The sequence below is a fragment of the Pseudophryne corroboree genome, chromosome 6 (genome assembly GCF_028390025.1).
Source record: "Pseudophryne corroboree isolate aPseCor3 chromosome 6, aPseCor3.hap2, whole genome shotgun sequence".
NCBI lineage: Eukaryota > Metazoa > Chordata > Amphibia > Anura > Myobatrachidae > Pseudophryne > Pseudophryne corroboree.
This window is the reverse complement of record NC_086449.1, coordinates 42,062,407-42,206,585: the sequence shown is the minus strand read 5'-3', so window position 1 is coordinate 42,206,585 and position 144,179 is coordinate 42,062,407. Positions and strand designations below refer to the sequence as shown.

Below are 144,179 nucleotides of genomic sequence, written 5' to 3'. Positions count from 1 at the left end.
CTGTCGTATTCGGGTTTTTCTTTTGTTCCGATGTCGATGTCATTCGTGGTTTTTTTTCTATTTTTACGGCAGTGATTAGCAAAACACTGCCGACTTTTTTACAATGAATCTCGGCCGGATCTGTGTGATCCGTGCTGGGGTTCATTTTTTTTTTTTTTTTAAATTAAACACTGTCAAATATTTAAAAAAAAATTGCGTGGGGTCCCCCCTCCTAAGCATAACCAGCCTCGGGCTCTTTGAGCCGATCCTGGTTGCCGAAATATGGGAAAAAAAATGACAGGGGTTCCCCCATATTTAAGCAACCAGCATCGGGCTCTGCGCCTGGTCCTGGTTCCAAAAATATGGGGGACAAAAAGAGTAGGGGTCCCCCGTATTTTTAAAACCAGCACCGGGCTCCACTAGCTGGACAGATAATGCCACAGCCGGGGGTCACTTTTATATAGTGCCCTGCGGCCGTGGCATCAAAAATCCAACTAGTCACCCCTGGCCGGGGTACCCTGGGGGAGTGGGGACCCCTTCAATCAAGGGGTCCCCCCCCCCCAGCCACCCAAGGGCCAGGGGTGAAGCCCGAGGCTGTCCCCCCCCATCCAATGGGCTGCGGATGGGGGGGCTGATAGCCTTTGTTGTAAAAGAAAATATATTGTTTTTAGTAGCAGTACTACAAGTCCCAGCAAGCCTCCCCCGCATGCTGGTACTTGGAGAACCACAAGTACCAGCATGCGGCGGAAAAACGGGCCCGCTGGTACCTGTAGTACTACTACTAAAAAAATACCCAAAAAAACACAAGACACACACACCGTGAAAGTATAATTTTATTACATACATACACACATACATACATACTTACCTTATGTTCCCACGCAGGTCGGTCCTCTTCTCCAGTAGAATCCAAGGGGTACCTGTTGAAGAAATTATACTCACGAGATCCAGGGGTCCAGGGTCCTCGGGGAATCCAGGTGTAATCCACGTACTTGAAAAAAATAACAAAACGGACACCCGAGCCACGCACTAAAAGGGGACCCATGTTTGCACATGGATCCCCTTTTCCCGACTGCCAGAAACCCACTCTGACTGATGTCTAAGTGGGTTTCTTCAGCCAATCAGGGAGTGCCACGTTGTAGCACTCTCCTGATCGGCTGTGTGCTCCTGTACTGAGTGACAGGCGGCACACGGCAGTGTTACAATGTTGCGCCTATGCGCTCCATTGTAACCAATGCTGGGAACTTTCTGCTCAGCGGTGACGTCACTTTAGGTCAACCGCAGGGCAGAAAGTTCCCAGCATTGGTTACAATGGAGCGCATAGGCGCAACATTGTAACACTGCCGTGTGCCGCCTGTCACTCAGTACAGGAGCACACAGCCGATCAGGAGAGTGCTACAACGTGGCACTCCCTGATTGGCTGAAGAAACCCACTTAGACATCAGTCAGAGTGGGTTTCTGGCAGTCGGGAAAAGGGGATCCATGTGCAAACATGGGTCCCCTTTTAGTGCGTGGCTCGGGTGTCCGTTTTGTTATTTTTTTCAAGTACGTGGATTACACCTGGATTCCCCGAGGACCCTGGACCCCTGGATCTCGTGAGTATAATTTCTTCAACAGGTACCCCTTGGATTCTACTGGAGAAGAGGACCGACCTGCGTGGGAACATAAGGTAAGTATGTATGTATGTGTGTATGTATGTAATAAAATTATACTTTCACGGTGTGTGTGTCTTGTGTTTTTTTGGGTATTTTTTTAGTAGTAGTACTACTACAGGTACCAGCGGGCCCGTTTTTCCGCCGCATGCTGGTACTTGTGGTTCTCCAAGTACCAGCATGCGGGGGAGGCTTGCTGGGACTTGTAGTACTGCTACTAAAAACAATATCTTTTCTTTTACAACAAAGGCTATCAGCCCCCCCATCCGCAGCCCATTGGATGGGGGGGACAGCCCCGGGCTTCACCCCTGGCCCTTGGGTGGCTGGGGGGGGGAACCCCTTGATTGAAGGGGTCCCCACTCCCCCAGGGTACCCCGGCCAGGGGTGACTAGTTGGATTTTTGATGCCACGGCCGCAGGGCACTATATAAAAGTGACCCCCGGCTGTGGCATTATCTGTCCAGCTAGTGGAGCCCGGTGCTGGTTTTAAAAATACGGGGGACCCCTACTCTTTTTGTCCCCCGTATTTTTGGAACCAGGACCAGGCGCAGAGCCCGATGCTGGTTGCTTAAATATGGGGGAACCCCTGTCAATTTTTTCACCATATTTCTGCAACCAGGATCGGCTCAAAGAGCCCGAGGCTGGTTATGCTTAGGAGGGGGGACCCCACGCAATTTTTTTTGAAAAAATAAGCACTTTCCCACCCCTTCCCACTGATATACATGCACGGATCTCATGGATCCGTGCATGCCTATCCAATCACGAATAAAAAAAAAAGGTCTGTTTTTTTTTAGCACTTTTTTACGAGTTGTAATTTTTCACGGCAGTGTTTGTTTTTTTTTGCTTTGCACTTCTTAGTAAATGACCGAGATTCATACTTAAACAGCCGCGTTTTGACCGATGGTGTATTCATTCGTGATTTTTTTCCTAGGACTTCAAAATATTACGAATGCCCTCATCACTGCCGTGATTATTGCTTAGTAAATTACCGAGATGACACTTTGATGAAAAAACGGCATCTCGGTCAAAATCGGGAGCTTAGTAAATTTACCCCAAAGATTCTGTTTTCCTTATCCGAGCCATTCTTGCAACATAAGTCCTCAACGCTCTGACGACATCCAAGGACTTTGAAACGGCTGAGGTGTCAGAAGCCACTGGCACCACCACAGGTTGGCTGATATGGAAATAATACACAACCTTTGGAAGAAAATGCTGACGCGTCCGCAGTTCAGCTCTATCTTCATGAAAATCAAATAAGGACTCTTGTGTGACAGAGCCCCTAATTCAGACACTCGTCTGCCTGAGGCCAAGGCCAACAGCATGACCACTTTCCAAGTGAGAAACTTCAACTCTACCTCTTGTAGAGGCTCAAACCAGTCCGATTTAAGGTACTGCAACACGACATTAAGATCCAATGGCGCCGCAGGAGGCACAAAGGGAGGTTGGATGCGCAGAATCCCCTTCACAAACGTCTGGACCTCAGGAAGGGAAGCCAACTGTTTCTGAAAGAAAATGGACAAGGCCGAAATTTGGACCTTGATAGACCCTAATCTCAAGCCAGCATCCACACCCGCCTGTAGAAATAGGAGAAGACATCCTAATTAAACTCCACCGCAGGAGACTTCTTGGATTCACACCAAGATATATATTTTCTCCAAATACGATGGTAATGTTTGGACGTTACCCCTTTCCTGGCCAGAATAAGTGTGGGAATGACTTCATTGAGAATACCCTTACGGGCTAGGATCTGGCGCTCAACAGCCATGCCGTCAAACGCATCCGCGGTAAGTCTTGATAAACAAATGGCCCCTGCTGAAGCAGGTCCTCGCGAAGAGGAAGAGGCTGAGGATCTTCCAGTTATAACTCATGAAGATCTGGATACCAAGCCCTCCTTGGCCAGTCTGGAGCAATGAGAATTGCTCGAACCCTAGTTCTTCTGATCATCTTGAGAACTTTTGGTATTAGTGGAAGTGGAGGGAACAGATACACCGACTGAAACACCCACTGGGTCACCAGTGCATCCACTGCTATTGCTTGTGGGTCTCTCGACCTGGAACAATATTTCTGAAGCTTCTTGTTGAGACATGATGCCATCATATCTACTTGAGGAACGCCCCAACGATCTGCTACCTCTGCAAAGACTTCTGGGTGGAGGCCCCATTCTCCTGGATGGAGATCGTGTCTGCTGAGGAAGTCTGCTTCCCAGTTGTCCACTCCCGGAATGAAAATTGCCAACAGAGCTTTTGCATGTCTTTCTGCCCAGAGGAGTATCTTTGTCACCTCTGCCATTACTGCTCTGCTTTTTGTACCACCCTGGTGGTTTATGTAAGCTACTGCCGTTACATTGTCTGACTGGATCTGTATGGGACGACCTTGAAGAAGGTGTGCCGCTTGATGAAGGCTGTTGTACACAGCTCTCAATTCCAGAATGTTTAAGTGAAGGAGTATTTCTTGACTTGACCGTCGTCCTTGGAAGCTTTCCCCTTGCGTGACTGCTCCCCAACCTCGGAGGCTTGCATCTGTGGTCACCAGGATCCAAGTCTGAATCCCGAACCTGCGTCTCCCCAGGAGGTGAGAACTTTGAAGCCACCACAAGAGTGAAATACTGGCTTTTGTTGACAGGATTATCCTCCGGTGCATGTGTAGGTGCGATCCGGGCCACTTGTCCAGTAGGTCCCATTGGAACACCCTGGTGTGGAATCGGCCAAATTGTAGAGCCTCGTAGGCCGCTACCATCTTCCCCAGCAGGCGGATGCACTGATGAATCGATACGCGTGCTGGTTTTAAAACTTGTTTGACCATCATCTGGATATCCAGAGCCTTTTCCACCGGTAGGAATACTTTCTGTGTTTCCGTGTCCAATATCTTTCCCAGAAATGATAACCACATTGTGGGTTCCAATTGTGATTTTGGAAGGTTTATGATCCAACCGTGCTGTTGAAGCACTGTCAGGGAAAGTGCAATGTTCTGCACTAGTTTCTCCCTGGATCTCGCTTTTATGAGGAGATCGTCCAAGTATGGGATGACTTTGACTCCTTTCTTGCGAATAAGAACCATCATCTCCGCCATCACCTTGGTGAATATTCTCGGAGCCGTGGAGAGCCCGAAAGGCAATGTTTGGAACTGGTAGTGGCATTCCTGCACCGCAAACCTCAGGTATGTGTCAGGAACTGGTGCAGAATCCGGAATTTGGGATCAGGTACCAAGTGGTTGACGTTACCCAGAACAGAGGCGCGGAGTCTAACACGCCGGGAGGTTTTCACCAGGGAACCCCGCAAGGGGATATGGGCTTCGCGGCTCCCGACGTGCAGGTCGTGGCCCCCTGTCTAGGTCACTTGATACCTGCACTGGACTAGAGTTATGGTAGAGGTGTTGTATATGACAAACCGCAGGGATACGCAGGAACAAACAGGAACTGGAGAAGGTGGCAGGGTGCACATGGCCAGATGGTACACTGGGGCCGTGGAGATGGAACAGCAGCAGGAACTCTAGGAGAGACACAGGAGGTAGCGGCACACGGACGGACTGGGGTGCAGACACTTGGAGACAGGGTAACGGCAGTCGGCAGACTAAGGTCGTCAGCAAGATGGTGAAGCTGGAATTCAATGCAGGAGCAAGGCAAAACCCACTGGACAGATGAACTGAGACCAGAGAGGAACCAGAGAGCAGAACACCGCATGGAGTAGCTATAACTGGCAAAGCCTCTTGGGATTGAGAGGCTTAAAAGAATAGGCTGGACCAATCAGCTGTGAGCACCAGACAGGCCCCTAGTAATTGATATAACATGCAGCTGCAGTGCAGACTGAGCAGGCTGACAAGCTGAATAGTAGTTTTCAGGTAACCAGCTGTAATTACAGAATCCAGACACCTGTGAAGTCAGTTGCTGGGTGCAGGAGCTGAGACACTGGGAGACAACTATGCAGGAGCTAGCTGTGACCTGTAGTTCCACAAACTGAAGCAAAGGTAAATCAAAACAATAACTAACAAAACATTAGTGCTCAGGATTGTAACAGTACCCCTCCCCCCTTGAAGAGGGGTTAAGAACCCCTAGAACCAGGCTTATCCGGAAATTCATCGAAGAAAGACCTCTTAAGTCTGGGTGCATGAAGAAATCTCTCTGGTACCCAGGTTCTCTCTTCCGGACTGTAACCCTTCCAATGCACGAGGAAATGAATTTGACCCCTCCTGAACTTGGAGTCCAGAATCTTTTCCCCAACAAACTCCTTGTGACCTTGGACTAACACAGCAGCAGGCCTTCTGGAAGGAGATCTTCTAAATCTCTGGGACACAAATGCTGGTTTCAACAAGGAACAGTGGGAAGTGTTATTGATCTTAAGTGATTTTGGTAAAAGGAGTCGAAAGGCTACTGGTTTAATCTGTCTAATAATCCGGAATGGACCAATGAACCTAGGCCCAAATTTTTGAGAGGGCTGGCATAACTTGATATTTTGAGTGGACAGCCACACCATGTCACCCACTTTAAAAGTACAAGGTCTTCGTCGTCTGTCAGCAAATTGTTTGGAACGAACAGAGACTTGGTTGAGTGCCAGACGTACTCTCCTCCAAATTTTCCTCAGACGAGCTACAGGATCAAGGGAAGAAGTCTGTTGCTGCAGGATGTCAAAAGCGTTAGACCTAGGATGGAAACCCGAGAGACAAAAGAAGGGTGACATGGATGAAAAAGAGTGACTGGAATTATTATATGCAAATTCAGCAAATGCCAGATGGTCCACCCAATCGTTATGGTACTTGGAAACATAACAACGGAGATACTGTTCAAGAGACTGGTTCACTCGCTCAGTCTGTCCATTGGATTGTGGATGATAACCAGAGGACAGACTAAGATTAATATCCAAGGCTGAACAGAAAGCTCGCCAGAATCGAGCAATAAACTGAGTTCCTCTGTCGGAGACGATGTCCTGTGGTAATCCATGTAATTTAAAGATATGTTGGATAAACAAGGTTGCCAATTCTCTAGCACTGGGGAGCTTGCAAAGAGGAACAAAGTGAGCCATCTTACTGAACCGGTCTACCACAACCCAAATGGTATTGTACCCTGATGACTTAGGAAGATCAACCACAAAGTCCATAGAAATATGGGACCAAGGTCTTGAGGGAACCGTAAGAAGCAGAAGATGTCCCATGGGAGCTTTACGAGGAGTTTTATGTTGAGCACAGATCTCACAAGCAAGAATGAACTCTCTAACATCTTGACACATAGAAGGCCACCAAACTGAGCGAGACAATAAATCCAGAGTCTTAGAAATCCCTGGATGCCCAGAGACTCTTTTTACATGAAATTCAGATAAAACTGCTTTTCTGTACTCTTTAGGGACAACGAGGAGTCCTGAGAGAGTCCCCATGGGTGCAAGAGACTGTTTGGCTTGAATCTGGGAGACTAAATCTTGAGCAAGACCAGCATGGATATTGGAAACAGGAATAATTGGTTCAGAAGAGCAGGATGAATTTTGAATTGGAAGGAAGCTTCGTGACAAGCAGAGCCGGCCCTACCCAATATGATGCCCTAGGCAAGATTTTGGCTGGTGCCCCCTAGCACCAACGTTAGTTCCCCCTCTGACCCTGCACCCCTTTCCCAGCACCATCCCCCCTCACCCATAGCAGTCCTTTTTTTTTTTTTTTTTCCTACCCCCTGTAACTTAAATAAGAACAATGTGCACATTCAGCGCACAGCCCAAAAAGGTATGTGTTCTTGCTGGGAAGGGGTATGGCCACACAGTAGAACCCCCAATTCAAATTATGCCACACAGTACTGCAACTTTGTTCACAATTATCATGCGATAGTGTCCCTTATTCACATTACATCACACAGTAGTACCACTTTACCTTATATATGTTACTCCTCACAGTAGTGCCCCTCATTCACATAAGATCATACTGAATTGCTCCTTATTCACATTACACCACACCATATTGCTCTTTATTCTCATTACACCACGCCATATTGCTCCTTATTCACATTACACCACACCATATTGCTCTTTATTCACATTAGACCACACAGTAGTGCCCTTTCTATATGTTACGCCACACAGTAGTGCACCTTATACACATAATGCCACACATTAGTAATGCATTTATACACATAATAACACACAGTAATGCCCCTTACACATATGACACACATTATTAATGTCCTTATAAACATAATGCACCTTAAACACTATGCCAACCCTTATTAATGCCCTTATACACATAATGTCCCTTACACATATGACGCACATTATTAGTGCCCTTATAAACATAATGACACACATAGTGCTCTTTACACATTTGCTGCACATTATTAATGCATTTATACACCTGAAACGCATAATGACCCTTACACTTATGCTGAATACTATTGCACAACCAACCCACTCACACACACACACACAGCACTCACACGGCCGCTAACATTGTGACCTCTGCTTCTGCTTGGATACAGATGTGTCCTCATAAATCTTGTCTCCATACACCATGCAGCAGGAAATGCCTGACGCGAGTCAACTGGTAGCTCTGCTAACGTCGGGTGCCTGTTTTTGATGAAAATGTATCTTATTTGCATTGCTATGTGGCTAGGATGCACAAGCAGCTTCTCCTGATTAAAATGATATGTGGCATGCCTATATACTGTGTGTGACTGTGGCTGTATCTGCATACGAAATGCTACACACAGAATATAGGCATGCCGCATATCATTTTAATCAGCAGAAGCTGCTTGTGCCCCTAGGCATACCAGATGCCCTAGGCAATTGCCTAGTTTGCCTATACCTAGGGCCGGCTCTGGTGACAAGGCATCTGCTTTAAGATTCTTTGATCCTGGCCGATAGGAGATCACATAGTTGAATCTAGTGAAGAATAATGCCCATCGTGCCTGTCTTGGATTCAGTCTCTTGGCTGATTCAATATAGGATAGGTTTTTATGGTCAGTGAGGATTGTAATCACATGTCTCGCCCCTTCCAACCAATGCCTCCATTCTTCTAGAGCCCACTTGATAGCAAGCAGTTCACGATTTCCAACATCATAGTTGGCTTCGGCAGGAGAGAACTTTCTGGACAGAAAAGAGCACGGGTGAAGTTTAGAATCCACGGGATCTTTCTGCGATAGCACTGCTCCCACTCCCACTTCAGAAGCATCCACTTCCATAACAAAAGGCAGGTCAGGATTTAGATGACAAAGAACAGGTGTGGATATAAAGGCTTTTTTTAACTTGAGAAAAGCTTGTAGAGCTGAAGGTGACCAATGTGATGAATCCGCACCTTTCTTGGTCAAAGCAACAATAGGTGCAACAATGTCTGAAAATGGACGAATAAATCTCCTGTAATAATTAGCGAATCCAAGAAAGCGTTGTATAGCTTTAAGGTTAGTAGGTTGTGCCCAATCTTGAATTGCTAGAAGCTTACCGGGATCCATGGAGAACCCCTTGGGAGAGATGACGTAGCCTAAGAAAGCGACTTCCTTCACTTCGAATTCACATTTTTCTAACTTGGCATATAGATGGTGCTCCCGGAGCTTTTGCAATACCATCTGGACATGGACTCGATGCTGCTCAAGTGACCGTGAATATATTAGGATGTCATCCAAGTAGACCACAACAAATTTTCCCAGGAATTCTCGGAGCACATCATTGATAAAATCTTGGAAGACGGCAGGAGCATTTGACAATCCAAATGGCATAACAAGGTATTCATAATGTCCAGAATGAGTGTTGAAGACCGTCTTCCACTCGTCACCGGCCTTAATTCGTATGAGGTTATATGACCCCCGAAGATCAATTTTAGAGAAGATTTCCGCCATCCGGAGTTGATCAAAACAACACCGAAATTAAAGGCAAAGGATAAGAGTTCTTAACAGTGATTTTGTTGAGTCCTCTATAATCAATGCATGGACGTAAGGAGCCGTCCTTTTTTGCCACAAAGAAGAATCCTGCTCCTACTGGTGATTTTGAGGGACGAATAAACCCTTTGTTTAGGTTCTCCTGAATATAGTCCTCCATAGCTTTGGTTTCTGGCAAAGAAAGAGCATATAATCTACCCTTAGGTAATTTATCTTCGGATACCAGACTGATGGCACAGTCATAAGGTCGATGTGGGGGAAGAGTATCCGCCTCTTTCTTGGAGAAGACATCCGCAAATGAATGATATGGAGTCGGTAGCCCCTCTGGTATAACTTGAAAGCATTGCACTGGCAAGGACAGACATCTTCCCGTACATTCTGTTCCCCACTGTAAGAGTTCTCCTGTCTTCCAGCAGATGGATGGATTATGGGATTTCAACCATGGAAGGCCTAAGACTATGGAAGCCATGGGGCAATTGACAAGGAGGAAACATCTTCTCCGAATGCAGAAGACCAGTAGTTAAATGAACAGGAGGAGTTTGCTGAGACACTTGCCCACTGAGGAGGGGGTTACTGTCAAGGCCACAAATAGTCACAGGAGGCTTCATCTTTAGTATAGGAATGTTCCAGGACTGGGCGAAAGAGATATCCATAAAGTTGGCAGCTGCACCACAATCAACGAAAGCCTTGACTGCAACTTGCTGAGTAGGTAGACTAATTTGAACTGGAAGCAAGACTGAATTTTTAGGAGAGATTCCAGCCAGACCCAGGAGTAACTCCCCTTTTACCCCTGGGTCTTGTGTTTTCCCAACATCAGGGTGCAAACATTAGCAAAATGACCCTTTGCTCCACAATATAAGCAAAGCCCATCGATCGCCTACGGGATTTTTCCTGAGCAGAAAGACGAAAGGCCCCAATCTGCATGGGTTCACTGGAGTCTTTGGCTTCTTCCAAGGCTACTGCTAAGGGAGATGGTGACCCTCCTCCTTTCTCCATCCTCCGTTCCCTGATCCGACGATCTACTCGAATTGCTAACTGCATGAGCTTGTCCAGGGTTTCAGGAGTAGGATACAGGACAAGGTAGTGTTTAATTTGCTCAGTGAGGCCTAAGCGGAACTGACTTCGGAGGGCTGGGTCATTCCAACCACTATCACCTGCCCATCTGCGAAACTCAGTGCAGTATACCTCGGACGTCTTTTTCCCTTGTCTCAGGGCTCGTAAGTGAGCCTCTGCAGAAGCTGCTCGGTCCGGGTCATCATAAAGAATTCCTAGGGCGCTAAAAAAAGCATCCACTGTGTGCAAGGCGGGATTCTCCATTTTTAATCCGAACGCCCAGGACTGGGGTTCCCCCTGCAGGAGGGAGATGATGATACCTACTCGCTGAGCCTCAGAACCAGACGATAATGGCCGGAGTCTGAAATATAGCTTGCAGCTATCACGGAAATTCTGGAACTGTTTCCGGTCACCTGTGAACCGATCAGGAAGATGCAGCTTTGGTTCAGGCCCAGGAGCCCTTGTTACTACCAATGACCTGCTAGTTTCTTCCTGGGTGGAAACTCGGAGCTTTAGATCTTGCAGTTGCTGCGTCAAATTTTGTATTTGACCAGCCAAGATTTGAGCCGGATTTTGCTGTGACGGGTCCATGACCAGGAAATGGTGGGCCAGTTATAATGTCAGGAACTGGTGCAGAATCCGGAATTTGGGATCAGGTACCAAGTGGTTGACGTTACCCAGAACAGAGGCGCGGAGTCTAACACGCCGGGAGGTTTTCACCAGGGAACCCCGCAAGGGGATATGGGCTTCGCGGCTCCCGACGTGCAGGTCGCGGCCCCCTGTCTGGGTCACTTGATACCTGAACTGGACTAGAGTTATGGTAGAGGTGTTGTATATGACAAACCGCTGGGATACGCAGGAACAAACAGGAACTGGAGAAGGTGGCAGGGTGCACATGGCCAGATGGTACACTGGGGCTGTGGAGATGGAACAGCAGCAGGAACTCTAGGAGAGACACAGGAGGTAGCGGCACACGGACGGCTGGGGTGCAGACACTTGGAGACAGGGTAACGGCAGTCGGCAGACTAAGGTCGTCAGCAAGATGGTGAAGCTGGAATTCAATGCAGGAGCAAGGCAAAACCCACTGGACAGATGAAGCGGGTTCGGTTTCTCTGAATCCGAACCCGCCCGAACTTCATGTTTTTTTTCACGGGTCCGAGCGACTCGGATCTTCCCGCCTTGCTCGGTTAACCCGAGCGCGCCCGAACGTCATCATGACGCTGTCGGATTCTCGCGAGGCTCGGATTCTATCGCGAGACTCGGATTCTATATAAGGAGCCGCGCGTCGCCGCCATTTTCACACGTGCATTGAGATTGATAGGGAGAGGACGTGGCTGGCGTCCTCTCCATTTAGATTAGGGTTGAGAGAGAGAGAGAGAGATTGACCTGAGGCTGTGATACTGTAGAAGAGAGTGCAGAGTTTAGTGACTGACGACCACAGTGACCACCAGACAGTGCAGTTGTTTGTTTTATTTAATATATCCGTTCTCTGCCTGAAAAAAACGATACACACAGTGACTCAGTCACATACCATATCTGTGTGCACTGCTCAGCCCAGTGTGCTGCATCAATGTATATATATATCTGACTGTGCTCAGCTCACACAGCTTATAATTGTGGGGGAGACTGGGGAGCACTGCAGTGCCAGTTATAGGTTATAGCAGGAGCCAGGAGTACATAATATTATATTAAAATTAAACAGTGCACACTTTTGCTGCAGGAGTGCCACTGCCAGTGTGACTAGTGACCAGTGACCTGACCACCAGTATATATAATATTAGTAGTATACTATCTCTTTATCAACCAGTCTATATTAGCAGCAGACACAGTACAGTGCGGTAGTTCACGGCTGTGGCTACCTCTGTGTCGGCACTCGGCAGCCCGTCCATAATTGTATATACCACCTAACCGTGTTTTTTTTTTCTTTCTTTATACATACATACTAGTTACGAGTATACTATCTCTTTATCAACCAGTCTATATATTAGCAGCAGACACAGTACAGTGCGGTAGTTCACGGCTGTGGCTACCTCTGTGTCGGCACTCGGCAGCCCGTCCATAATTGTATATACCACCTAACCGTGGTTTTTTTTTCTTTCTTTATACATACATACTAGTTACGAGTATACTATCTCTTTATCAACCAGTCTATATATTAGCAGCAGACACAGTACAGTGCGGTAGTTCACGGCTGTGGCTACCTCTGTGTCGGCACTCGGCAGCCCGTCCATAATTGTATATACCACCTAACCGTGGTTTTTTTTTCTTTCTTTATACATACATACTAGTTACGAGTATACTATCTCTTTATCAACCAGTCTATATTAGCAGCAGACACAGTACAGTGCGGTAGTTCACGGCTGTGGCTACCTCTGTGTCGGCACTCGGCAGCCCATCCATAATTGTATATACCACCTAACCGTGGTTTTTTTTTCTTTCTTTATACATACATACTAGTTACGAGTATACTATCTCTTTATCAACCAGTCTATATATTAGCAGCAGACACAGTACAGTGCGGTAGTTCACGGCTGTGGCTACCTCTGTGTCGGCACTCGGCAGCCCGTCCATAATTGTATATACCACCTAACCGTGGTTTTTTTTTCTTTCTTTATAGTCATACTAGTTACGAGTATACTATCTCTTTATCAACCAGTCTATATTAGCAGCAGACACAGTACAGTGCGGTAGTTCACGGCTGTGGCTACCTCTGTGTCGGCACTCGGCAGCCCGTCCATAATTGTATATACCACCTAACCGTGGTTTTTTTTTCTTTCTTTATAGTCATACTAGTTACGAGTATACTATCTCTTTATCAACCAGTCTATATTAGCAGCAGACACAGTACAGTGCGGTAGTTCACGGCTGTGGCTACCTCTGTGTCGGCACTCGGCAGCCCGTCCATAATTGTATATACCACCTAACCGTGGTTTTTTTTTTCTTTCTTTATACATATATACTAGTTACGAGTATACTATCTCTTTATCAACCAGTCTATATATTAGCAGCAGACACAGTACAGTGCGGTAGTTCACGGCTGTGGCTACCTCTGTGTCGGCACTCGGCAGCCCGTCCATAATTGTATATACCACCTAACCGTGGTTTTTTTTTCTTTCTTTATAGTCATACTAGTTACGAGTATACTATCTCTTTATCAACCAGTCTATATTAGCAGCAGACACAGTACAGTGCGGTAGTTCACGGCTGTGGCTATCTCTGTGTCGGCACTCGGCAGCCCGTCCATAATTGTATATACCACCTAACCGTGGTTTTTTATTCTTTCTTTATACATACATACTAGTTACGAGTATACTATCTCTTTATCAACCAGTCTATATTAGCAGCAGACACAGTACAGTGCGGTAGTTCACGGCTGTGGCTACCTCTGTGTCGGCACTCGGCAGCCCGTCCATAATTGTATATACCACCTAACCGTGGTTTTTTTTTCTTTCTTTATACATACATACTAGTTACGAGTATACTATCTCTTTATCAACCAGTCTATATATTAGCAGCAGACACAGTACAGTGCGGTAGTTCACGGCTGTGGCTACCTCTGTGTCGGCACTCGGCAGCCCGTCCATAATTGTATATACCACCTAACCGTGGTTTTTTTTTCTTTCTTTATACATACATACTAGTTACGAGTATACTATCTCTTTATCAACCAGTCTATATATTAGCAGCAGACACAGTACAGTGCGGTAGTTCACGGCTGTGGCTACCTCTGTGTCGGCACTCGGCAGCCCGTCCATAATTGTATATACCACCTAACCGTGGTTTTTTTTTCTTTCTTTATACATACATACTAGTTACGAGTATACTATCTCTTTATCAACCAGTCTATATATTAGCAGCAGACACAGTACAGTGCAGTAGTTCACGGCTGTGGCTACCTCTGTGTCGGCACTCGGCAGCCCGTCCATAATTGTATATACCACCTAACCGTGTTTTTTTTTTCTTTCTTTATACATACATACTAGTTACGAGTATACTATCTCTTTATCAACCAGTCTATATATTAGCAGCAGACACAGTACAGTGCGGTAGTTCACGGCTGTGGCTACCTCTGTGTCGGCACTCGGCAGCCCGTCCATAATTGTATACTAGTATCCAATCCATCCATCTCCATTGTTTACCTGAGGTGCCTTTTAGTTGTGCCTATTAAAATATGGAGAACAAAAATGTTGAGGTTCCAAAATTAGGGAAAGATCAAGATCCACTTCCACCTCGTGCTGAAGCTGCTGCCACTAGTCATGGCCGAGACGATGAAATGCCAGCAACGTCGTCTGCCAAGGCCGATGCCCAATGTCATAGTACAGAGCATGTCAAATCCAAAACACCAAATATCAGTAAAAAAAGGACTCCAAAACCTAAAATAAAATTGTCGGAGGAGAAGCGTAAACTTGCCAATATGCCATTTACCACACGGAGTGGCAAGGAACGGCTGAGGCCCTGGCCTATGTTCATGGCTAGTGGTTCAGCTTCACATGAGGATGGAAGCACTCAGCCTCTCGCTAGAAAAATGAAAAGACTAAAGCTGGCAAAAGCAGTAGCACCGCAAAGAACTGTGCGTTCTTCGAAATCCCAAATCCACAAGGAGAGTCCGACTCCAATTGTGTCGGTTGCGATGCCTGACCTTCCCAACACTGGACGTGAAGAGCATGCGCCTTCCACCATTTGCACGCCCCCTGCAAGTGATGGAAGGAGCACCCGCAGTCCAGTTCCTGATAGTCAGATTGAAGATGTCAGTGTTGAAGTACACCAGGATGAGGAGGATATGGGTGTTGCTGGCGCTGGGGAGGAAATTGACCAGGAGGATTCTGATGGTGAGGTGGTTTGTTTAAGTCAGGCACCCGGGGAGACACCTGTTGTCCGTGGTAGGAATATGGCCGTTGACATGCCTGGTGAAAATACCAAAAAAATCAGCTCTTCGGTGTGGAAGTATTTCACCAGAAATGCGGACAACAGGTGTCAAGCCGTGTGTTCCCTTTGTCAAGCTGTAATAAGTAGGGGTAAGGACGTTAACCACCTCGGAACATCCTCCCTTATACGTCACCTGCAGCGCATTCATAATAAGTCAGTGACAAGTTCAAAAACTTTGGGTGACAGCGGAAGCAGTCCACTGACCAGTAAATCCCTTCCTCTTGTAACCAAGCTCACGCAAACCACCCCACCAACTCCCTCAGTGTCAATTTCCTCCTTCCCCAGGAATGCCAATAGTCCTGCAGGCAATGTCACTGGCAATTCTGACGAGTCCTCTCCTGCCTGGGATTCCTCCGATGCATCCTTGCGTGTAACGCCTACTGCTGCTGGCGCTGCTGTTGTTGCTGCTGGGAGTCGATGGTCATCCCAGAGGGGAAGTCGTAAGCCCACTTGTACTACTTCCAGTAAGCAATTGACTGTTCAACAGTCCTTTGCGAGGAAGATGAAATATCACAGCAGTCATCCTGCTGCAAAGCGGATAACTGAGGCCTTGACAACTATGTTGGTGTTAGACGTGCGTCCGGTATCCGCCGTTAGTTCACAGGGAACTAGACAATTTATTGAGGCAGTGTGCCCCCGTTACCAAATACCATCTAGGTTCCACTTCTCTAGGCAGGCGATACCGAGAATGTACACGGACGTCAGAAAAAGACTCACCAGTGTCCTAAAAAATGCAGTTGTACCCAATGTCCACTTAACCACGGACATGTGGACAAGTGGAGCAGGGCAGGGTCAGGACTATATGACTGTGACAGCCCACTGGGTAGATGTATGGACTCCCGCCGCAAGAACAGCAGCGGCGGCACCAGTAGCAGCATCTCGCAAACGCCAACTCTTTCCTAGGCAGGCTACGCTTTGTATCACCGCTTTCCAGAATACGCACACAGCTGAAAACCTCTTACGGCAACTGAGGAAGATCATCGCGGAATGGCTTACCCCAATTGGACTCTCCTGTGGATTTGTGGCATCGGACAACGCCAGCAATATTGTGTGTGCATTAAATATGGGCAAATTCCAGCACGTCCCATGTTTTGCACATACCTTGAATTTGGTGGTGCAGAATTTTTTAAAAAACGACAGGGGCGTGCAAGAGATGCTGTCGGTGGCCAGAAGAATTGCGGGACACTTTCGGCGTACAGGCACCACGTACAGAAGACTGGAGCACCACCAAAAACTACTGAACCTGCCCTGCCATCATCTGAAGCAAGAAGTGGTAACGAGGTGGAATTCAACCCTCTATATGCTTCAGAGGTTGGAGGAGCAGCAAAAGGCCATTCAAGCCTATACAATTGAGCACGATATAGTAGGTGGAATGCACCTGTCTCAAGCGCAGTGGAGAATGATTTCAACGTTGTGCAAGGTTCTGATGCCCTTTGAACTTGCCACACGTGAAGTCAGTTCAGACACTGCCAGCCTGAGTCAGGTCATTCCCCTCATCAGGCTTTTGCAGAAGAAGCTGGAGACATTGAAGGAGGAGCTAACACGGAGCGATTCCGCTAGGCATGTGGGACTTGTGGATGGAGCCCTTAATTCGCTTAACAAGGATTCACGGGTGGTCAATCTGTTGAAATCAGAGCACTACATTTTGGCCACCGTGCTCGATCCTAGATTTAAAGCCTACCTTGGATCTCTCTTTCCGGCAGACACAAGTCTGCTGGGGTTGAAAGACCTGCTGGTGACAAAATTGTCAAGTCAAGCGGAACGCGACCTGTCAACATCTCCTCCTTCACATTCTCCCGCAACTGGGGGTGCGAGGAAAAGGCTCAGAATTCCGAGCCCACCCGCTGGCGGTGATGCAGGGCAGTCTGGAGCGACTGCTGATGCTGACATCTGGTCCGGACTGAAGGACCTGACAACGATTACGGACATGTCGTCTACTGTCACTGCATATGATTCTCTCAACATTGATAGAATGGTGGAGGATTATATGAGTGACCGCATCCAAGTAGGCATGTCACACAGTCCGTACTTATACTGGCAGGAAAAAGAGGCAATTTGGAGGCCCTTGCACAAACTGGCTTTATTCTACCTAAGTTGCCCTCCCACAAGTGTGTACTCCGAAAGAGTGTTTAGTGCCGCCGCTCACCTTGTCAGCAATCGGCGTACGAGGTTACATCCAGAAAATGTGGAGAAGATGATGTTCATTAAAATGAATTATAATCAATTCCTCCGCGGAGACATTGACCAGCAGCAATTGCCTCCACAAAGTACACAGGGAGCTGAGATGGTGGATTCCAGTGGGGACGAATTGATAATCTGTGAGGAGGGGGATGTACACGGTGATATATCGGAGGGTGATGATGAGGTGGACATCTTGCCTCTGTAGAGCCAGTTTGTGCAAGGAGAGATTAATTGCTTCTTTTTTGGGGGGGGTCCAAACCAACCCGTCATATCAGTCACAGTCGTGTGGCAGACCCTGTCACTGAAATGATGGGTTGGTTAAAGTGTGCATGTCCTGTTTTGTTTATACAACATAAGGGTGGGTGGGAGGGCCCAAGGACAATTCCATCTTGCACCTCTTTTTTCTTTTCTTTTTCTTTGCGTCATGTGCTGTTTGGGGAGGGTTTTTTGGAAGGGACATCCTGCGTGACACTGCAGTGCCACTCCTAGATGGGCCCGGTGTTTGTGTCGGCCACTAGGGTCGCTTATCTTACTCACACAGCTACCTCATTGCGCCTCTTTTTTTCTTTGCGTCATGTGCTGTTTGGGGAGGGTTTTTTGGAAGGGACATCCTGCGTGACACTGCAGTGACACTCCTAGATGGGCCCGGTGTTTGTGTCGGCCACTAGGGTCGCTTATCTTACTCACACAGCTACCTCATTGCGCCTCTTTTTTTCTTTGCGTCATGTGCTGTTTGGGGAGGGTTTTTTGGAAGGGACATCCTGCGTGACACTGCAGTGCCACTCCTAGATGGGCCCGGTGTTTGTGTCGGCCACTAGGGTCGCTAATCTTACTCACACAGCTACCTCATTGCGCCTCTTTTTTTCTTTTCGTCATGTGCTGTTTGGGGAGGGTTTTTTGGAAGGGCCATCCTGCGTGACACTGCAGTGCCACTCCTAGATGGGCCCGGTGTTTGTGTCGGCCACTAGGGTCGCTTATCTTACTCACACAGCGACCTCGGTGCAAATTTTAGGACTAAAAATAATATTGTGAGGTGTGAGGTATTCAGAATAGACTGAAAATGAGTGGAAATTATGGTTTTTGAGGTTAATAATACTTTGGGATCAAAATGACCGCCAAATTCTATGATTTAAGCTGTTTTTTAGGTTTTTTGGAAAAAAACATCCGAATCCAAAACACACCCGAATCCGACAAAAAAAATTCGGTGAGGTTTTGCCAAAACGCGGTCGAACCCAAAACACGGCCGCGGAACCGAACCCAAAACCAAAACACAAAACCCGAAAAATTTCCGGCGCTCATCTCTAGAACTGAGACCAGAGAGCAGAACACCGCATGGAGTAGCTATAACTAGCAAAGCCTCTTGGGATTGAGAGGCTTAAAAGAACAGGCTGGACCAATCAGCTGTGAGCACCAGACAGGCCCCCAGTAATTGATATAACATGCAGCTGCAGTGCAGACTGAGCAGGCTGACAAGCTGAATAGTAGTTTTCAGGTAACCAGCTGTAATTACAGAATCCAGACACCTGTGAAGTCAGTTGCTGAGTGTAGGAGCTGAGACACTGGGAGACAACTATGCAGGAGCTAGCTGTGACCTGTAGTTCCACAAACTGAAGCAAAGGTAAATCAAAACAATAACTAACAAAACATGAGTGCTCAGGATTGTAACAGTATGCCTGATGCGGCGGGTAGATGGGAACATGTAAATAAGCATCTTTGATGTCCATCGATACCAGAAATTCCTTTTCCTCCAAGCTGGAGATCACCGCTCTCAGGGATTCCATCTTGAATTTGAACCTTTTCAAATAAAGGTTCAGAGTCTTTAGGTTTAAAATCGGTCTGACCGAGCCATCCGGTTTCGGCACTACAAACAGGCTTGAATAAAACCCTTTTCTCTGACGTCCTAAGTGGATGCTGGGGACTCCGTCAGGACCATGGGGATTAGCGGCTCCGCAGGAGACAGGGCACAAAAGTAAAAGCTTTAGGATCAGGTGGTGTGCACTGGCTCCTCCCCCTATGACCCTCCTCCAAGCCTCAGTTAGATTTTTGTGCCCGGCCGAGAAGGGTGCAATCTAGGTGGCTCTCCTAAAGAGCTGCTTAGAGTAAAAGTTTGTTAGGTTTTTTATTTTCAGTGAGTCCTGCTGGCAACAGGCTCACTGCTACGAGGGACTTAGGGGAGAGAAGTGAACTCACCTGCGTGCAGGATGGATTGGCTTCTTAGGCTACTGGACACCATTAGCTCCAGAGGGAGTCGGAACACAGGTCTCACCCTGGGGTTCGTCCCGGAGCCGCGCCGCCGACCCCCCTTGCAGATGCCGAAAAGTGAAGGTCCAGAAACGGCGGCAGAAGACTCTTCAGTCTTCATAAGGTAGCGCACAGCACTGCAGCTGTGCGCCATTGTTGTCAGCACACTTCATAGCAGCGGTCACTGAGGGTGCAGGGCGCTGGGGGGGGGGCGCCCGGGGCAGCAATGATAGTACCTTATTCTGGCTAAAAATACATCACATATAGCCCCTGGGGGCTATATGGATGTATTTAACCCCTGCCAGGTCTCAGAAAAACGGGAGAAGAAGCCCGCCGAAAAGGGGGCGGGGCCTATTCTCCTCAGCACACAGCGCCATTTTCCCTCACAGAAATGCTGGTGGGAAGGCTCCCAGGCTCTCCCCTGCACTGCGCTACAGAAACAGGGTTAAAACAGAGAGGGGGGGCACTTATTTGGCGATATGTATATATATATTAAAATGCTATAAGGGAAAAACACTTATATAAAGGTTGTCCCTGTATAATTATAGCGTTTTTGGTGTGTGCTGGCAAACTCTCCCTCTGTCTCCCCAAAGGGCTAGTGGGGTCCTGTCCTCTATCAGAGCATTCCCTGTGTGTGTGCTGTGTGTCGGTACGTGTGTGTCGACATGTATGAGGACGATGTTGGTGAGGAGGCGGAGCAATTGCCTGAAATGGTGATGTCACTCTCTAGGGAGTCGACACCGGAATGGATGGCTTATTTAAGGAATTACGTGATAATGTCAACACGCTGCAAGGTCGGTTGACGACATGAGACGGCCGGCAAACAAATTAGTACCTGTCCAGGCGTCTCAAACACCGTCAGGGGCTGTAAAACGCTCATTTACCTCAGTCGGTCGACACAGACACAGACACGGACACTGACTCCAGTGTCGACGGTGAAGAAACAAACGTATTTTCCTTTAGGGCCACACGTTACATGTTAAGGGCAATGAAGGAGGTGTTACATATTTCTGATACTACAAGTACCACAAGAAGGGTATTATGTGGGGTGTGAAAAAACTACCTGTAGTTTTTCCTGAATCAGATAAATTAAATGAAGTGTGTGATGATGCGTGGGTTTCCCCCGATAGAAAATTATTGGCGGTATACCCTTTCCCGCCAGAAGTTAGGGCGCGTTGGGAAACACCCTTTAGGGTGGATAAGGCGCTCACACGCTTATCAAAACAAGTGGCGGTACCGTCTCCAGATAGGGCCGCCCTCAAGGAGCCAGCTGAGAGGCTGGAAAATATCCTAAAAAGGTATATACACACATACTGGTGTTATACTGCGACCAGCGATCGCCTCAGCCTGGATGTGCAGCGCTGGGGTGGCTTGGTCGGATTCCCTGACTGAAAATATTGATACCCTTGACAGGGACAGTATTTTATTGACTATAGAGCATTTAAAGGATGCATTTCTATATATGCGAGATGCACAGAGGGATATTTGCACTCTGGCATCAAGAGTAAGTGCGATGTCCATATCTGCCAGAAGATGTTTATGGACACGACAGTGGTCAGGTGATGCAGATTCCAAACGGCACATGGAAGTATTGCCGTATAAAGGGGATGAGTTATTTGGGGTCGGTCCATCGGACCTGGTGGCCTCGGCAACAGCTGGAAAATCCACCTTTTTTACCCCAAATCACATCTCAGCAGAAAAAGACACCGTCTTTTCAGCCTCAGTCCTTTCGTCCCCATAAGGGCAAGCGGGCAAAAGGCCAGTCATATCTGCCCAAGGATAGAGGAAAGGGAAGAAGACTGCAGCAGGCAGCCCATTCCCAGGAACAGAAGCCCTCCACAGCTTCTGCCAAGTCCTCAGCATGACGCTGGGGCCGTACAAGCGGACTCAAGTGCGGTGGGGGGTCGTCTCAAGAGTTTCAGCGCGTAGTGGGCTCACTCGCAAGTGGACCCCTGGATCCTACAAGTAGTATCCCAGGGGTACAGACTGGAGATTCGAGACGTCTCCCCCTCGCAGGCTCCTGATGTCTGCTTTACCAACGTCTTCCTCCGACAGGGAGGCAGTATTGGAAACAATTCACAAGCTGTATTCCCAGCAGGTGATAATCAAAGTACCCCTCCTACAACAAGGAAAGGGGTATTATTCCACACTATATTGTGGTACTGAAGCCAGACGGCTCGGTGAGACCTATTCTAAATGGGAAATCTTTGAACACTTACATACAAAGGTTCAAATCAAGATGGAGTCACTCAGAGCAGTGATAGCGAACCAGGAAGAAGGGGACTATATGGTGTCCCTGGACATCAAGGATGCTTACCTCCATGTCCCAAATTGCCCTTCTCACCAAGGGTACCTCAGGTTCGTGGTATGGAACTGTCACTATCAGTTTCAGACGCTGCCGTTTGGATTGTCCACGGCACCCCGGGTCTTTACCAAAGTAATGGCCGAAATGATGATTCTTCTTCAAAGAAAAGGCGTCTTAATTATCCCTTACTTGGACGATCTCCTGATAAGGGCAAGGTCCAGAGAACAGTTGGAAGTCGGAGTAGCACTATCTCAAGTAGTTCTACGACAGCACGGGTGGATTCTAAATATCCAAAATCGCAGCCGTTTCCGACGACACGTCTGCTGTTCCTAGGGATGGTTCTGGACACAGTCCAGAAAAAGGTGTTTCTCCCGGAGGAGAAAGCCAGGGAGTTATCCGAGCTAGTCAGGAACCTCCTAAAACCAGGAAAAGTGTCAGTGCATCATTGCACAAGAGTCCTGGGAAAAATGGTGGCTTATTACGAAGCGATTCCATTCGGCAGATTCCACGCAAGAACTTTTCAGTGGGATCTGCTGGACAAATGGTCCGGATCGCATTTTCAGATGCATCAGCGGATAACCCTATCTCCAAGGACAAGGGTGTCTCTCCTGTGGTGGTTACAGAGTGCTCATCTTCTAGAGGGCCGCAGATTCGGCATTCAGGATTGGATGCTGGTGACCACGGAGGCCAGCCTGAGAGGCTGGGGAGCAGTCACACAGGGAAAAAATTTCCAGGGAGTGTGATCAAGTCTGGAGATTTTTCTCCACATAAATATACTGGAGCTAAGGGCAATTTACAATGCTCTAAGCTTAGCAAGACCTCTGCTTCAAGGTCAGCCGGTATTGATCCAGTGGGACAACATCACGGCAGTCGCCCACGTAAACAGACAGGGCGGCACAAGAAGCAGGAGGGCAATGGCAGAAACTGCAAGGATTTTTCGCTGGGCGGAAAATCATGTGATAGCACTGTCAGCAGTGTTCATTCCGGGAGTGGACAACTGGGAAGCAGACTTCCTCAGCAGGCACAACCTCCACCCGGGAGAGTGGGGACTTCATCGGGAAGTCTTCCACATGATTGTGAACCGTTGGAAAAGACCAAAGGTGGACATGATGGCGTCCCGCCTGAACAAAAAACTGGACAAGTATTGCGCCAGGTCAAAAGACCCTCAGGCAATAGCTGTGGACGTTCTGGTAACACCGTGGGTGTACCAGTCGGTGTATGTCTTCCCTCCTCTGCTTCTCATACCCAAGGTATTGAGAATTATAAGACGTAGAGGAGTAAGAACTATACTCGTGGCTCCGGATTGGCCAAGAAGGACTTGGTACCCGGAACTTCAAGAGATGACTCATGGCCTCTGCCGCTAAGAAGGGACTTGCTTCAGCAAGTACCATGTCTGTTCCAAGACTTACCGCGGCTGCGTTTGACGGCATGGCGGTTGAACGCCGGATCCTAAGGGAAAAAGGCATTCCGGAAGAGGTCATTCCTACCCTGGTAAAAGCCAGGAAGGAGGTGACCCCACAACATTATCACCACATGTGGCGAAAATATGTTGCGTGGTGTGAGGCCAGGAAGGCCCCATGAAGAAATTTCAACTCGGTCGTTTCCTGCATTTCCTGCAAACAGGAGTGTCTATGGGCCTCAAATTGGGGTCCATTAAGGTTCAAATTTCGGCCCTGTCGATTTTCTTCCAGAAAGAATTGGCTTCAGTTCCTGAAGTCCAGAAGTTTGTCAAGGGAGTACTGCATATACAACCCCCTTTTGTGCCTCCAGTGGCACTGTGGGATCTCAACGTAGTTCTGGGATTCCTAAAATCACATTGGTTTAAACCGCTCAAATCTGTGGATTTGAAATATCTCACAGGGAAAGTGACCATGCTGTTGGCCCTGGCCTCGGCCAGGCGAGTGTCAGAATTGGCGGCGTTTGTCTCAAAAAAGCCCATATCTGATTGTCCATTCGGACAGGGCAGAGCTGCGGACTCATCCCCAGTTTCTCCCTAAGGTGGTGTCAGTGTTTCACCCGAACCAGCTTATTGTGGTACCTGCGGCTACTAGGGACTTGGAGGACTCCAAGTTGCTAGATGTTGTCAGGGCCCTGAAAATATAGTTTCCAGGACGGCTGGAGTCAGGAAAACTGACTTGCTGTTATCCTGTATGCACCCAACAAACTGGGTGCTCTTGCTTCTAAGCAGACGATTGCTAGTTGGATGTGTAGTACAATTCAGCTTGCACATTCTGTGGCAGGCCTGCCACAGCCAAAATATGTAAATGCCCATTCCACAAGGAAGGTGGGCTCATCTTGGGCGGCTGCCCGAGGGGTCTCGGCTTTACAACTTTGCCGAGCTGATACTTGGTCAGGGGCACACCCTGACTGAGGAGGACCTGGAGTTCTCTCATTCGGTGCTGCAGAGTCATCCGCACTCTCCCGCCCGTTTGGGAGCTTTGGTATAATCCCCATGGTCCTGACGGAGTCCCCAGCATCCACTTAGGACGTCAGAGAAAATAAGAATTTACTTACCGATAATTCTATTTCTCGTAGTCCGTAGTGGATGCTGGGCGCCCATCCCAAGTGCGGATTGTCTGCAATACTTGTACATAGTTATTGTTACAAAAATCGGGTTATTATTGTTGTGAGCCATCTTTTCAGATGCTCCGCTGTTATCATGCTGTTAACTGGGTTCAGATCACAGGTTGTACAGTGTGATTGGTGTGGCTGGTATGAGTCTTACCCGGGATTCAAAATCCTTCCTTATTGTGTACGCTCGTCCGGGCACAGTATCCTAACTGAGGCTTGGAGGAGGGTCATAGGGGGAGGAGCCAGTGCACACCACCTGATCCTAAAGCTTTTACTTTTGTGCCCTGTCTCCTGCGGAGCCGCTAATCCCCATGGTCCTGACGGAGTCCCCAGCATCCACTACGGACTACGAGAAATAGAATTATCGGTAAGTAAATTCTTATTTTTCCTGTTGTGACACAGGAACTAAGGAAATTACGTTGTCTTGACATAATTTCTGTATTGCGTTCACCACTTTTGCTCTGTCCTGAACAGAAGCTGGTAAGGCTGATTTGAAAAATCGGCATGGGGAAGGTCCTGAAATTCCAATTTGTACCCTTTTGATACTATCTGCAATACCCAAGGATCCAGATCTGAGTGAACCCAGACCTGGCTGAAAGACAGTAGACGTGCCCCCACCTGATCGTACTCCCGCAGGGGAGCACCAGCGTCATGATGAGGTTTTAGCAGAAGTAGCTGTTGACTTCTGCTCCTGCGAGCCTGATGGTGTTGTAGATTTTTTACCTCTTCCTCGACCTCTTCCTGCGAAGAAGGGGGTATCCTTTGCCTTTTTGGACTTGTTGGGCCGAAAGGATTGCATCGTATGAGAATGAAATCCTTTCCTAGGTGGAGCAGCTGCGGAAGGCAGAAATGCTGACTTGCCTGATGTAGTTGTTGAAATCATGGCATCCAGCTTGTCTCCAGAGAGGGCTTCCCCATTGTAAGGTAGTGCCTCAATATTCTTTTTTGATTCCGCATCAGCATTTCATTGGCGGATCCACAGCGCCCTGCGGGCTGAAATTGCCATAGCGGAGGATCTTGAACTCAGCTACCCAATATCCTTCATAGCTTCAACTAAGTAACCTGCAGCATCTTTGATATGGCCGAGAGTTAGGACTATTTCATCACTGTCAACTGTGTCTATGTTAACAAGCAAGTTGTCAGACCATTTTTCCACAGCGTTACCTACCCACGCACAAGCAATGGTGGGTCTGAGCACCGTTCCGTTAGCCGTATATATGGATTTTAGGGTTGTTTCTAATTTACGGTCAGCTGGATCTTTTAAAGAGGCTGAACCAGGGGCAGGCAAAAAAATTTCTTAGACAGCCGAGAAACTGAGGTGTCTATCATTGGGGGGTGTCTCCCATTTGTGCCTGTCTTCCTCAGGGAAAGGGTACGCTACACGTATCCTTCTGGGAAGGGTAAATTTCTTCTCAGAGTTAGCCCAGGATTCTTCAAAGAACGCATTCAAATCCTTTGAAGGAGGAAAAGTCACAACCTGCTTTTTATTTAATTTAAAATAATGCTTTTCCTCTGGGACCAGTGTTGTTTCAGGAAACTCCAACACTTCCTTTATAGCAACTATCATACATTGTATGCTTTTGGCTAATTTGGGGTCTACCCCTCTCAAATCCCCAGTGTCGACATCAGAGTCGGAATCTGTTTCTGGGAACTGGATGGGACCCGAGAGGATGATATGGAGGGGTCAGTAAACAGTGCATCCTCCACAGACTGCCTCCAATATTTAGTCTGTTGTTCAGACTCAGAGAATTTCTTTGCAAGCATTGACATATTCTTTTGCAACATTCTCACCCACTTCGGCTCCTTCTGAGAGGGAAGGGCTACCACATTACCTTCTTGTGCATCTAAAATGGGTTCTTCCTGGGAAGAACCCTCCCCAATGTCTGACATGTTACACACACACACACACACACACACACACACACACACACACACACACACGCACGCACGCACGCACGCACGCACACACACACACACACACACACACAGGGCCGTTTCTAGCCAATTTGGCTCCCAGTGCGAGATTTAAAAATGCGCTCCCCCATTCACATAAAAAAATATGTGCCCCCGATAGATATGAAGAGGAAAAGCGTGCTCCCGGCAAGGGGGCGTGACCTCGTTAAAATGGGCGTGGCTTTGTTAAGATGGGCGTGGTCTCATCTGATCTCATCATCACGGCCACCACAGGATAAAAAAAAAAAAAAAGTCCTCATTTTACACATTACAGCAGGCACGCGACCCCATTTTACACAGCACAGCAGGCAAGTGTCCCCATTTTACACAGCACGGTAGGAAAGTGTCCCCATTTTACACATTGCGGCAGGAAAAAGTGTCCCCATTTTACACATTGCGGCAGGCACGTGCCCCCATTTTACACAGTACGGCAGGCAAGAGTCCCCATTTTACACATTACGGCAGACAGGTGTCCCCATTTTACACAGCACGGCAGGCAAGTGTCCCCATTTTACACAGCACGGTAGGAAAGTGTCCCCATTTTACACATTGCGGCAGGAAAAAGTGTCCCCATTTTACACATTGCGGCAGGCACGTGCCCCCATTTTACACAGTACGGCAGGCAAGAGTCCCCATTTTACACATTACGGCAGACAGGTGTCCCCATTTTACACAATACGCAAGGCAAGTGCCCCCATTTTACACATTACGGCAGACTGTGTCCCCATTTTACACATTGCGGCAGGCAAGAGTCCCCATTTTACACTTTACAGCAGACTGCGTCCCCATTTTACAAATTCTGGCAGGCAAGAGTCCCCATTTTACATATTACGGCAGGCAAGTGTCCCCATTTTACACATTCCGGCAGACAGGTGTCCCCAATTTACACAGTACGGCAGGTGATGGTGGGGGGGAGGGAGGAAGGGAGAGAGAGAGAGGGAGAGGGGCAGACTTACATTTGAAGCGGTTCTTCCCGCTCTTCAGCCGCCTCTCCCTCGTCTGCGCGGCTCCCCCTTCTCCCTACTCCCGAGTGCCCAGCACGGGGGGCGGGGTTTCGCGGAATGGGCACTCGGGAGGAGAGGGGAAGGGGGATTCAAAGTGCTCGCCCGCCGCAAGAAACGGCACTGCACACACCCCTATCACACAGGGGAGCTATTGGGGACAGACCCACACTAAAGTCTGTCAGAGAGACACAGAGGGATTTGCCAGTCCACACACTGCGCCTTATTGTGAATTGTGGAAATATTACCCACTTACAGCGCATATATCAATAATAGGCCCACAGACCTAATTATAATGAACACTCTCTGCCCCTTCTATAACACCCTGTACATGTATCAGCGTTGTCATGAGGAGAAACAGCGTTCAGGAGCTTCACACTGGAGTTTCTGCAGGAGAAAATGGCACCCAGTGAGTGTTCTGGCAAGTCTGAGGAGAAGCCCCGCCCTTCAACCTCAGCAATGTAATATTTATACTGGCTGGGGATGGCACATCAGTGGCTGTACATGTATGTACCCTTTTTGCCAGTGAGAGTAAGGTTTTAAAACATGCCCTCAGAGCGCGCCCCCCCCCCCCCCGCGCTCTGCACCCTTGTGCTGAGAGACATGGCGCGCAGCGTCCCTACGCAGCGCATGTACCTGTATGCCGCCAACGATGACCGGAGGATCCTTTCTCTGCAGGATTCCGGTAATATACTCACCAGCCTCCTGACTTCTGGCTCTGTTAGGGGGTGGCGGCAGTGCTGTGGGAGTGAACGCTGGCCAGGTTTGGGCTGTGTTCAGTACCCTTCAGGAGCTAATGGTGTCCTGTCAGCGGAAGCAGAACCATTAACTAATTGAGAAGTTGGTTCCTACTTCCCCCCCTAAGTCCCACGAAGCAGGGAAGTTGTTGCCAGCAGCTTCCCTGTAAAATAAAAAACCTAAGAAAGTCTTTTTCCAGCAAAGCTCTGTAGAGCTCCACTAGTGTGCATCCAGTCTCCTGGGCACATTTTCTAAACTGAGGTCTGGAGGAGGGGCATAGAGGGAGGAGCCAGTTCACACTGTTGAAAAGTCTTAAAGTGCCGAGGGCTCCTGTGGAACCGTCTATACCCCACGGTACTAAAATGGACCCCAGCATCCTCTAGGACGTAAGAGAAACAGCTTTCTGTACATTATTATCTTGTTAAGGGACCACATCTGCCAGTTAGCGTTATAGCAGGGCCAGTTTCTAGACCAGGGCAAAAAGTCCCTTTGGCACCCCCCTTAAAACAAAATCTATACTGCATATGGTGGTTTCTCTGTAGTGAGGAACCTTTGGACCTCTGGAGGTACAGGGGGCATGACCAGAGCAATTGCTCTTCCCTGCACAGCCAGATGGGGGTGCTGCTTCTTAGTGGTGGCAGCCTCCCTGCACCCACCGCACACAGGTAGAAATTGCTGACAGGTAAGGGTGTGGTGGACCTGGGCCCCTGCTGGGCCCAACCTTCAGACCCAGGCCTGGATAATTAGTACCCGTCTCCCCTTCTCCATGCCTCTGTCCATGGGACACCGCCTTTGTGCAATTCATCTCTGATTCTAGCTCCACTGTGTTGAGTAGAAACAGAAGGAGCTACTGTTGATGCACTGTAACACACCCTCCAGAACAGTCATGCAATCAAAAGCTTGCTGATACCAGCATTGTATTAGATTGTATTAGATCTCAGGGCATTTACAAAAACTGCTTTTCAGGAGCTCATTCTATCTCCTTATCCACTCACTGGTCATCTCCAGATTGGACTACTGTAATCTCCTCCTCTCTGGCCTCCCTGAAAAATGCCTCGCTCCACTCCAATCTATCCTCAATGCTGCAGCCCGGCTCATCTTCCTCACCAAATGTACTACATCCACCTCCCCTCTCCTGCAGGACCTTCATTGGCTCCCCGCTCCCCCTCCCCTTCAGAATCCAATTCAAGCTTCTCACACTCGCCTACAAAGCCCTCACCCACTTCTCTCCCATTTACATCTCTGACCTTATCTCCCTCTACACTCTCTTCCGTCCTCTTCGCTCTGCTTATGCATGCTGTCTCTCCTGCCAACTGATTACCTCCTCCCACTCCTACAGTACCGCCAAGATTTTGCACATGCTGCTCCTTATCTCAGGATTTCTCTACCTCTCCACATCCGACTCTCCACCTCTCTACAAAACTTCAAACGGGCTCTCAAGACCCACTTCTTCACCAAACCCAGCCAACTCTCCTCCTAACCCTCATGTCTATGCTTACTGTCTACCTCTTTTGTGTCACCCCGGACTGTCAGCCCTTCACCTTTTAGATTGTAAGCTCACAAGAGCAGGTCCTTCTTTCTTCATGTGCCTTTCCCTTTCTTACTTACACCAGGGCCGTAACTAGGGGGGGCGCTAAGGGGGCATGCTCCCCGGGTGCAGGATTTGAGGGGGCGCTAAGAAGTTACAGAGGAACAGGGTTTTTTTTTTGTTTTTTTTTACCGGCAGTGCTGTGCTGCTCCAGTGAGCACCCTTGGCAATGTCTCTGACTCACTTGTCTGCCCTGCTCCAACACTGTGCGGGTGAGCTCCAGTACCTGGGATCTTTTCTATGCCGGCTACTGTCTTAAACTCTCTTCTTTGCCACGCAGTGCTGCGACTAGCGTGCAGTGCACTGTACAATCTATAGAAGCGCACTGTGCTCTCAGTTAGCAGTATCAAGCTCCGCTTTGCCTTCCAGATGGAGGGATTTGGGCCCTCATTCCGAGTTGTTCGCTCGCTAGCTGCTTTTAGCAGCATTGCACACGCTAAGCCGCCGCCCTCTGGGAGTGTATCTTAGCTTAGCAAAATAGCGAACGAAAGATTAGCAGATTTGCTATTACATATTTCTTTGTAGTTTCTGAGTAGCTCCGGACCTACTCACAGATTGCGATCAGCTCAGTCCGTTTAGTTCCTGGTTTGACGTCACAAACACGCCCTGCATTCGGCCAGCCACTCCCCCGTTTCTCCAGCCACTCCCGCGTTTTTCCTTGGCACGCCTGCGTTTTTTAGCAAACGCCGTAAAAACGCTGAGTTCCCACCCAGAAACACCCACTTCCTGTCAATCACACTACGATCACTCGAGCGTTGAAAAAACTTCGCTCGAGCTTTTGTAAATCTACTTAGTTCTTAGTTAAATAACTAAGCGCATGCGCTCTGCATACCATGCGCATGCGCATTTTCCACCTAACGCTGCTTTGCGAAAATCGGCAACGAGCGAACAACTCGGACTAACCCCCTTGGTGCAGCTTATAGGGGGATGTAATGTAGTGATGTAGTGTACCATATAGGGCATGTAGTGTAGTAATGTATTGCAGTATACAGTATAGGGGCATGTAGTGGACTGACGTGGTATAGCATATAAGGGGATGTAGTGTAGTGATGTAGTGTAGCATATAGGGGATGTAGTGCAGTGCATAGCGGCATGTAGTGTAGTGATGTAGTTCAGCGTGTAGGGGATGTAGTATAGTGATGTAGTGCAGTGGATAGGGGAATGTAGTGCAGTGACAAAGTGTTATGATATAGGGCCTAATTCTGAGTTGATCGCAGCAGAAAATTTATTAGCAGTTGGGCAAAACCATGTGCACTGCAGGGGGGCAGATATAACATGTGCAGAGAGAGTTAGATTTGGGTAGGGTGTTTTCAAACTGAAATATAAATTGCAGTTTAAAAATAAAGCAGCCAGTATTTACCCTGCACAGAAACAAAATAATCCACCCAGATCTAACTCTTTCTGCACATGTTATATCTGCCCCCCCCCCCCCCCCCCCCCCCTGCAGTGCACATGGTTTTGCCCAATTGCTAACAAACTTGCTCCTGCGATCAACTCAGAGTTACCCCCATAGTGCAATGTATGGGGACACACAGTGGAGCATGTAGTTGAACACGCTGGCAGGGCATGTGACGCATACTGTAGGGCATTTGAGGCACATAGGGGAATATTGTCCAATAGGATCACCTTTTTCAAATTTCCTGGTAATCTGATATTTTAGACTGACAGAGTTTGTTTTACTGTTGTTGTTTTTTGTTTGGGGGGGCAAACTATTGCCTTGCCCCGGGTGACAAAAATCCTAGTTTCGGCCCTGCTTACACTATCTTATACTCCATACTCCCTTTGATGGCACCTCACACCTGGTTTTCCATACCTGTCCTATGTTGTCTTGAACTGTACGTGCTGTTTTCTTGTTTGCTCACTTGATTATGTACTGTGTAATGGGCGCTGCGGATCCCTTGTGGTGCCATATAAATAATAGAGATGAGCGGGTTCGGTTTCTCTGAATCCGAACCCGCCAGAACTTCATGTTTTTTTTCACGGGTCCGAGCGACTCGGATCTTCCCGCCTTGCTCGGTTAACCCGAGCGCGCCCGAACGTCATCATGACACTGTCGGATTCTCGCGAGGCTCGGATTCTATCGCGAGACTCGGATTCTATATAAGGAGCCGCGCGTCGCCGCCATTTTCACACGTGCATTGAGATTGATAGGGAGAGGACGTGGCTGGCGTCCTCTCCATTTAGATTATAAGAGACTGAGAGAGATTTACTGGAGCTGACTAGGAGGAGTACTGTTACTGTAGAAGTGTAGAGACTGAGTGGAGAGAGTTTACTAGTGAGGACAGTGCAGTTTACTTTATAATCCGTTCTCTGCCTGAAAAAAGCGATACACAGCACACAGTGACTCAGTCACATACCATATCTGTGTGCACTGCTCAGGCTCAGGCCAGTGTGCTGCATCATCTATTATCTATATATAATATTATATATATCTGTCTGACTGCTCAGCTCACACAGCTTATAATTGTGGGGGAGACTGGGGAGCACTACTGCAGTGCCAGTTATAGGTTATAGCAGGAGCCAGGAGTACATAATATATTATATAGTGAGTGACCACCAGACACACAGTGCAGTTTATTTAATATATCCGTTCTCTGCCTGAAAAAAGCGATACACACAGTGACTCAGTCAGTCACATACCATATCTGTGTGCACTGCTCAGGCTCAGGCCAGTGTGCTGCATCATCTATTATCTATATATAATATTATATATAATCTGTCTGACTGCTCAGCTCACACAGCTTATAATTGTGGGGGAGACTGGGGAGCACTGCAGTGCCAGTTATAGGTTATAGCAGGAGCCAGGAGTACATAATATTATATTAAAATTAAACAGTGCACACTTTTGCTGCAGGAGTGCCACTGCCAGTGTGACTAGTGACCAGTGACCTGACCACCAGTATATATAATATTAGTAGTATACTATCTCTTTATCAACCAGTCTATATTAGCAGCAGACACAGTACAGTGCGGTAGTTCACGGCTGTGGCTACCTCTGTGTCGGCACTCGGCAGCCCGTCCATAATTGTATATACCACCTAACCGTGGTTTTTTTTTTTTCTTTCTTTATACATACATACTAGTTACGAGTATACTATCTCTTTATCAACCAGTCTATATATTAGCAGCAGACACAGTACAGTGCGGTAGTTCACGGCTGTGGCTACCTCTGTGTCGGCACTCGGCAGCCCGTCCATAATTGTATATACCACCTAACCGTGGTTTTTTTTTCTTTCTTTATACATACATACTAGTTACGAGTATACTATCTCTTTATCAACCAGTCTATATATTAGCAGCAGACACAGTACAGTGCGGTAGTTCACGGCTGTGGCTACCTCTGTGTCGGCACTCGGCAGCCCGTCCATAATTGTATATACCACCTAACCGTGGTTTTTTTTTCTTTCTTTATACATACATACTAGTTACGAGTATACTATCTCTTTATCAACCAGTCTATATATTAGCAGCAGACACAGTACAGTGCGGTAGTTCACGGCTGTGGCTACCTCTGTGTCGGCACTCGGCAGCCCGTCCATAATTGTATATACCACCTAACCGTGGTTTTTTTTTCTTTCTTTATACATACATACTAGTTACGAGTATACTATCTCTTTATCAACCAGTCTATATATTAGCAGCAGACACAGTACAGTGCGGTAGTTCACGGCTGTGGCTACCTCTGTGTCGGCACTCGGCAGCCCGTCCATAATTGTATACTAGTATCCAATCCATCCATCTCCATTGTTTACCTGAGGTGCCTTTTAGTTGTGCCTATTAAAATATGGAGAACAAAAATGTTGAGGTTCCAAAATTAGGGAAAGATCAAGATCCACTTCCACCTCGTGCTGAAGCTGCTGCCACTAGTCATGGCCGAGACGATGAAATGCCAGCAACGTCGTCTGCCAAGGCCGATGCCCAATGTCATAGTACAGAGCATGTCAAATCCAAAACACCAAATATCAGTAAAAAGCCTCTTTTTTTCTTTGCGTCATGTGCTGTTTGGGGAGGGTTTTTTGGAAGGGACATCCTGCGTGACACTGCAGTGCCACTCCTAGATGGGCCCGGTGTTTGTGTCGGCCACTAGGGTCGCTAATCTTACTCACACAGCTACCTCATTGCGCCTCTTTTTTTCTTTGCGTCATGTGCTGTTTGGGGAGGGTTTTTTGGAAGGGCCATCCTGCGTGACACTGCAGTGCCACTCCTAGATGGGCCCGGTGTTTGTGTCGGCCACTAGGGTCGCTAATCTTACTCACACAGCTACCTCATTGCGCCTCTTTTTTTCTTTGCGTCATGTGCTGTTTGGGGAGGGTTTTTTGGAAGGGCCATCCTGCGTGACACTGCAGTGCCACTCCTAGATGGGCCCGGTGTTTGTGTCGGCCACTAGGGTCGCTTATCTTACTCACACAGCGACCCCGGTGCAAATTTTAGGACTAAAAATAATATTGTGAGGTGTGAGGTATTCAGAATAGACTGAAAATGAGTGTAAATTATGGTTTTTGAGGTTAATAATACTTTGGGATCAAAATGACCCCCAAATTCTATGATTTAAGCTGTTTTTTAGTGTTTTTTGAAAAAAACACCCGAATCCAAAACACACCCGAATCCGACAAAAAAAATTCGGTGAGGTTTTGCCAAAACGCGTTCGAACCCAAAACACGGCCGCGGAACCGAACCCAAAACCAAAACACAAAACCCGAAAAATTTCAGGCGCTCATCTCTAAAGGTAATAATAGTAATAAATCTCAGGTAACTTCCCAACACAAAAGAACAAGGGTAGTGCTGTGTTCCTCCAAATGTCCCAAGACTGTGACCTCTGCTTCATTCTAGCCTTGCACCGAGACTCAGTGTTGTATCATTGTCTGGTTTATTACAAAAATTATTTTGTTTCATTTTTAAAGTGACAAGTGTGTGTAATTTGTGATATCTTTAGTTATTTTACAGGTTCCTAACAGTGAATTCTTTGAACATGTGCAATCCACCATCTCCTAAGATGCACAGACGTCCCATGAATACTCCTAGCACCACATCAGTCTCTCCCAAAACTATTGATCCCAAATTCAAAGAACTTATAAGACTGATTGACTGGCCTGAGCCGCCATCCCCTGTGACACACTATAATCTATCTACCAGCCCCGGACACTGTGATTACCATCTGCTGAATACACGGGACACGTACAGGATTGGGGAGACGTTGGAAGTGCTCATCACAGCTCGGGACCACCATGGTCGGCCAAAGGAATATGGTGGAGATTACTTCCGAGCCAAGCTGCACTGTCCGGCACTGAAGGCTGGAGTGACTGGACACGTAGAGGACCATGGTAATGGCAGCTATATGGCCACGTTCCTCCTCCCATGGTCAGGGAGAGCAGAGGTGCAAATCCGGCTCATTCACTCCAGTGAGGCGGTGGCTGTTTTAAAGAAGAAGAGGGAGAGCCATCCAGAGAAGGTGATAACAGAGTATCTCTGACTAATCTAGAGATGTGTTCACATACACCTATCCTCACATCTCTCGGAAAGAGCCCCATTTGTTGTGTCACAGATTTTGCAATTTAGTCGCACCATGTAAATTAGCATTGCCAATGCACCAAAAGTACAATGCACAAGTTCCCTTAACACTACTGCTAGCATTGCATGCAACATCAGTGTGCAACTAACATAGGTAAAAAAATACCCAGAGAGCTGATAGGCGAGCTGAGCAATGCATTCCACCATGCAACGTTGTGCTTAATCTAAGACTTTATATTATACTTGCCTACCTGACCCTCTCCATGAGGGAGAAATGCTCTGTTCCTGGACTTTCCTGGTAATGTATGATTGCCATCACCTGTGGTGAAACACCTTTCTTATCAGTTAACTAGCTCACCACAGGTGATGGCAATCATACATTACCAGGAAAGTCCAGGAACAGAGCATTTCTCCCTCATGGAGAGGGTCAGGTAGGCAAGTATGCTTTATATCAACTCCATTGCAACAGTAATACTATTCCCGAGCTCCAGTACTCATAAAGCAACATTGGGGGCACCTACAATGTGACACAAATGCAAAATTAGGAAATACTGTAGGTATATGCCATGCGTCTTGGGCCATGTGGCACAAAAAGATTGGAGGACGAGGACACATCTGTAACACTTATCTATTCATCACTCATTATCAATAACTATTATATTGTATTTGTGCTTTGAATGTATCTCCATGTACATTCATAATATCTACATGGATTATTTGTCGCTATGACAGAAAGTTGACATGCCATCCCTGTTGGTTAAGTGGTCATTTCACTGGTTCCAGAGGCTTCAGCAGCTCCATCACTATCTCTATCTCTAATTCTAATCCCTATCCTAAATCTAACCCTCTTCCTAGTGTCTAACCCTAGCCACTATCTTGTGGCGGAAGATGCAAGTTGTGGGCCCAGGTGCTAAAATATGCTCTAGACCCCACTCATACTCTGCCCCATGGATAAGAAGCAGTGGGAGACTGGGAAGAAGCAGTGGGTGATAGCGGAAGAAGCTGTGGGTGACAGGGGAGTCAGTGGGGGAAAGGGGGAGACAGTGGGTAACCGGGGAGTAAGTGGGTGATGGAGAGGTAGAGAATGCGAGAGTGACAGGGGAGATGTAGGCAAGGATAGGCACTAGTTGACTGGTGGGCGACAGGGAGAGGCAGAGGCTGACAGGGAGAGATAGAGGATGATAAAGGAAGGCAGTGGGTGACGGGTGATGAGGAGATAGTGGGTGATGGGGAGAGGCATTGTGTGATAGCAAAAGGCAGAGGGTGATAGGGGAGGCAATGGGTGACAGCGGAAGGCAGAGGGTGGCAACGGAAGGCAGTGAGTGATAGAGGAAGAAAGAAGGTGACAGGGAGAGGGTGAGAAGGAGATAGTGGGTGTCAGGAAGAGGCAGTGGTTGTCAGCAGAAGACAGAGGATAAAAACAGAAGGCAGAGGGAGATAGTGAGAGGCAGAGGGAGACGGAGAGGCATTGGGTAAAAGCAGAAAGCAGAGGGTGACAAGGGAAGGCAAATAAAAATTCATTTTACTGCAGTGTTCTAGGTCCCGCTGCAAGTCCGCCTGCTCTGCCGGCATCAACAACCCCCACTCCTCGACCACGGCATCGGTGGAACAATAGCTGCTGCGTTTGCCAGCATAGATGTGTATGACGGTGGCGCAGCAGAAGACCTTTATAGCCCTCCCTGCGCTGTATACTCTCTGAGCCCCGATACCTCCTCCGTGCCTTATCTGCACATGTTGTCACAAAAATGCCTCCCCGCCACGGCTGCAACCAGATCCCCAGAGGCCCTGACTCCACAACACAGGACATGGGCTGCCGGCCCGGAAGCCCCGAGACGGCTATTGTAATGGATAGAGTAAGTGATATTGCGGAGGGTGATGTCTGGACGCTGAACCAATTTAAAAGGTGAGAGTGCTGTGCAGTGTCAGGTGTGAGCTGGGGGCCAGGAGAGAGTGCAGCTGTGGGCACACAAAGTAACACCCCCCCACCCTGGTGATGCGTATGGGGTCAAGATGTCACCACTTCCACATCTGGTCATAACCACAAGGCCCCCCCATAGTTTAAGGGTTTCCCCGGGACCAGGAGCATGCTCAGTGCACTGCCCTATCTAGGTAGGGCAGTCTCTGTTCACTAGGTCTCTGCACCCAGAGTCCACTCCTTCACTGCTTTCCCTCCTCTCCTCCTTCAGCTTCCCCACTGGGGATTTCTCTGACGTCCTAGTGGATGCTGGGAACTCCGTAAGGACCATGGGGAATAGCGGCTCCGCAGGAGACTGGGCACAAAAGTAAAGCTTTAGGACTACCTGGTGTGCACTGGCTCCTCCCCCTATGACCCTCCTCCAAGCCTCAGTTAGATTTTTGTGCCCGAACGAGAAGGGTGCACACTAGGGGCTCTCCTGAGCTGCTTAGTGAAAAGTTTAGTTTTAGGTTTTTTATTTTCAGTGAGACCTGCTGGCAACAGGCTCACTGCATCGAGGGACTAAGGGGAGAAGAAGCGAACTCACCTGCGTGCAGAGTGGATTGGGCTTCTTAGGCTACTGGACACCATTAGCTCCAGAGGGATCGAACACAGGCCAAGCCATGGAGTCCGGTCCCAGAGCCGCGCCGCCGGCCCCCTTACAGAGCCAGAAGCAAGAAGAGGTCCGGAAAATCGGCGGCAGAAGACATCCTGTCTTCACCAAGGTAGCGCACAGCACTGCAGCTGTGCGCCATTGCTCCTCAGCACACTTCGGTCACTGAGGGTGCAGGGCGCTAGGGGGGGGCGCCCTGAGCAGCAATAAAAACACCTTGGCTGGCGAAAATACATCACATATAGCCCCCAGGGCTATATGGATGAATTTTAACCCCTGCCAGATTACACTGAAAAACGGGAGAAAAGGCAGCCGAGAAAGGGGCGGAGCCTATCTCCTCAGCACACTGGCGCCATTTTCCCTCACAGCTCCGTTGGAGGGAAGCTCCCTGGCTCTCCCCTGCAGTCACTACACTACAGAAAGGGTTAAAAAAGAGAGGGGGGCACTAATTAGGCGCAGTATAAACAATACAGCAGCTATAAGGGGAAAAACACTTATATAAGGTTATCCCTGTATATATATATATATATAGCGCTCTGGTGTGTGCTGGCAAACTCTCCCTCTGTCTCCCCAAAGGGCTGGTGGGGTCCTGTCCTCTATCAGAGCATTCCCTGTGTGTGTGCTGTGTGTCGGTACATTTGTGTCGACATGTATGAGGAGGAAAATGATGTGGAGGCGGAGCAAATTGCCTGTAATAGGGATGTCACCCCCTAGGGGGTCGACACCTGAGTGGATAAACTGCTGGAAGGAATTACATGACAGTGTCAGCTCTTTACAAAAGACAGTGATTGACATGAGACAGCCGGCTACTCAGCTTGTGCCTGTCCAGATGTCTCATAGGCCGTCAGGGGCTCTAAAGCGCCCGTTACCTCAGATGGCAAATACAGACGCCGACACGGATACTGACTCCAGTGTCGACGGGGAAGAGACAAATATGACTTCCAGTAGGGCCACACGTTACATGATTGAGGCAATGGAAAATGTTTTACACATTTCTGATAATACGAGTACCACCAATAGGGGTATTATGTTCAGTGAGGAAAAACTACCTGTAGTTTTCCTGAATCTGAGAAATTAAATGAGGTGTGTGATGAAGCGTGGGTTTCCCCCGATAAAAAAAACTGATAATTTCTAAAAAGTTATTGGCATATATCCTTTCCCGCCAGAGGTTAGGGTGCGTTGGGAAACACCCCCTAGGGGGGATAAAGCGCTCACACGCTTGTCAAAACAAGGGCTCTACCCTCTCCTGAGATGGCCGCCCTTAAGGATCCTGCTGATAGAAAGCAGGAGGGTATCCTAAAATGTATTTACACACATACTGGTGTTATACTGCGACCAGCAATCGCCTCAGCCTGGATGTGCAGTGCTGGGTTGGCGTGGTCGGATTCCCTGACTGAAAATATTGATACCCTAGATAGGGACAGTATATTATTGCCTGTAGAGCATTTAAAAGATGCATTTCTATATATGTGTGATGCACAGCGGGATATTTGCCGACTGGCATCAAGAGTAAGTGCGCTGTCCCGCGCGACCCCCCGCCTGCCCAGTGGGGATGGAGAGATTGAGGAAAAACCCCTCTGCCCGCCCGTTAGAGGTGAAAACCATGTGGGGGCTAATGGTGGAAGGGGGGGTGGGGTGGCCGCCGGGCAGCAGGGCAGGAGCGCCGATCCGTCAGTGCAGGACCAGTGCGCCCGCCAGCCGCCCCGACGTAACAAGCAATATGCAGCAGAGGCGGGGCAGGGACGGCTCAACCCCGTCCCTGGAAGGCCGCCTCAGCCGCCCCCGACCCCCAGCGCTCCGTCCCCAGCCGCAGCCAGCGGCGGGGACGGAGAGAACGAGGCGAGCACGAGCGGGCGGCCGAGCCCGGCCGCACACGCCCTGGGTCTCCCGTACTGCAGGCGCGGCAGGCTTGCCCAGGGCCGGCCGGACCACAACGGAGTCCATGAGCCGGGCGGGGAGGGCCGCGCCGCGCCAGGGTCTAGCAGCATACTAATGTAAATAGCAATACAATAAAGGATAAGAAAAAGACAACAGAAAGACGAGACACAGAGGTAGCTAGAAGGAAGATTAGGAAAAGAACAAGAGAGAAAGAGAGTTAGGGAAATGAGATGGAGAAAGGAAATTAAACAGATAATATAAATAAGTGTACTTAGCAGTTCACGGAAAAAGCTGGAAGAGGCAGGATGTCCTGGGTCTGAAGACTATATGTATGTCAGACCAGCCCCTATGCAGAATCCAGCCAATCACAATCCAGGCAGTTTTCCTTCCGTTCCTCCCACAAAAACTGTAACCCCGTCCGTGCCAGAGTGATGCATTAAGAGGCGTGCAGCAGGCCCAGCCGGTGAGTTTATGCTGTTTCGGCCATATTACATGACCTACGCAGTCTTTCTTGCAGATAATAAATTAGTTAAACAGCAATACATATAATAATTATTTATTGTCCCTGCTTGTTGTGACCATGAGATACGGATAACTTTTTTTTAAGTACAGCAATGGATGAAAATATCTAATAATCAGAATGACATCACACATAAAAACAGAATAATATGACAGTGTATTGCACAAAACAGCAGTCAGTGTTTCATCAACATACAGTTGTCACGATCCGGGTATCTGGACGCCATTTCTTACCCATCAGATGCCTCCTAAGGCTGGCTCAGCGCTCCAGGACCGGATCCCATCTGTTATCCTAATGTTCACATTCCTGCATCCTCTCCTGTCTCTCTGAGACGCTGTCACAGTAACGCCTTATTACATCTGGCATGGCGTCTCCCGCGGCCTCCGCCGCCGTCCCTGAGCTTCTGCATGCAGAGTGTCAGAGTGGCGATTACGTCAGCCGCGGCCTCCGCTGTGTCCGCGTGGTTGGATGTGCACTTTTCAGCCTGGCGTCTCCTGTCTCCAGTGGCCGGCGCCGCCATTACTGTTTTCATTACCACATGGATTACAAACCAAACTTCCCTCCAAGTGTCTGCATGGGCGCAGCCATCTTGGATTCTGTCAGCTGATCATTTCCTCCAATCTGTTGTCAGTATTGTTAATCTGCATAATTGCCTAGCCAATCCCTTCCTTGCTGCAGGTATAAATACACTGTGCCTGAGCAAGGAAGGCGTCAGTGCTTTGGTTGTCAAACCTAGTTCCTGTTTGTCTCTCTCCTGTGATTGTCTTCCAGGTTCCAGCTCCTGTCTCAAGACTTCCACCATAGAGACCCGCACCAGCATTCCACCTGCGGTGTAGCCTGACTCTCCAATCCATTGTGGATTCATCTGTTTCCAGCTACAACATTACCTGCTTCCAGCTCAGCTTCCAGCAGAGTACAGCTTCCCTTAAAGGGCCGGTGTCCTTTCTACACTTTACCACTCTCCACCGGTATTATTATTTCTCCGCTCCCAAGTTCATTTATTATTTAACTGGTTCCAGCCAGTATCCACTCCGTGCTAACAACAGTCTGGTTCCAGCCAGTATCCACAGCAGCTGTTTTATCTTCAGCAACCCAGCTTTTCCTGGAACACCAGCTGGCACAATCCTGGGTTATCTCCATTGCTACAGTCGGGCCTGGTAAGGACTTTCCATCTAGAAGATCATAAGAACTATCTCACACTACCAGTGCCCTGTGGCTCCTGCCATCCTGTAGTACCCAGGAACTGTATTTATTCTTTGCTGACTTTTACGTTTTCTTTTACTGCTGCTGTGTTGCGGAGTTGTCATAATAAACATCATTGACTTTTATCCAAGTTGTCGTGGTCACGCCTTCGGGCAGTTATTATTCATGTTACTTACATGTCCAGGGGTCTGATACAACCTCACAGGTTCCGATACATCTCAGCCCCTACAACTGAGGCTGCCTCCCGTCAGCTCAGGCCCTCAGTTGTGACAGTAAGCACTGACCTAATGAATCCAGCCGGAGACCAGGATCAAGCGGCCAGGCCGATGCAAGAACTGGCAGCCCGACTAGAACATCAGGAGGCTGCACAGGGCCACATCATCCGCTGTCTCCAGGATCTCTCTACTCGGCTGGATGGGATTCAGACAACTCTCCGTGGATCAGGCGCGTCTGGTGCGTCAACCACAGTGACTCCAGCTATAACCCCACCCACCTTACCCATTTCTGCTCCACGTCTTCATCTTCCAACGCCAGCAAAATTTGACGGATCTCCAAGATTCTGCAGGGGATTTCTCAACCAGTGTGAGATTCAGTTTGAGCTACAACCTGGCAATTTTCCCAGTGACCGTACAAAAATTGCCAACATTATTTCTCTTCTCAGTGGCTCAGCCCTTGATTGGGCATCACCGTTATGGGAGAGGTCCGACACCCTGCTATCTTCCTACACTGCCTTCGTGTCAACATTCAGGCGCATCTTCGACGAGCCAGGCCGGGTAACCTCAGCTTCATCCGAGATTCTCCGTTTACGCCAGGGGTCACGTACTGTAGGACAATATCTGATACAGTTCCAGATCCTGGCATCCGAACTGGCATGGAACGACGAGGCCCTGTATGCTGCATTCTGGCATGGCTTATCTGAGCGTATTAAAGATGAGTTAGCTACCAGAGACTTACCTTCTAAGTTAGATGAGCTAATCTCACTCTGCACGAAAGTTGATTTACGTTTCAGAGAGAGAGCAACTGAGCGTGGAAGATCATCTGCTCCAAAATCTTCTGCTCCTCCTCCTCGTCAACTGTCACCATCTAAAGATGAGCCCATGCAACTTGGCCGTTCCCGTTTAACTCCTGCTGAGCGCCGAAGACGTCTCTCCGAGTTTCTCTGTCTCTATTGTGCAGCTCCGTCTCACACCATTAATGCCTGTCCCAAACGTCCGGGAAACTCCAAATCCTAGCTCGCCAAGGAGAGGGCCGGCTAGGAGTAATGATCTCCTCTCCATCTCCTCAAGATTGTAATCTCCCAGTCTCGCTTCAAGTTGCTCAACGTTATCGGAACGTCATTGCCCTCCTTGATTCCGGAGCAGCTGGGAACTTTATTACCGAAGCCTATGTTAAACGGTGGTCCCTACCCACCGAGAGACTTCCTTCGTCCATTTCTTTAACTGCCGTGGATGGCAGCAAAATTTTTGATGCAGTCATTTCTTTAAGGACTCTACCAGTTCGTCTGAGAGTGGGAGTTCTTCATTCCGAACTTATTTCTTTTTTAGTGATTCCAAGAGCCACACATCCTGTGGTCCTGGGCCTTCCATGGCTCCGTCTTCACAATCCTACAATTGATTGGACGACTACGCAAATCCTGGCATGGGGTTCCTCCTGTGCTGAGACATGTTTGTTTAAAGTATTGCCTGTCTGTTCTTCCTCCCCCAGGTCGTCTGATGTTCCACCTCCTCCATATCAAGATTTCACGGATGTGTTCAGTAAAGCTTCTGCTGATATCCTTCCTCCTCATAGAGAATGGGACTGTCCGATTGATCTCGTTCCAGGGAAGGTTCCACCTCGAGGCCGAACTTATCCGTTGTCTCTGCCTGAGACGCATTCTATGGAGGAATATATTAAAGAGAACCTAGCAAAGGGGTTCATTCGACCTTCTTCTTCTCCAGCCGGCGCAGGCTTCTTTTTTGTAAAAAAGAAAGATGGTGGTCTGCGGCCGTGCATCGACTACAGAGGTTTGAACGACATTACCATCAAGAACCGTTATCCTTTACCCCTGATTACTGAGCTCTTTGACAGAGTTAGCGGAGCTACCATCTTTACAAAGCTGGACTTGCGAGGTGCATACAATCTCATCCGGATCCGTGAGGGTGACGAGTGGAAGACCGCCTTTAACACCCGTGACGGACATTATGAGTACCTCGTCATGCCCTTCGGATTGAGCAATGCTCCAGCTGTCTTCCAGCATTTTGTCAATGAGATCTTCAGAGACATTCTATACCGTCATGTCGTGGTCTATCTAGACGATATCCTCATTTTTGCCAACGATTTAGAGGAACATAGTTTTTGGGTTAAAGAGGTTCTGTCCCGTCTCCGTGTCAATCATCTCTATTGCAAATTAGAAAAATGCGTCTTTGAAGTCAAGTCCATTCCGTTTCTAGGGTACATTGTGTCCGGTTCCGGACTAGAGATGGATCCTGAGAAACTACAAGCAATCCAAAATTGGCCGGTACCCTTAACCCTCAAAGGGGTCCAGAGGTTCTTAGGGTTCGCCAACTATTACCGAAAGTTTATACGAGACTTTTCCACCATTGTGGCGCCTATTACTGCTTTCACTAAGAAGGGTGCTAACCCGTCCAAGTGGTCTGAAGAAGCCATGCAAGCATTTCATCTTTTAAAACAAAGGTTCATCTCTGCGCCTGTTCTGAAACAGCCTGACATCGACTCTCCTTTCATCTTAGAGGTGGATGCCTCCTCCGTTGGAGTAGGAGCGGTGTTATCTCAGAGGGCTAAAGATGGCCATTTACACCCTTGCAGTTTCTTCTCCCGGAAGTTCTCCCCAGCTGAGCGCAACTATGCCATTGGCGACCAGGAGTTGCTAGCCATCAAGCTCGCTCTAGAAGAGTGGAGGTATCTGTTGGAGGGAGCTTCTCATTCAATCACCATACTTACAGACCACAAGAACCTTTTATACCTGAAGGGCGCACAATGTCTCAACCCTCGTCAGGCCAGATGGGCACTTTTCTTTTCCAGGTTCGACTTTAAACTCCAGTTCTGTCCGGGCTCTCAGAATCGCAAGGCCGATGCCCTTTCCCGCTCATGGGAGCAAGAAAATGAGTCAGAGTCTTCAGACAAGCATCCTATTATAAATCCGTTGGCATTCTCCACGGTAGGGATGGACTCTACGCCCCCATCAGGGAAAAGTTTTGTGAAGCCGATGCTAAGGAAGAAGCTCATGCATTGGGCCCATGCTTCCCGTTTTGCCGGACATACAGGTATCCAAAAAACCCTGGAGTTTATCTCTAGGTCCTATTGGTGGCCAACTCTGAAAAAGGACGTCTTGGAGTTTATTGCATCTTGCCCAAAGTGTGCCCAACATAAAGTATCCCGCCAGTCGCCTGCGGGGCAACTGGTTCCACTATCCGTTCCCCGTCGACCATGGACCCACTTGTCGATGGATTTCATTACAGACTTACCCATGTGCAACAAGTTCAATACCATCTGGGTGGTAGTTGACCGGTTCACCAAGATGGCACACTTCATTCCTCTCACCGGTCTTCCGTCAGCTTCCAAGTTGGCTCAAGTATTCATACAAGAGATCTTCCGACTCCACGGTCTTCCTGAAGAAATTATCTCAGATCGAGGAGTTCAATTCACAGCCAAATTCTGGCGAAGTTTATGTCAAGTCCTCCAAGTCAAGCTAAAGTTTTCCACGGCTTACCATCCTCAGACCAATGGTCAAACCGAGAGGGTGAATCAGGACTTGGAGGCCTTCCTCCGCATCTATGTGTCCTCCTCTCAAGATGACTGGGTTCAATTACTTCCCTGGGCCGAGTTCTGTCATAACAACCAGTATCATTCTTCATCTGCTTCAACACCATTCTTCACTAACTTTGGATTCCACCCTAAAGTTCCTGAGTTCCAACCGCTTCCAGCAACTTCTGTTCCCGCAGTGGATATCACCTTGCATCAGTTTGCCAATATCTGGAAGAGCGTACGATCAGCTCTGCTCAAGGCATCGTTCAGGTACAAGAAGTTTGCGGATAAGAAGCGTCGAGCAGTTCCTGCTCTCAAGGTGGGTGATCGGGTATGGTTATCCACGAAGAATTTGAGGTTAAGAGTTCCCAGTATGAAGTTTGCACCTCGCTATATCGGTCCTTTCAAGATTGAACAAGTCATCAATCCTGTTGCTTACAGACTCCAGTTGCCTCCCTTCTTAAAAATACCCAGGACATTCCATGTTTCCCTGTTGAAACCGCTGATCTTGAATCGGTTTCATTCCTCACTTCCTCCAACTCCGAAAGTCCAAACTCAACGAGGCGTTGAGTATGAAGTGGCCAAGATCCTGGACTCACGTCACCGTTACGGTCAACTACAGTATCTTATTGACTGGAAGGGTTACGGCCCTGAGGAACGTTCATGGACCAATGCTTCTGATGTCCATGCTCCTGCCTTGGTCCGGAGATTCCATTCCAAGTTTCCTCAAAAGCCAAAGAAGTGTCCTGGGGCCACTACTAAAGGGGGGGGGGTGCTGTCACGATCCGGGTATCTGGACGCCATTTCTTACCCATCAGATGCCTCCTAAGGCTGGCTCAGCGCTCCAGGACCGGATCCCATCTGTTATCCTAATGTTCACATTCCTGCATCCTCTCCTGTCTCTCTGAGACGCTGTCACAGTAACGCCTTATTACATCTGGCATGGCGTCTCCCGCGGCCTCCGCCGCCGTCCCTGAGCTTCTGCATGCAGAGTGTCAGAGTGGCAATTACGTCAGCCACGGCCTCCGCTGTGTCCGCGTGGTTGGATGTGCACTTGTCAGCCTGGCGTCTCCTGTCTCCAGTGGCCGGCGCCGCCATTACTGTTTTCATTACCACATGGATTACAAACCAAACTTCCCTCCAAGTGTCTGCATGGGCGCAGCCATCTTGGATTCTGTCAGCTGATCATTTCCTCCAATCTGTTGTCAGTATTGTTAATCTGCATAATTGCCTAGCCAATCCCTTCCTTGCTGCAGGTATAAATACACTGTGCCTGAGCAAGGAAGGCGTCAGTGCTTTGGTTGTCAAACCTAGTTCCTGTTTGTCTCTCTCCTGTGATTGTCTTCCAGGTTCCAGCTCCTGTCTCAAGACTTCCACCATAGAGACCCGCACCAGCATTCCACCTGCGGTGTAGCCTGACTCTCCAATCCATTGTGGATTCATCTGTTTCCAGCTACAACATTACCTGCTTCCAGCTCAGCTTCCAGCAGAGTACAGCTTCCCTTAAAGGGCCGGTGTCCTTTCTACACTTTACCACTCTCCACCGGTATTATTATTTCTCCGCTCCCAAGTTCATTTATTATTTAACTGGTTCCAGCCAGTATCCACTCCGTGCTAACAACAGTCTGGTTCCAGCCAGTATCCACAGCAGCTGTTTTATCTTCAGCAACCCAGCTTTTCCTGGAACACCAGCTGGCACAATCCTGGGTTATCTCCATTGCTACAGTCGGGCCTGGTAAGGACTTTCCATCTAGAAGATCATAAGAACTATCTCACACTACCAGTGCCCTGTGGCTCCTGCCATCCTGTAGTACCCAGGAACTGTATTTATTCTTTGCTGACTTTTACGTTTTCTTTTACTGCTGCTGTGTTGCGGAGTTGTCATAATAAACATCATTGACTTTTATCCAAGTTGTCGTGGTCACGCCTTCGCGCAGTTATTATTCATGTTACTTACATGTCCAGGGGTCTGATACAACCTCCCAGGTTCCGATACATCTCAGCCCCTACAACTGAGGCTGCCTCCCGTCAGCTCAGGCCCTCAGTTGTGACAACAGTAGTAACACAAAGATATGGCAGTGTGTAGCATGTAACAATGATCAGTATTTAATCAACATACTGTAGAGTCTGATGCTCACCCTTAGCTGTAAAATATTGACCTGTTTTCAAGGTTATCATTGTTGACCTGAAGTCACTGTTAATTACCTACTTAGCACTATGTTGCAGTTGCAGTTCCTACTCCTTTGTCTGGTACCGTCCTTATTATTTTTACATTCACACAATGGGGTCGATTCTATTCGGCAACTTAAGAATAGCGCCGGGAATTAGCTCCCGACGCTATTCAATTCAGCTGCTAGTGACCCGCAATTGTCGGGAATTCTTCTCTCATCCCCGGGGGATGAGAGAAGAAACCCGACAAAAGTGCTGCCTCGCGGCCGGCGCGAGGCTGATTCTGTCGGGAATCAGCATCGCCGCGGGTAGTTAAGTCGGAGAATGCCCGTTCTCCAGACAAAATTACCTGTTAAGTCGGCGAGAACGGGACATCGCCGACTTAACTGGAGCTGAATTGAATAGCGTCGGGAGCTAATTCCCGGCGCTATTCTTAAGCCTCTGATGTTGGTAGTGTGTGTGTATTCAGTTATCAGAAAATAAATATAAATATGAATGATATGCTATGCGTGCTGGAATGACTGTACAAATAAGTGTAAACGGTGCAAAGTTCTTTAATGAACTAATAGGTTTACTGTAAAAGCATCTTTTTGACGTCAATGTTAAATGAGTTCATGCATCCAAAGGGTGCTTGGGGCACTGGCGTGGCCTCAATGCACTAGGGGGCAGCAAGAAGTCCTGGGTCTTTAAACTATCAAAACAGTTCGTGCAAGAATAAAACAAGAAAAAATTAAAAAAATCAATGTCCAAAATCTTAAAACAGTTCTGACTGCGGCGTCCCGCTGGTCTGTGCTGAAATGCTAGTCTATAACATGCAGGATTTAGTGAGTGTTCACAGAGGGCAGGGTGCAGTGCAGGCTTTGGTCAGAAATAGGGTGGTAAGTCCTCCGGACTAGTGCGCCTCCTTCGGCCTCCCGCCCCCAGAAGTGCATCTGGTTGAGACGGACTCTGAGGGGCTTGCAACTTCTGGTGCGCACCTGTCTTGGAGGTGAGACGCTGACAGCCGGAGCTCTCCGAGCGGCTGGCTGTGCCCCTCCACCTCCTACAGAGGCTTACCTTTCCTTTCCCCTCCCCCGTCCACCGCGTACTCTCCCCGACTTCTTTCTCCTCCTGTGGCCTGGCAACCAGTAGCTTCCGGGATTCCGGGTCACGTGACCGGGTTGATGTGGAGGTGAAATACCGCACTGTTCTTCTTTGCACTGTACACTCGTACTGAATCCCAAATGGTTCCGTATGCTGCTCCAACGCGTTTCGACCTTCGTAGTCTTCCTCTGGGAGTCATTATGTTGTCTGAATTGCAGGATTTTAAATGTTCAAGGGAGGCGGGACCGTTTCCTATTGGTCATGTGGTCAAGCCTCTGCACTAACCCTGATTGACATCCTGCTATTCAGACAACATACAGAACAATTATGTGAATAACGTTGCACTAGTGTGTGGCGTCATTTGAATTAGGGGTACTGTTGTGTGGCCACGCCCCTTCTCAGCAAGAGCACACCAGTTATTGGTCAGCGCGCCTTCAGCGTGCACTGTACCTTTTTCGAATATGGGGTCACCAATGCTCTTACTGGCATAGGGCACTAAAATGAGGGTCGCTATGGGCGAGGGGTGATGGGTATTGCTGGCTGCTTCTTTGATCAGTGATGCTGCATTATGGGTGCTTTGCTGGGAGAGGGGTGCAGGGTCAGAGGCGGAACTAGCAACAGTGCTATGGTGCACCAGCCAAAATCTTGCCTAGGGCATCAAATTGGTTAGGGCCGGCTCTGGAGATCAGGGAGCAGGGAAGCGGGGACTGGCTAAGGGGGAAGTAGGGGACGGTGCCTGAACCTCCATCCGGACCAGAGCAGGTTAGAAGGGAATCGGGGACTGGGATGGCTGAGCGGAAGAAGGGGACGGGCCCAGTCCTCCAGCTTGGACAGAGTGGGTTAGAGGGGAATCGAGGACAGGAAGAGGGGAAGAAGTGTACAGGGCTTGGTCCTCTGGCCGGGAGAGAACAGACCCCGCACAGAGCTGAAGGGGGCTGGCTTAGTTATATTGACAAGAGAGAGCGGGATAGAGGGGAAGAAGGGGGCGGGCTGAACGGAGCTGTCCTGGACCTGTGGACAGGAGGGAGCATTGTCAGAGAGGAAGAAATGGGGAGTTCTGTCCTGCAGTAGCTGTTAACTAAGAGGAGGGGACCCGTTCTCTCTGTCCTAACCCCCGACCGCACTGCACTCTCAGGGCAGGTTCTAGACCTTGTGGCGCCCAGGGCAAAAGTTTCCTTTGGCGCCCCCCCCCCCAGGTAAAATAGAGTTGGCTCACGCCCAAAAATAGGGGCGTGGCTTCTTCATAGGGAAGAGGCATTGCCACAGCTATCCCCTTGTACTTGTGCCCCCCTGTAGCTGTGCCCCCAGTAGATGTGCCCCCAGTAGCTGTACCCCCAGCAGATGTGCCCCCTGTAGCTGTGCCCCCAGTAGATTTGCCCACAGTAGCTGTGCCCCAAGTAGTAGTGCCCCCTAGCTGTGCCCCCAGTAAATTTTCCCTCAGTAGCTGTGCCCCCTGTAGCTGTGTCCCAGTAGCTGTGCCCCCAGTTGATTTGCCCCCCAGTAGCTATGCCCCCAGTAGCTGTGCCCCCAGTAGCAGTGCTCCCTGTAGCAGTGCCCCCTTTAGTAGTGCCCCCTGTAGTAGTGCCCCCTGTAGCTGTGCCCCCTGTAGTAGCGCCGCTTGCAAACACCAAAAAAAAAAAAAAACAATACTTACCAGCTCCTGCTTCCGGCCACTGCTGCGCTGTCCTCCGTCTCCGGCCGCCGGCTCCTCTCTATGGGAGAGATGTCATGACGTCTCTCCCATAGCAGCGCTGCACAAACACTAGAGGTCAATTATGACCTCTAGTGTCTGTCACTGGAGTCGGCTGCAGCGAGCGTCCACACAGCTCACGGCGCCTGCTGCAGCCGAGGACAGCGGGGATCAGGAGTAGCGGCTCTTGCCAAGGCGGCGGCGCCCTCGGAGCAGCGGCGCCCTGGGCAAAAAGCCTGCTTGCCCATGGCAAGAGCCGCTACTGTGCACTCTCCATGGTTACGACCACACAGCACCTGGGCAGCGTACTATGAGTCACTAAACTCATTAATACAATAGATAACATCACTTGCTGCTGGCTCTGTCACTGTCCTCCAGCCCAAGGCAGGCTTGAATGCCCTTTGGCATTCCAAATGCCCTAGGCAATTGCCTAGCTTGCGCCTATTATAGAAGAACACCCCATTGCACTCCAAAAGTCTGGCCAATTAGAGAATCGCTTGTTACATATCTTAGCTGTCCTAATGTTCTATTCCACTCAAACAGTACCTCAGCAGTACCCATTAATGTACAGGTGTTGCTATCATGTACCATGGGATGGGGGGTGGAGTCAAGACCAGATCAGCCAATGAGAGGCAGCAACTGTAGAATACTTCACACAACTGTTTGTCGGGACATTTAAATATCTCCAATGATGGGTAGGAGGTGAATGGGCGGGGCTTCAAAAGAATTGGAGAGCGAAGCTTCAGGTGACACAGTTGCGGGTTGACACAGGGGCAGAGCTTTGGGTACCATTTAGGCAGCGCTTCGGGAAACGTGCAGGGCTTCGGCCAGCAAGGATGAATCGGCGAGGCTTCAGAATGCTGATGACGGCGATTACTGTCAACATTGTCTGCGCTGCAGGGGATCCTGTGGGTCTAGTTTCATGGGGGTGGGGTGGTTAAAGCTGCAGCTCCAACCGCCCATTGTTATTCCGGGATGTAGTTACAGTATGTTGCCGGCAGTCGGGATCCTGGCAGTCAGGATACCGACGCCGGAATCCCGGGGCTATTCCCACTCATGGGTGTCCACGAAACCCATAGAGTGGAAATAGATCCTGTGGTGAGCACAGTAAGTTACCAAGCCCGCAAGAGGTTTCGTTGCATTCGCCTCCCTGACGGCATTCTAGCGGCCAAGATCCCGGCATCGGTATGCTGACTCCCGGGATACTGGCCACCGGCATACCATACCCAACGCGTTTTTCCAGCCCTTTCCTATTGTCATACGCAAATATGTGGTCATTCCTCCAAAAACAGCTGTTTCCAGGGGACTGAAGAAGTTTTAGGGGCCTATTTATCACCATCCGCTTCCAGGATGCAGATGACAGGTGATAAAATCGACCCAACTCGCACTTCGATAATTGATTACATTACAGGGATGTATCAATTAACATGTGCAGGGACAGAGCTTGCGGTCAAGCTCTGTCCCTGCGATGCCTCTTCGCAGCATCATCGGGGTATTTTTCAGAAAAAATACCCCGATGTCCTGCTGCGCATGCGCCGCCCCTGCCGCTACCACTGCCGTCCAGTCGATCCCTCCGTTGCGACTACCCCCTCGTGCCACGGACCCCCCCCCAGCAGGATAATATACTCACCTGTCCATGGAGCCGGTCCGTGCTACTTTTGCTAGGCTGCCGGGCGCCGGATCCTGTGCGCTGCGGTGACCCCTGGTGCTGTAAAGTGCGCTGCCGCTTTGCAGCGTCACTTTACTGCACCGGGGTCACATTGCAGCACATGGGGGACCCGGCGCCCGGCAGCGCTCACCGGAGCAGCGGACACCGGTTACCTGGAGGAGGTGAGTACGGTTTGTTTGTTTTTTCCTTTTTTCCCCCTCTTTTTACACTGTGATCAGCTTGTGGGTCCATCGCAGAGCCGACCTTAGGTATAGGCAAACTAGGCAAATGCCTAGGGCATTTGGTATGCTTGGGGGCACCAGCAGCTTCTGCTGATTAAAATGATATGTGGCATGCCTATATTCTGTGTGTGACTGCGGCTGTATCTGCATACGAAATGCTACGTTGCAGTGTATTCCTGGAAATCACTGTAATGTAGCATTTCGTATGCAGATACAGCCGCAGTCGCACACAGTATATAGGCATGCTGCATATCATTTTAATCAGCAGAAGCTGCTTGTGCGTCCTAGCCACATAGTAATGCAAATAAGATGCATTTTCATAAACAAAAGGCGCCCAACCTTAGCAGAGCTGCCAGCTGACTCGTGCCAGGCATGTCCAGCATAACTAGCGGTGGTGCTAGGGGGCACCAGCCAACATCTTGCCTAGGGCATCATATTGGTTAGGGACGGCTCTGGTCCATCGGATACACATAGCTGATCACTGTGCCGGGTCCCCGCTCAGCTTTCTCTGCCAGGGGCAGAGAAAGCTGGGCAAATGCCTCCCTATCGCAGTGCTGCCCTGTGATCTCACCAGCCTGAGCAGGCGAGATTATCACAGGGAACACTACGGTATTTTTTCACATTTTTTTTTTTTAGTAAATTTGGCCACATCACATTTCCCATTATAAGTATGGGGAATGCGATGTGGCTTATTAAAAAAAAAAAAGTGAATTAAAGGGTTTGGAGCAGTTTTTCATGAAAACTGCTCCAAATGCCCTTTAATACATTCAGGTGATACTAAAGTAATGTGAAAAGGGTGTGAAAGAAAACCTTATGGCTGTCTACTGGGACTACAAAATAGCCCTATTAACAAGCTTTGGAAATGTTAGCATTGCCTTTAATTCTCCCAGTAAAGAATATATCCTTCTTCTTTTCAGGTATTTTTCCTTGGATTTTTCCAATTTAACGGAAGCAGTGAAGTGATGGAGTGTAACCTGGAATTGCCGGGAAGGGATGTGTGCAAATACCGGGACCCAGCCTCTGGGAACACGTGGCAGTGTGTGAGACCACGGAATTTGCCGTGTGACTCCTGGATTTATCACGCCGGTGGAGGTTTGAGCAAAGTGACAGATCAGCTGGAGGACGCTCTCCTGAGTGAGTGAGTGAGATGTTAGGGATCCCGTCATTCCTTATAACCTAAAACAAATAAAAGTTCAAAGAGGGACATGCAAACAGGAAAAATAAGATTTTGAACCTACCGGTAAATCTTTTTCTCCTAGTCCGTAGAGGATGCTGGGGACTCCGTAAGGACCATGGGGTATAGACGGGCTCCGCAGGAGACATGGGCACTCTAAAGACCTTTAATGGGTGTGCACTGGCTCCTCCCTCTATGCCCCTCCTCCAGACCTCAGTTATAGAACTGTGCCCAGAGGAGACGGACAGTACGAGGAAAGGATTTTTGTTAATCTAAGGGCGAGATACACACCAGCCCACACCATACACACCGTATAACCTGGAACATACTAAACCAGTTAACAGCATGAACAAAACAGCATCAGCCAGAGACTGATCTCAACTGTAACATAATCCTTATGTAAGCAACAACTATGGGGGTAATTCCAAGTTGATCGCAGCAGGATTTTTGTTAGCAAATGGGCAAAACCATGGGGGTCATTCCGAGTTGTTCGCTCGGTAAATTTCTTCGCATCGCAGTGATTTTCCGCTTAGTGCGCATGCGCAATGTTCGCACTGCGACTGCGCCAAGTAAATTTGCTATGCAGTTAGGAATTTTACTCACGGCTTTTTCTTCGTTCTGGTGATCGTAATGTGATTGACAGGAAGTGGGTGTTTCTGGGCGGAAACAGGCCGTTTTATGGGCGTGTGGGAAAAAACGCTACCGTTTCTGGGAAAAACGCGGGAGTGGCTGGAGAAACGGAGGAGTGTCTGGACGAACGCTGGGTGTGTTTGTGACGTCAAACCAGGAACGACAAGCACTGAACTGATCGCACTGGCAGAGTAAGTCTCGAGCTACTCAGAAACTGCACAGAGATGTCTTTTCGCAATATTGCGAATCTTTCGTTCGCAATTTTAAGAAGCTAAGATTCACTCCCAGTAGGCGGCGGCTTAGCGTGTGTAAAGCTGCTAAAAGCAGCTTGCGAGCGAACAACTCGGAATGAGGGCCCATGTGCACTGCAGGGGAGGCAGATATAACATGTGCAGAAAGAGTTAGATTTGGGTGGGTTATTTTATTTCTGTGCAGGGTAAATACTGGCTGCTTTATTTTTACACTGCAAATTAGATTGCAGACTGAACACACCACACCCAAATCTAACTCTCTCTGCACATGTTAAATCTGCCTCCCCTGCAGTGCACATGGGGGGTCATTCCGAGTTGTTCGCTCGCAAGCTGCTTTTAGCAGCTTTGCACACGCTAAGCCGCCGCCTACTGGGAGTGAATCTTAGCTTATCAAAATTGCGAACGAAAGATTAGCAGAATTGCGAATAGACACTTCTTAGCAGTTTCTGAGTAGCTCCAGACTTACTCGGCATCTGCGATCAGTTCAGTCAGTTTCGTTCCTGGTTTGACGTCACAAACACACCCAGCGTTCGGCCAGACACTCCTCCGTTTCTCCAGCCACTCCCGCGTTTTTCCCAGAAACGGTAGCGTTTTTTCGCACACACCCATAAAACGGCCAGTTTCCGCCCAGAAACACCCACTTCCTGTCAATCACATTACAATCACCAGAACGAAGAAAAAACCTCGTAATGCCGTGAGTAAAATACCTAACTGCATAGCAAATTTACTTGGCGCAGTCGCACTGCGGACATTGCGCATGCGCATTAGCGACTAATCGCTCTGTTGCGAAAAAAACATAACGAGCGAACAACTCAGAATGACCCCCATGGTTTTGCCCATTTGCTAACAAAAATCCTGCTGCGATTAACTTGGAATTACCCCGTATATACAAGCCTTGCAGAATTTTTCCGCACTGGGACGGGCGCCCAGCATCCTCTACGGACTAGGAGAAAAAGATTTACCGGTAGGTTTAAAATCTTATTTTCTCTTACGTCCTAGAGGATGCTGGGGACTCCGTAAGGATCATGGGGTTTATACCAAAGCTCCAAATCGGGCGGGAGAGTGCGGATGACTCTGCAGCACCGATTGAGCAAACATGAGGTCCTCATCAGCCAGGGTATCAAACTAGTAGAATTTTGCAAAAGTGTTTGAACCCGACCAAGTAGCTGCTCGGCAAAGCTGTAATGCTGAGACGCCTCGCGCAGCCGCCCAAGAAGAGCCCACCTTCCTAGTGGAATGGGCCTTTACCGAATTTGGTACCGGCAATCCAGCCGTAGAATGAGCCTGCTGAATCGTGTTACAGATCCAGCGGGCAATAGTCTGCTTAGAAGCAGGAGCGCCAACCTTGTTGGCTGCATACAGGTCAAACAGTGCCTCTGTTTTCCTAACCCCAGCCGTTCTGGCTATATAAATTTTTATGGCCCTGACAACATCAAGGGACTTGGAATCCTCCAAGTCACCCGTAGCCACAGGCACCACAATAGGTTGGTTCATATGAAACGACGAAACCACTTTAGGCAGAAATTGAGGACGAGTGCTCAACTCTGCTCGATCCGCATGGAAAATCAGATAGGGGCTCTTGTGAGACAAAGCCGCCAATTCGGACACCCGCCTTGCAGATGCCAAGGCCAATAACATGACCACCTTCCAAGTGAGAAACTTCAATTCAACTGTTTGAAGAGGTTCAAACCAGTGCGATTTAAGGAACTGTAACACCACGTTAAGGTCCCACGGTGCCACTGGGGGCACAAAAGGAGGTTGGATGTGCAGCACTCCCTTCACAAAAGTCTGGACTTCTGGGAGAGAAGCCAAATCCTTCTGAAAGAATATAGATAAGGCCGAAATCTGCACCTTAATGGAGCCTAACTTTAGGCCCATATCCACACCAGTCTGTAGAAAATAGAGAAAACGACCCAGCTGAAAATCTTCCGTAAGAGCATTCTTGGCTTCTCACCAAGACACATATTTCCTCCATATACGGTGATAAAGCTTCGCCGTTACCTCATTCCTAGCTTTAATTAGAGTAGGGATGACCTCATCCGGAATACCTTTCCTAGCCAGGATTTGGTGTTCAACCGCCATGCCGTCAAACGTAACCGCGGTAAGTCTTGGAACACACAGGGCCCCTGTTGTAACAGGTCCTCCCTGGGAGGAAGAGGCCACGGATCTTCTGTGAGCATTTCCTGAAGATCTGAATACCAGGCACTTCGAGGCCAATCTGGAACAATAAGTATTGTCTGCACTCTTGTTCGTCTTATGATTCTCAATATTTTTGAGATGAGTGGAAGTGGAGGGAACACATAGACCGACTGAAACACCCACGGTGTCACAAGGGCGTCCACTGCCACTGCCTGAGGGTCCCTCGACCTGGAACAATACGTCCGAAGCTTTCTGTTGAGGCGTGACGCCATCATGTCTATTTGAGGAAGTCCCCAATGACTTGTCTCCTCTGCAAAGACTTCCTGATGAAGTCCCCACTCTCCTGGATGGAGATCGTGTCTGCTGAGGAAGTCTGCTTCCCAGTTGTCTACTCCCGGAATGAAGACCGCTGACAGAGCGCTTACATGATTTTCCGCCCAGCGAAGAATCCTGGTGGCTTCTGCCATTGCTGCTCTGCTCCTTGTCCCGCCCTGGCGGTTTACATGCGCCACGGCTGTGACGTTGTCTGACTGGATCAGAACAGGTAGGTTGCGAAGAAGATTCTCCGCCTGTCGCAGGGCGTTGTATATGGCCCTTAATTCCAGCACATTGATGTGTAGACAAGCCTCCTGGCTTGACCATATTCCCTGAAAATGTTTTCCTTGTGTGACTTCTCCCCATCCTCGGAGTCTCGCGTCCGTGGTCACAAGAACCCAATCTTGAATGCCGAACCTGCGACCCTCTAGAAGGTGAGCACTCTGGAGCCACCACAGGAGAGAGACCCTGGCCCTGGGGGACAGGCTTATCCTCCGATGCATCTGCAGATGGGACCCTGACCACTTGTCCAGAAGGTCCCACTGAAAATTTCTTGCAAGGAACCTGCCGAAGGGAATGGCCTCGTAGGCCGCCACCATCTTTCCCAATACTCTAGTAGTGCATTGATGAACTGACACTCTTTTTGGCTTCAGCAGATCCTTGACCATGTTCTGGAGTTCCTGGGCTTTTTCCATTGGGAGAAAAACCCTCTGTTTTTCCGTGTCCAGAATCATGCCCAAAAACGACAGCCGAGTTGTCGGAATCAACTGCGACTTTGGTAGATTTAGAATCCAGCCGTGTTGTTGTAGATCTCTCAGGGAGAGAGACACGCTTTTTAGTAACTGTTCTCTTGAACTCGCTTTTATCAGGAGATCGTCCAAGTATGGGATAATTATGACCCCTTGCTTGCGCAGGAGCACCATCATTTCCATTACCTTGGTGAAAATTCTCAGGGCCGTGGAAAGCCCAAACGGCAACGTCTGAAACTGGTAATGACAATCCTGTACAGCGAATCTCAGGTACTCCTGATGAGGCGGATATATGGGGACATGAAGGTATGCATCCTTTATGTCTAGTGACACCATAAAATCTCCCCCTTCCAGGCTGGAGATCACTGCTCGGAGAGATTCCATCTTGAATTTGAACCTCTTCAAATATAGGTTTAGGGATTTTAGATTCAGAATTGGTCTGACCGAGCCATCCGGCTTTGGGACCACAAATAGGGTTGAATAAAACCCTTTCCCCTGTTGCACTAGGGGAACCTTGATAATCACTTGCTGTTGACACTGCTTTTGTATGGCAGCTGAAACTATTTCCCTCTCTGGGGGAGAAGCTGGCAAGGCCGATTTGAAAAATCGGTGTGGAGGCACATCTTCGAACTCCAGTTTGTAACCTTGGGATACAATTCCGACCACCCAAGGATCCAAATCCAACTGAATCCAGACTTGGCCGAAGAGTCGAAGACGTGCCCCTACCGGTGCGGACTCCCGTAGCGGAGCCCCAGCGTCATGCGGTGGATTTGGTAGAGGCCGGGGAGGACTTTTGTTCCTGGGAACTAGCCGTAGCTGGTGTTCTTTTCCCTCTACCTCTACCTCTGGCGAGGAAAGAAGAGCCATGCCCCTTTCTGAACTTATGCGACCTAAAGGACTGCATCTGGTATTGAGGTGTTTTCTTTTGCTGTGGGGGAACGTAAGGCAAAAAAGAAGACTTACCCGCGGTAGCTGTGGAAACCAGGTCCGCGAATACTCTTGGCCACTCTTGGGTGCAACCTTGCATCATCATAGTCGACACTGGAGTCGGAATCCGTGTCGGTATCAGTGTCTGCTATCTGGGTAAAGGGACGTTTATGGGACCCTGAAGGGTCTTGTGACACAGTAAAAGCCATGGATTGACTCCCTGCTTTGTCTTTGGACTCTGCGTTGTCCAATCTCTTATGTAATAAAGCCACATTAGCATTTAAAACATTCCACATGTCCAACCAATCAGGTGTCGGCGGTGCCGACGGAGACACCACCACCATCTGCTCTGCTTCTTCCCTAGACGAGCCTTCCGCTTCAGACATGTCGACACACACGTACTGACACCCCCACACACACAGGGATATATGAATATGGGGACAGCCCCCCAATAAGGCCCTTTGGAGAGACAGAGAGAGTATGCCAGCACACACCCAGCGCCACTAGATACTGAAACAAAGTCCCAGCCTGTAAAGCGCTTTATATATATATACAATTAGCACCAAATAAATGTGCCCCTCCCCCCTTGTTTTTGCCCCCTGTTACTTGTTCAGCAGGGGAGAGTCCGGGAGCAGCTTCTCTGCAGCATGCTGTGGAGAAAATGGCGCTGGTTAGTGCTGAAGGATCAAGCTCCGCCCCCTCGACGGCGGGCTTCGGTCCCGCTATTTTGTATATACTGGCGGGGGTTTTATTACATACTGCCTCTGCAGTATCTATATATGTGCCAGTCTTAATGTGAGGTAATAATTGCAGCCCAGGGCGCCCCCCCTGCGCCCTTGCTGTGCCTTGTGTGTGTGTGGGAGCAATGGTGCGCAGCGCGACCGCTGCGCGGTACCTCATGAAGATCTGAAGTCTTCTGCCGCCTATGAAATCTTCTTGCTTCCTATATTTACCCGGCTTCTATCTTCCGGCGCTGTGAGGAGGACGGTGGCGCGGCTCTGGGACGAACAGCAAGGACGACACCTGCGTTCCGACCCTCTGGAGCTAATGGGGTCCAGTAGCCTAAGAAGCAGAGCCCATCAGTCCAGGAAAGTGGATCTGCTTCTCTCCCCTCAGTTCCACGAAGCAGGGAGCCTGTTGCCAGCAGTGCTCCCTGAAAATAAAAAACCTAACAAAAGTCTTTTCAGAGAAACTCCCCTGTAGTGCATCCAGTCTCCTCTGGCCACAGGATCTAACTGAAGTCTGGAGGAGGGGCATAGAGGGAGGAGCCAGTTCACACCCATAAAAGGTCTTTAGAGTGCCCATGTCTCCTGCGAAGCCCGTTTATACCCCATGGTCCTCACGGAGTCCCCAGCATCCTCTAGGACGTAAGAGAAATTCTGGACTGCAGGTACTAACTTTATACAGGGCCTAATTCAGACCTGATCGCAGCAGCAAAATTGTTCCCTAATGGGCAAAACCATGGGCCTAATTCAGATGTGATCGCTGGGCTGCGTTTTTTGCAGCCCTGCGATCAGATAGTCGCAATCGCATGTGTAGCTGAGCTACACAAACTGATTTGTGCAGTCTCTGAGCAGACCAGGAGTTACTCTTCCAGTGCGTTTGAATCCTGCTGATCGGGGCCGGAGCTGACGTCAGACACCCTCCCTGAAAACGCTTGAGCCCGCTTGCGTTTTTCCGGACACTCCCTGAAAACGGTCAATTGCCACCCACAAAAGGCCTCTTCTTGTCTATCTCACGAACGCCCGTGCGAATGGATCATTCACATCATCCCGTTGCTGACCGGCGATGCCCGTTGTATCCATCCAACACGCCTGCGCATTGTGGTGCATACGCATGCGCAGTTCGGATCTGATCGCTTGCTGTGCGAAAATGCACAGCAGCGACCAGATCTGAATTAGGCGACCCCATGTGCACCCGGTGGAGCTGATGTAACATGTGCAGAGAGAGTGAGATTTGGGTGGGTTATATTGTTTCTGTGCAGGGTAAATACTGGTTGCTTTATTTTTACACGGCAATTTAGATTTCAGTTTAAACACACCCCACCAAAATCTAATGCTCTCTGCACATGTTACTTCTGCCCTACCCGCGCCCCCCATCAAGCATAACCAACCTGGGCTGAAAAAATACAGGAGAAAAATGTGTGAGGTCCCCCTGTATTTAAAAGCAGCACTGGGCTCTTGGACTGGTCCGGGTTCCAAAAATATGGCGGGCAGGGGGGAGATATAGGAGTCCCCCCATACTTTTTAAACCAGCATGGGCTACACTTGCCAGGGAGGTGATACCACAGCCCAGGAATACGCTTATATGGTCCCTGCATCTGTACTATTACCTCCCCTGACTAGTCAACCCCCCCTCCAGGGCATCCAAGGCCAGGGCTGAAGCCTAAGGTTAACCCTGACACCCCTGGGCAGTGGGTGCTGATTTGATAGCTTTTGTAGTGTTTAAAATAGAATCAATATTGTATTTTACAGGTAGGAGCTGCTGGACTGTCAATCACGGTTTCCCCATAGACTTCTATGGTGAGACTTCTCCATAGAAGTATATCGTGGGTACCCCGGCATTCTGTGGTTGACTACAATGTTAATAGAGGTGAACTGGTATCCGAACTATAGATCTACACTCAATAGGTCGACACCAAATGGTCACATGGTCCAAGTGGCGACATAGTAATTACCATTGACATGTAAAAGATAGTGCTTATGGTCGATAACAATGGTGCAAGTAGAAAATATTTCTTAGCGGTACTGCGCCAAAAAGTGGGTGTTGCCACATGGGGCATGGTCAATGAAAAGGGGGTGTGATACATATATGGGGGCCAGATACACATGTCCCCACAATGCGAGATATGCTCCCACAGTGCCAGATACACACATGCCCCCACAGTGCCAGATACACACATGCCCCCACAGTGCCAGATACACAAATGCCACCAACCACAGTGCCAGATATGCCCCCAACCCACAGTGCCAGATACGCAAATGCCCTCACAGTGCCAGATATACCCCCACAGTGCCAGATATGCTCCTACAGTGCCAGATACACAAACGCCTCCCACAGTGCCAGATATGCTCCCACAGTGCCAGATACACACATACTCCCACAGTGCCATATATGCCCCTACAGTGCCAGATACACAAATGCCACCACCCACAGTGCCAGATATGTGCCCAACCCACAGTTCCAGATACGCAAATGCCCTCACAGTGCCAGATATACCCCCACAGTGCCAGATATGCTCCTACAGTGCCAGATACACAAACGCCTCCCACAGTGCCAGATATGCTCCCACAGTGCCAGATACACACATACTCCCACAGTGCCATATATGCCCCTACAGTGCCAGATACACAAATGCCACCACCCACAGTGCCAGATATGTGCCCAACCCACAGTTCCAGATACACAAATGCCCCCACAGTGCCAGATACACAAATGCCCCCACCCACAGTGCCAGATACACACATACTCCCACAGTGCCATATATGCCCCTACAGTGCCAGATACACAAATGCCACCACCCACAGTGCCAGATATGTGCCCAACCCACAGTTCCAGATACGCAAATGCCCTCACAGTGCCAGATATACCCCCACAGTGCCAGATATGCTCCTACAGTGCCAGATACACAAACGCCTCCCACAGTGCCAGATATGCTCCCACAGTGCCAGATACACACATACTCCCACAGTGCCATATATGCCCCTACAGTGCCAGATACACAAATGCCACCACCCACAGTGCCAGATATGTGCCCAACCCACAGTTCCAGATACACAAATGCCCCCACAGTGCCAGATACACAAATGCCCCCACCCACAGTGCCAGATACACAAATGCCCCCACCAACAGTGCCAGATACGCAAATGTCCCACAGTGTCATACATGCCCCTACAGTGCATCTCCCCCCGCTCACTGGGGGCCATTCCGAGTTATTAGCTCGTTGCCGATTTTCGCAACGGAGCAATTAAGGCAAAAATGCGCATGCGCATGGTACGCATCGCGCATGCGCTAAGTATTTTAGCACAAAACTTAGTTGATTTACTCACGGCTGAACGAAGATTTTTAATCGTTGAAGTGATCGGAGTGTGATTGACAGGAAGTGGGTGTTTCTGGGCAGAAACTGACCGTTTTCAGGGTGTGTGCGGAAAAAACGCAGGCATGCCAGGATAAAATGCAGGAGTGGCTGGAGAAACGGGGGAGTGGCTGGCCGAACGCAGGGCGTGTTTGTGACGTCAAACCAGGAACGAAACGGGCTGAGCTGATCACAATGTAGGAGTCTCGAGCTACTCAGAAACTGCTAAGAATTATTTATTCGCAATTCCGCTAATCTTTCGTTCGCTATTCTGCTAAGCTAAGATACACTTCCAGAGGGCGGCGGCCTAGCGTGTGCAATGCTGCTAAAAGCAGCTAGCGAGCGAACAACTCGGAATGAGGGCCACTGTGCAGTTGTTGTTGTTGCTGCTGCTTTGTGAGGGGAGGAGAGCGCAGCGAGTGCCTCTCCTGACACTCAGTGCTTAGTCCAGTCTCCGGCAGCGGGTATCTCAACTGAGGCGCCGGTCCGTTAGCCAATCAGAGCTTGCGGACCGGCAGCCAATCAGGAGCTGCGGCTGCCGGTCTGCGAGCTCTGATTGGCTAATGGACCGGCGCCTCAGTTGAGATACCCGCCGCCACCAGACTGAGCACTGAGGGGCAGGAGAGGCGCTCGTTGCGCTCTCCTCCCCTCACAAAGCAGCGGGTGCAAGCATGGTGGTCACCCAGGCGGTACTGCTTACCAGCTGGCAATTTCTTACCGGTACGCAGTACCACCCCGTACCGCCATACTTGCAGCACTGGTCGATAAGTACAAAAGGAAGATGGTTCGAATGGTTGACATGCGAATAGTCAACACACATATGGTTGACACAACTTTTTAAGGTTTTTTTTTTTTGCATTTTTCCCTCCTTTTTCGTACTTTACCACCCAGGTAGACTACGATTGGGAATAGTAACCTGCGAGCAAAGCGAGCCATGCAAGGGCATGGGGTACACTAATTTGGGTTCCCTGTGCTCTGACAGCGAAAATTACACACACAAAATGATGTGTCGACCTTTTGTGTCGACCTTTTCATGTGTTGACGTTTTTTACCTATCGCCCTTTTCCATTGTCTACCTATTACATGTCGCCCTAAAGAACCTGTCGACCTTTTCCATGTCGTGTTGACCTATTAATTGTAGACCGTTTTACTGTAGATCTATTGAACCATAACCAGGAGAATCACCTTCCCCCACTACCCAATAGCAAAAATATCTAAAAAATATTTCCTACTTGAAGTGGAACTTGGGCAGGCTGGGCACATTTAGCAGGGCATTTTCCGTACGCAAAGCATCTGTCAGTGAGCAGCACCTGAACTTGCACTGGTCAGGGCAGGAACAGAAAAATTGTTGATCAAATCAGGCACCAAAGTCAAGTCTTGTACAATCGGAACATAACAGGTTCACATCAAGCGTCATTCTCCAAATCCCCCAATTGTTTGCACAGCAAAGCAGGAGGGAATATATGTTGTGCACACAGCACCTAAACAGTTCATGGGTGAGCCTGGGGCAGCCTGGCAGGTCACGGCCGTTTTTCTGCTGCACACTCCTCCTTCAGGGCCACACTGCACCCAAGTGTTGTGAGGTATCCATTGCCTGTAGTGTTGATGAGTAGGGTTCACTACGATATGCCGGCGGTCGGGCTCCCGGCGACCAGCATACCGGCGCCGGGAGCCCGACCGCCGGCTTACCGACAGTGTGGCGAGCGCAAATGAGCCCCTTGCGGGCTCGCTGCGCTCGCCACGCTACGGGCACGGTGGTGCGCTACGCGCGCCACACTATTTTATTCTCCCTCCAGGGGGGTCGTGGACCCCCACGAGGGAGAATAAGTGTCGGTATGCCGGCTGTCGGGCTCCCGGCGCCGGTATGCTGGTTGCCGGGAGCCCGACCGCCGGCATACTGAAGACCACCCGATGAGTATGGCATCGGCATACCAGAAAGGGATCCAGAGTACGACTCTCTTATACTGTAGGTCATGCCACAGTTGGCCCTGGATGCAAATACTGGAATGAACAAGAATTTTTATAGCCCAAGTAGATGTTGAGTGGATCCCAGTAGCTGGTAGCCAGGCAGAATTGATAGTCTGAAGAGGCTTATTTGTGGTTTGGGTGGCAGAAATAAACACAAAAAATAGAATGCCAGGGGTCAACAAATATCATAAAACAGGAATTGAAGTTGTTGTAGTGTTAGATACTGTATAGAGACAACTCAATAATACCTCTTTTAGACCAATACCACATGTTGCAGCCGGGAGCCTGATACGGGTGCTCCCATCTGCGACCCGCGGTAGGAAACCACATTTGGCGGAAGGCCCCCAGTAACGTGTCCATAAGAGATCCCGTTTAGATAGAGCCTCTAGCGAATGGGGGAGAGCACACTGAAATAAATCTCCGTTTGCGGACGCCGCACTACTGATTCCCAGAGACTGCGCTGGTATGTGCTGTACCAGGGCCGAAACTAGGATTCTTGTCACCCGGGGCAAAACAGTAATCCGGCGCCCCACACACAAACACACACACACGCACAGACAACCAACCCACCACCACCACCACCACCACCACCACGTGTAACTCTGTGCGAAGACTGACAATGCCATCAGCCAGTACCAGCTAACGGGCTATTTCCACTCATTGGTGTCCACGACACCCATAGAGTGGGAATAGAACCTGTGGCGAGCGCAGCGAGCCCACAAGGGGCTTTTTTACACTCACCCCTGACGGCATTCTGGTGGCCGGGATCCTGGCGTCGGTATGCTGACCGTGCACCGGCCACGTAACCCCAACCCATATATACTCCATGAGAGCAAAGGGCTGGTAGCTGCTATATAGCTTCTTTTCTAGACATTTAGCTGGACTCAGGGGGTCATTTTCGACCCGTTTGCACGCTGCGGTTCATTGCAGCGGTGCAAACGGTTCAGAACTGCGCGTGTGCGGCGGCCGCACTGTGCAGGCGCGTCATTGCCTGGTGATGGCAGTCTCCGGGCAGCGACGCCGCATACTAAGAAAGCGGTCGCAGCGGCGACCGCAAGAAGATTGACAGGAGGAAGGCGTTCCGGGGTGTCAACACACCGTTTCCCAGACGTGGAGATCCGAACGCAGGTGTATCCAGGCGTTTGGAGGGCGGATGTGTGATGTCAATTCCGGTACCTTCATCGCTAGATCCCTCGCACAGGGTAAGTAGGTCTAGGGCTGGTCTTGTTTTACAGAAAACTTTTTTAGCATAGCAGGGCTGCACAAGTGATCACAACCCTGCTATGCTAAAATACACTCCTCCATAGGCGGCGTCTAGTTGATTGCTACGTGCGATCAACTCGGAATGACCCCCTTAGTTAGACATTTGGGCTACAGATTAAGTTAACAAGGAAATAATACCCCATACATTGATACATATGTAAAATCACACACATACATACTGTCACACATCTAAACACGCACGCATACATTAAATTCACTCACGTACATAGTCACACACTGTCCTGTATACATACATAGTCACACATACATACATACATTATACATACATACATACAGTGACACACAAGCACGCATACAGATATGTAGTGACACACCTATTCACATACAGTCACACACATGCACAACACATTCATACACACACACATATAGTAGTTGCACACACATACAGTGTCACACTCACTAGGCTTCGGTGTGTGCTGCTGCTGCTCCTCTCCCCTCCTCTCTTCGATGGTGCTGGCTGGCCTGGCACTGAGTAAAGTGCCGTGTAGCTCCGCCCCCTTTTCGGACCATTCATGTTTCCAGCTCAGCAGTGCAATAGTGCACTGCTGCGATTATCAAAGGCAGCAGGGGGGGCTGGTGTAACTTGTTCCATGTGCCCCGTCTTAGGGCACAACAGGCAGCACACGACAGTCAGCGTAGAAGAAACTGAAAGTAAACTACAGCTCCCGCAGCAAGGGCTTCTGGGAGCTGTAGTTTATTTTCAGTTTCATCACACACAGACTGGACTCAAGACTCAGAGGGGGTGTAAGCATTGCGGCGCCCCCTCCAATCCGGCGCCCAGGTCACATGCCCCCCTAGCCCCCCCTTAGTTACGGCTCTGGCTGTACTGTAATGCTGTCACATCATTGTTAATACTGTTATTGCCAGTGAAACAAATGTAAAGAAATGCTAACCTGATGTAACCTATATGAATATTGTGCTGGAGAGGAGATCAAGGAGTTAAATGTTATTGTAGTGATAACCCTGTCTGAACTGTGAATAAACTGCTTATTTATGTGATGAGATGGCCTGGCGTGCAATGCTTTTAAAATCACTGATGGACCTGGCCCTGGCCGGCTATCACAGATGGATATGAGGGATGAATGGAAGGGATGGGGACGCAATTGAACTTTAACTTTTAGACCCGTTAGTTTCTCATTATGCCTCTGACACATTTTAAAACTGTAATCAGTGATTTCCCTCCTGCAGCTCTGTCACTGACCGAATTATCTCTGGCAAAGTTTCTCCAATCAAGGTCATCTCAGATACCAGCTCACTGGGTAAGTTGGCTGCAGAACAAGAGAATTTAATTCACTCTATGGGTGCAATATGTTTTGCACTTGGTTTAAACAATTGCCACATGTCGGGAACCCAAGGCGCAAGCACGAATGAGCAAAGTCCTATTTTCTAGGAAGCAATGGTGGTCATTCCGAGTTGATCGCCAGCGCTGCCATCAGAAATTATGGGGCCCTGGACATGCCAAATAGGCAGCCCCCCCAAAATAAATAAATAAATAAAATAAAAACAAAATAAATATATATATATATATATAAAACAAAATTAAAAAGAAATATATATTGTCAGGGAGAGCGAGAGGGGGAGAGAGTGTCATGGAGAGGGAGAGGGGGAGAGAGTGTCAGGGAGAGTGAGAGAGGGGAGAGAGTCAGGGAGAGCGAGAGGGGGAGAGAGTGTCAGGGAGAGTGAGAGGGGGGAGAGAGTGTCAGAGAGAGTGAAAGGGGGAGAGAGTGTCAGGGAGAGCGAGAGGGGGAGAGAGTGTCAGGGAGAGCGAGAGAGGGGAGAGAGTGTCAGGGAGAGCGAGAGGGAGGAGAGAGTGTCAGGGAGAGTGAGAGAGGGGAGAGAGTGTCAGGAAGAGTGAGAGGGGGGAGAGAGTGTCAGGGAGTGAGAGAGGCGAGAGAGAGTGTCAGGGAGAGCGAGAGAGGGGAGAGAGTGTCAGGGAGAGCGAGAGGGAGGAGAGAGTGTCAGGGAGAGTGAGAGAGGGGAGAGTGTGTCAGGAAGAGTGAGAGGGGGGAGAGAGTGTCAGGGAGAGTGAGAGAGGGGAGAGAGAGTGTCAGGGAGAGTGAGAGAGGGGAGAGAGTGTCAGGAAGAGTGAGAGGGGGGAGAGAGTGTCAGGGAGTGAGAGAGGCGAGAGAGAGTGTCAGGGAGAGCGAGAGAGGGGAGAGAGTGTCAGGGAGAGCGAGAGGGAGGAGAGAGTGTCAGGGAGAGTGAGAGAGGGGAGAGTGTGTCAGGAAGAGTGAGAGGGGGGAGAGAGTGTCAGGGAGAGTGAGAGAGGGGAGAGAGAGTGTCAGGGAGAGCGAGAGAGGGGAGAGAGTGTCAGGGAGAGCGAGAGGGGGGAGAGAGTGTCAGGGAGAGTGAGAGGGGGGAGAGAGGGGGAGAGACAGGAGTGAGGCACTAGTCTACCTGTAGCAGGCTACACCACAAGATCAGGTCTGTGACAGGGGTGGGCATTTTGCGGCATTAGGCCCCTCCCCCTTCCCCATTTACCCGCAAATCGCGGCACTATTTCAGTGAGGGAGCGGGGCTTACTTACAGTCACTAAGCCCAGGCTGTCCGCTCCCTCATCTGCTGATGCTGCCTGTGGCGGCGGACGGAAGGAAGGCGGCGGACGGCAGGCGGGCAGCGCCATGAGCAGCGCCATGAGCAGCCCGGGCCCTCTCCTCTCTGTCAGAGAGGCCGGGCCTGGGACGGCTGTACCCGCAGCACCCCCCTGATGGCGGGCCTGTTGATCGCTAGCTGCCGTTGTTCGCAGCGCAGCGATCAGGCAAAAAAAAATCGGCATTTCTGAGCATTCGCATGGTACGCAGTGCGCTCGCGCGTCGTACTTTCACAAAAGCCTACGTAGTTTCACACAAGGTCTAGCGACGCTTTTCAGTCGCACTGCTGATCGGTGAATGATTGACAGGAAGTGGGTGTTTCTGGGAGGTAACTGAGCGTTTTCAGGGAGTGTGCTGAAAAACGCAGGCATGCCAGATAAAAACGCAGGAGTGGCTGGAGAAACGTAGGCGTGGCTGGCCGAACGCAGGGCGTGTTTGTGACGTCAAAACAGGAACTAAACAGACTGAAGTGATCGCAAGCTAGGAGTAGGTCTGCAGCTACTCTGAAACTGCACAATCTTTTTTTGTAGCAGCGCTGCAATCATTTCGTTCGCACTTCTGCTAAGCTAAAATACACTCCCTGAGGGCGGCGGCTTAGCGTTTGCACTGCTGCTAAAAGCAGCTAGCGAGCGAACAACTCGGAATGAGGGCCAATGCTCATTGGGATTCAGAATGAATTGGCAAAATTTAAAGTGTCGGCAATCATAATCTAGCTTAGAGCATGTCAACAGAGAACATGTTGACATGCTCATAATGTGAACATACAGTACACATTGTCGACTTGGAACATGTCAACAATACCATAAAGCTGACATTTTCAATGTCGACACATTAACCTAAATCCAACCCCTGATTCCCCGCTATGAGTTGTCATTTGCAAATAAAATTTAAAATAATTATAAGCAGCGTTACTCTCTGAATCGTGAGTTGTCATTTGCGAAAAATGTGAAAAAAGTAAGAAAAAACTGGTGTTTGTTCATTGGCCCTCATTCCGAGTTGTTCGCTCGGTAAAAATCTTCGCATCGCAGCGATTTTCCGCTTAATGCGCATGCGCAATGTTCGCACTGCGACTGCGCCAAGTAAATTTGCTATGCACTTAGTAATTTTACTCACGGCTTTTTCATCGTTCTGGCGATCGTAATGTGATTGACAGGAAATGGGTGTTACTGGGCGGAAACTGGCCGTTTTATGGGCATGTGGGAAAAAACGCTACCGTTTCCGGAAAAAACGCAGGAGTGGCCGGAGAAACGGAGGAGTGTCTGGGCGAACGCTGGGTGTGTTTGTGACGTCAAACCAGGAACGACAAGCAGTGAAATGATCGCAGATGCCGAGTAAGTCTGGAGCTACTCAGAAACTGCTACGAGGTGTGTAATCGCAATATTGCGAATACATCGTTCGCAATTTTAAGATGCTAAGATTCACTCCCAGTAGGTGGCGGTTTAGCATGAGCAAATCTGCTTAAATCCGCTTGCGAGCGAACAACTCGGAATGACCTCCATTGATATGGATAATGATCAGTCGAGAGAAAAGTAAGAGCAGCAACCAAATTCTAGCACTGCAGCTTCTGCCTGTTATGATAGTACTGTGCAACATCTACTGAAGGTGGTCCAGGGGGCAGAAATTTTAAGAAAAGGAATATGAAATCGAAATCTTTCACAATGTTAAAAAAATGGGTAGAGGTGTCACCTTAAAAATTTACAAATTATCACCCCCCTAAAAAAAGAACACTAAGAGGTATATTCAGTTAGCGTTGGATACTCTCAAAAGGAGAGGATCCGACACTTCACTATTCAATTTGCGGTATTTCTGACAGGTTTTTGCCATTTTCGACAATGCTGATCCGGCTTTTTTTAAAGTCGAACTGGCATTGTCGAAACGTACCGAAAACCTGCCTGAAACACCTGCAAATTCAACAAAAATGTGGATCCGCGGCTAATCTGCCGATCTACGTGTTTTCCGACAAGTCAGAAAAATGCCACTGGAATTGAATAGGTTAAATCCTGATTCAACCTAAAAAAGTTCAATAGTGCCGTTTTTCCGATTTGTCGAAAACTCAGACACTAATTGAATATACCCGTAAAACTCAAACTGTGAGAATACTCCTACCACTCCTACCACTATTTCTGCACCATCTGGACATGTAGGGAGCAGTGCTGTACAAGTAAAGATGTACAAGTAAAGATGGTGATGAAACCATAGCATAAATTGAGGATGCTAATGTGGAAGTGGAACAGATTGAGGGGATTTTTGTGTACTACTACTATCTGACACTAATGAGGAGGATGAGGATGTTGATGAAGTTTGTATAAGTCAGCCACAAGTGATAAAAAAAGACCAAAATCCTGACAATGTTTGTGAAGGCATCTGCTCTATTTGTGAGGCCAAAGTTTGTAGAGGTAGGGACATTAACCATCTAGGCACCTTCTCCATGTTACGTCATTTGCAGTGAGTTCATGAAATTTATTTTACAAAATTATAATGTAATTAACACTCTCATCATCAACATCCTCATTAGTGATCAAGGGTAGTCCTCCCAAAAAAATATTGGTTTGTGGTGGCCACAACAAACTAAGCACTTCGGCCACAAAAGTGTCAGTCCCTGTTGCTGAAGTGCTTGTTTTGTTAAACTGTGTATGTAAGGGTCCAAGGACAATTCATTCTTGTACGGCTTTTTTTTCTGTCACTGCTGTGTGGCCATGTTTCATAGACATGCTATAAACTGTTGTGTGTTTGTGTCACTGCTCTTTTGCTTAGTAACTAGCCAGCTTGCTGCAGCCTTTGGCCAATAGTCATGAAAACAATATTATGAGCTGTGAGGTGGTAAAAATTGACCGGAAATGACATGAAATGAATGTTATTGAGGTTAATAATACTGTAGGAACAAAAAGGCCCAAATGATATGATTTTAGCTGTTTTGATAACATTTTTTAAATAATACAGATACAAAATGAAAACTAAAATATGGGGGTCAGTGCATATCTCTAATGTTGATGTGCTAAAATTCTACATAGTAGTGTCAACATTACGAATGAATATCGCTCATCGGTGGTCATCTAATTGAATTGGCCACCTGCATATTACATGAATTAAAATAATGTACTAGGCAACTCGCACCTAATGGAAACACCGTGTTTATTAACATCAGTACAAGTTCCTCTCCCTTAGTTGTTATATTTCTTTATACCTTTTCTTTTTCTGTTTTTCTACACCTAAAAAAACAGTAGTCATATTGCTATATTCCTTTTTTTCTCTCTGAGAATTTAAGGTTATTGTTTTCAGCTCTGCATTTTTTTTGTCCTCACATAGGGTCTGATTCTGAGTTGGAAGTAAAGCAAAAAAAAGCGAGTAACTTTGTGTCTGGAGCAAACCATGTTGCCATGCAGGGGGAGCATAAACATTTATATGTTTTCTGTACTGGCTGCTTTTGCATGTAGCCCACAAATGTTAGAGAGCTACATTTTAACAATGCAATTAAGATTTCAGTTTGGACACACCCCAACCAGCCTAAATGTCTCTGTGTAATTTACATCTGCCCTACCCAATAGTGGTAATCAACGGTGGCTCCTACCTCTTTGGAGGAGAGGGGCTGCCGCTGCCTGTGCTGCCTGTAGAGGAGAGCCCTGGGCCATCCAGGTCCTGGAACCTGTATAATTGATCTGGCAGGCTGCAGGACTGGCACATGCGCATAACCGGAGTTGGGGACTGCGCATGTGCAAAACACTGGCCTCTATGGACTGCATCAGTTGTAGCACATAGAAGCCAGGTAGGGCTGATGATAAGGCAGGGAGTGGCTTCTTACTGGAAGCATGCTCTCTGCTAATCGCAGCCTGTACTGGCAGTCCCAGAGGGAGAAATGTCCTGCGGCTGATTGGCAGGTAGCACTTCCAATAGAAAGTCACTGCAGTCACAGTGTAGCCCAGTGGTTTGTAAACTATTTTGAATCAAAGCGCCCTAAAGTATCAAAAAAAAATTCATAGCAGCCCTAGGCCAAAAATTTGAATTCACAGAAAAAATTAAGTAAATTGTGTTTATATGTCATCCTTGTGGTCAGTTACTATATGTGGTGAGGGACAGGATTCACTTGTTTGTCCACATATTTTATGATTGGCAGCCACAACCACTGGTTTTGTCTATTACATTGGCTATAACTAATGGCACCCCTGAAAGTAACCCGAGGCACCCCACTTGTGTAGCCAGTACAGTCACAAACCGCAACAGGCTCAGGGGTCTACTTACTAAGCCTTGGAGAAAGATAAAGTGGGCAGAGATAAAGTAAATCAGCTCTTAACTGCCGTCTTACAGGTTGCGGGGCAGATATATTAAGCCTGGAGAAGGGATAAAGAAGTGATAAACCAGTGATAAGCGCAAAGTGATAACGCACCAGCCAGTCAGCTCCTAACTGTAATTTTTCAAATCTGTAATGATTGGCTGGTGCGTTATCACTAGAGATGTGAGGCGGACACTTTTCAGGTTTTGTTTTGGATCCTGATCCCCGCTCGTGTTTTGGATCTGGATTGGTTTTGCCAAAACCACCCTTTTCGGTTTTTGGTTTTGGAGCTGGATGTTTTTTGAAAAAAAAAACCCATAAAGACAGCTAAAATCACAAAATTTGGAGGTAATTTTGATCCTACAGTATTATTAACCTCAATGACACTCATTTCCACTCATTTCCAGTCTATTCTGAAGACCTCACAATATTGTTTTTAGGCCAAAAGGTTGCACCGCGGTCGCTGGGTGACTAAGCTAAGTGACACAAGTGGGCGGCACAAACACCTGGCCCATCTAGAAGTGGCACTGCAGTGGCAGACAGGATGGCAGTTTTAAAAACTAGGCCCCAAAGAGCACATAATGCACAGAAAAAAAAGAGGTGCAAGATGGAATTGTCATGGGACCTCCCACCCTTATCTTGTATAAACAGGACATGCACAGTTTAATAAACCCATCATTTCAGAAAAAGCTCACCAAGTTCTCAGAATCATAGCTAGCCAAAAACATACCACCTCCTTCTTTGATGACTTTTCACATTATGAGAAGAGGCAAGAGGAAGAGGACAGTGTCAAGAAGGTGATTAAAAATTAGAGAGAAACACGCAATCAGGAACAACACACAGGCTTTCATCTCCACTCCTATATTGGTGTGGAATGGAAAGATCTTCAAACAAGCAAAATATAATTACCACATTACTGGACAAACTGAAAAACTAGGGGCCAAAGCCTCCGAATTTGTACACCCTTCTCCATTTTCAGGGACTGGTGTATACCACAGGATCAAGATTGGATATTTTCCCCTCCACGGAGTCTGGGAACTTATTTTGTGAAAATCTCGTGGGTTTTTTTCCCCCCATTTTTTTTATTGCATTTTTATTTACATATTTTGTGGCAGATGCCTTATTTTTGTTTTTCACAGCTCCCAGTTATATGCATGTGAACATACCTGTGTGTCCCAGTTACATGCATGTGAGCATACCTGTGTGTCTTGTTTATTTTATTCATATTTTATTTTTAAATAAAGCAGCTCCTTAGATGTTTTAGCGGCCCCTCCTGAGCCCCCACAGCAGCCCCTGTGCAGTGATTTTTTTGTTATTGAGCCCCTACCCTAGTGGAGCTCACCACTCTACAGTCGAAAATCATTTTACGCTATAAGTAGGACTGTGGGAGGAAGCAATGCTAACCTCTGTGCCCACAGCATACCTCAGCCTGGCAAGCCAGACATCGTCCTGGCTGTAAGCCACCATGAGACTCCATACTGGGCCTTATTCAGTAACTGTTTGTGCCTCACAGGAGCTCCTGGTCCATCTAGCGCTGCAGTGCAATGCAAAGCTGATGCAATGCAAGATCAATGACACTCTGTTCTTCTAACACCGCGAGGTCTTGCGATAACCCTACGCAGCCCTTAGGATAAGAACTCTGTACAACAGATGCGCATCTTGTAAATAAATAATCCCAAAATGAGGAACATTAATAATAAATTAAAATTAAGGTTGACTGATTGGAGCCATTCATTTGAGTGAGTCCCTAACATGAACTGAGAAGAACCTCTCTCTAATGCTCCGGCAGAAAATCTCTCTCTTACCTCTCCAGCAGTTGCGCTGGATTATGAGTCTGACTGACTTTGGCCACAAATGTGGTCTCATTGGAAAACGCTTTGTCAAAATTGCAATTTCCATTTCCACCTTTGCGGCTATGTTTTCACAAATCTGATTGTGATGTTGTAGCTTGTTTCATATTCTGCTCTAGGCTTTCATTTAAACCTAGGATCAAGTACAGCAGCACCCCTGGAATTATACGGCAGCACCCCATGACTTATACAGCATAGGCAGCACCCCTGGTCTTAAACAGCAGTGGGGCAGCACCCCTGGACTGATAGGGCAGAGGGGCAGCACCCCACATAGGACAGCACCCCTGGAATAATGTGGCAAAGAAAAGATGTACAAGATGGAATTGTCCTTGGGCCCTCCAATCTGATGTTGTATAAACAGGACATGCACACTTTAACAAACCAATATTTTCAGTGACAGGGTCTGCCACAAGACTGTGGCTGAAATGATTGGTTTGTTTGGTCCTCCACCAAAAAAGAAGCAATTAATCTCTCCTTGCACAAACTGGCTCTACAGAGGCAAGATGCCATCCTCATCCTCAGATTCCCACCCCTTCAGTGTTTACATCCTCATCCTCACAGAGAAATAATATTCAAACAAACCACATAATTTAGGTGTCAGTGGACTGCTTACGCTATTACCCAAAGTTTCTGATCTTGACAATGACATATGATGAATGCGCTGCAGGTGACGTATAAGGGAGAATGTTTCTAGGTGGTTAATGTCCTTACACCTAATTATTATGGATTGACAAAGGCAACACATGGCTTGACACCTGTTGTCCGGATTTGTGGAGAAATAATTCCACACCGAAGAGGTGGCTTTTTGGTATTTTGCCCAGGCATGACAATGGGCTTTTTCATCCCATGGCCAACAACTGTCTCTACTGGTGCCTTATTCAAACAAACCACATCACCATCAGAATCCTCATCATCAACTTCCTCCTCAGTGCCAGCTACACCAATATCCTCCTCATCCTGGTGTACTTCTACATTGACATCCTCAATCTCAATATCAGCAACTGGACTGGTGGTGCTCCTCCCAGCACTTGCAGAGGGCGTGCAAATGGTGATAGGAGCCTCCTCTTCCCATACAGTGTTGTGAAGGTCAGGCCTAGACATCACAACTGCGGACACACTTGGACTCTCCTTGGGGATTTGTGATATTTTTACAGCACACAGGACAATGCCAGCACCCCTGTATTTTCACAAAATCCCTGTACTTTACAGCATACAAGGCAGGGCCAGTTTACATTTATTTTCACTGCACCCCTGTATTTTTACAGCATACAGGACCAGTGTACTTTTTTTTAACAACAGCACCCCTGTATTTTTACAGCATACAGTACCAGTGTACTTTTATTTTAACAATAGCACCCCTGTATTTTTACAGCACATAGGACCAGTGTACTTTTATTTTAACAACAGCACCCCTGTATTTTTACAGCATACAGGACCAGTGTACTTTTATTTTAACAACAGCACCCCTGTATTTTTACAGCATACAGAACCAGTGTACTTTTATTTTAACAACAGCACCCCTGTATTTTTACAGCATATAGGTCCAGTGTAATTTTATTTTAACAACAGTACCCCCGAATTTTTACAGCATACAAGACAGAGCCAGTGTACATTTATTTTCACTGCACCCCTGAATTTTTCCCACATACAAGACAGGGCCAGTGTACATTTATTTTCACAGCACCCCTGAATTTTTTTTACAGCATACAAGACATGGCCAGTGTACTTTTATTTTTACTACACCCCTGAATTATTACAGCATACAAGACAGGGCCAGTGTACATTTATTTTCACTGCACCCCTGAATTTTTACAGCATACAAGAAAGGGCCAGTGTACATTTATTTTCACTGCACCCATACAAGACAGGAGTCAGGACCAGTGTACATTTATTTTCACTGCACTCCTGAATTTTTACAGCATACAAGATAGGGCCAGTGTACATTTATTTTCACTGCACCCCTGAATTTTTACCGCATACAAGACAGGACCAGTGTACATTTATTTTCACTGCACCCCTGAAGTTTTACAGAATGCAAGACAGGGCCAGTGTACATTTATTTTCACTGCACCCCTGAATTTTTACAGCATACAAGACAGGGCCAGTGTACATTTATTTTCACTGCACTCCTGAATTTCAACAGAATGCAAGACAGGGCCAGTGTACATTTATTTTCACTGCACCCCAGAATTTTTACAGCATACAAGACAGGGCCAGTGTACATTTATTTTCACTGCACCCCTGAATTTACAGAATGCAAGACAGGGCCAATGTAAATGTATTTTCACTGCACCCCTGAATTTTTACAGCATACAAGACAGGGCCAGTGTACATTTATTTTCACAGCACCCCTGAATTTTACAGCATACAAGACAGGGCCTGTGTACTTTTATTTTCACTACACCCCTGAATTACTACAGCATACAAGACAGGGCCAGTGTACATTTATTTTCACTGCACCCCTGAATTTTTACAGCATCCAAGACAGGGCCAGTGTACATTTATTTTCACTGCACCCCTGAATTTTTATCGCATACAAGACAGGACCAGTGTACATTTATTTTCACTGCACCCCTGAATTTTTACAGCATACAAGACAGGGCCGGTGTACATTTATTTTCACTACACCCCTGAATTTTTACCGCATACAAGACAGGAACAGTGTACATTTATTTTCACTGCACCCCTGAATTTTTACAGCATACAAGACAGGAACAGTGTACATTTATTTTCACTGCATCCCTGAATTTTTACAGCATACAAGACAGGACCAGTGTACATTTATTTTCACTGCACCCCTGAAGTTTAACAGCATACAAGACAGGAACAGTGTACATTTATTTTCACTGCACCCCTGAATTTTTACAGCATACAAGACAGGAACAGTGTACATTTATTTTCACTGCACCCCTGAATTTTTACAGCATACAAGACAGGGCCAGTGTACATTAATTTTCACTGCACCCCATAATTTTTACAGAATGCAAGACAGGGCCAGTGTACATTTATTTTCACTCCACCCTTGAATTTTTACAGCATACAAGACAGGGCCAGTGTACATTTATTTTCACTGCACCCCTGAATTTTTACAGCATACAAGACAGGACCAGTGTACATTTATTTTCACAGCACCCCTGAATTTTTAGAGCATACAAGACAGGGCCTGTGTACTTTTATTTTCACTACACCCCTGAATTACTACAGCATACAAGACAGGGCCAGTGTACATTTATTTGCACTGCACCCCTGCATTTTTACAGCATCCAAGACAGGGCCAGTGTACATTTATTTTCACTGCACCCCTGAATTTTTACAGCATACAAGACAGGAACAGTGTACATTTATTTTCACTGCACCCCTGAATTTTTACAGCATACAAGACAGGGCCAGTGTACATTTATTTTCACTCCACCCTTGAATTTTTACAGCATACAAGACAGGGCCAGTGTACATTTATTTTCACTGCACCCCAGAATTTTTACAGAATGCAAGACAGGGTCAGTGTACATTTATTTTCACTCCACCCTTGAATTTTTAGAGCATACAAGACAGGGCCAGTGTACATTTATTTTCACTGCACCCCTGAATTTTTACAGAATGCAAGACAGGCCAGTGTAAATGTATTTTCGTTGCACCCCTGAATTTTTACAGCATACAAGACAGGGCCTGTGTACTTTTATTTTCACTACACCCCTGAATTACTACAGCATACAAGACAGGGCCAGTGTACATTTATTTTCACTGCACCCCTGAATTTTTACAGCATCCAAGACAGGGCCAGTGTACATTTATTTTCACTGCACCCCTGAATTTTTATCACATACAAGACAGGACCAGTGTACATTTATTTTCACTGCACCCCTGACTTTTTACCGCATACAAGACAGGGCCGGTGTACATTTATTTTTACTGCACCCCTGAATTTTTACAGCATACAAGACAGGAACAGTGTACATTTATTTTCACTGCACCCCTGAATTTTTACAGCATACAAGACAGGAACAGTGTACATTTATTTTCACTGCGCCCCTGAATTTTTTAAGCATACAAGACAGGACCAATGTACATTTATTTTCACTGCACCCCTGAATTTTTACCGCATACAAGACAGGGCCAGTGTACATTTATTTTCACTGCTCCCCAGAATTTTTACAGAATGCAAGACAGGGCCAGTGTACATTTATTTTCACTCCACCCCTGAATTTTTACAGCATACAAGACAGGGCCAGTGTATATTTATTTTTACTCCACCCCTGAAATTTTACAGCATACGAGACAGGGCCAGTGCACATTTATTTTCACTACACCCCTGAATTTTTACAGCATACAAGACAGGGCCAGTGTACATTTATTTTTACTCCACCCCTGAATTTTTACAGCATACAAGACAGGACCAGTGTACATTTATTTTCACTGCACCCCTGAATTTTTACAGCATACAAGACAGGACCAGTGTACATTTATTTTCACAGCACCCCTGATTTTTACAGCATACAAGACAGGGCCTGTATACTTTTATTTTCACTACACCCCTGAATTACTACAGCATACAAGACAGGGCCAGTGTACATTTATTTTCACTGCACCCCTGAATTTTTACAGCATCCAAGACAGGGCCAGTGTACATTTATTTTCACTGCACCCCAGAATTTTTATCGCATACAAGACAGGGCCTGTGTACTTTTATTTTCACTGCACCCCTGAATTTTTACAGCATACAAGACAGGGCCGGTGTACATTTATTTTCACTACACCCCTGAATTTTTACCGCATACAAGACAGGAACAGTGTACATTTATTTTCACTGCACCCCTGAATTTTTACAGCATACAAGACAGGAACAGTGTACATTTATTTTCACTGCATCCCTGAATTTTTACAGCATACAAGACAGGGCCGGTGTACATTTATTTTCACTGCACCCCTGAAGTTTAACAGCATACAAGACAGGAACAGTGTACATTTATTTTCACTGCACCCCTGAATTTTTACAGCATACAAGACAGGAACAGTGTACATTTATTTTCACTGCACCCCTGAATTTTTACAGCATACAAGACAGGGCCAGTGTACATTTATTTTCACTGCACCCCAGAATTTTTACAGAATGCAAAACAGGGCCAGTGTACATTTATTTTCACTCCACCCTTGAATTTTTACAGCATACAAGACAGGGCCAGTGTACATTTATTTTCACTGCACCCAAGAATTTTTACAGAATGCAAGACAGGGTCAGTGTACATTTATTTTCACTCCACCCTTGAATTTTTAGAGCATACAAGACAGGGCCAGTGTACATTTATTTTCACTGCACCCCTGAATTTTTACAGAATGCAAGACAGGCCAGTGTAAATGTATTTTCGTTGCACCCCTGAATTTTTACAGCATACAAGACAGGGCCTGTGTACTTTTATTTTCACTACACCCCTGAATTATTACAGCATACAAGACAGGGCCAGTGTACATTTATTTTCACTGCACCCCTGAATTTTTACAGCATCCAAGACAGGGCCAGTAGAGATGAGCGCCTGAAATTTTTCGGGTTTTGTGTTTTGGTTTTGGGTTCGGTTCCGCGGCCGTGTTTTGGGTTCGAACGCGTTTTGGCAAAACCTCACCGAATTTTTTTTGTCGGATTCGGGTGTGTTTTGGATTCGGGTGTTTTTTTCAAAAAACACTAAAAAACAGCTTAAATCATAGAATTTGGGGGTCATTTTGATCCCAAAGTATTATTAACCTCAAAAACCATAATTTACACTCATTTTCAGTCTATTCTGAATACCTCACACCTCACAATATTATTTTTAGTCCTAAAATTTGCACCGAGGTCGCTGTGTGAGTAAGATAAGCGACCCTAGTGGCCGACACAAACACCGGGCCCATCTAGGAGTGGCACTGCAGTGTCACGCAGGATGTCCCTTCCAAAAAACCCTCCCCAAACAGCACATGACGCAAAGAAAAAAAGAGGCGCAATGAGGTAGCTGTGTGAGTAAGATTAGCGACCCTAGTGGCCGACACAAACACCGGGCCCATCTAGGAGTGGCACTGCAGTGTCACGCAGGATGGCCCTTCCAAAAAACCCTCCCCAAACAGCACAAGACGCAAAGAAAAAAAGAGGCGCAATGAGGTAGCTGTGTGAGTAAGATTAGCGACCCTAGTGGCCGACACAAACACCGGGCCCATCTAGGAGTGGCACTGCAGTGTCACGCAGGATGTCCCTTCCAAAAAACCCTCCCCAAACAGCACATGACGCAAAGAAAAAAAGAGGCGCAATGAGGTAGCTGACTGTGTGAGTAAGATTAGCGACCCTAGTGGCCGACACAAACACCGGGCCCATCTAGGAGTGGCACTGCAGTGTCACGCAGGATGTCCCTTCCAAAAAACCCTCCCCAATCAGCACATGATGCAAAGAAAAAGAAAAGAAAAAAGAGGTGCAAGATGGAATTGTCCTTGGGCCCTCCCACCCACCCTTATGTTGTATAAACAAAACAGGACATGCACACTTTAACCAACCCATCATTTCAGTGACAGGGTCTGCCACACGACTGTGACTGATATGACGGGTTGGTTTGGACCCCCCCCAAAAAAGAAGCAATTAATCTCTCCTTGCACAAACTGGCTCTACAGAGGCAAGATGTCCACCTCATCTTCACCCTCCGATATATCACCGTGTACATCCCCCTCCTCACAGATTATCAATTCGTCCCCACTGGAATCCACCATCTCAGCTCCCTGTGTACTTTGTGGAGGCAATTGCTGCTGGTCAATGTCTCTGCGGAGGAATTGATTATAATTCATTTTAATGAACATCATCTTCTCCACATTTTCTGGATGTAACCTCGTACGCCGATTGCTGACAAGGTGAGCGGCGGCACTAAACACTCTTTCGGAGTACACACTTGTGGGAGGGCAACTTAGGTAGAATAAAGCCAGTTTGTGCAAGGGCCTCCAAATTGCCTCTTTTTCCTGCCAGTATAAGTACGGACTGTGTGACGTGCCTACTTGGATGCGGTCACTCATATAATCCTCCACCATTCTATCAATGTTGAGAGAATCATATGCAGTGACAGTAGACGACATGTCCGTAATCGTTGTCAGGTCCTTCAGTCCGGACCAGATGTCAGCATCAGCAGTCGCTCCAGACTGCCCTGCATCACCGCCAGCGGGTGGGCTCGGAATTCTGAGCCTTTTCCTCGCACCCCCAGTTGCGGGAGAATGTGAAGGAGGAGATGTTGACAGGTCGCGTTCCGCTTGACTTGACAATTTTGTCACCAGCAGGTCTTTCAACCCCAGCAGACCTGTGTCTGCCGGAAAGAGAGATCCAAGGTAGGCTTTAAATCTAGGATCGAGCACGGTGGCCAAAATGTAGTGCTCTGATTTCAACAGATTGACCACCCGTGAATCCTTGTTAAGCGAATTAAGGGCTGCATCCACAAGTCCCACATGCCTAGCGGAATCGCTCCCTTTTAGCTCCTTCTTCAATGCCTCCAGCTTCTTCTGCAAAAGCCTGATGAGGGGAATGACCTGACTCAGGCTGGCAGTGTCTGAACTGACTTCACGTGTGGCAAGTTCAAAGGGCATCAGAACCTTGCACAACGTTGAAATCATTCTCCACTGCACTTGAGACAGGTGCATTCCACCTCCTATATCGTGCTCAATTGTATAGGCTTGAATGGCCTTTTGCTGCTCCTCCAACCTCTGAAGCATATAGAGGGTTGAATTCCACCTCGTTACCACTTCTTGCTTCAGATGATGGCAGGGCAGGTTCAGTAGTTTTTGGTGGTGCTCCAGTCTTCTGTACGTGGTGCCTGTACGCCGAAAGTGTCCCGCAATTTTTCTGGCCACCGACAGCATCTCTTGCACGCCCCTGTCGTTTTTTAAAAAATTCTGCACCACCAAATTCAAGGTATGTGCAAAACATGGGACGTGCTGGAATTTGCCCATATTTAATGCACACACAATATTGCTGGCGTTGTCCGATGCCACAAATCCACAGGAGAGTCCAATTGGGGTAAGCCATTCCACGATGATCTTCCTCAGTTGCCGTAAGAGGTTTTCAGCTGTGTGCGTATTCTGGAAAGCGGTGATACAAAGCGTAGCCTGCCTAGGAAAGAGTTGGCGTTTGCGAGATGCTGCTACTGGTGCCGCCGCTGCTGTTCTTGCGGCGGGAGTCCATACATCTACCCAGTGGGCTGTCACAGTCATATAGTCCTGACCCTGCCCTGCTCCACTTGTCCACATGTCCGTGGTTAAGTGGACATTGGGTACAACTGCATTTTTTAGGACACTGGTGAGTCTTTTTCTGACGTCCGTGTACATTCTCGGTATCGCCTGCCTAGAGAAGTGGAACCTAGATGGTATTTGGTAACGGGGGCACACTGCCTCAATAAATTGTCTAGTTCCCTGTGAACTAACGGCGGATACCGGACGCACGTCTAACACCAACATAGTTGTCAAGGCCTCAGTTATCCGCTTTGCAGTAGGATGACTGCTGTGATATTTCATCTTCCTCGCAAAGGACTGTTGAACAGTCAATTGCTTACTGGAAGTAGTACAAGTGGGCTTACGACTTCCCCTCTGGGATGACCATCGACTCCCAGCGGCAACAACAGCAGCGCCAGCAGCAGTAGGCGTTACACGCAAGGATGCATCGGAGGAATCCCAGGCAGGAGAGGACTCGTCAGAATTGCCAGTGACATGGCCTGCAGGACTGTTGGCATTCCTGGGGAAGGAGGAAATTGACACTGAGGGAGTTGGTGGGGTGGTTTGCGTGAGCTTGGTTACAAGAGGAAGGGATTTACTGGTCAGTGGACTGCTTCCGCTGTCACCCAAAGTTTTTGAACTTGTCACTGACTTATTATGAATGCGCTGCAGGTGACGTATAAGGGAGGATGTTCCGAGGTGGTTAACGTCCTTACCCCTACTTATTACAGCTTGACAAAGGGAACACACGGCTTGACACCTGTTGTCCGCATTTCTGGTGAAATACCTCCACACCGAAGAGCTGATTTTTTTGGTATTTTCACCTGGCATGTCAACGGCCATATTCCTCCCACGGACAACAGGTGTCTCCCCGGGTGCCTGACTTAAACAAACCACCTCACCATCAGAATCCTCCTGGTCAATTTCCTCCCCAGCGCCAGCAACACCCATATCCTCCTCATCCTGGTGTACTTCAACACTGACATCTTCAATCTGACTATCAGGAACTGGACTGCGGGTGCTCCTTCCAGCACTTGCAGGGGGCGTGCAAATGGTGGAAGGCGCATGCTCTTCACGTCCAGTGTTGGGAAGGTCAGGCATCGCAACCGACACAATTGGACTCTCCTTGTGGATTTGGGATTTCGAAGAATGCACAGTTCTTTGCTGTGCTGCTTTTGCCAGCTTGAGTCTTTTCATTTTTCTAGCGAGAGGCTGAGTGCTTCCATCCTCATGTGAAGCTGAACCACTAGCCATGAACATAGGCCAGGGCCTCAGCCGTTCCTTGCCACTCCGTGTGGTAAATGGCATATTGGCAAGTTTACGCTTCTCCTCCGACAATTTTATTTTAGGTTTTGGAGTCCTTTTTTTTCTGATATTTGGTGTTTTGGATTTGACATGCTCTGTACTATGACATTGGGCATCGGCCTTGGCAGACGACGTTGCTGGCATTTCATCGTCTCGGCCATGACTAGTGGCAGCAGCTTCAGCACGAGGTGGAAGTGGATCTTGATCTTTCCCTAATTTTGGAACCTCAACATTTTTGTTCTCCATATTTTAATAGGCACAACTAAAAGGCACCTCAGGTAAACAATGGAGATGGATACTAGTATACAATTATGGACTGCCTGCCGACTGCAGACACAGAGGTAGCCACAGCCGTGAACTACCGTACTGTACTGTGTCTGCAGCTAATATAGACTGGTTGATAAAGAGAAGATGTCTATGTAACTATGTATGTATAAAGAAGACTGAAAAAAATCCACGGTTAGGTGGTATACAATTATGGACGGACTGCCTGCCGAGTGCAGACACAGAGGTAGCCACAGCCGTGAACTACCGTACTGTACTGTGTCTGCAGCTAATATAGACTGGTTGATAAAGAGAAGATGTCTATGTAACTATGTATGTATAAAGAAGAATGAAAAAAATCCACGGTTAGGTGGTATTACAATTATGGACGGACTGCCTGCCGAGTGCAGAGACACAGAGGTAGCCACAGCCGTGAACTACCGTACTGTGTCTGCTGCGACTGGATGATAAATGATATAAAAAATATATATATATCACTACTGCAGCCGGACAGGTATATATTATATATTATATAATGACGGACCTGCTGGACACTGTCTGTCAGCAGAATGAGTTTTATTTTTATAGAATAAAAAAAAAAAAACACACAAGTGAAGTCACACGACGAGTGTTTAACTTTTTCAGGCAATCACAATATAAGTATACTACTAACTATACTGGTGGTCAGTGTGGTCAGGTCACTGGTCAGTCACACTGGCAGTAGCACTCCTGCAGCAAAAGTGTGCACTGTTTAATTTTAATATAATATGTACTCCTGGCTCCTGCTATAACCTATAACTGGCACTGCAGTAGTGCTCCCCAGTCTCCCCCACAATTATAAGCTGTGTGAGCTGAGCAGTCAGACAGATATATAATATATATAGATGATGCAGCACACTGGCCTGAGCCTGAGCAGTGCACACAGATATGGTATGTGACTGACTGAGTCACTGTGTGTATCGCTTTTTTCAGGCAGAGAACGGATATATTAAATAAACTGCACTGTGTGTCTGGTGGTCACTCACTATATAATATATTATGTACTCCTGGCTCCTGCTATAACCTATAACTGGCACTGCAGTAGTGCTCCCCAGTCTCCCCCACAATTATAAGCTGTGTGAGCTGAGCAGTCAGACAGATATATATAATATTATATATAGATAATAGATGATGCAGCACACTGGCCTGAGCCTGAGCAGTGTGCACACAGATATGGTATGTGACTGACTGAGTCACTGTGTGTATCGCTTTTTTCAGGCAGAGAACGGATATATTAAATAAACTGCACTGTGTGTCTGGTGGTCACTCACTATATAATATATGGGCCCTCATTCCGAGTTGTTCGCTCGGTATTTTTCATCGCATCGCAGTGAAAATCCGCTTAGTACGCATGCGCAATGTTCGCACTGCGACTGCGCCAAGTAACTTTACTATGATGATAGTATTTTTACTCACGGCTTTTTCTTCGCTCCGGCGATCGTAATGTGATTGACAGGAAATGGGTGTTACTGGGCGGAAACACAGCGTTTCAGGGGCGTGTGGCTGAAAACGCTACCGTTTCCGGAAAAAACGCAGGAGTGGCCGGAGAAACGGTGGGAGTGCCTGGGCGAACGCTGGGTGTGTTTGTGACGTCAACCAGGAACGACAAGCACTGAAATGATCGCACAGGCAGAGTAAGTCTGGAGCTACTCTGAAACTGCTAAGTAGTTAGTAATCGCAATATTGCGAATACATCGTTCGCAATTTTAAGAAGCTAAGATTCACTCCCAGTAGGCGGCGGCTTAGCGTGTGTAACTCTGCTAAATTCGCCTTGCGACCGATCAACTCGGAATGAGGGCCATTATGTACTCCTGGCTCCTGCTATAACCTATAACTGGCACTGCAGTAGTGCTCCCCAGTCTCCCCCACAATTATAAGCTGTGTGAGCTGAGCAGTCAGACAGATATATATAATATTATATATAGATAATAGATGATGCAGCACACTGGCCTGAGCCTGAGCAGTGCACACAGATATGGTATGTGACTGACTGAGTCACTGTGTGTATCGCTTTTTTCAGGCAGAGAACGGATATATTAAATAAACTGCACTGTGTGTCTGGTGGTCACTCACTATATAATATATTATGTACTCCTGGCTCCTGCTATAACCTATAACTGGCACTGCAGTAGTGCTCCCCAGTCTCCCCCACAATTATAAGCTGTGTGAGCTGAGCAGTCAGACAGATATATATAATATTATATATAGATAATAGATGATGCAGCACACTGGCCTGAGCCTGAGCAGTGCACACAGATATGGTATGTGACTGACTGAGTCACTGTGTGTATCGCTTTTTTCAGGCAGAGAACGGATATATTAAATAAACTGCACTGTGTGTCTGGTGGTCACTCACTATATAATATATTATGTACTCCTGGCTCCTGCTATAACCTATAACTGGCACTGCAGTAGTGCTCCCCAGTCTCCCCCACAATTATAAGCTGTGTGAGCTGAGCAGTCAGACAGATATATATAATATTATATATAGATAATAGATGATGCAGCACACTGGCCTGAGCCTGAGCAGTGCACACAGATATGGTATGTGACTGACTGAGTCACTGTGTGTATCGCTTTTTTCAGGCAGAGAACGGATATATTAAATAAACTGCACTGTGTGTCTGGTGGTCACTCACTATATAATATATTATGTACTCCTGGCTCCTGCTATAACCTATAACTGGCACTGCAGTAGTGCTCCCCAGTCTCCCCCACAATTATAAGCTGTGTGAGCTGAGCAGTCAGACAGATATATATAATATTATATATAGATAATAGATGATGCAGCACACTGGCCTGAGCCTGAGCAGTGCACACAGATATGGTATGTGACTGACTGAGTCACTGTGTGTATCGCTTTTTTCAGGCAGAGAACGGATATATTAAATAGAGATGAGCGCCTGAAATTTTTCGGGTTTTGTGTTTTGGTTTTGGGTTTGGTTCCGCGGCCGTGTTTTGGGTTCGAACGCGTTTTGGCAAAACCTCACCGAATTATTTTTGTCGTATTCGGGTGTGTTTTGGATTCGGGTGTTTTTTTCCAAAAACACTAAAAAACAGCTTAAATCATAGAATTTGGGGGTCATTTTGATCCCAAAGTATTATTAACCTCAAAAACCATAATTTACACTCATTTTCAGTCTATTCTGAATACCTCACACCTCACAATATTATTTTTAGTCCTAAGATTTGCACCGAGGTCGCTGTGTGAGTAAGATAAGCGACCCTAGTGGCCGACACAAACACCGGGCCCATCTAGGAGTGGCACTGCAGTGTCACGCAGGATGTCCCTTCCAAAAAACCCTCCCCAAACAGCACATGACGCAAAGAAAAAAAGAGGCGCAATGAGGTAGCTGTGTGAGTAAGATTAGCGACCCTAGTGGCCGACACAAACACCGGGCCCATCTAGGAGTGGCACTGCAGTGTCACGTAGGATGTCCCTTCCAAAAAACCCTCCCCAAACAGCACATGACGCAAAGAAAAAAAGAGGCGCAATGAGGTAGCTGTGTGAGTAAGATTAGCGACCGTAGTGGCCGACACAAACACCGGGCCCATTTAGGAGTGGCACTGCAGTGTCACGTAGGATGTCCCTTCCAAAAAACCCTCCCCAAACAGCACATGACGCAAAGAAAAAGAGATAGTATACTCGTAACTAGTATGTATGTATAAAGAAAGAAAAAAAAACCACGGTTAGGTGGTATATACAATTATGGACGGGCTGCCGAGTGCCGACACAGAGGTAGCCACATCCGTGAACTACCGCACTGTACTGTGTCTGCTGCTAATATATAGACTGGTTGATAAAGAGATAGTATACTCGTAACTAGTATGTATGTATAAAGAAAGAAAAAAAAACCACGGTTAGGTCACTGGTATATACAATTATGGACGGGCTGCGGAGTGCCGACACAGAGGTAGCCACAGCCGTGAACTACCGCACTGTACTGTGTCTGCTGCTAATATATAGACTGGTTGATAAAGAGATAGTATACTCGTAACTAGTATGTATGTATAAAGAAAGAAAAAAAAACCACGGTTAGGTCACTGGTATATACAATTATGGACGGGCTGCGGAGTGCCGACACAGAGGTAGCCACAGCCGTGAACTACCGCACTGTACTGTGTCTGCTGCTAATATATAGACTGGTTGATAAAGAGATAGTATACTCGTAACTAGTATGTATGTATAAAGAAAGAAAAAAAAACCACGGTTAGGTCACTGGTATATACAATTATGGACGGGCTGCCGAGTGCCGACACAGAGGTAGCCACAGCCGTGAACTACCGCACTGTACTGTGTCTGCTGCTAATATATAGACTGGTTGATAAAGAGATAGTATACTCGTAACTAGTATGTATGTATAAAGAAAGAAAAAAAAACCACGGTTAGGTCACTGGTATATACAATTATGGACGGGCTGCGGAGTGCCGACACAGAGGTAGCCACAGCCATGAACTACCGCACTGTACTGTGTCTGCTGCTAATATATAGACTGGTTGATAAAGAGATAGTATACTCGTAACTAGTATGTATGTATAAAGAAAGAAAAAAAAACCACGGTTAGGTGGTATATACAATTATGGACGGGCTGCCGAGTGCCGACACAGAGGTAGCCACAGCCGTGAACTACCGCACTGTACTGTGTCTGCTGCTAATATATAGACTGGTTGATAAAGAGATAGTATACTCGTAACTAGTATGTATGTATAAAGAAAGAAAAAAAAACCACGGTTAGGTCACTGGTATATACAATTATGGACGGGCTGCCGAGTGCCGACACAGAGGTAGCCACAGCCGTGAACTACCGCACTGTACTGTGTCTGCTGCTAATATAGACTGGTTGATAAAGAGATAGTATACTACTAATATTATATACTGGTGGTCAGGTCACTGGTCACTAGTCACACTGGCAGTGGCACTCCTGCAGCAAAAGTGTGCACTGTTTAATTTTAATATAATATTATGTACTCCTGGCTCCTGCTATAACCTATAACTGGCACTGCAGTAGTGCTCCCCAGTCTCCCCCACAATTATAAGCTGTGTGAGCTGAGCAGTCAGACAGATATATAATATATATAGATGATGCAGCACACTGGCCTGAGCCTGAGCAGTGCACACAGATATGGTATGTATGTGACTGAGTCACTGTGTGCTGTGTATCGCTTTTTTCAGGCAGAGAACGGATTATAAATAAAAGTGGTGGTCACTGGTCACTATCAGCAAAACTCTGCACTGTACACTACTGAGTACTCCTAATGCTCCCCAAAATTAGTAAATCAAGTGTCTCTCTAATCTATTCTAAACGGAGAGGACGCCAGCCACGTCCTCTCCCTATCAATCTCAATGCACGTGTGAAAATGGCGGCGACGCGCGGCTCCTTATATAGAATCCGAGTCTCGCGATAGAATCCGAGCCTCGCGAGAATCCGACAGCGTCATGATGACGTTCGGGCGCGCTCGGGTTAACCGAGCAAGGCGGGAAGATCCGAGTCGCTCGGACTCGTGAAAAAAAACATGAAGTTCTGGCGGGTTCGGATTCAGAGAAACCGAACCCGCTCATCTCTAATATTAAATAAACTGCACTGTGTGTCTGGTGGTCACTCACTATATAATATATTATGTACTCCTGGCTCCTGCTATAACCTATAACTGGCACTGCAGTAGTGCTCCCCAGTCTCCCCCACAATTATAAGCTGTGTGAGCTGAGCAGTCAGACAGATATATATAATATTATATATAGATAATAGATGATGCAGCACACTGGCCTGAGCCTGAGCAGTGCACACAGATATGGTATGTGACTGACTGAGTCACTGTGTGTATCGCTTTTTTCAGGCAGAGAACGGATATATTAAATAAACTGCACTGTGTGTCTGGTGGTCACTCACTATATAATATATTATGTACTCCTGGCTCCTGCTATAACCTATAACTGGCACTGCAGTAGTGCTCCCCAGTCTCCCCCACAATTATAAGCTGTGTGAGCTGAGCAGTCAGACAGATATATATAATATTATATATAGATAATAGATGATGCAGCACACTGGCCTGAGCCTGAGCAGTGCACACAGATATTAGAGATGAGCGGGTTCGGTTTCTCTGAATCCGAACCCGCCAGAACTTCATGTTTTTTTTCACGGGTCCGAGCGACTCGGATCTTCCCGCCTTGCTCGGTTAACCCGAGCGCGCCCGAACGTCATCATGACGCTGTCGGATTCTCGCGAGGCTCGGATTCTATCGCGAGACTCGGATTCTATATAAGGAGCCGCGCGTCGCCGCCATTTTCACACGTGCATTGAGATTGATAGGGAGAGGACGTGGCTGGCGTCCTCTCCGTTTAGAATTAGAATAGATTAGAGAGACACTTGATTTACTAATTTTGGGGAGCATTAGGAGTACTCAGTAGTGTACAGTGCAGAGTTTTGCTGATAGTGACCAGTGACCACCACTTTTATTTATAATCCGTTCTCTGCCTGAAAAAAGCGATACACAGCACACAGTGACTCAGTCACATACATACCATATCTGTGTGCACTGCTCAGGCTCAGGCCAGTGTGCTGCATCATCTATATATATTATATATCTGTCTGACTGCTCAGCTCACACAGCTTATAATTGTGGGGGAGACTGGGGAGCACTACTGCAGTGCCAGTTATAGGTTATAGCAGGAGCCAGGAGTACATAATATTATATTAAAATTAAACAGTGCACACTTTTGCTGCAGGAGTGCCACTGCCAGTGTGACTAGTGACCAGTGACCTGACCACCAGTATATAATATTAGTAGTATACTATCTCTTTATCAACCAGTCTATATTAGCAGCAGACACAGTACAGTGCGGTAGTTCACGGCTGTGGCTACCTCTGTGTCGGCACTCGGCAGCCCGTCCATAATTGTATATACCAGTGACCTAACCGTGGTTTTTTTTTCTTTCTTTATACATACATACTAGTTACGAGTATACTATCTCTTTATCAACCAGTCTATATATTAGCAGCAGACACAGTACAGTGCGGTAGTTCACGGCTGTGGCTACCTCTGTGTCGGCACTCGGCAGCCCGTCCATAATTGTATATACCACCTAACCGTGGTTTTTTTTTCTTTCTTTATACATACATACTAGTTACGAGTATACTATCTCTTTATCAACCAGTCTATATATTAGCAGCAGACACAGTACAGTGCGGTAGTTCACGGCTGTGGCTACCTCTGTGTCGGCACTCGGCAGCCCGTCCATAATTGTATATACCACCTAACCGTGGTTTTTTTTTCTTTCTTTATACATACATACTAGTTACGAGTATACTATCTCTTTATCAACCAGTCTATATATTAGCAGCAGACACAGTACAGTGCGGTAGTTCACGGCTGTGGCTACCTCTGTGTCGGCACTCGGCAGCCCGTCCATAATTGTATATACCACCTAACCGTGGTTTTTTTTTCTTTCTTTATACATACATACTAGTTACGAGTATACTATCTCTTTATCAACCAGTCTATATATTAGCAGCAGACACAGTACAGTGCGGTAGTTCACGGCTGTGGCTACCTCTGTGTCGGCACTCGGCAGCCCGTCCATAATTGTATATACCACCTAACCGTGGTTTTTTTTTCTTTCTTTATACATACATACTAGTTACGAGTATACTATCTCTTTATCAACCAGTCTATATATTAGCAGCAGACACAGTACAGTGCGGTAGTTCACGGCTGTGGCTACCTCTGTGTCGGCACTCGGCAGCCCGTCCATAATTGTATATACCACCTAACCGTGGTTTTTTTTTCTTTCTTTATACATACATACTAGTTACGAGTATACTATCTCTTTATCAACCAGTCTATATATTAGCAGCAGACACAGTACAGTGCGGTAGTTCACGGCTGTGGCTACCTCTGTGTCGGCACTCGGCAGCCCGTCCATAATTGTATATACCACCTGACCGTGGGTTTTTTTTCTTTCTTTATACATACATACTAGTTACGAGTATACTATCTCTTTATCAACCAGTCTATATATTAGCAGCAGACACAGTACAGTGCGGTAGTTCACGGCTGTGGCTACCTCTGTGTCGGCACTCGGCAGCCCGTCCATAATTGTATACTAGTATCCAATCCATCCATCTCCATTGTTTACCTGAGGTGCCTTTTAGTTGTGCCTATTAAAATATGGAGAACAAAAATGTTGAGGTTCCAAAATTAGGGAAAGATCAAGATCCACTTCCACCTCGTGCTGAAGCTGCTGCCACTAGTCATGGCCGAGACGATGAAATGCCAGCAACGTCGTCTGCCAAGGCCGATGCCCAATGTCATAGTACAGAGCATGTCAAATCCAAAACACCAAATATCAGTAAAAAGCCTCTTTTTTTCTTTGCGTCATATGGTGTTTGGGGAGGGTTTTTTGGAAGGGCCATCCTGCGTGACACTGCAGTGCCACTCCTAGATGGGCCCGGTGTTTGTGTCGGCCACTAGGGTCGCTAATCTTACTCACACAGCTACCTCATTGCGCCTCTTTTTTTCTTTGCGTCATGTGCTGTTTGGGGAGGGTTTTTTGGAAGGGACATCCTGCGTGACACTGCAGTGCCACTCCTAGATGGGCCCGGTGTTTGTGTCGGCCACTAGGGTCACTTATCTTACTCACACAGCGACCTCGGTGCAAATTTTAGGACTAAAAATAATATTGTGAGGTGTGAGGTATTCAGAATAGACTGAAAATGAGTGTAAATTATGGTTTTTGAGGTTAATAATACTTTGGGATCAAAATGACCCCCAAATTCTATGATTTAAGCTGTTTTTTAGTGTTTTTGGAAAAAAACACCCGAATCCAAAACACACCCGAATCCAACAAAAAAAATTCGGTGAGGTTTTGCCAAAACGCGTTCGAACCCAAAACACGGCCGCGGAACCGAACCCAAAACCAAAACACAAAACCCGAAAAATTTCAGGCGCTCATCTCTAACAGATATGGTATGTGACTGACTGAGTCACTGTGTGTATCGCTTTTTTCAGGCAGAGAACGGATATATTAAATAAACTGCACTGTGTGTCTGGTGGTCACTCACTATATAATATATTATGTACTCCTGGCTCCTGCTATAACCTATAACTGGCACTGCAGTAGTGCTCCCCAGTCTCCCCCACAATTATAAGCTGTGTGAGCTGAGCAGTCAGACAGATATATATAATATTATATATAGATAATAGATGATGCAGCACACTGGCCTGAGCCTGAGCAGTGCACACAGATATGGTATGTGACTGACTGAGTCACTGTGTGTATCGCTTTTTTCAGGCAGAGAACGGATATATTAAATAAACTGCACTGTGTGTCTGGTGGTCACTCACTATATAATATATTATGTACTCCTGGCTCCTGCTATAACCTATAACTGGCACTGCAGTAGTGCTCCCCAGTCTCCCCCACAATTATAAGCTGTGTGAGCTGAGCAGTCAGACAGATATATATAATATTATATATAGATAATAGATGATGCAGCACACTGGCCTGAGCCTGAGCAGTGCACACAGATATGGTATGTGACTGACTGAGTCACTGTGTGTATCGCTTTTTTCAGGCAGAGAACGGATATATTAAATAAACTGCACTGTGTGTCTGGTGGTCACTCACTATATAATATATTATGTACTCCTGGCTCCTGCTATAACCTATAACTGGCACTGCAGTAGTGCTCCCCAGTCTCCCCCACAATTATAAGCTGTGTGAGCTGAGCAGTCAGACAGATATATATAATATTATATATAGATAATAGATGATGCAGCACACTGGCCTGAGCCTGAGCAGTGCACACAGATATGGTATGTGACTGACTGAGTCACTGTATCGCTTTTTTCAGGCAGAGAACGGATATATTAAATAAACTGCACTGTGTGTCTGGTGGTCACTCACTATATAATATATTATGTACTCCTGGCTCCTGCTATAACCTATAACTGGCACTGCAGTAGTGCTCCCCAGTCTCCCCCACAATTATAAGCTGTGTGAGCTGAGCAGTCAGACAGATATATATAATATTATATATAGATAATAGATGATGCAGCACACTGGCCTGAGCCTGAGCAGTGCACACAGATATGGTATGTGACTGAGTCACTGTGTGCTGTGTATCGCTTTTTTCAGGCAGAGAACGGATTATAAAGTAAACTGCACTGTCCTCACTAGTAAACTCTCTCCACTCAGTCTCTACACTTCTACAGTAACAGTACTCCTCCTAGTCAGCTCCAGTAAATCTCTCTCAGTCTCTTATAATCTAAATGGAGAGGACGCCAGCCACGTCCTCTCCCTATCAATCTCAATGCACGTGTGAAAATGGCGGCGACGCGCGGCTCCTTATATAGAATCCGAGTCTCGCGATAGAATCCGAGCCTCGCGAGATTCCGACAGCGTCATGATGACGTTCGGGCGCGCTCGGGTTAACCGAGCAAGGCGGGAAGATCCGAGTCGCTCGGACCCGTGAAAAAAAACATGAAGTTCTGGCGGGTTCGGATTCAGAGAAACCGAACCCGCTCATCTCTAAGGGCCAGTGTACATTTATTTTCACTGCACCCCTGAATTTTTATCACATACAAGACAGGACCAGTGTACATTTATTTTCACTGCACCCCTGAATTTTTACCGCATACAAGACAGGGCCGGTGTACATTTATTTTCACTGCACCCCTGAATTTTTACAGCATACAAGACAGGAACAGTGTACATTTATTTTCACTGCACCCCTGAATTTTTACAGCATACAAGACAGGAACAGTGTACATTTATTTTCACTGCACCCCTGAATTTTTACAGCATACAAGACAGGACCAGTGTACATTTATTTTCACTGCACCCCTGAATTTTTACCGCATACAAGACAGGGCCAGTGTACATTTATTTTCACTGCTCCCCAGAATTTTTACAGAATGCAAGACAGGGCCAGTGTACATTTATTTTAGCTCCACCCCTGAATTTTTACAGCATACAAGACAGGGCCAGTGTACATTTATTTTCACTCCACCCCTGAAATTTTACAGCATACGAGACATGGCCAGTGTACATTTATTTTCACTACACCCCTGAATTTTTACAGCATACAAGACAGGGCCAGTGTACATTTATTTTCACTCCACCCCTGAATTTTTACCGCATACAAGACAGGGCCAGTGTACATTTATTTTCACTGCACCCCTGAAGTTTTACAGCATACAAGACAGGGCCAGTGTACACTTATTTTCACTACACCCCTGAATTTTTACCGCATACAAGACAGGACCAGTGTACATTTATTTTCACTGCACCCCTAAAGTTTTACAGCATACAAGACAGGGCCAGTGTACATTTATTTTCACTGCACCCCTGAATTTTTACAGCATACAAGACAGGACCAGTGTACATTTATTTTCACTGCACCCCTGAATTTTTACAGCATACAAGACAGGACCAGTGTACATTTATTTTCACTGCACCCCTGAATTTTTACCGCATACAAGACAGGGCCAGTGTACATTTATTTTCACTGCACCCCAGAATTTTTACAGAATGCAAGACAGGGCCAGTGTACATTTATTTTCACTCCACCCCTGAATTTTTACAGCATACAAGACAGGGCCAGTGTACATTTATTTTCACTCCACCCCTGACATTTTACAGCATACGAGACAGGGCCAGTGTACATTTATTTTCACTGCACCCCAGAATTTTTACAGAATGCAAGACAGGGCCAGTGTACATTTATTTTCACTCCACCCCTGAATTTTTACAGTATACAAGACAGGGCCAGTGTACATTTATTTTCACTCCACCCCTGAAATTTTACAGCATACGAGACAGGGCCAGTGTACATTTATTTTCACTCCACCCCTGAATTTTTACAGCATACAAGACAGGGCCAGTGTACTTTTATTTTCACTACACCCCTGAATTACTACAGCATACAAGACAGGGCCAGTGTACATTTATTTTCACTGCACCCCTGAATTTTTACAGCATCCAAGACAGGGCCAGTGTACATTTATTTTCACTGCACCCCTGAATTTTTATCACATACAAGACAGGACCAGTGTACATTTATTTTCACTGCACCCCTGAATTTTTACCGCATACAAGACAGGGCCAGTGTACATTTATTTTCACTGCACCCCTGAATTTTTACAGCATACAAGACAGGAACAGTGTACATTTATTTTCACTGCACCCCAGAATTTTTACAGCATACAAGACAGGAACAGTGTACATTTATTTTCACTGCACCCCTGAATTTTTACAGCATACAAGACAGGACCAGTGTACATTTATTTTCACTGCACCCCTGAATTTTTACCGCATACAAGACAGGGCCAGTGTACATTTATTTTCACTGCTCCCCAGAATTTTTACAGAATGCAAGACAGGGCCAGTGTACATTTATTTTAGCTCCACCCCTGAATTTTTACAGCATACAAGACAGGGCCAGTGTACATTTATTTTCACTCCACCCCTGAAATTTTACAGCATACGAGACAGGGCCAGTGTACATTTATTTTCACTACACCCCTGAATTTTTACAGCATACAAGACAGGGCCAGTGTACTTTTATTTTCACTACACCCCTGAATTACTACAGCATACAAGACAGGGCCAGTGTACATTTATTTTCACTGCACCCCTGAATTTTTACAGCATCCAAGACAGGGCCAGTGTACATTTATTTTCACTGCACCCCTGAATTTTTATCACATACAAGACAGGACCAGTGTACATTTATTTTCACTGCACCCCTGAATTTTTACCGCATACAAGACAGGGCCGGTGTACATTTATTTTCACTGCACCCCTGAATTTTTACAGCATACAAGACAGGAACAGTGTACATTTATTTTCACTGCACCCCTGAATTTTTACAGCATACAAGACAGGAACAGTGTACATTTATTTTCACTGCACCCCTGAATTTTTACAGCATACAAGACAGGACCAGTGTACATTTATTTTCACTGCACCCCTGAATTTTTACCGCATACAAGACAGGGCCAGTGTACATTTATTTTCACTGCTCCCCAGAATTTTTACAGAATGCAAGACAGGGCCAGTGTACATTTATTTTAGCTCCACCCCTGAATTTTTACAGCATACAAGACAGGGCCAGTGTACATTTATTTTCACTCCACCCCTGAAATTTTACAGCATACGAGACAGGGCCAGTGTACATTTATTTTCACTCCACCCCTGAATTTTTACCGCATACAAGACAGGGCCAGTGTACATTTATTTTCACTGCACCCCTGAAGTTTTACAGCATACAAGACAGGGCCAGTGTACATTTATTTTCACTACACCCCTGAATTTTTACCGCATACTAGACAGGACCAGTGTACATTTATTTTCACTGCACCCCTAAAGTTTTACAGCATACAAGACAGGGCCAGTGTACATTTATTTTCACTGCACCCCTGAATTTTTACAGCATACAAGACAGGACCAGTGTACATTTATTTTCACTGCACCCCTGAATTTTTACAGCATACAAGACAGGGCCAGTGTACATTTATTTTCACTGCACCCCTGAATTTTTACAGCATACAAGACAGGGCCAGTGTACATTTATTTTCACTGCACCCCTGAAGTTTTACAGCATACAAGACAGGGCCAGTGTACATTTATTTTCACTACACCCCTGAATTTTTACAGCATACAAGACAGGGCCAGTGTACATTTATTTTCACTACACCCCTGAATTTTTACAGCATACAAGACAGGGCCAGTGTACATTTATTTTCACTCCACCCCTGAATTTTTACCGCATACAAGACAGGGCCAGTGTACATTTATTTTCACTGCACCCCTGAAGTTTTACAGCATACAAGACAGGGCCAGTGTACATTTATTTTCACTACACCCCTGAATTTTTACCGCATACAAGACAGGACCAGTGTACATTTATTTTCACTGCACCCCTAAAGTTTTACAGCATACAAGACAGGGCCAGTGTACATTTATTTTCACTGCACCCCTGAATTTTTACAGCATACAAGACAGGACCAGTGTACATTTATTTTCACTGCACCCCTGAATTTTTACAGCATACAAGACAGGGCCAGTGTACATTTATTTTCACTGCACCCCTGAATTTTTACAGCATACAATACAGGGCCAGTGTACATTTATTTTCACTGCACCCCTGAAGTTTTACAGCATACAAGACAGGGCCAGTGTACATTTATTTTCACTACACCCCTGAATTTTTACAGCATACAAGACAGGGCCAGTGTACATTTATTTTCACTCCACCCCTGAATTTTTACCTCATACAAGACAGGGCCAGTGTACATTTATTTTCACTGCACCCCTGAAGTTTTAAAGCATATAAGACAGGGCCAGTGTACATTTATTTTCACTACACCCCTGAATTTTTACCGCATACAAGACAGGGCCAGTGTACATTTATTTTCACTGCACCCCTGAATTTTTACAGCATACAAGACAGGAACAGTGTACATTTATTTTCACTGCACCCCTGAATTTTTACAGCATACAAGACAGGAACAGTGTACATTTATTTTCACTGCACCCCTGAATTTTTACAGAATGCAAGACAGGGCCAGTGTACTTTTATTTTCACTGCTCCCCTGAATTTTTACAGCATACAAGACAGGAACAGTGTACATTTATTTTCACTACACCCCTGAATTTTTACAGCATACAAGACAGGGCCAGTGTACATTGATTTTCACTGCACCCCAGAATTTTTACAGCAGACAAGACAGGGCCAGTGTACATTTATTTTCACTGCACCCCTGAATTTTTACAGCATACAAGACAGGGCCAGTGTACATTTATTTTCACTGCACCCCAGAATTTTTACAGAATGCAAGACAGGGCCAGTGTACATTTATTTTCACTCCACCCTTGAATTTTTACAGCATACAAGACAGGGCCAGTGTACATTTATTTTCACTGCACCCCAGAATTTTTACAGAATGCAAGACAGGGTCAGTGTACATTTATTTTCACTCCACCCTTGAATTTTTAGAGCATACAAGACAGGGCCAGTGTACATTTATTTTCACTGCACCCCTGAATTTTTACAGAATGCAAGACAGGCCAGTGTAAATGTATTTTCGTTGCACCCCTGAATTTTTACAGCATACAAGACAGGGCCTGTGTACTTTTATTTTCACTACACCCCTGAATTACTACAGCATACAAGACAGGGCCAGTGTACATTTATTTTCACTGCACCCCTGAATTTTTACAGCATCCAAGACAGGGCCAGTGTACATTTATTTTCACTGCACCCCTGAATTTTTATCACATACAAGACAGGACCAGTGTACATTTATTTTCACTGCACCCCTGAATTTTTACAGCATACAAGACAGGGCCGGTGTACATTTATTTTCACTGAACCCCTGAATTTTTACAGCATACAAGACAGGGCCAGTGTACATTTATTTTCACTCCACCCCTGAAATTTTACAGCATACGAGACAGGGCCAGTGTACATTTATTTTCACTACACCCCTGAATTTTTACAGCATACAAGACAGGGCCAGTGTACATTTATTTTCACTCCACCCCTGAATTTTTACCGCATACAAGACAGGGCCAGTGTACATTTATTTTCACTGCACCCCTGAAGTTTTACAGCATACAAGACAGGGCCAGTGTACATTTATTTTCACTACACCCCTGAATTTTTACCGCATACAAGACAGGACCAGTGTACATTTATTTTCACTGCACCCCTGAAGTTTTACAGCATACAAGACAGGGCCAGTGTACATTTATTTTCACTGCACCCCTGAATTTTTTTACAGCATACAAGACAGGGCCAGTGTACTTTTATTTTTACTACACCCCTGAATTATTACAGCATACAAGACAGGGCCAGTGTACATTTATTTTCACTGCACCCCTGAATTTTTACAGCATACAAGACAGGGCCAGTGTACATTTATTTTCACTGCACCCATACAAGACAGGAGTCAGGACCAGTGTACATTTATTTTCACTGCACTCCTGAATTTTTACAGCATACAAGATAGGGCCAGTGTACATTTATTTTCACTGCACCCCTGAATTTTTACCGCATACAAGACAGGACCAGTGTACATTTATTTTCACTGCACCCCTGAAGTTTTACAGAATGCAAGACCCCTGAATTTTTACAGCATACAAGACAGGGCCGGTGTACATTTATTTTCACTACACCCCTGAATTTTTACCGCATACAAGACAGGAACAGTGTACATTTATTTTCACTGCACCCCTGAATTTTTACAGCATACAAGACAGGAACAGTGTACATTTATTTTCACTGCACCCCTGAATTTTTACAGCATACAAGACAGGGCCAGTGTACATTTATTTTCACTGCACTCCTGAATTTCAACAGAATGCAAGACAGGGCCAGTGTACATTTATTTTCACTGCACCCCAGAATTTTTACAGCATACAAGACAGGGCCAGTGTACATTTATTTTCACTGCACCCCTGAATTTACAGAATGCAAGACAGGGCCAATGTAAATGTATTTTCACTGCACCCCTGAATTTTTACAGCATACAAGACAGGGCCAGTGTACATTTATTTTCACAGCACCCCTGAATTTTACAGCATACAAGACAGGGCCTTTGTACTTTTATTTTCACTACACCCCTGAATTACTACAGCATACGAGACAGGGCCAGTGTACATTTATTTTCACTGCACCCCTGAATTTTTACAGCATCCAAGACAGGGCCAGTGTACATTTATTTTCACTGCACCCCTGAATTTTTATCGCATACAAGGCAGGACCAGTGTACATTTATTTTCACTGCACCCCTGAATTTTTACAGCATACAAGACAGGGCCGGTGTACATTTATTTTCACTACACCCCTGAATTTTTACCGCATACAAGACAGGAACAGTGTACATTTATTTTCACTGCACCCCTGAATTTTTACAGCATACAAGACAGGAACAGTGTACATTTATTTTCACTGCATCCCTGAATTTTTACAGCATACAAGACAGGGCCGGTGTTCATTTATTTTCACTGCACCCCTGAAGTTTAACAGCATACAAGACAGGAACAGTGTACATTTATTTTCACTGCACCCCTGAATTTTTACAGCATACAAGACAGGAACAGTGTACATTTATTTTCACTGCATCCCTGAATTTTTACAGCATACAAGACAGGGCCAGTGTACATTTATTTTCACTGCACCCCAGAATTTTTACAGAATGCAAGACAGGGCCAGTGTACATTTATTTTCACTCCACCCTTGAATTTTTACAGCATACAAGACAGAACCAGTGTACATTTATTTTCACTGCACCCCAGAATTTTTACAGAATGCAAGACAGGGTCAGTGTACATTTATTTTCACTCCACCCTTGAATTTTTAGAGCATACAAGACAGGGCCAGTGTACATTTATTTTCACTGCACCCCTGAATTTTTACAGAATGCAAGACAGGCCAGTGTAAATGTATTTTCGTTGCACCCCTGAATTTTTACAGCATACAAGACAGGGCCAGTGTAAATTTATTTTCACAGCACCCCTGAATTTTACAGCATACAAGACAGGGCCTGTGTACTTTTATTTTCACTACACCCCTGAATTACTACAGCATACAAGACAGGGCCAGTGTACATTTATTTTCACTGCACCCCTGAATTTTTACAGCATACAAGACAGGGCCAGTGTACATTTATTTTCACTGCACTCCTGAATTTCAACAGAATGCAAGACAGGGCCAGTGTACATTTATTTTCACTGCACCCCAGAATTTTTACAGCATACAAGACAGGGCCAGTGTACATTTATTTTCACTGCACCCCTGAATTTACAGAATGCAAGACAGGGCCAATGTAAATGTATTTTCACTGCACCCCTGAATTTTTACAGCATACAAGACAGGGCCAGTGTACATTTATTTTCACAGCACCCCTGAATTTTACAGCATACAAGACAGGGCCTGTGTACTTTTATTTTCACTGCACCCCAGAATTTTTACAGAATGCAAGACAGGGTCAGTGTACATTTATTTTCACTGCACCCCTGAATTTTTACAGCATCCAAGACAGGGCCAGTGTACATTTATTTTCACTGCACCCCTGAATTTTTATCGCATACAAGACAGGACCAGTGTACATTTATTTTCACTGCACCCCTGAATTTTTACAGCATACAAGACAGGGCCGGTGTACATTTATTTTCACTACACCCCTGAATTTTTACAGCATACAAGACAGGAACAGTGTACATTTATTTTCACTGCACCCCTGAATTTTTACAGCATCCAAGACAGGGCCAGTGTACATTTATTTTCACTGCACCCCTGAATTTTTATCACATACAAGACAGGACCAGTGTACATTTATTTTCACTGCACCCCTGAATTTTTACCGCATACAAGACAGGGCCGGTGTACATTTATTTTTACTGCACCCCTGAATTTTTACAGCATACAAGACAGGAACAGTGTACATTTATTTTCACTGCACCCCTGAATTTTTACAGCATACAAGACAGGACCAATGTACATTTATTTTCACTGCACCCCTGAATTTTTACCGCATACAAGACAGGGCCAGTGTACATTTATTTTCACTGCTCCCCAGAATTTTTACAGAATGCAAGACAGGGCCAGTGTACTTTTATTTTCACTCCACCCCTGAATTTTTACAGCATACAAGACAGGGCCAGTGTATATTTATTTTTACTCCACCCCTGAAATTTTACAGCATACGAGACAGGGCCAGTGCACATTTATTTTCACTACACCCCTGAATTTTTACAGCATACAAGACAGGGCCAGTGTACATTTATTTTTACTCCACCCCTGAATTTTTACAGCATACAAGACAGGACCAGTGTACATTTATTTTCACTGCACCCCTGAATTTTTACAGCATACAAGACAGGACCAGTGTACATTTATTTTCACAGCACCCCTGATTTTTACAGCATACAAGACAGGGCCTGTATACTTTTATTTTCACTACACCCCTGAATTACTACAGCATACAAGACAGGGCCAGTGTACATTTATTTTCACTGCACCCCTGAATTTTTACAGCATCCAAGACAGGGCCAGTGTACATTTATTTTCACTGCACCCCTGCATTTTTATCGCATACAAGACAGGGCCAGTGTACATTTATTTTCACTGCACCCCTGAATTTTTACAGCATACAAGACAGGGCCGGTGTACATTTATTTTCACTACACCCCTGAATTTTTACCGCATACAAGACAGGAACAGTGTACATTTATTTTCACTGCACCCCTGAATTTTTACAGCATACAAGACAGGAACAGTGTACATTTATTTTCACTGCACCCCTGAATTTTTACAGCATACAAGACAGCAACAGTGTACATTTATTTTCACTGCACCCCTGAATTTTTACAGCATACAAGACAGGAACAGTGTACATTTATTTTCACTGCACCCCTGAATTTTTACAGAATGCAAGACAGGGCCAGTGTACTTTTATTTTCACTGCTCCCCTGAATTTTTACAGCATACAAGACAGGAACAGTGTACATTTATTTTCACTACACCCCTGAATTTTTACAGCATACAAGACAGGGCCAGTGTACATTGATTTTCACTGCACCCCAGAATTTTTACAGCAGACAAGACAGGGCCAGTGTACATTTATTTTCACTGCACCCCTGAATTTTTACAGCATACAAGACAGGGCCAGTGTAAATTTATTTTCACTGCACCCCAGAATTTTTACAGAATGCAAGACAGGGCCAGTGTACATTTATTTTCACTCCACCCTTGAATTTTTACAGCATACAAGACAGGGCCAGTGTACATTTATTTTCACTGCACCCCAGAATTTTTACAGAATGCAAGACAGGGTCAGTGTACATTTATTTTCACTCCACCCTTGAATTTTTAGAGCATACAAGACAGGGCCAGTGTACATTTATTTTCACTGCACCCCTGAATTTTTACAGAATGCAAGACAGGCCAGTGTAAATGTATTTTCGTTGCACCCCTGAATTTTTACAGCATACAAGACAGGGCCTGTGTACTTTTATTTTCACTACACCCCTGAATTTCTACAGCATACAAGACAGGGCCAGTGTACATTTATTTTCACTGCACCCCTGAATTTTTACAGCATCCAAGACAGGGCCAGTGTACATTTATTTTCACTGCACCCCTGAATTTTTATCACATACAAGACAGGACCAGTGTACATTTATTTTCACTGCACCCCTGAATTTTTACAGCATACAAGACAGGGCCGGTGTACATTTATTTTCACTGAACCCCTGAATTTTTACAGCATACAAGACAGGAACAGTGTACATTTATTTTCACTGCACCCCTGAATTTTTACAGCATACAAGACAGGAACAGTGTATATTTATTTTCACTGCACCCCTGAATTTTTACAGCATACAAGACAGGACCAGTGTACATTTATTTTCACTCCACCCCTGAAATTTTACAGCATACGAGACAGGGCCAGTGTACATTTATTTTCACTACACCCCTGAATTTTTACAGCATACAAGACAGGGCCAGTGTACATTTATTTTCACTCCACCCCTGAATTTTTACCGCATACAAGACAGGGCCAGTGTACATTTATTTTCACTGCACCCCTGAAGTTTTACAGCATACAAGACAGGGCCAGTGTACATTTATTTTCACTACACCCCTGAATTTTTACCGCATACAAGACAGGACCAGTGTACATTTATTTTCACTGCACCCCTGAAGTTTTACAGCATACAAGACAGGGCCAGTGTACATTTATTTTCACTGCACCCCTGAATTTTTACAGCATACAAGACAGGACCAGTGTACATTTATTTTCACTGCACCCCTGAATTTTTACAGCATACAAGACAGGACCAGTGTACATTTCTTTTCACTGCACCCCTGAATTTTTACAGCATACGAGACAGGGCCAGTGTACATTTATTTTCACTGCACCCCAGAATTTTTACAGAATGCAAGACAGGGCCAGTGTACATTTATTTTCACTCCACCCCTGAATTTTTACAGCATACAAGACAGGGCCAGTGTACATTTATTTTCACTCCACCCCTGAAATTTTACAGCATACGAGAAAGGGCCAGTGTACATTTATTTTCACTACACCCCTGAATTTTTACAGCATACAAGACAGGGCCAGTGTACATTTATTTTCACTCCACCCCTGAATTTTTACCGCATACAAGACAGGGCCAGTGTACATTTATTTTCACTGCACCCCTGAAGTTTTACAGCATACAAGACAGGGCCAGTGTACATTTATTTTCACTACACCCCTGAATTTTTACCGCATACAAGACAGGACCAGTGTACATTTATTTTCAATGCACACCTGAAGTTTTTCAGCATACAAGACAGGGCCAGTGTACATTTATTTTCACTGCACCCCTGAATTTTTACAACATACAAGACAGGAACAGTGTACATTTATTTTCACTGCACCCCTGAATTTTTACAGCATACAAGACAGGAACAGTGTACATTTATTTTCACTGCACCCCTGAATTTTTACAGAATGCAAGACAGGGCCAGTGTACTTTTATTTTCACTGCTCCCCTGAATTTTTACAGCATACAAGACAGGAACAGTGTACATTTATTTTCACTCCAGCCCTGAATTTTTACAGCATACAAGACAGTGCCAGTGTACATTGATTTTCACTGCACCCCAGAATTTTTACAGCAGACAAGACAGGGCCAGTGTACTTTTATTTTCACTGCACCCCAGAATTTTTACAGCATACAAGACAGGGCCAGTGTCCATTTATTTTCACTGCACCCCTGAATTTTTACAGCATACAAGACAGGGCCAGTGTACATTTATTTTCACTGCACCCCTGAATTTTTACAGCATACAAGACAGGGCCAGTGTACATTTATTTTCACTGCACCCCTGAAGTTTTACAGCATACAAGACAGGGCCAGTGTACATTTATTTTCACTACACCCCTGAATTTTTACCGCATACAAGACAGGGCCAGTGTACATTTATTTTCACTGCACCCCTGAAGTTTTACAGCATACAAGACAGGGCCAGTGTACATTTATTTTCACTACACCCCTGAATTTTTACCGCATACAAGACAAGACCAGTGTACATTTATTTTCACTGCACCCCTGAAGTTTTACAGCATACAAGACAGGGCCAGTGTACATTTATTTTCACTGCACCCCTGAATTTTTACAGCATACAAGACAGGAACAGTGTACATTTATTTTCACTGCACCCCTGAATTTTTACAGAATGCAAGACAGGGCCAGAGTACATTTATTTTCACTGCTCCCCTGAATTTTTACAGCATACAAGACAGGAACAGTGTACATTGATTTTCACTCCACCCCTGAATTTTTACAGCATACAAGACAGGGCCAGTGTACATTTATTTTCACTGCACCCCAGAATTTTTACAGCATACAAGACAGGGCCAGTGTCCATGTATTTTCACTGCACCCCTGAATTTTTACAGCATACAAGACAGGGCCAGTGTACATTTATTTTCACTGCACCCCTGAATTTTTACAGCATACAAGACAGGGCCAGTGTACATTTATTTTCACTGCACCCGAGAATTTTTACAGCATACAACACAGGGCCAGTGTACATTTATTTTAACTGCACCCCTGAATTTTTACAGCATACAAGACAGGGCCAGTGTACATTGATTTTCACTGCACCCCAGAATTTTTACAGCAGACAAGACAGGGCCAGTGTACTTTTATTTTCACTGCACCCCAGAATTTTTACAGCATACAAGACAGGGCCAGTGTCCATTTATTTTCACTGCACCCCTGAATTTTTACAGCATACAAGACAGGGCCAGTGTACATTTATTTTCACTGCACCCCTGAATTTTTACAGCATACAAGACAGGGCCAGTGTACGTTTATTTTCACTGCACCCCTGAAGTTTTACAGCATACAAGACAGGGCCAGTGTACATTTATTTTCACTACACCCCTGAATTTTTACCGCATACAAGACAGGGCCAGTGTACATTTATTTTCACTGCACCCCTGAAGTTTTACAGCATACAAGACTGGGCCAGTGTACATTTATTTTCACTGCACCCCTGAATTTTTACAGCATACAAGACAGGAACAGTGTACATTTATTTTCACTGCACCCCTGAATTTTTACAGAATGCAAGACAGGGCCAGTGTACATTTATTTTCACTGCTCCCCTGAATTTTTACAGCATACGAGACAGGGCCAGTGTACATTTATTTTCACTGCACCCCTGAATTTTTACAGCATACAAGACAGGGCCAGTGTACATTTATTTTCACTGCACCCCTGAATTTTTACAGCATACAAGACAGGGCCAGTGTACATTTATTTTCACTGCACCAGAGAATTTTTACAGCATACAACACAGGGCCAGTGTACATTTATTTTCACTGCACCCGAGAATTTTTACAGCATACAACACAGGACCAGTGTACATTTATTTTCACTGCACCCCTGAATTTTTACTGCATACAAGACAGGTCCAGTGTACATTTATTTTCACTGCACCCCAGAATTTTTACAGAATGCAAGACAGGGCCAGTGTACATTTATTTTCTCTCCACCCCTGAATTTTTACAGCATACAAGACAGGGCCAGTGTACATTTATTTTCACTCCACCCCTGAAATTTTACAGCATACGAGACAGGGCCAGTGTACATTTATTTTCACTGCACCCCAGAATTTTTACAGAATGCAAGACAGGGCCAGTGTACATTTATTTTCACTCCACCCCTGAATTTTTACAGCATACAAGACAGGGCCAGTGTACATTTATTTTCACTCCACCCCTGAAATTTTACAGCATACGAGACAGGGCCAGTGTACATTTATTTTCACTACACCCCTGAATTTTACAGCATACAAGACAGGGCCAGTGTACATTTATTTTCACTCCACCCCTGAATTTTTACCGCATACAAGACAGGGCCAGTGTACATTTATTTTCACTGCACCCCTGAAGTTTTACAGCATACAAGACAGGGCCAGTGTACATTTATTTTCACTACACCCCTGAATTTTTACTGCATACAAGACAGGACCAGTGTACATTTATTTTCACTGCACCCCTGAAGTTTTACAGCATACAAGACAGGGCCAGTGTACATTTATTTTCACTGCACCCCTGAATTTTTACAGCATACAAGACAGGAACAGTGTACATTTATTTTCACTGCACCCCTGAATTTTTACAGCATACAAGACAGGAACAGTGTACATTTATTTTCACTGCACCCCTGAATTTTTACAGAATGCAAGACAGGGCCAGTGTACTTTTATTTTCACTGCTCCCCTGAATTTTTACCGCATACAAGACAGGAACAGTGTACATTTATTTTCACTCCACCCCTGAATTTTTACAGCATACAAGACAGGGCCAGTGTACATTGATTTTCACTGCACCCCAGAATTTTTACAGCAGACAAGACAGGGCCAGTGTACTTTTATTTTCACTGCACCCCAGAATTTTTACAGCATACAAGACAGGGCCAGTGTCCATTTATTTTCACTGCACCCTTGAATTTTTACAGCATACAAGACAGGGTCAGTGTACATTTATTTTCACTCCACCCTTGAATTTTTAGAGCATACAAGACAGGGCCAGTGTACATTTATTTTCACTGCACCCCTGAATTTTTACAGAATGCAAGACAGGCCAGTGTAAATGTATTTTCGTTGCACCCCTGAATTTTTACAGCATACAAGACAGGGCCTGTGTAGTTTTATTTTCACTACACCCCTGAATTACTACAGCATACAAGACAGGGCCAGTGTACATTTATTTTCACTGCACCCCTGAATTTTTACAGCATCCAAGACAGGGCCAGTGTACATTTATTTTCACTGCACCCCTGAATTTTTATCACATACAAGACAGGACCAGTGTACATTTATTTTCACTGCACCCCTGAATTTTTACCGCATACAAGACAGGGCCGGTGTACATTTATTTTCACTGCACCCCTGAATTTTTACAGCATACAAGACAGGAACAGTGTACATTTATTTTCACTGCACCCCTGAATTTTTACAGCATACAAGACAGGAACAGTGTACATTTATTTTCACTGCACCCCTGAATTTTTACCGCATACAAGACAGGGCCAGTGTACATTTATTTTCACTGCTCCCCAGAATTTTTACAGAATGCAAGACAGGGCCAGTGTACATTTATTTTAGCTCCACCCCTGAATTTTTACAGCATACAAGACAGGGCCAGTGTACATTTATTTTCACTACACCCCTGAATTTTTACAGCATACAAGACAAGACCAGTGTACATTTATTTTCACTGCACCCCTGAAGTTTTACAGCATACAAGACAGGGCCAGTGTACATTTATTTTCACTGCACCCCTGAATTTTTACAGCATACAAGACAGGAACAGTGTACATTTATTTTCACTGCACCCCTGAATTTTTACAGAATGCAAGACAGGGCCAGTGTACTTTTATTTTCACTGCTCCCCTGAATTTTTACAGCATACAAGACAGGAACAGTGTACATTGATTTTCACTCCACCCCTGAATTTTTACAGCATACAAGACAGGGCCAGTGTACATTTATTTTCACTGCACCCCTGAATTTTTACAGCATACAAGACAGGGCCAGTGTCCATTTATTTTCACTGCACCCCTGAATTTTTACAGCATACAAGACAGGGCCAGTGTACATTTATTTTCACTGCACCCCTGAATTTTTACAGCATACAAGACAGGGCCAGTGTACATTTATTTTCACTGCACCCGAGAATTTTTACAGCATACAACACAGGGCCAGTGTACATTTATTTTCACTGCACCCCTGAATTTTTATCACATACAAGACAGGACCAGTGTACATTTATTTTCACTGCACCCCTGAATTTTTACCGCATACAAGACAGGGCCGGTGTACATTTATTTTCACTGCACCCCTGAATTTTTACAGCATACAAGACAGGTACAGTGTACATTTATTTTCACTGCACCCCTGAATTTTTACAGCATACAAGACAGGAACAGTGTACATTTATTTTCACTGCACCCCTGAATTTTTACAGCATACAAGACAGGACCAGTGTACATTTATTTTAGCTCCACCCCTGAATTTTTACAGCATACAAGACAGGGCCAGTGTACATTTATTTTCACTCCACCCCTGAAATTTTACAGCATACGAGACAGGGCCAGTGTACATTTATTTTCACTACACCCCTGAATTTTTACAGCATACAAGACAGGGCCAGTGTACATTTATTTTCACTCCACCCCTGAATTTTTACCGCATACAAGACAGGGCCAGTGTACATTTATTTTCACTGCACCCCTGAAGTTTTACAGCATACAAGACAGGGCCAGTGTACATTTATTTTCACTACACCCCTGAATTTTTACCGCATACAAGACAGGACCAGTGTACATTTATTTTCACTGCACCCCTGAAGTTTTACAGCATACAAGACAGGGCCAGTGTACATTTATTTTCACTGCACCCCTGAATTTTTACAGCATACAAGACAGGACCAGTGTACATTTATTTTCACTGCACCCCTGCATTTTTACAGCATACAAGACAGGACCAGTGTACATTTATTTTCACTGCACCCCTGAATTTTTACCGCATACAAGACAGGGCCAGTGTACATTTATTTTCACTGCACCCCAGAATTTTTACAGAATGCAAGACAGGGCCAGTGTACATTTATTTTCACTCCACCCCTGAATTTTTACAGCATACAAGACAGGGCCAGTGTACATTTATTTTCACTCCACCCCTGAAATTTTACAGCATACGAGACAGGGCCAGTGTACATTTATTTTCACTGCACCCCAGAATTTTTACAGAATGCAAGACAGGGCCAGTGTACATTTATTTTCACTCCACCCCTGAATTTTTACAGCATACAAGACAGGGCCAGTGTACATTTATTTTCACTGCACCCCTGAAGTTTTACAGCATACAAGACAGGGCCAGTGTACATTTATTTTCACTACACCCCTGAATTTTTACCGCATACAAGACAGGACCAGTGTACATTTATTTTCACTCCACCCCTGAATTTTTACAGCATACAAGACAGGGCCAGTGTACATTGATTTTCACGGCACCCCAGAATTTTTACAGCAGACAAGACAGGGCCAGTGTACATTTATTTTCACTGCACCCCTGAATTTTTACAGCATACAAGACAGGGCCAGTGTACATTTATTTTCACTGCACCCCAGAATTTTTACAGAATGCAAGACAGGGCCAGTGTACATTTATTTTCACTCCACCCTTGAATTTTTACAGCATACAAGACAGGGCCAGTGTACATTTATTTTCACTGCACCCCAGAATTTTTACAGAATGCAAGACAGGGTCAGTGTACATTTATTTTCACTCCACCCTTGAATTTTTAGAGCATACAAGACAGGGCCAGTGTACATTTATTTTCACTGCACCCCTGAATTTTTACAGAATGCAAGACAGGCCAGTGTAAATGTATTTTCGTTGCACCCCTGAATTTTTACAGCATACAAGACAGGGCCTGTGTACTTTTATTTTCACTACACCCCTGAATTACTACAGCATACAAGACAGGGCCAGTGTACATTTATTTTCACTGCACCCCTGAATTTTTACAGCATCCAAGACAGGGCCAGTGTACATTTATTTTCACTGCACCCCTGAATTTTTACAGCATACAAGACAGGGCCAGTGTACATTTATTTTCACTGCACCCCAGAATTTTTACAGAATGCAAGACAGGGCCAGTGTACATTTATTTTCACTGCACCCCTGAATTTTTACAGCATACAAGACAGGAACAGTGTACATTTATTTTCACTGCACCCCTGAATTTTTACAGAATGCAAGACAGGGCCAGTGTACATTTATTTTCACTGCTCCCCTGAATTTTTACAGCATACGAGACAGGGCCAGTGTACATTTATTTTCACTCCACCCCTGAAATTTTACAGCATACGAGACAGGGCCAGTGTACATTTATTTTCACTGCACCCCAGAATTTTTACAGAATGCAAGACAGGGCCAGTGTACATTTATTTTCACTCCACCCCTGAATTTTTACAGAATGCAAGACAGGCCAGTGTAAATGTATTTTCGTTGCACCCCTGAATTTTTACAGCATACAAGACAGGGCCTGTGTAGTTTTATTTTCACTACACCCCTGAATTACTACAGCATACAAGACAGGGCCAGTGTACATTTATTTCACTGCACCCCTGAATTTTTACAGCATCCAAGACAGGTCCAGTGTACATTTATTTTCACTGCACCCCTGAATTTTTATCACATACAAGACAGGACCAGTGTACATTTATTTTCACTGCACCCCTGAATTTTTACCGCATACAAGATAGGGCCGGTGTACATTTATTTTCACTGCACCCCTGAATTTTTACAGCATACAAGACAGGTACAGTGTACATTTATTTTCACTGCACCCCTGAATTTTTACAGCATACAAGACAGGAACAGTGTACATTTATTTTCACTGCACCCCTGAATTTTTACAGCATACAAGACAGGACCAGTGTACATTTATTTTAGCTCCACCCCTGAATTTTTACAGCATACAAGACAGGGCCAGTGTACATTTATTTTCACTACACCCCTGAATTTTTACAGCATACAAGACAGGGCCAGTGTACATTTATTTTCACTACACCCCTGAATTTTTACCGCATACAAGACAGGACCAGTGTACATTTATTTTCACTGCACCCCTGAAGTTTTACAGCATACAAGACAGGGCCAGTGTACATTTATTTTCACTGCACCCCTGAATTTTTACAGCATACAAGACAGGACCAGTGTACATTTATTTTCACTGCACCCCAGAATTTTTACAGAATGCAAGACAGGGTCAGTGTACATTTATTTTCACTCCACCCTTGAATTTTTAGAGCATACAAGACAGGGCCAGTGTACATTTATTTTCACTGCACCCCTGAATTTTTACAGAATGCAAGACAGGCCAGTGTAAATGTATTTTCATTGCACCCCTGAATTTTTACAGCATACAAGACAGGGCCTGTGTACTTTTATTTTCACTACACCCCTGAATTACTACAGCATACAAGACAGGGCCAGTGTACATTTATTTTCACTGCACCCCTGAATTTTTACCGCATACAAGACAGGGCCGGTGTACATTTATTTTCACTGAACACCTGAATTTTTACAGCATACAAGACAGGAACAGTGTATATTTATTTTCACTGCACCCCTGAATTTTTACAGCATACAAGACAAGACCAGTGTACATTTATTTTCACTGCACCCCTGAATTTTTACCGCATACAAGACAGTGCCAGTGTACATTTATTTTTACTGCACCCCAGAATTTTTACAGAATGCAAGACAGGGTCAGTGTACATTTATTTTCACTGCACCCCTGAATTTTTATCACATACAAGACAGGACCAGTGTACATTTATTTTCACTGCACCCCTGAATTTTTACCGCATACAAGACAGGGCCGGTGTACATTTATTTTCACTGAACCCCTGAATTTTTACAGCATACAAGACAGGGCCAGTGTACATTTATTTTCACTGCACCCCTGAATTTTTACCGCATACAAGACAGGGCCGGTGTACATTTATTTTCACTGAACCCCTGAATTTTTACAGCATACAAGACAGGAACAGTGTACATTTATTTTCACTGCACCCCTGAATTTTTACAGCATACAAGACAGGAACAGTGTATATTTATTTTCACTGCACCCCTGAATTTTTACAGCATACAAGACAGGACCAGTGTACATTTATTTTCACTGCACCCCTGAATTTTTACCGCATACAAGACAGTGCCAGTGTACATTTATTTTCACTGCTCCCCAGAATTTTTACAGAATACAAGACAGGGCCAGTGTCCATTTATTTTCACTGCACCCGAGAATTTTTACAGCATACAACACAGGGCCAGTGTACATTTATTTTCACTGCACCCCTGAATTTTTACAGCATACAAGACAGGGCCAGTGTACATTGATTTTCACTGCACCCCAGAATTTTTACAGCAGACAAGACAGGGCCAGTGTACTTTTATTTTCACTGCACCCCAGAATTTTTACAGCATACAAGACAGGGCCAGTGTCCATTTATTTTCACTGCACCCCTGAATTTTTACAGCATACAAGACAGGGCCAGTGTACATTTATTTTCACTGCACCCCTGAATTTTTACAGCATACAAGACAGGGCCTGTGTAGTTTTATTTTCACTACACCCCTGAATTACTACAGCATACAAGACAGGGCCAGTGTACATTTATTTCACTGCACCCCTGAATTTTTACAGCATCCAAGACAGGTCCAGTGTACATTTATTTTCACTGCACCCCTGAATTTTTATCACATACAAGACAGGACCAGTGTACATTTATTTTCACTGCACCCCTGAATTTTTACCGCATACAAGACAGGGCCGGTGTACATTTATTTTCACTGCACCCCTGAATTTTTACAGCATACAAGACAGGTACAGTGTACATTTATTTTCACTGCACCCCTGAATTTTTACAGCATACAAGACAGGAACAGTGTACATTTATTTTCACTGCACCCCTGAATTTTTACAGCATACAAGACAGGACCAGTGTACATTTATTTTAGCTCCACCCCTGAATTTTTACAGCATACAAGACAGGGCCAGTGTACATTTATTTTCACTCCACCCCTGAAATTTTACAGCATACGAGACAGGGCCAGTGTACATTTATTTTCACTACACCCCTGAATTTTTACAGCATACAAGACAGGGCCAGTGTACATTTATTTTCACTCCACCCCTGAATTTTTACCGCATACAAGACAGGGCCAGTGTACATTTATTTTCACTGCACCCCTGAAGTTTTACAGCATACAAGACAGGGCCAGTGTACATTTATTTTCACTACACCCCTGAATTTTTACCGCATACAAGACAGGACCAGTGTACATTTATTTTCACTGCACCCCTGAAGTTTTACAGCATACAAGACAGGGCCAGTGTACATTTATTTTCACTGCACCCCTGAATTTTTACAGCATACAAGACAGGACCAGTGTACATTTATTTTCACTGCACCCCTGAATTTTTACAGCATACAAGACAGGACCAGTGTACATTTATTTTCACTGCACCCCTGAATTTTTACCGCATACAAGACAGGGCCAGTGTACATTTATTTTCACTGCACCCCAGAATTTTTACAGAATGCAAGACAGGGCCAGTGTACATTTATTTTCACTCCACCCCTGAATTTTTACAGCATACAAGACAGGGCCAGTGTACATTTATTTTCACTCCACCCCTGAAATTTTACAGCATACGAGACAGGGCCAGTGTACATTTATTTTCACTGCACCCCAGAATTTTTACAGAATGCAAGACAGGGCCAGTGTACATTTATTTTCACTCCACCCCTGAATTTTTACAGCATACAAGACAGGGCCAGTGTACATTTATTTTCACTGCACCCCTGAAGTTTTACAGCATACAAGACAGGGCCAGTGTACATTTATTTTCACTACACCCCTGAATTTTTACCGCATACAAGACAGGACCAGTGTACATTTATTTTCACTCCACCCCTGAATTTTTACAGCATACAAGACAGGGCCAGTGTACATTGATTTTCACGGCACCCCAGAATTTTTACAGCAGACAAGACAGGGCCAGTGTACATTTATTTTCACTGCACCCCTGAATTTTTACAGCATACAAGACAGGGCCAGTGTACATTTATTTTCACTGCACCCCAGAATTTTTACAGAATGCAAGACAGGGCCAGTGTACATTTATTTTCACTCCACCCTTGAATTTTTACAGCATACAAGACAGGGCCAGTGTACATTTATTTTCACTGCACCCCAGAATTTTTACAGAATGCAAGACAGGGTCAGTGTACATTTATTTTCACTCCACCCTTGAATTTTTAGAGCATACAAGACAGGGCCAGTGTACATTTATTTTCACTGCACCCCTGAATTTTTACAGAATGCAAGACAGGCCAGTGTAAATGTATTTTCGTTGCACCCCTGAATTTTTACAGCATACAAGACAGGGCCTGTGTACTTTTATTTTCACTACACCCCTGAATTACTACAGCATACAAGACAGGGCCAGTGTACATTTATTTTCACTGCACCCCTGAATTTTTACCGCATACAAGACAGGGCCGGTGTACATTTATTTTCACTGAACCCCTGAATTTTTACAGCATACAAGACAGGAACAGTGTATATTTATTTTCACTGCACCCCTGAATTTTTACAGCATACAAGACAAGACCAGTGTACATTTATTTTCACTGCACCCCTGAATTTTTACCGCATACAAGACAGTGCCAGTGTACATTTATTTTTACTCCACCCCAGAATTTTTACAGAATGCAAGACAGGGTCAGTGTACATTTATTTTCACTGCACCCCTGAATTTTTATCACATACAAGACAGGACCAGTGTACATTTATTTTCACTGCACCCCTGAATTTTTACCGCATACAAGACAGGGCCGGTGTACATTTATTTTCACTGAACCCCTGAATTTTTACAGCATACAAGACAGGAACAGTGTACATTTGTTTTCACTGCACCCCTGAATTTTTACAGCATACAAGACAGGAACATTGTATATTTATTTTCACTGCACCCCTGAATTTTTACAGCATACAAGACAGGACCAGTGTACATTTATTTTCACTGCACCCCTGAATTTTTACCGCATACAAGACAGTGCCAGTGTACATTTATTTTCACTGCTCCCCAGAATTTTTACAGAATACAAGACAGGGCCAGTGTACATTTATTTTCACTCCACCCCTGAATTTTACAGCATACAAGACAGGGCCAGTGTACATTTATTTTCACTCCACCCCTGAAATTTTACAGCATACGAGACAGGGCCAGTGTACATTTATTTTCACTACACCCCTGAATTTTTACAGCATACAAGACAGGGCCAGTGTACATTTATTTTCACTCCACCCCTGAATTTTTACCGCATACACGACAGGGCCAGTGTACATTTATTTTCACTGCACCCCTGAAGTTTTACAGCATACAAAACAGGGCCAGTGTACATTTATTTTCACTACACCCCTGAATTTTTACCGCATACAAGACAGGACCAGTGTACATTTATTTTCACTGCACCCCTGAAGTTTTACAGCATACAAGACAGGGCCAGTGTACATTTATTTTCACTGCACCCCTGAATTTTTACAGCATACAAGACAGGACCAGTGTACATTTATTTTCACTGCACCCCTGAATTTTTACAGCATACAAGACAGGACCAGTGTACATTTATTTTCACTGCACCCCTGAATTTTTACTGCATACAAGACAGGGCCAGTGTACATTTATTTTCACTGCACCCCAGCATTTTTACAGAATGCAAGACAGGGCCAGTGTACATTTATTTTCTCTCCACCCCTGAATTTTTACAGCATACAAGACAGGGCCAGTGTACATTTATTTTCACTCCACCCCTGAAATTTTACAGCATACGAGACAGGGCCAGTGTACATTTATTTTCACTGCACCCCAGAATTTTTACAGAATGCAAGACAGGGCCAGTGTACATTTATTTTCACTCCACCCCTGAATTTTTACAGCATACGAGACAGGGCCAGTGTACATTTATTTTCACTCCACCCCTGAATTTTTACCGCATACAAGACAGGGCCAGTGTACATTTATTTTCACTGCACCCCTGAAGTTTTACAGCATACAAGACAGGGCCAGTGTACATTTATTTTCACTACACCCCTGAATTTTTACCGCATACAAGACAGGACCAGTGTACATTTATTTTCACTGCACCCCTGAAGTTTTACAGCATACAAGACAGGGCCAGTGTACATTTATTTTCACTGCACCCCTGAATTTTTACAGCATACAAGACAGGAACAGTGTACATTTATTTTCACTGCACCCCTGAATTTTTACAGCATACAAGACAGGAACAGTGTACATTTATTTTCACTGCACCCCTGAATTTTTACAGAATGCAAGACAGGGCCAGTGTACTTTTATTTTCACTGCTCCCCTGAATTTTTACAGCATACATGACAGGAACAGTGTACATTTATTTTCACTCCACCCCTGAATTTTTACAGCATACAAGACAGGGCCAGTGTACATTGATTTTCACTGCACCCCAGAATTTTTACAGCAGACAAGACAGAGCCAGTGTACTTTTATTTTCACTGCACCCCAGAATTTTTACAGCATACAAGACAGGGCCAGTGTCCATTTACTTTCACTGCACCCCTGAATTTTTACAGCATACAAGACAGGGCCAGTGTACATTTATTTTCACTGCACCCCTGAATTTTTACAGCATACAAGACAGGGCCAGTGTACATTTATTTTCACTGCACCCCTGAAGTTTTACAGCATACAAGACAGGGCCAGTGTACATTTATTTTCACTACACCCCTGAATTTTTACCGCATACAAGACAGGGCCAGTATACATTTATTTTCACTGCACCCCTGAAGTTTTACAGCATACAAGACAGGGTCAGTGTACATTTATTTTCACTACACCCCTGAATTTTTACCGCATACAAGACAAGACCAGTGTACATTTATTTTAACTGCACCCCTGAAGTTTTACAGCATACAAGACAGGGCCAGTGTACATTTATTTTCACTGCACCCCTGAATTTTTACAGCATACAAGACAGGAACAGTGTACATTTATTTTCACTGCACCCCTGAATTTTTACAGAATGCAAGACAGGGCCAGTGTACTTTTATTTTCACTGCTCCCCTGAATTTTTACAGCATACAAGACAGGAACAGTGTACATTGATTTTCACTCCACCCCTGAATTTTTACAGCATACAAGACAGGGCCAGTGTACATTTATTTTCACTGCACCCCAGAATTTTTACAGCATACAAGACAGGGCCAGTGTCCATTTATTTTCACTGCACCCCTGAATTTTTACAGCATTCAAGACAGGGCCAGTGTACATTTATTTTCACTGCACCCCTGAATTTTTACAGCATACAAAACAGGGCCAGTGTACATTTATTTTCACTGCACCCGAGAATTTTTACAGCATACAACACAGGGCCAGTGTACATTTATTTTAACTGCACCCCTGAATTTTTACAGCATACAAGACAGGGCCAGTGTACATTGATTTTCACTGCACCCCAGAATTTTACAGCAGACAAGACAGGGCCAGTGTACTTTTATTTTCACTGCACCCCAGAATTTTTACAGCATACAAGACAGGGCCAGTGTCCATTTATTTTCACTGCACCCCTGAATTTTTACAGCATACAAGACAGGGCCAGTGTACATGTATTTTCACTGCACCCCTGAATTTTTACAGCATACAAGACAGGGCCAGTGTACATTTATTTTCACTGCACTCCTGAAGTTTTACAGCATACAAGACAGGGCCAGTGTACATTTATTTTCACTACACCCCTGAATTTTTACCGCATACAAGACAGGGCCAGTGTACATTTATTTTCACTGCACCCCTGAATTTTTACAGCATACCAGACAGGGCCAGTGTACATTTATTTTCACTGCACCCCAGAATTTTTACAGAATGCAAGACAGGGCCAGTGTACATTTATTTTCACTCCACCCCTGAATTTTTACAGCATACAAGACAGGGCCAGTGTACATTTATTTTCACTGCACCCCTGAAGTTTTACAGCATACAAGACAGGGCCAGTGTACATTTATTTTCACTACACCCCTGAATTTTTACCGCATACAAGACAGGACCAGTGTACATTTATTTTCACTCCACCCCTGAATTTTTACAGCATACAAGACAGGGCCAGTGTACATTGATTTTCACGGCACCCCAGAATTTTTACAGCAGACAAGACAGGGCCAGTGTACATTTATTTTCACTGCACCCCTGAATTTTTACAGCATACAAGACAGGGCCAGTGTACATTTATTTTCACTGCACCCCAGAATTTTTACAGAATGCAAGACAGGGCCAGTGTACATTTATTTTCACTCCACCCTTGAATTTTTACAGCATACAAGACAGGGCCAGTGTACATTTATTTTCACTGCACCCCAGAATTTTTACAGAATGCAAGACAGGCCAGTGTAAATGTATTTTCGTTGCACCCCTGAATTTTTACAGCATACAAGACAGGGCCTGTGTACTTTTATTTTCACTACACCCCTGAATTACTACAGCATACAAGACAGGGCCAGTGTACATTTATTTTCACTGCACCCCTGAATTTTTACCGCATACAAGACAGGGCCGGTGTACATTTATTTTCACTGAACCCCTGAATTTTTACAGCATACAAGACAGGAACAGTGTATATTTATTTTCACTGCACCCCTGAATTTTTACAGCATACAAGACAAGACCAGTGTACATTTATTTTCACTGCACCCCTGAATTTTTACCGCATACAAGACAGTGCCAGTGTACATTTATTTTTACTGCACCCCAGAATTTTTACAGAATGCAAGACAGGGTCAGTGTACATTTATTTTCACTGCACCCCTGAATTTTTATCACATACAAGACAGGACCAGTGTACATTTATTTTCACTGCACCCCTGAATTTTTACCGCATACAAGACAGGGCCGGTGTACATTTATTTTCACTGAACCCCTGAATTTTTACAGCATACAAGACAGGGCCAGTGTACATTTATTTTCACTGCACCCCTGAATTTTTACCGCATACAAGACAGGGCCGGTGTACATTTATTTTCACTGAACCCCTGAATTTTTACAGCATACAAGACAGGAACAGTGTACATTTATTTTCACTGCACCCCTGAATTTTTACAGCATACAAGACAGGAACAGTGTATATTTATTTTCACTGCACCCCTGAATTTTTACAGCATACAAGACAGGACCAGTGTACATTTATTTTCACTGCACCCCTGAATTTTTACCGCATACAAGACAGTGCCAGTGTACATTTATTTTCACTGCTCCCCAGAATTTTTACAGAATACAAGACAGGGCCAGTGTCCATTTATTTTCACTGCACCCGAGAATTTTTACAGCATACAACACAGGGCCAGTGTACATTTATTTTCACTGCACCCCTGAATTTTTACAGCATACAAGACAGGGCCAGTGTACATTTATTTTCACTGCACCCGAGAATTTTTACAGCATACAACACAGGGCCAGTGTACATTTATTTTAACTGCACCCCTGAATTTTTACAGCATACAAGACAGGGCCAGTGTACATTGATTTTCACTGCACCCCAGAATTTTTACAGCAGACAAGACAGGGCCAGTGTACTTTTATTTTCACTGCACCCCAGAATTTTTACAGCATACAAGACAGGGCCAGTGTCCATTTATTTTCACTGCACCCCTGAATTTTTACAGCATACAAGACAGGGCCAGTGTACATTTATTTTCACTGCACCCCTGAATTTTTACAGCATACAAGACAGGGCCAGTGTACATTTATTTTCACTGCACCCCTGAAGTTTTACAGCATACAAGACAGGGCCAGTGTACATTTATTTTCACTACACCCCTGAATTTTTACCGCATACAAGACAGGGCCAGTGTACATTTATTTTCACTGCACCCCTGAAGTTTTACAGCATACAAGACAGGGCCAGTGTACATTTATTTTCACTGCACCCCTGAATTTTTACAGCATACAAGACAGGAACAGTGTACATTTATTTTCACTGCACCCCTGAATTTTTACAGAATGCAAGACAGGGCCAGTGTACATTTATTTTCACTGCTCCCCTGAATTTTTACAGCATACGAGACAGGGCCAGTGTACATTTATTTTCACTCCACCCCTGAAATTTTACAGCATACGAGACAGGGCCAGTGTACATTTATTTTCACTGCACCCCAGAATTTTTACAGAATGCAAGACAGGGCCAGTGTACATTTATTTTCACTCCACCCCTGAATTTTTACAGAATGCAAGACAGGCCAGTGTAAATGTATTTTCGTTGCACCCCTGAATTTTTACAGCATACAAGACAGGGCCTGTGTAGTTTTATTTTCACTACACCCCTGAATTACTACAGCATACAAGACAGGGCCAGTGTACATTTATTTCACTGCACCCCTGAATTTTTACAGCATCCAAGACAGGTCCAGTGTACATTTATTTTCACTGCACCCCTGAATTTTTATCACATACAAGACAGGACCAGTGTACATTTATTTTCACTGCACCCCTGAATTTTTACCGCATACAAGACAGGGCCGGTGTACATTTATTTTCACTGCACCCCTGAATTTTTACAGCATACAAGACAGGTACAGTGTACATTTATTTTCACTGCACCCCTGAATTTTTACAGCATACAAGACAGGAACAGTGTACATTTATTTTCACTGCACCCCTGAATTTTTACAGCATACAAGACAGGACCAGTGTACATTTATTTTAGCTCCACCCCTGAATTTTTACAGCATACAAGACAGGGCCAGTGTACATTTATTTTCACTCCACCCCTGAAATTTTACAGCATACGAGACAGGGCCAGTGTACATTTATTTTCACTACACCCCTGAATTTTTACAGCATACAAGACAGGGCCAGTGTACATTTATTTTCACTCCACCCCTGAATTTTTACCGCATACAAGACAGGGCCAGTGTACATTTATTTTCACTGCACCCCTGAAGTTTTACAGCATACAAGACAGGGCCAGTGTACATTTATTTTCACTACACCCCTGAATTTTTACCGCATACAAGACAGGACCAGTGTACATTTATTTTCACTGCACCCCTGAAGTTTTACAGCATACAAGACAGGGCCAGTGTACATTTATTTTCACTGCACCCCTGAATTTTTACAGCATACAAGACAGGACCAGTGTACATTTATTTTCACTGCACCCCTGAATTTTTACAGCATACAAGACAGGACCAGTGTACATTTATTTTCACTGCACCCCTGAATTTTTACCGCATACAAGACAGGGCCAGTGTACATTTATTTTCACTGCACCCCAGAATTTTTACAGAATGCAAGACAGGGCCAGTGTACATTTATTTTCACTCCACCCCTGAATTTTTACAGCATACAAGACAGGGCCAGTGTACATTTATTTTCACTCCACCCCTGAAATTTTACAGCATACGAGACAGGGCCAGTGTACATTTATTTTCACTGCACCCCAGAATTTTTACAGAATGCAAGACAGGGCCAGTGTACATTTATTTTCACTCCACCCCTGAATTTTTACAGCATACAAGACAGGGCCAGTGTACATTTATTTTCACTACACCCCTGAATTTTTACCGCATACAAGACAGGACCAGTGTACATTTATTTTCACTCCACCCCTGAATTTTTACAGCATACAAGACAGGGCCAGTGTACATTGATTTTCACGGCACCCCAGAATTTTTACAGCAGACAAGACAGGGCCAGTGTACATTTATTTTCACTGCACCCCTGAATTTTTACAGCATACAAGACAGGGCCAGTGTACATTTATTTTCACTGCACCCCAGAATTTTTACAGAATGCAAGACAGGGCCAGTGTACATTTATTTTCACTCCACCCTTGAATTTTTACAGCATACAAGACAGGGCCAGTGTACATTTATTTTCACTGCACCCCAGAATTTTTACAGAATGCAAGACAGGGTCAGTGTACATTTATTTTCACTCCACCCTTGAATTTTTAGAGCATACAAGACAGGGCCAGTGTACATTTATTTTCACTGCACCCCTGAATTTTTACAGAATGCAAGACAGGCCAGTGTAAATGTATTTTCGTTGCACCCCTGAATTTTTACAGCATACAAGACAGGGCCTGTGTACTTTTATTTTCACTACACCCCTGAATTACTACAGCATACAAGACAGGGCCAGTGTACATTTATTTTCACTGCACCCCTGAATTTTTACCGCATACAAGACAGGGCCGGTGTACATTTATTTTCACTGAACCCCTGAATTTTTACAGCATACAAGACAGGAACAGTGTATATTTATTTTCACTGCACCCCTGAATTTTTACAGCATACAAGACAAGACCAGTGTACATTTATTTTCACTGCACCCCTGAATTTTTACCGCATACAAGACAGTGCCAGTGTACATTTATTTTTACTGCACCCCAGAATTTTTACAGAATGCAAGACAGGGTCAGTGTACATTTATTTTCACTGCACCCCTGAATTTTTATCACATACAAGACAGGACCAGTGTACATTTATTTTCACTGCACCCCTGAATTTTTACCGCATACAAGACAGGGCCGGTGTACATTTATTTTCACTGAACCCCTGAATTTTTACAGCATACAAGACAGGGCCAGTGTACATTTATTTTCACTGCACCCCTGAATTTTTACCGCATACAAGACAGGGCCGGTGTACATTTATTTTCACTGAACCCCTGAATTTTTACAGCATACAAGACAGGAACAGTGTACATTTATTTTCACTGCACCCCTGAATTTTTACAGCATACAAGACAGGAACAGTGTATATTTATTTTCACTGCACCCCTGAATTTTTACAGCATACAAGACAGGACCAGTGTACATTTATTTTCACTGCACCCCTGAATTTTTACCGCATACAAGACAGTGCCAGTGTACATTTATTTTCACTGCTCCCCAGAATTTTTACAGAATACAAGACAGGGCCAGTGTCCATTTATTTTCACTGCACCCGAGAATTTTTACAGCATACAACACAGGGCCAGTGTACATTTATTTTCACTGCACCCCTGAATTTTTACAGCATACAAGACAGGGCCAGTGTACATTTATTTTCACTGCACCCGAGAATTTTTACAGCATACAACACAGGGCCAGTGTACATTTATTTTAACTGCACCCCTGAATTTTTACAGCATACAAGACAGGGCCAGTGTACATTGATTTTCACTGCACCCCAGAATTTTTACAGCAGACAAGACAGGGCCAGTGTACTTTTATTTTCACTGCACCCCAGAATTTTTACAGCATACAAGACAGGGCCAGTGTCCATTTATTTTCACTGCACCCCTGAATTTTTACAGCATACAAGACAGGGCCAGTGTACATTTATTTTCACTGCACCCCTGAATTTTTACAGCATACAAGACAGGGCCAGTGTACATTTATTTTCACTGCACCCCTGAAGTTTTACAGCATACAAGACAGGGCCAGTGTACATTTATTTTCACTACACCCCTGAATTTTTACCGCATACAAGACAGGGCCAGTGTACATTTATTTTCACTGCACCCCTGAAGTTTTACAGCATACAAGACAGGGCCAGTGTACATTTATTTTCACTGCACCCCTGAATTTTTACAGCATACAAGACAGGAACAGTGTACATTTATTTTCACTGCACCCCTGAATTTTTACAGAATGCAAGACAGGGCCAGTGTACATTTATTTTCACTGCCCCCTGAATTTTTACAGCATACGAGACAGGGCCAGTGTACATTTATTTTCACTCCACCCCTGAAATTTTACAGCATACGAGACAGGGCCAGTGTACATTTATTTTCACTGCACCCCAGAATTTTTACAGAATGCAAGACAGGGCCAGTGTACATTTATTTTCACTCCACCCCTGAATTTTTACAGAATGCAAGACAGGCCAGTGTAAATGTATTTTCGTTGCACCCCTGAATTTTTACAGCATACAAGACAGGGCCTGTGTAGTTTTATTTTCACTACACCCCTGAATTACTACAGCATACAAGACAGGGCCAGTGTACATTTATTTCACTGCACCCCTGAATTTTTACAGCATCCAAGACAGGTCCAGTGTACATTTATTTTCACTGCACCCCTGAATTTTTATCACATACAAGACAGGACCAGTGTACATTTATTTTCACTGCACCCCTGAATTTTTACCGCATACAAGACAGGGCCGGTGTACATTTATTTTCACTGCACCCCTGAATTTTTACAGCATACAAGACAGGTACAGTGTACATTTATTTTCACTGCACCCCTGAATTTTTACAGCATACAAGACAGGAACAGTGTACATTTATTTTCACTGCACCCCTGAATTTTTACAGCATACAAGACAGGACCAGTGTACATTTATTTTAGCTCCACCCCTGAATTTTTACAGCATACAAGACAGGGCCAGTGTACATTTATTTTCACTCCACCCCTGAAATTTTACAGCATACGAGACAGGGCCAGTGTACATTTATTTTCACTACACCCCTGAATTTTTACAGCATACAAGACAGGGCCAGTGTACATTTATTTTCACTCCACCCCTGAATTTTTACCGCATACAAGACAGGGCCAGTGTACATTTATTTTCACTGCACCCCTGAAGTTTTACAGCATACAAGACAGGGCCAGTGTACATTTATTTTCACTACACCCCTGAATTTTTACCGCATACAAGACAGGACCAGTGTACATTTATTTTCACTGCACCCCTGAAGTTTTACAGCATACAAGACAGGGCCAGTGTACATTTATTTTCACTGCACCCCTGAATTTTTACAGCATACAAGACAGGACCAGTGTACATTTATTTTCACTGCACCCCTGAATTTTTACAGCATACAAGACAGGACCAGTGTACATTTATTTTCACTGCACCCCTGAATTTTTACCGCATACAAGACAGGGCCAGTGTACATTTATTTTCACTGCACCCCAGAATTTTTACAGAATGCAAGACAGGGCCAGTGTACATTTATTTTCACTCCACCCCTGAATTTTTACAGCATACAAGACAGGGCCAGTGTACATTTATTTTCACTCCACCCCTGAAATTTTACAGCATACGAGACAGGGCCAGTGTACATTTATTTTCACTGCACCCCAGAATTTTTACAGAATGCAAGACAGGGCCAGTGTACATTTATTTTCACTCCACCCCTGAATTTTTACAGCATACAAGACAGGGCCAGTGTACATTTATTTTCACTGCACCCCTGAAGTTTTACAGCATACAAGACAGGGCCAGTGTACATTTATTTTCACTACACCCCTGAATTTTTACCACATACAAGACAGGACCAGTGTACATTTATTTTCACTCCACCCCTGAATTTTTACAGCATACAAGACAGGGCCAGTGTACATTGATTTTCACGGCACCCCAGAATTTTTACAGCAGACAAGACAGGGCCAGTGTACATTTATTTTCACTGCACCCCTGAATTTTTACAGCATACAAGACAGGGCCAGTGTACATTTATTTTCACTGCACCCCAGAATTTTTACAGAATGCAAGACAGGGCCAGTGTACATTTATTTTCACTCCACCCTTGAATTTTTACAGCATACAAGACAGGGCCAGTGTACATTTATTTTCACTGCACCCCAGAATTTTTACAGAATGCAAGACAGGGTCAGTGTACATTTATTTTCACTCCACCCTTGAATTTTTAGAGCATACAAGACAGGGCCAGTGTACATTTATTTTCACTGCACCCCTGAATTTTTACAGAATGCAAGACAGGCCAGTGTAAATGTATTTTCGTTGCACCCCTGAATTTTTACAGCATACAAGACAGGGCCAGTGTACATTGATTTTCACGGCACCCCAGAATTTTTACAGCAGACAAGACAGGGCCAGTGTACATTTATTTTCACTGCACCCCTGAATTTTTACAGCATACAAGACAGGGCCAGTGTACATTTATTTTCACTGCACCCCAGAATTTTTACAGAATGCAAGACAGGGCCAGTGTACATTTATTTTCACTCCACCCTTGAATTTTTACAGCATACAAGACAGGGCCAGTGTACATTTATTTTCACTGCACCCCAGAATTTTTACAGAATGCAAGACAGGGTCAGTGTACATTTATTTTCACTCCACCCTTGAATTTTTAGAGCATACAAGACAGGGCCAGTGTACATTTATTTTCACTGCACCCCAGAATTTTTACAGAATGCAAGACAGGGTCAGTGTACTTTTATTTTCACTACACCCCTGAATTACTACAGCATACAAGACAGGGCCAGTGTACATTTATTTTCACTGCACCCCTGAATTTTTACCGCATACAAGACAGGGCCGGTGTACATTTATTTTCACTGAACCCCTGAATTTTTACAGCATACAAGACAGGAACAGTGTATATTTATTTTCACTGCACCCCTGAATTTTTACAGCATACAAGACAAGACCAGTGTACATTTATTTTCACTGCACCCCTGAATTTTTACCGCATACAAGACAGTGCCAGTGTACATTTATTTTTACTCCACCCCAGAATTTTTACAGAATGCAAGACAGGGTCAGTGTACATTTATTTTCACTGCACCCCTGAATTTTTATCACATACAAGACAGGACCAGTGTACATTTATTTTCACTGCACCCCTGAATTTTTACCGCATACAAGACAGGGCCGGTGTACATTTATTTTCACTGAACCCCTGAATTTTTACAGCATACAAGACAGGAACAGTGTACATTTGTTTTCACTGCACCCCTGAATTTTTACAGCATACAAGACAGGACCAGTGTACATTTATTTTCACTGCACCCCTGAATTTTTACCGCATACAAGACAGTGCCAGTGTACATTTATTTTCACTGCTCCCCAGAATTTTTACAGAATACAAGACAGGGCCAGTGTACATTTATTTTCACTCCACCCCTGAATTTTTACAGCATACAAGACAGGGCCAGTGTACATTTATTTTCACTCCACCCCTGAAATTTTACAGCATACGAGACAGGGCCAGTGTACATTTATTTTCACTACACCCCTGAATTTTTACAGCATACAAGACAGGGCCAGTGTACATTTATTTTCACTCCACCCCTGAATTTTTACCGCATACACGACAGGGCCAGTGTACATTTATTTTCACTGCACCCCTGAAGTTTTACAGCATACAAAACAGGGCCAGTGTACATTTATTTTCACTACACCCCTGAATTTTTACCGCATACAAGACAGGACCAGTGTACATTTATTTTCACTGCACCCCTGAAGTTTTACAGCATACAAGACAGGGCCAGTGTACATTTATTTTCACTGCACCCCTGAATTTTTACAGCATACAAGACAGGACCAGTGTACATTTATTTTCACTGCACCCCTGAATTTTTACAGCATACAAGACAGGACCAGTGTACATTTATTTTCACTGCACCCCTGAATTTTTACTGCATACAAGACAGGGCCAGTGTACATTTATTTTCACTGCACCCCAGCATTTTTACAGAATGCAAGACAGGGCCAGTGTACATTTATTTTCTCTCCACCCCTGAATTTTTACAGCATACAAGACAGGGCCAGTGTACATTTATTTTCACTCCACCCCTGAAATTTTACAGCATACGAGACAGGGCCAGTGTACATTTATTTTCACTGCACCCCAGAATTTTTACAGAATGCAAGACAGGGCCAGTGTACATTTATTTTCACTCCACCCCTGAATTTTTACAGCATACGAGACAGGGCCAGTGTACATTTATTTTCACTCCACCCCTGAATTTTTACCGCATACAAGACAGGGCCAGTGTACATTTATTTTCACTGCACCCCTGAAGTTTTACAGCATACAAGACAGGGCCAGTGTACATTTATTTTCACTACACCCCTGAATTTTTACCGCATACAAGACAGGACCAGTGTACATTTATTTTCACTGCACCCCTGAAGTTTTACAGCATACAAGACAGGGCCAGTGTACATTTATTTTCACTGCACCCCTGAATTTTTACAGCATACAAGACAGGAACAGTGTACATTTATTTTCACTGCACCCCTGAATTTTTACAGCATACAAGACAGGAACAGTGTACATTTATTTTCACTGCACCCCTGAATTTTTACAGAATGCAAGACAGGAACAGTGTACATTTATTTTCACTGCACCCCTGAATTTTTACAGAATGCAAGACAGGGCCAGTGTACTTTTATTTTCACTGCTCCCCTGAATTTTTACAGCATACAAGACAGGAACAGTGTACATTGATTTTCACTCCACCCCTGAATTTTTACAGCATACAAGACAGGGCCAGTGTACATTTATTTTCACTGCACCCCAGAATTTTTACAGCATACAAGACAGGGCCAGTGTCCATTTATTTTCACTGCACCCCTGAATTTTTACAGCATTCAAGACAGGGCCAGTGTACATTTATTTTCACTGCACCCCTGAATTTTTACAGCATACAAAACAGGGCCAGTGTACATTTATTTTCACTGCACCCGAGAATTTTTACAGCATACAACACAGGGCCAGTGTACATTTATTTTAACTGCACCCCTGAATTTTTACAGCATACAAGACAGGGCCAGTGTACATTGATTTTCACTGCACCCCAGAATTTTACAGCAGACAAGACAGGGCCAGTGTACTTTTATTTTCACTGCACCCCAGAATTTTTACAGCATACAAGACAGGGCCAGTGTCCATTTATTTTCACTGCACCCCTGAATTTTTACAGCATACAAGACAGGGCCAGTGTACATGTATTTTCACTGCACCCCTGAATTTTTACAGCATACAAGACAGGGCCAGTGTACATTTATTTTCACTGCACCCCTGAAGTTTTACAGCATACAAGACAGGGCCAGTGTACATTTATTTTCACTACACCCCTGAATTTTTACCGCATACAAGACAGGGCCAGTGTACATTTATTTTCACTGCACCCCTGAATTTTTACAGCATACAAGACAGGGCCAGTGTACATTTATTTTCACTGCACCCCAGAATTTTTACAGAATGCAAGACAGGGCCAGTGTACATTTATTTTCTCTCCACCCCTGAATTTTTACAGCATAAAAGACAGGGCCAGTGTACATTTATTTTCACTGCACCCCAGAATTTTTACAGAATGCAAGACAGGGCCAGTGTACATTTATTTTCACTGCACCCGAGAATTTTTACAGCATACAACACAGGACCAGTGTACATTTATTTTCACTGCACCCCAGAATTTTTACAGAATGCAAGACAGGGCCAGTGTACATTTATTTTCACTCCACCCCTGAATTTTTACAGCATACGAGACAGGGCCAGTGTACATTTATTTTCACTACACCCCTGAATTTTTACAGCATACAAGACAGGGCCAGTGTACATTTATTTTCACTCCACCCCTGAATTTTTACCGCATACACGACAGGGCCAGTGTACATTTATTTTCACTGCACCCCTGAAGTTTTACAGCATACAAAACAGGGCCAGTGTACATTTATTTTCACTACACCCCTGAATTTTTACCGCATACAAGACAGGACCAGTGTACATTTATTTTCACTGCACCCCTGAAGTTTTACAGCATACAAGACAGGGCCAGTGTACATTTATTTTCACTGCACCCCTGAATTTTTACAGCATACAAGACAGGACCAGTGTACATTTATTTTCACTGCACCCCTGAATTTTTACAGCATACAAGACAGGACCAGTGTACATTTATTTTCACTGCACCCCTGAATTTTTACTGCATACAAGACAGGGCCAGTGTACATTTATTTTCACTGCACCCCAGCATTTTTACAGAATGCAAGACAGGGCCAGTGTACATTTATTTTCTCTCCACCCCTGAATTTTTACAGCATACAAGACAGGGCCAGTGTACATTTATTTTCACTCCACCCCTGAAATTTTACAGCATACGAGACAGGGCCAGTGTACATTTATTTTCACTGCACCCCAGAATTTTTACAGAATGCAAGACAGGGCCAGTGTACATTTATTTTCACTCCACCCCTGAATTTTTACAGCATACGAGACAGGGCCAGTGTACATTTATTTTCACTCCACCCCTGAATTTTTACCGCATACAAGACAGGGCCAGTGTACATTTATTTTCACTGCACCCCTGAAGTTTTACAGCATACAAGACAGGGCCAGTGTACATTTATTTTCACTACACCCCTGAATTTTTACCGCATACAAGACAGGACCAGTGTACATTTATTTTCACTGCACCCCTGAAGTTTTACAGCATACAAGACAGGGCCAGTGTACATTTATTTTCACTGCACCCCTGAATTTTTACAGCATACAAGACAGGAACAGTGTACATTTATTTTCACTGCACCCCTGAATTTTTACAGCATACAAGACAGGAACAGTGTACATTTATTTTCACTGCACCCCTGAATTTTTACAGAATGCAAGACAGGGCCAGTGTACTTTTATTTTCACTGCTCCCCTGAATTTTTACAGCATACAAGACAGGAACAGTGTACATTTATTTTCACTCCACCCCTGAATTTTTACAGCATACAAGAGAGGGCCAGTGTACATTGATTTTCACTGCACCCCAGAATTTTTACAGCAGACAAGACAGAGCCAGTGTACTTTTATTTTCACTGCACCCCAGAATTTTTACAGCATACAAGACAGGGCCAGTGTCCATTTACTTTCACTGCACCCCTGAATTTTTACAGCATACAAGACAGGGCCAGTGTACATTTATTTTCACTGCACCCCTGAATTTTTACAGCATACAAGACAGGGCCAGTGTACATTTATTTTCACTGCACCCCTGAAGTTTTACAGCATACAAGACAGGGCCAGTGTACATTTATTTTCACTACACCCCTGAATTTTTACCGCATACAAGACAGGGCCAGTATACATTTATTTTCACTGCACCCCTGAAGTTTTACAGCATACAAGACAGGGTCAGTGTACATTTATTTTCACTACACCCCTGAATTTTTACCGCATACAAGACAAGACCAGTGTACATTTATTTTAACTGCACCCCTGAAGTTTTACAGCATACAAGACAGGGCCAGTGTACATTTATTTTCACTGCACCCCTGAATTTTTACAGCATACAAGACAGGAACAGTGTACATTTATTTTCACTGCACCCCTGAATTTTTACAGAATGCAAGACAGGGCCAGTGTACTTTTATTTTCACTGCTCCCCTGAATTTTTACAGCATACAAGACAGGAACAGTGTACATTGATTTTCACTCCACCCCTGAATTTTTACAGCATACAAGACAGGGCCAGTGTACATTTATTTTCACTGCACCCCAGAATTTTTACAGCATACAAGACAGGGCCAGTGTCCATTTATTTTCACTGCACCCCTGAATTTTTACAGCATTCAAGACAGGGCCAGTGTACATTTATTTTCACTGCACCCCTGAATTTTTACAGCATACAAAACAGGGCCAGTGTACATTTATTTTCACTGCACCCGAGAATTTTTACAGCATACAACACAGGGCCAGTGTACATTTATTTTAACTGCACCCCTGAATTTTTACAGCATACAAGACAGGGCCAGTGTACATTGATTTTCACTGCACCCCAGAATTTTACAGCAGACAAGACAGGGCCAGTGTACTTTTATTTTCACTGCACCCCAGAATTTTTACAGCATACAAGACAGGGCCAGTGTCCATTTATTTTCACTGCACCCCTGAATTTTTACAGCATACAAGACAGGGCCAGTGTACATGTATTTTCACTGCACCCCTGAATTTTTACAGCATACAAGACAGGGCCAGTGTACATTTATTTTCACTGCACCCCTGAAGTTTTACAGCATACAAGACAGGGCCAGTGTACATTTATTTTCACTACACCCCTGAATTTTTACCGCATACAAGACAGGGCCAGTGTACATTTATTTTCACTGCACCCCTGAATTTTTACAGCATACAAGACAGGGCCAGTGTACATTTATTTTCACTGCACCCCAGAATTTTTACAGAATGCAAGACAGGGCCAGTGTACATTTATTTTCTCTCCACCCCTGAATTTTTACAGCATAAAAGACAGGGCCAGTGTACATTTATTTTCACTGCACCCCAGAATTTTTACAGAATGCAAGACAGGGCCAGTGTACATTTATTTTCACTGCACCCGAGAATTTTTACAGCATACAACACAGGACCAGTGTACATTTATTTTCACTGCACCCCAGAATTTTTACAGAATGCAAGACAGGGCCAGTGTACATTTATTTTCACTCCACCCCTGAATTTTTACAGCATACAAGACAGGGCCAGTGTACATTTATTTTCACTCCACCCCTGAAATTTTACAGCATACGAGACAGGGCCAGTGTACATTTATTTTCACTACACCCCTGAATTTTTACAGCATACAAGACAGGGCCAGTGTACATTTATTTTCACTCCACCCCTGAATTTTTACCGCATACAAGACAGGGCCAGTGTACATTTATTTTCACTGCACCCCTGAAGTTTTACAGCATACAAGACAGGGCCAGTGTACATTTATTTTCACTGCACCCCTGAAGTTTTACAGCATACAAGACAGGGCCAGTGTACATTTATTTTCACTGCACCCCTGAATTTTTACAGCATACAAGACAGGGCCAGTGTACATTTATTTTCACTGCACCCGAGAATTTTTACAGCATACAACACAGGGCCAGTGTACATTTATTTTCACTGCACCCCTGAATTTTTACAGCATACAAGACAGGGCCAGTGTACATTGATTTTCACTGCACCCCAGAATTTTTACAGAATGCAAGACAGGGCCAGTGTACTTTTATTTTCACTGCACCCCTGAATTTTTACAGCATACAAGACAGGGCCAGTGTACATTTATTTTCACTGCACCCCAGAATTTTTACAGAATGCAAGACAGGGCCAGTGTACATTTATTTTCTCTCCACCCCTGAATTTTTACAGCATACAAGACAGGGCCAGTGTACATTTATTTTCACTGCACCCCTGAATTTTTACAGCATACAAGACAGGGCCAGTGTCCATTTATTTTCACTGCACCCCTGAATTTTTACAGCATACAAGACAGGGCCAGTGTACATTTATTTTCACTGCACCCGAGAATTTTTACAGCATACAACACAGGGCCAGTGTACATTTATTTTCACTGCACCCCTGAATTTTTACAGCATACAAGACAGGGCCAGTGTCCATTTATTTTCACTGCACCCCTGAATTTTTACAGCATACAAGACAGGGCCAGTGTACATTGATTTTCACTGCACCCCAGAATTTTTACAGCAGACAAGACAGGGCCAGTGCACTTTTATTTTCACTGCACCCCAGAATTTTTACAGCATACAAGACAGGGCCAGTGTCCATTTATTTTCACTGCACCCCTGAATTTTTACAGCATACAAGACAGGGCCAGTGTACATTTATTTTCACTGCACCCCTGAATTTTTACAGCATACAAGACAGGGCCAGTGTACATTTATTTTCACTGCACCCCTGAAGTTTTACAGCATACAAGACAGGGCCAGTGTACATTTATTTTCACTGCACCCCTGAAGTTTTACAGCATACAAGACAGGGCCAGTGTACATTTATTTTCACTACACCCCTGAATTTTTACCGCATACAAGACAGGGCCAGTGTACATTTATTTTCACTGCACCCCTGAAGTTTTACAGCATACAAGACAGGGCCAGTGTACATTTATTTTCACTGCACCCCTGAAGTTTTACAGCATACAAGACAGGAACAGTGTACATTTATTTTCACTGCACCCCTGAATTTTTACAGAATGCAAGACAGGGCCAGTGTACATTTATTTTCACTGCTCCCCTGAATTTTTACAGCATACGAGACAGGGCCAGTGTACATTTATTTTCACTGCACCCGTGAATTTTTACAGCATACAAGACAGGGCCAGTGTACATTTATTTTCACTGCACCCCTGAATTTTTACAGCATACAAGACAGGGCCAGTGTACATTTATTTTCACTGCACCCGAGAATTTTTACAGCATCCAAGACAGGGCCAGTGTACATTTATTTTCACTGCACCCGAGAGTTTTTACAGCATACAACACAGGGCCAGTGTACATTTATTTTCACTGCACCCCAGAATTTTTACAGAATGCAAGACAGGGCCAGTGTACATTTATTTTCACTCCACCCCTGAATTTTTACAGCATACAAGACAGGGCCAGTGTACATTTATTTTCACTCCACCCCTGAAATTTTACAGCATACGAGACAGGGCCAGTGTACATTTATTTTCACTACACCCCTGAATTTTTACAGCATACAAGACAGGGCCAGTGTACATTTATTTTCACTCCACCCCTGAATTTTTACCGCATACAAGACAGGGCCAGTGTACATTTATTTTCACTGCACCCCTGAAGTTTTACAGCATACAAGACAGGGCCAGTGTACATTTATTTTCACTGCACCCCTGAAGTTTTACAGCATACAAGACAGGGCCAGTGTACATTTATTTTCACTGCACCCCTGAATTTTTACAGCATACAAGACAGGGCCAGTGTACATTTATTTTCACTGCACCCGAGAATTTTTACAGCATACAACACAGGGCCAGTGTACATTTATTTTCACTGCACCCCTGAATTTTTACAGCATACAAGACAGGGCCAGTGTACATTGATTTTCACTGCACCCCAGAATTTTTACAGAATGCAAGACAGGGCCAGTGTACTTTTATTTTCACTGCACCCCTGAATTTTTACAGCATACAAGACAGGGCCAGTGTACATTTATTTTCACTGCACCCCAGAATTTTTACAGAATGCAAGACAGGGCCAGTGTACATTTATTTTCTCTCCACCCCTGAATTTTTACAGCATACAAGACAGGGCCAGTGTACATTTATTTTCACTGCACCCCTGAAGTTTTACAGCATACAAGACAGGGCCAGTGTACATTTATTTTCACTGCACCCCTGAAGTTTTACAGCATACAAGACAGGGCCAGTGTACATTTATTTTCACTGCACCCCTGAATTTTTACAGCATACAAGACAGGGCCAGTGTACATTTATTTTCACTGCACCCGAGAATTTTTACAGCATACAACACAGGGCCAGTGTACATTTATTTTCACTGCACCCCTGAATTTTTACAGCATACAAGACAGGGCCAGTGTACATTGATTTTCACTGCACCCCAGAATTTTTACAGAATGCAAGACAGGGCCAGTGTACTTTTATTTTCACTGCACCCCTGAATTTTTACAGCATACAAGACAGGGCCAGTGTACATTTATTTTCACTGCACCCCAGAATATTTACAGAATGCAAGACAGGGCCAGTGTACATTTATTTTCTCTCCACCCCTGAATTTTTACAGCATACAAGACAGGGCCAGTGTACATTTATTTTCACTGCACCCCTGAATTTTTACAGCATACAAGACAGGGCCAGTGTCCATTTATTTTCACTGCACCCCTGAATTTTTACAGCATACAAGACAGGGCCAGTGTACATTTATTTTCACTGCACCCGAGAATTTTTACAGCATACAACACAGGGCCAGTGTACATTTATTTTCACTGCACCCCTGAATTTTTACAGCATACAAGACAGGGCCAGTGTCCATTTATTTTCACTGCACCCCTGAATTTTTACAGCATACAAGACAGGGCCAGTGTACATTGATTTTCACTGCACCCCAGAATTTTTACAGCAGACAAGACAGGGCCAGTGCACTTTTATTTTCACTGCACCCCAGAATTTTTACAGCATACAAGACAGGGCCAGTGTCCATTTATTTTCACTGCACCCCTGAATTTTTACAGCATACAAGACAGGGCCAGTGTACATTTATTTTCACTGCACCCCTGAATTTTTACAGCATACAAGACAGGGCCAGTGTACATTTATTTTCACTGCACCCCTGAAGTTTTACAGCATACAAGACAGGGCCAGTGTACATTTATTTTCACTGCACCCCTGAAGTTTTACAGCATACAAGACAGGGCCAGTGTACATTTATTTTCACTACACCCCTGAATTTTTACCGCATACAAGACAGGGCCAGTGTACATTTATTTTCACTGCACCCCTGAAGTTTTACAGCATACAAGACAGGGCCAGTGTACATTTATTTTCACTGCACCCCTGAAGTTTTACAGCATACAAGACAGGAACAGTGTACATTTATTTTCACTGCACCCCTGAATTTTTACAGAATGCAAGACAGGGCCAGTGTACATTTATTTTCACTGCTCCCCTGAATTTTTACAGCATACGAGACAGGGCCAGTGTACATTTATTTTCACTGCACCCGTGAATTTTTACAGCATACAAGACAGGGCCAGTGTACATTTATTTTCACTGCACCCCTGAATTTTTACAGCATACAAGACAGGGCCAGTGTACATTTATTTTCACTGCACCCGAGAATTTTTACAGCATCCAAGACAGGGCCAGTGTACATTTATTTTCACTGCACCCGAGAGTTTTTACAGCATACAACACAGGGCCAGTGTACATTTATTTTCACTGCACCCCAGAATTTTTACAGAATGCAAGACAGGGCCAGTGTACATTTATTTTCACTCCACCCCTGAATTTTTACAGCATACAAGACAGGGCCAGTGTACATTTATTTTCACTCCACCCCTGAAATTTTACAGCATACGAGACAGGGCCAGTGTACATTTATTTTCACTACACCCCTGAATTTTTACAGCATACAAGACAGGGCCAGTGTACATTTATTTTCACTCCACCCCTGAATTTTTACCGCATACAAGACAGGGCCAGTGTACATTTATTTTCACTGCACCCCTGAAGTTTTACAGCATACAAGACAGGGCCAGTGTACATTTATTTTCACTGCACCCCTGAAGTTTTACAGCATACAAGACAGGGCCAGTGTACATTTATTTTCACTGCACCCCTGAATTTTTACAGCATACAAGACAGGGCCAGTGTACATTTATTTTCACTGCACCCGAGAATTTTTACAGCATACAACACAGGGCCAGTGTACATTTATTTTCACTGCACCCCTGAATTTTTACAGCATACAAGACAGGGCCAGTGTACATTGATTTTCACTGCACCCCAGAATTTTTACAGAATGCAAGACAGGGCCAGTGTACTTTTATTTTCACTGCACCCCTGAATTTTTACAGCATACAAGACAGGGCCAGTGTACATTTATTTTCACTGCACCCCAGAATTTTTACAGAATGCAAGACAGGGCCAGTGTACATTTATTTTCTCTCCACCCCTGAATTTTTACAGCATACAAGACAGGGCCAGTGTACATTTATTTTCACTGCACCCCTGAATTTTTACAGCATACAAGACAGGGCCAGTGTCCATTTATTTTCACTGCACCCCTGAATTTTTACAGCATACAAGACAGGGCCAGTGTACATTTATTTTCACTGCACCCGAGAATTTTTACAGCATACAACACAGGGCCAGTGTACATTTATTTTCACTGCACCCCTGAATTTTTACAGCATACAAGACAGGGCCAGTGTCCATTTATTTTCACTGCACCCCTGAATTTTTACAGCATACAAGACAGGGCCAGTGTACATTGATTTTCACTGCACCCCAGAATTTTTACAGCAGACAAGACAGGGCCAGTGCACTTTTATTTTCACTGCACCCCAGAATTTTTACAGCATACAAGACAGGGCCAGTGTCCATTTATTTTCACTGCACCCCTGAATTTTTACAGCATACAAGACAGGGCCAGTGTACATTTATTTTCACTGCACCCCTGAATTTTTACAGCATACAAGACAGGGCCAGTGTACATTTATTTTCACTGCACCCCTGAAGTTTTACAGCATACAAGACAGGGCCAGTGTACATTTATTTTCACTGCACCCCTGAAGTTTTACAGCATACAAGACAGGGCCAGTGTACATTTATTTTCACTACACCCCTGAATTTTTACCGCATACAAGACAGGGCCAGTGTACATTTATTTTCACTGCACCCCTGAAGTTTTACAGCATACAAGACAGGGCCAGTGTACATTTATTTTCACTGCACCCCTGAAGTTTTACAGCATACAAGACAGGAACAGTGTACATTTATTTTCACTGCACCCCTGAATTTTTACAGAATGCAAGACAGGGCCAGTGTACATTTATTTTCACTGCTCCCCTGAATTTTTACAGCATACGAGACAGGGCCAGTGTACATTTATTTTCACTGCACCCGTGAATTTTTACAGCATACAAGACAGGGCCAGTGTACATTTATTTTCACTGCACCCCTGAATTTTTACAGCATACAAGACAGGGCCAGTGTACATTTATTTTCACTGCACCCGAGAATTTTTACAGCATCCAAGACAGGGCCAGTGTACATTTATTTTCACTGCACCCGAGAGTTTTTACAGCATACAACACAGGGCCAGTGTACATTTATTTTCACTGCACCCGAGAATTTTTACAGCATACAACACAGGGCCAGTGTACATTTATTTTCACTGCACCCAAGAATTTTTACAGCATACAACACAGGGCCAGTGTACATTTATTTTCGCTACCTACAGGAGGACAGTGCCCCCTGTACAACACAGTGACAGCCAAGACAGCAACACCCATGTACAGCTGCAGCCCCCTAACAGCACATGAAACACCAGTGACAGCCAGGACAGCACAGCTAACAGCACAGGGATACCACAGTGACAGGACGGCACCCCTACAGAGCACATACTGACCCCACCCGATGCCATCACCCACAGAGAGAGGCAGAGGTCTGTCTCCCTCACTCTCCAAGTCCGGAGTGAAAATGGCGGGGATGCGCGGCTGTTTTTATGGAATCCAAAACCCACGAGAATCCGACAGCGGGATGATGACGTTTTGCCTCCTTCTGGTTTCCGAGTCTGGAGGGAAGACCCAAGCCATACTTGGATTCTGGCTCGGAACGTGAAGTTTGGGGGGATTCGTTTCTCTGAGAACCGAACCCGCTCATCTCTAGCTATTACCTTGCGCTTATCACTACTTTATCACTTCTTTATCCCTTCTCTAGTTTAATACAGTACATCGGCCCCAATGTTTGAAAACTGACAGTTAGGAGCTGGTTGGCTGGAGCTTTCTCTCTGTCCAAAGCTCAGTAAATAGACCCCTCAATGAGTTAATAGATTGTATTTGGGGGGTGGGGGGGTGGAGTGGCTGCAGACCTGCAGCCCATAGGTAAAATCCGCCACTGGTGGCAATAGCAAATATTTATATAGATACAAGAGTTACAGTACACACAGCACATAGGAAGTGGCACCGTGTAGTTGTCCGTTTAGAAAGCCATGGGGTCCAGTTAGCTTGTTAACATGATTGACATTGTCTGATTGAGTGACTATAAGACTATTTTATTCTGGAGCTCCCGATTTCTACAACCAGGAGGTCAGACCCTGTGGCTTTCGGATAAACTCTCTTATGTGGGTACCTAAACAAAACAGTTTACCCATCTAGAAGTGATTTGCTAACACCAGCTGGTCCCTCCGGGAGATGCCGGAGGTGGAAACCCAGATGGAAAGTGAAGTGTGTCATCCCAACCCCATCCCCCTCATATTGGGGCAGCAGGCAATGGTCCGTGATGAAATAATTCACCACAAATGACTTCTTAGTGCCCTCAGTGAACACACCACCCTGGGTAAGAGCGCAGATCTGGCAGGCTGGCCTACTTATTTGGGAGATCAGGACATTCCAGGATAGTAACCAAAGTGTGGTTAACAGGCCCATTTAGTGGCCCTTGTAAAAATGTGGTTCAGGTCCAACAGCATATATCATATGGTGGGATGTTGGATAATTGTTTGAACAAAGTTAAACCATTTTTCATCTATCACTGCCCACTGTCTTGCAGAACTCACCTCCAAACTCTCGGCCTGCAGACCTGGCCGGAAACCTGCACAGCCTTCTGGCTTTTACTATGGTGACAACTGGAGATCCCTTACATGTCTAGCGCGCCATTTTCCTCGCTCATCAGATGCTCTTGCCTGTCTCAGAGGGAAAGACATCTACATGTTTGGAGACTCCACGCTGCGCCAGTGGTTTGAGTATTTGGAGATGTTCATTCCCAGTAAGATTTCCACTTTGTTTTTCTACAAAAATTAATTGACAATCTATGGGGCAGGTTCTTCTGTAGAGACCTCTACTTCATACTCGCCTATTCTCCCGGAATGGCCGAGAGGCTTCCAAAAACTGGGTGGCGCTTGTGGCCCCCTGAAAGAGTGGGCAAGTCTCCCAGCCAAGCGCCAGCTGCTAGAATGGCAAGTAACCTGAGGTTGCAGCATAGTATATGGAAGAGTTGGTGCAGAGTATGCGGTATATGGTGGGAGCAGTATATGGAGGAGGGGGTGCAGAGTATGCGGTATATGGTGGGAGCAGTATATGGAAGAGTTGGTGCATAGTATGCGGTATATGGTGGGAGCAGTATATGGAGGAGGGGGTGCAGTGTGTACATAGGGCCAGTATATGGTGGGGGGTGCAGTGTACATAGAGGGTGTGTGTGCGTGTGTGTACTTGTTATAACTGGAGCTCCGTGTCCTCCAGTGGCAGCTGTCTGCACCACAGAGATGAGGAGCAGCGAGATAGATAGATAATGTAACCATAAGTGGAAATCAAACGAATGGATAGAAAATCCTGTCAATTGTGAATATGAAAGGTTGTTTCAAAATGGCAATGGCTGGTTTTTCAACCCAATCCGCTCCTGCCAACGCCGCCTTTAAACACATATTGCAATAGAAATGCCCTTTTTAGTCAGTTGGAGAAGTGACGGAATACGGATTGGGAGAGCACTAGTGTAAAGACTTACAAATTGGACTGCCTCTATGATGCTCATATTGCAATAAATATATATTTTTATTTTCATAGGTCTCAAGGTGATAGACTTGCATGTTTTTCGCACATCAGGACCTCTGCTTGCTGTGGATGCTAATGCTGGTCTGGCCATTCGATGGAGGTTCCATGGACTTCCAATAAGAACTGGCAAGACTTTGGTTTCTAATATTCATTATGAGTCAGCCGGCTTGGCTGGGATTGGTGGGGGCCCTGATACTGTTGTTTTGGTGAACCTATGGGCTCACTTCACCAGTTTCCCTGTAAGAGTCTATTTAGAAAGGTTGGAGCAGATCCATCAGGCAATTAAATCTTTACTTTTCCGTAGCCCTCAGACCACTGTGATAATTAAATCAGCCAACACGGGCCGTAAGACAGTTCATGACAGTGACTGGCTGTCACTTCAGTTGGACACATTAATGAGGGCAACCTTTAAAGGAATGGCTGTCACTATCTTGGATGCCTGGGACATGACCTCCTGCCACTATCTCCCTGACAGCACACACCCAAGACCACCAGTCATCAGGAATGAGGTGGACCTCATGTTGTCCTACATATGTCCACAATGAGGAACAAGACACTTCTCAGTTACTGTACAAGCCAACAAATACTGCATCCTGTGTATGGTGTGGAAGGAGCCGGTCTTAGCTGTAGGCAATACAAGCAATTGCCTAGAGCATTTGGAATGCCTAGGGACATTCAAGCAAGTCTGCAGTATCACATTCTGGGAGGGAATAGGGGACAGTCTGCAAAGTATTTCTAGTTTGCCAACACTGTTGCTTACACTTGTATACACATGTTGATTAGACTTGGCAAGAAGATTGCAGTGACTTGTGAGAGACAGAGAATGCACATGCCTGGAGACTGCAGTTCCTGGACCTCAATGTGACATATTCACTGACTATGTAAGGTTATTACTGGACGGCTTTATATGATACCACTGTGTATTTTGCAGACTGTTCCAGATAATACTGATATCACCTATACTGCTTGTGCTTAAAGTGTGCACATGGGGGAGGGGGACCCTGTCATCCTGTGTGTGTCCCTTATACCTGTGTAAACCCCACGTGTCTGCAGGGACGTAACATGGGCAGTGTTCTCCCCACACTATATTTCTCAGTCAGTTCCTGCCGTAGAATTCCCCTGCCACCCAGCACCAGTGCCGTAACTAGGCATTTTAGCACTGTGTGCAAGAAACGGCATTGGCGCCCCCCCCCCCCATGCAAGATAGGGGCAGTGCGAAAAATATATAGGGCATGGCCACAAAATAATACCAATTCATACTACGGTGCACAGTAGTCTCCATTTTCAAATTACGCTGCACAGTAGCACCACTACACCACGTAGAGCCACTTTTACACATTACGGCAGACAGTCCCCCTTTTTACACATTACGGCAGACAGCGTCCCCCTTTTTACACATTACGGCAGACAGCGTCCCCCTTTTACACATTACG

The 144,179-nt window shown here is 45.5% G+C and overlaps 1 protein-coding gene across 1 annotated transcript; it reads left to right on the top strand.

The window, feature by feature from the left end:
• The first annotated feature begins 34,969 nt into the window (after positions 1-34,969).
• On the top strand, positions 34,970-143,291 carry LOC134934799 (NXPE family member 3-like). The gene is made up of 5 exons (XM_063930156.1): positions 34,970-35,473; positions 53,194-53,414; positions 66,977-67,047; positions 141,749-141,964; positions 142,759-143,291. The coding sequence occupies exons 1-5, from the start codon at positions 34,994-34,996 to the stop codon at positions 143,289-143,291; spliced, it is 1,521 nt and encodes a 506-aa protein (XP_063786226.1). The 5' UTR covers positions 34,970-34,993.
• The last annotated feature ends 888 nt before the right edge of the window (positions 143,292-144,179 follow it).

Excerpts from the sequence above, each read along its gene's own strand:
- LOC134934799 (XM_063930156.1), top strand. The coding sequence starts at position 34,994 with ATGTGCAATCCACCATCTCCTAAGATGCACAGACGTCCCATGAATACT. Across the intron at positions 53,415-66,976 it reads GAGGACGCTCTCCTGAGTGA|CTCTGTCACTGACCGAATTA; the intron begins GTGAGTGAGATG and ends TCCCTCCTGCAG. Across the intron at positions 67,048-141,748 it reads CTCAGATACCAGCTCACTGG|AACTCACCTCCAAACTCTCG; the intron begins GTAAGTTGGCTG and ends ACTGTCTTGCAG.